This window comes from Eschscholzia californica, unplaced genomic scaffold (genome assembly GCF_041429995.1).
Source record: "Eschscholzia californica isolate CP2 unplaced genomic scaffold, dmEscCali1.0.p SCAF_1, whole genome shotgun sequence".
Classification (NCBI taxonomy): Eukaryota; Viridiplantae; Streptophyta; class Magnoliopsida; order Ranunculales; family Papaveraceae; genus Eschscholzia; species Eschscholzia californica.
In genome coordinates, this window is record NW_028238198.1 from 76083865 (window position 1) to 76202265 (window position 118401).

Below are 118401 nucleotides of genomic sequence, written 5' to 3' on the forward strand. Positions count from 1 at the left end.
TCACAGGCGGTCAGTGTGGTTAGTAGGTTTATGGCAAACTCGGGGAAGACACATTGGGAAGCTGTGAAGTGGGTCTTGAGGTACTTGAAGGGTACTGTTGATACGGGTTTGTGCTTTGGTGGAGACACATGTCAGGTAAGCGGTTATGTTGACTCGGATTATGCTGGCGATCTAGATAGAAGACGATCTACTACTGGTTATGTATTTAGGGTACATGGTGCTCCAGTTAGTTGGCGATCGATGTTACAATCTACAGTTGCGTTATCTACTACGGAGGCCGAGTATATGGCTATGGCCGAGGGTGTGAAGGAAGCATTGTGGTTGTGGGGTCTTCTGGATGACCTAGGGATTAAGCAGGAGTGCGTAGATGTATGGTGTGATAGTCAAAGTGCGATCCACTTGGCGAAGAATCAGATTCATCATGCTCGTACTAAGCATATCGATGTCAGGTATCACTTTGTACGAGATGTCATAGAGGAAGGTGATGTTTCTCTCATGAAGGTACACACGGATGAGAATCCCGCGGACATGTTGACTAAAGTGGTGACATGTAGCAAGTTTCAGCATTGTTTGGAATTGCTACAAATCGGCTCGTGTTAAGTTGCCCGAAAGGGCGTAATGGCGACAAGATAATCTTTATGTGAAGGGTTGGTAGAACTACGGTAGGCTTGATCCTGTAAAAGGGTACGTAGGCAACCATGGTCATATGGTGCAGTCGGATGAAGTTACAAAAAGAAGATATATCTTACAAGGAGTATCCTGGTGTTCGTCCAAAATTTGAAGTATATCAAATTGTGTACGAGGTGGAGAATTGTAAGAGGCAGTTTCTAAAAATTGAAGAGGAGGTTTAAGAGGCAGCAATAGGCAGTTTCCAAATTGGGATGGTTTCCAATTTTTTGGCTCAATAGGCAGTTTCCAATTTTTTGGCTTATAATATATATAAATAGGGGTTGAGTGCTTTGTAATCAACACACCAACACAAGCAACAACAACTCTTCTTTAGAGAGCTAGAGAGAGAGCAAGAGTGAGAGAAATTTTTCATAGTTTTTGAGCGGTGTTAAATTTCTCGGTCGTCGAAGATTTAGTATAGAAGGTTATTACTATACGGTACCATCTTGGGACGAACTTGCGGGTTGTGTGAGTCGTCTTCATCTATCCTTCAATAAAGATTTCTTGTTCGCCCGAGGACGTAGGCTTTAAAGTCGAACCTCATTAAATTCTGCTCGCATATTTGATTTTGGCTTAGCTTTTCAATTAATCTTCATAATCGGATCAATTTCTAGGATAGGTTCGATAGCTTCCGCGACTTTCAGTTATAACAAAAATTGTCTGTCTAAGATTTTGTTTTTCTCATAGCTCATCTAAAATTATTTGGTGACTTTTATTTGAAGTCGTCTATATAGTATGTCAATGTCATTATCATAACATCATGTAATGTTCTTTGAAATCACCTTTTTATTTTCAAAGACATGAAATGCAAATGGGAAACGATTTTAATAAAGGAAAATCAGTATGTGAATGTAATTCAACAAAAGATAATGTGAATGTAACTATGCTTTTGGAATTAGTCAATATGAACTAGTAATACAATACAATTATAGAAATTGCTTGAAATAATTTCATGACATATTGACATGTATCAACCGATGTGATAGAACAAGTATATAAAATATACTGAATTCACATAATCACATATAACATCGACCAAAACTTATGAAAAACACGCAAAATTATAAAACAATAAGAAATAAGCCACACTAGCTCTCTGGGAATTACATCTAGGGCGTCTTTAGAGTAAAGAAAAGATTGATGAGTTACAGTCGAGGTGTAACAAAATGAATTGTTGGAACCATAAGTAGTTATGGTCGTATAATAATGAATCATGTCTAGAGCACAACTGTTACCTAAGAAACAAGAAGATAGAATCATATCTATATTTCATGTTCTCTTGCTTTTTTATCATTCCAGAAGGAATTTGTTTTAAAATTTGAAAAAGAAGAAGATCTGTTGACTTCAAGCTCATCACATTTATTGGGGTTCACATGTGCCATCTAGGAAAGTCAGTCATGAGAGGGTGAACTGCTTAAAAGAATGACTAATACAAATACATGTATAATTATATTGGGGAGTGGTATCTAGAGCAAGATTACTCTTTTATAATTTAAGAGTATGAAGTCGAATCTCCCACAAATAAATTAGTCATCTTTTAAGTAGAAGAAAAAATTGTTGGTAAAACTAGTATCTACAAAACAATTGTTGGTAAAAATAAAATACGCCATAGTAAAACAAGTAGTTTACAAGAAAAAATATACTTGAGTCACAATAATGAAAACTGAATAAATCTCGAAAATAACATGATCAAAATTTAGTATGAGGACAGTGGAACACAAAAGATTACATTGATTAAATAGTAATTTTTTTTTTGTTTTAAAGTGATTAATAGTAATGGGTTTTCTAACTTATACATCTTATATCCTGTATATTAAAACAGGTAAGTTCGGTTACATGAGTGATAAGTCTGACCGTTTATTTTTATTGGGGGTTTGATAGAAATTACATCCGACGTCTGTTATAAAATCTTCTTCATGTAAACACAGGGTATTTGTGTAAATCGACCAAAATCGGTTAGGATATCCCTAAAATAACTACTACCCACGTATTTTTTCCCTACTCATGATTCTTGCCACGATTTACAAGTTATGGTTAATATCCTTTTCCTATTTATTCCCCCTTATCTTCTTTATTTTCTTTCCAAAATCAATATCATCTTTATTACTAATTGTTCTCTATTTTTACCATCTCCAGAGCGTTCTTCTTAGAGATTTTGATTTAAATGTCATCTCCGGCGTTAGCCAAGAGGGATCTACTGGGTTCGTATGACGCGGCAGAAACCTAGTATTAAAACATGTCAGTCTGTGGTTATGTGAGGTATAAGTCTGACGGTTCATTTTATTTTAGAGATTTGGTTGAACCTGGTCCAATGGACGATAATTCATGAGTAAAAATCGTTTAAACACTTTTTTGTAATTACATAAATATTTTTAGGGTAATTAAGTAAAAGTACCCCACCTTTAGAACAGAGAGAAAAAAGGGGAGGATGTGCCCTCAAATCTCTCCACTAATCCTCACGGTTACTCTTCAAGAGAGGTAAATTTATTTTGAAAATAGGTTTAAAACTCCCTCTATTTATGTCAAAACTTATTCTAAAGATTGTCATACTAAAAAATTGCTCACAAAGAAACTATTTTTTCAATAAAACTTTTCACCATTAAAGGTTCGAAGTGATTTGGGAAATGACAGAGCTCCCTATCCTCTTTCTTCTATAGTTAAATAAATTTTAATAATTTAATTTGGATTGTTTTTGTTGGTATTCGATAGAACGACCAAAATACGATTCCAGTCCAAATGTTAGGGACAATTTATTGTTTCCTGGTTTTTATTTTTTTTCTCCCCTCTTGTCCTTGGACGGGACATTCTTACGTTTTCTAACAATCTGACGCGGGATAGTATTTTTTTTTTTTAAGTTCGAAATTTTTGGCCGAAACTTTGTGATCCCGTCCGGCAAACTCTCTCTTCTCGTTTTCTTTCTCTCTCGAAAACCTTCAGAAAAGCATGGATATTGATTATCTTCTTCCCCTCTCTCTCTCTCTCTCTCTCTTTCTCTAAAACCTTCAGAAAATTATGGATGTAGATTATCTTCTTCATCTCTTTCAATCTCTAAAACATCAAAGTCTTATGTTCTTTCTCTCTCTAAAAGTTTTATGTTCTTATTTATTCTTCCTCACTCTGTACAAATCTTTCCAAATCAATTATATTATTGTCCCCTCTATCTTTCAAGATTTATTTATTTATTTATTTATTTATTTTCTTTCCAACTTTGAACCAATTTTGAATTTTTCTCTCAAACTTTCCAAATTTATTTCTTTTTTCTTTTTTTATTTTCAGATTTCTCTCTCCAATCTCAACAAATTTCTTTATCTTTAAAATTATTTTTCTGTTTTGGTAGATTTTTTAGAAGTTGATAATCTTTCAAAAAGATGGAAATTGGTTCAAAGTTGAAAAAAAAATAAAAAAAATAAAAAAATCTGGAAAGATTTAGCAACAAAATAAACAAATAAAAAAATTTGTTTCAAAGTTTTTTTTTTTTTTTGGAAGACGACTACGGTCTACGTACGTCGTGATATTTGACATTTGATACATCATAGATGTGATAAGCTCGATAACTGCTCACTCAAACATTAACAACACCGGGCCTATAGCCCAACAAAGACAATGGCCTGAAGCCCCACAACTTTATTAATACCTACATAATCTCAATTCAAATAACCAAAGATTCCACCTTCTCTGCGATTCGAACCTGGGACCTCTAGGGATTTATGGAGTTTATGTCAACACCTTGGAAACCACTTGGGATACCAACTGTTGACAATTTGGTTCAAAGTTGGAAACACATTTTCCTGTACCTTCTTTCCAAAAAGTGTCTAGTACATAACCAAACAACCAGTACATGAACCAATTCCCTGTACACAATAAATTCCCAGTACGAAAAGTGTCTAGTACATAACCAAATGACTGGTACATAAAATAATTTTTGGTACACAAGAAAATTTCAAGAACAAAAGTGTCTTGTACATAACCAAATGGCCTGTACATAGAACAATTCTCGGTACACAAGAAAATTATCAATACAAAAGTGTTTAGTACATAACCAAATGACCACTACATAAAACAATTCTCGGTACACAAGAAAATTCTCATTACAAAAGTGTCTAGTACATAACCAAATGGCTAGTACATAAAAAAATTATGGGTACACAAGATAATTCCCAGTACAAAAGTGTCCAGTAAATAAAAAAGTGTACAGTACAAAGAAAAATGTCCTATAAATTTTCCTTGAAAATAATTTACGTTTTTGAAGGAATGTCTTATAATTATCCATCATATAAGGGGAGAATGTTAGAGAGAAGGAAAGAAGTTAAGATTGGAGAGAAAAAATTTGTTTAAAAAGAAAAAAAATATGAAGAGAAAAATTCGAAATTGGTTAAAAATTGGAGAGAGAAAAAAAAAACAGAAAACTAATTTTAAAAGAGAGAAATCTGTTGATATTGGAGAGAGAGAAAGAAAAAAATCTGGAATATCGAGAGAGAAATTCGAAATTGGTTAAGAATTGGAGAGAAAATAGGAATTTGAGAGAGAAATAAATCTAGAAAAAGAAAAGAAAATGGCAAGTCAGTAAATTTCGTAATGACAATTCTGTTAATTCGTGGATAAGTACAGATTTTGATGGGAGGGGCGACAGATTTTGTTTCAGGAATTTTGAAATTTCCTGGACATTTTTCAATGACATTTTTCGTAAGTTTCGAAGAGGATCAGGGTGTTTCGGGATTTTCCTATAGTATTCTGACGTCGTGGACCTGCATTCCATTTTTGGACAACAAAGAACTGGGCTTGTTTTGTCTGCCCATTTTTTGACCATTCGTCCAATCCCTCTACATTAAGAGCAAGATAAACCAATTAATAGTAGTTTCATCTTGTAGGTAATAGATATTGGAAATGGCACTATCATTAAGTTGAAATCAGGGATAAATTTTTTTACCAAAACTGTACAGTTTGAGCCGTGACTTGCCTCCAATAAAATGGGTTTGAACGATCGTTTTATTTTTATGGGAAGGGGCCTTGGCCTGATTTTATTAAGACGAAATATTTACTACATCAATCGCCAATTGACTTACAATGCAAGAAGGGATGTTCGGATAAACCTAACTTTGAGTTACGACGTTATTTATAAAAGCAAATTTTGCAAGTAAGTGAGCACTATTATTCATGATTCGAGCACAATACCCAAACTCTAGTTTATCGAAATTTTGCGCCGCCAACTGAACATCCGAAACTGTATGTTATATCCTCCACGATGGTTGTTCGTTAACTGCTATACAAGCCGAGATAACTTAATCCCCCTCAATAATAACCTTTCGGTGCTTCAACTCCGTTGCCAAGCAGACTGCCATTTTCGTTGCCATGGCTTCCGCCACCACTGCATCCGACAACACAATAACTTCAGTTTTGGCTGCTAAAAATGACCCTTCATGATTCCTCAAACAACGTTATTACAATATTTATTAACTTAAAAAGAAGGACATTCTTCCATGTCTTGGATCTGTTCTTCGTTCGGGCCCATTTTGCTAATTTTTTTGCTTGGTAGTTCATCTGTCTTTTGGTGTATTTGAATTGGACGCTCTTGAGTCGGCTTTTAACTTCTCGGCTTCTTTTAATGTGAACTTGGAATTGCCATTGTATTGAATGTCTTTGGTCCTGAATATGCTTGATGAGGTTGATGTTATCACTTTCGATGATGATAAACCTGTAATTTATTTTCTTCTGCCTATCTCAAGCCCTTTAGAATGGCCAGTGCTTCACTCTCTTCGCTATTCCTTGCTTTAGTAGAGGTTGCATTGGCTTCTTTAAATTTAGTCGGCCGGCGATCATCGCCGGAGAAGATGATGAGGTGGCGAGAGAGTGATGACGTGGGACGGAGAAGTGATGAGATGGAGGTGAGAGAAGTGTCTTTAATGTTTTTAAAACAAATTCCAGTTTGACCCCCTAGTTTGTTCTAAATTAGTTTAAACTTTTTGGGAATCAACCCATATTTAAAAGAGAGTCAAATTTGAATTTATAAAATCTCTTGGAAAATTATGGAAACAAAAGACGCAACCACTAAAGTTAACTGACGGTGTTAACAATAGGGGGCCAAATTTGAATTTACGAAAAACAGGGGGTCATAAAGGAAGCTGGTCACAAAGTAGGGGGCCAAACAGTAAATAACTCAAAAAAAAATGTTCATTTAAGTTAAATTAGGCCAGCTCTTTGGGGAAAGCAAAATAGTTTCCGGGGTGTGAAGACTTGGTCAAAAATTGGTCAATTTTGTTTGACAATTTTATTTAGAGGGAAAGCAAAATAGCTTCTCCACCTCAGCTCTCTCTCTCTCTCCACCTCACTTCTCTCTCTCTGCCACCTTATGTATTCGCCACCTCATCGTCTTCACCGTTGAAGGTCGCCGGCCGGAAATTGTCCGGCCGGCGACCTTCAACCATAAAAAAAAAATTTTCCTTCTCCTCTCTCTAGATCTGATCTAGAGAGAGGAGAAGGAAAAAAAAAAATTTTCTTTTTTTATGGTTGAAGGTCGCCGGCCGGAAATTGGCCGGCCGGCGACCTTCACCGGTGAAGACGATGAGGTGGCGAATACATGAGGTGTTAGAAAATATTCCCCATAAAATTAGTTTCCCCGGAAAATTTCCAAAATTCTACATATTCCCTTTAAAATTTCACACCCCAGAAACTATTTAGCTTTCCCCAAAGCGCTGACCTTAAATTATTAGTTCTTTCCACTTTTGTTAGATAAATATTCAACTTGTGATTCTCTAAAATATCAAATATTCATAGGTTGAAGATAAAAAGTATTTATGTCTTCAAATGTGGCATCATAAATCATATTAGGAAAATCCATACTAAAAATACAAATAAAATGATTTTACCCATAGGTGGAAAACAATTAGGTCCCCACTCTTCTTGATATTATAAAAGAAACCCTTTAAAAGTTAAAATTCATAAGGTACCCAATAATTCACCCATTTCTTTCACCAAAAGGTAGGTTAGATAGTTCCAGTCTCTTTGACCCTTTTTTGTCATCAACTTCATAAATCTTTACATTTTCTGAAAATTTGAGAACCAGATATTCTAGTTCCGGTTTTTGACCATTTCCCAAGAAACAAAATGAGTTGGTGTGACCAATAATAATGAATCACGTTTCAATGACTTACTTAAAACCAAATTCAAGAATAAGATATGGGTTTTCTTCCCTTCCATATCCATTTCATTAATTTTGTTGGTCTATCATTCCAGATGGAAATTGTTTTAATAATCTAAAAGTCAAGATCTTTTTGATACCCATATTACTATTTATGGTCTTGAATTTATGGTTGGATTCATATCTGATAGAATTGTAGAGAAAAGAAAAAAGTAGGAGAAATGGGTAGAGATGAGTTTGGAACAGAGCAGAGAGAAGAAGAAATTGAAGTTATGATGAAGATGAACAATAGTTTTGAAGAAATCATACCCACAAAGAAAATTTCTGAAATTAATGGGGATGGATTGTTTCAAGTAGAAGTAGTTTCTCAAAATAATCAAGGAGTGATTGTAGTTCCAGAGGAATCATCTAATGGTAATGGGGATTATCATGAAGTAACAGTAGCTGATACTACTACTAGTACTATTAACAAGGAGCTAGAAGGAGAAGATCAACTCAAAAGTGTTTATCTTGACACAGATGAAGGTATTAATTATATCAACTCTCTCTCTCTCTCTCTCTAGACTTATGGGGGGACAGGGTTTACCCACAAAATCAAAGATACCCCCCCCCCCCCCCCCCCCCCCCCCAAACCTTCATCCATAACACACCATGGTCCCTCCATCTTGTCACTGTTTTAAGTCTAATAACAAGTTCCTAAACCAACTTCTGCTTGTCTTCTTCCTTCAACACCTTAATTCCTAAAAACCCATCTCTGAATTTCTCTAAATTTAAAAACCCATGTTTTCTTTTCCCTGTTTATGTGATCACTTTGATCTCTAGAGTTTTTTGACCTAAAAATGGAACATGAACTCTTCTCTTAATGCTGAAACTGCTATGATATTAATGAGCCTAATCAAGATGTAAGCTTGACCAGAATCTGTTCATTCTTCTTCTTCTTCTTTCTAGTAAAGGCTAGATTTTTCCAGAAATTTTTTAGAAGGAAAAAGGAAAACCTAGAATCCCTAAATCATCAGACTGAAATGCTATTGTTCATTTGAGAAAAAATCATACAAAAATTCCACTTATTTTATTATTATTTTTTCTACTTTTTTTTTTTAATATTTTAATTCTACCTAGAATCCTAGATATTCTGCTAATCCTTTTTGGGGGTGTTGTTCTAAACTTAAAACAAACACTCAAAACAATAATTTTTGTATTCTACCCTTTTAAAATCTGCATTTCCATGATACCTACCAACTGAGATTTTGCTATTAGTTAGGTCAATTTTCTCATTCACTTATTTCTTTCCCATGTTTTTTTTAGCTATCTTTGCTTGTTTCCAAGTTCTAAACTGCAACTTGAAGTTCTCTTTCACAATTTATCTCCCCAAGCTAATAATATTTCAAGAAACTTGAAGAACTTACTTGGCCTAATGTGGATCTTCTGTCGTAGTTTCGATTTCAAGTTATAATTCTTTCCCTTCTCCATTGTTTCTCACCCAAAAACCTCTTAGTAGTGTCGTTTGATTGTGTTTTGTTGCCTTTGAAGAAACCAATTGCTACTTTTTGACTTTTATTTGCTTGGAAATGAATACTTTGTGGGTGTCAAATAGGCTAAATAAGAGATATTAAATGGTTGTTGTGTTTTTGCTAAAGTCCATTCTAGTAATAAACCCAGATTTGATCCTTTCTACTATTGAAGTAATACCTAGGATTTAGCCCTCGAAGCATATAACAGACTCTGTTTAGCCTTTTAAAACACATTAAACTTTCTTCGTATCGTAGGTTTTCTCTTTTCGTTCACGACTTGAGTAGATTGATTCTGGCAATTTAGTGTTTGCCTGCCAAAGATCCAATTACTTTACATTTTCTTGGCTGAAGGAATATGGAAGTGTCGCCATTGCATTTGGACCTACCGAATGGAAAGTGTTGAGATTGATGCTATTCAGAAACCTAACGGGCACTGTCACAAGCCGATGAATATCCAAATACTAAATCAGAAGGACCCATGTTTTGATTTAGAGATTAAAGGTAATTTCGATATGAAAAATCAAAAATCTATAATGACCAAGACAACCAAAATGATTTTAAAGTCGTATAACCTCACATATCCATAAGAACATCCTACTCGGGCCTTTTTCATTGTTAGTTGTGATTGTCTTTTAGGTGTTGATAGTTGTCTGTGAAGTGGGGGTAAGGGAAGATAAATCAAGATAGTTAGTAACAAGAATTACGGGTACTCATTTGGAGAAGAATTTCTAACACAAATGTTTATTTGTTATATGACTGCAGGTTCTGAATCGACTAAAGGAGCCACCGGGATGAAAAATCTGTCTCCCGATGGCCGTCCCTCTGAGAAAGCTCCAATTACTGATGAGTCAGATTCTGAAGTGAAGAATCCTGAGACTGGAAAGGATCTGGCAAATGAAACAGACCACCAAGGGAATATGAAGAATTTCTTGCAAACCGGATTACATGTTTTACTTTCTGAAAATCATTCAGAAAATGGACATGTAAGTTTTAAACCTGTAGTAGAAGAGATTAAACAAGAGGTTGCAGAATGGGATGTTGAGAAAGTAATAGAAGAGCAGGAGACACATGATCTGTACTGTCCTAATTGTAACTCTTGTATCACAAAGAGGGTTATTTTACGCAAAAGAAAACGTCCAGGTTACGTTCTAGCAAACGGTAAAAAGCGAGAGAAAACTGAAACTCCTCTTCAATCTGGTTTGGGTGCTGATCCTTCGGCAAGTGCATCTTACGGTACTGGTTCTAGTACAGTTGAACCTGGTTCATCTTTTAGCCCTGATGCACTTGGAGCTAATGATGGAGAACCTGATTCTGCACCAGATGTGTTCCGATGTTTATCATGCCTCAGCTTTTTCATTCCAACAGGTATATCATACTGTTAACTTCAGATAAACATGCATAAATTTGTGTAATTATTGGTTTATCACATAAAACTTGTCTGCTAAATTCAACAGTGGCTGGTATCAAGAGGATTTTTGGAGTTAAAGATGAAAGCGTAAGTACACAAACTCCCGAACAGACACCACCTAGGAGCACAGTGACCGGACAGCAAGGTAATTTTAAATACATACAGGCTACAACAGACTCATTTTATTTCTTTTGTGTCTTTGAATGCAGTTAAATTCTGTTTACATGAACTTAGTAGAAGTTGATAATGTGAAAATTTGAAAAGAAAGCTTACCAAAATTTCCCTCTGCTGTCATACGTTTGGGGTCCAACTACCAAAAAAAACACCAGCATGCACCTACATATTACAATGGCTTTGGGCCTTTCCTCCTTAAACAGGAAGGTGCACGGGAGGTTTGAGGAGCCATCAGTGAGGTTTGGAAGACCTAGAACTTTAACCTTCTGTCAGGACCTGTGGGCCTAAGGAGAGTCTCAGATAGAGTTTATTATGGAATGTATGCCTCCCAAAAGGTAACGGAGGCGTCCAAGTTTGATTCGGTAAAGCTATAATATGTGAAATAGAATGTACTTGTTTGTGGATAGACATTCATAACATCCAATGTGGTGGTAACATCTTATGAATGTGCTGCATTCGCTGTTGATATGCTATAACATGTATCAGATTAAAAATTGGAGCATAACACGGCTAGTTAGCTCGGAAATTTAGGATGTTAATGTGCCAATTCTGGAAATGCCTTTCATCTTCATTTTCTTTTTGTAATAATTATTTAATAAGCATGCTCACCATTAAGGCCCACATCAAGCCCTCTGAGCAATTTTTCCTTATTGATTGATATTCTAAATTTAGTTACAGTCACTTGTTTCTGTATCCGGTTAATAATTGCCTAAAAATGAGTTTTTTCTTGAATGCCCTAATTGGTTCCCTCTTTTTTTGTTTATATATATTGGTGCAGGAAATAATGCAATTGCCCAACTACCAGACCTACGAGCTCCACTGCTGAATAACTCTCTTGTTGAAAGCAAGGACCCTGAAGATGGTGGAAATTTAGATTCTCACAAGGAAGAAAAAGATGTTGTGGTTTCACATGATCAAGGAACCCAATTGCTTGGCAAAGAAAAAGCCAGTGAGACACCAAATGGTACAAAAACGAAATTTGCAGGTATAGACATATCCAATGGTGCAATTAGACCCATAATACTTGTATGAACAACTAGACATATACTTTTGCCTGTTCAGGACTCGGCCTAAATTGGGTTTTACCTTACCCATCTAGCTTTATACAAACACAAAATTAGATTTTAAACGATGAAACATGACTTGGAGTTTGACAATCCAAAGCTCCATCTCTAAGAGATTGATGATCTAAATGCTAGATATGATTGAACATATTGAGTTGTTTGTTTTGCAGATGATACCAACGGCTCTAGTTCGACACTGTCTACCACATACCCGTTTATTGCAGAAGTTCATGTGCCAAACCACATGATGGTTACCGTGGGAAAGCATGATAAAGATGCGCAAATTGATATAACCTTATCCAAGGAAAGTGATGCACTTCTTTCAGGAAGTGATGAAAAAGACAAGAACGAAGCTGCTGGAGAAAAGATAGATAGGGGTATGTAACTACTTTAACTAGAAAGTCTGAAATATCTGAATGTTTTTTTTGTTTCTTGGTAGATTTAACTCGAGTTAAAGGTTGAGTTTAAGTTTGTCAGGCACTAAATTATCTCAAGAATATTCTAAAAAATTTACCTTGTAACACAGGGAATGATGTGATACTTGTGGTCCACGAAGAGTCTGTTTTGGGAGCTTCCCCAAGTCTGCAAATCCCAGCAGCTCCAGTAGTTTACCCGGTTCGTGAAATTGAAGCCTCTGTAGCTACACAAGGAGTGGTTGTACCAAGAAGATCGAGTGAATGGGATATCCTAAAAAGCATCGTCTATGGTGGTTTACTAGAGATTATTACAAGTCTAGGTGTTGTTTCATCTGCAGCTGGTGGTGATGCTAAAACATGTATGTCTTTGAGACCTTGTCCTTTCGAGCTAAATCTAATTTACATTCTCGTTTTCAATTCCGCCAATTCAAAATTTATTTGTCCTAGTTATATGATCATAGAATTGAGTTAATATTGAGTGAAGTATCTTTCTTTTTAACTAAGTATTTGTGAATATAATGTACTAATACAGTATATTAATTTTAGTTTCTTAATATTTTTCTAAATACGTATTTACAGTGAATATAGTAGCTTTTGGAGTGGCAAATCTGGTCAGCGGATTTCTCATTATTCTTCACTCGGTAAGCTATTTCCTGTCTCCGATAATAGCATGCTTCATGAACATTGTTATGTTGCAGGTCTTGCAAATTTTACTCAAATCTTCCCCGGGAGAAATCTAGTTGTTCTATTTATTTATTGCACATTTGATTTACCCATTTATGCTTCCAGCTCCGGGAACTGAAAAACGAGCAATTCGGAAGAATAAGTGAAGTGGAAGAAGACAAAGTCGCTCGATATGAACAAGTACTTGGAAAGAAAAACAATTTCCGGAGACATGTCATATTTGCTATCCTATCATACATTATATTTGGGTTATTGCCTCCTATAACATACGGTTTCTCATTCCGCAAAAGCGATAACAAAGAATACAAGCTCATCGCTGTTGCAGCAGTTTCTCTTATATGCATCATTCTACTTGCTACTGGGAAAGCTTACACCAAGAAGTCACCAAAATCTTATATGAAAACTATATTCTACTATGTTAGTATTGGAGTAATGGCATCTGGTCTTTCTTATGTATTCGGCGAACTGATCAAGGATCTATTAGAGAAGCTCGCCTTGTTTGAACCAAGTTCATTAGCACCTGTTCCTCCATCTGTGGCGTTTCTTCAAGGAATTCCATCATCAGCAAACCCCACAACTTGGGCTTCTTATTGATGTAGGAAGAGACATGTTTGTCACATGAGAAGCTAGTTAGGAATAGAGCACGCTTATATCAGAAGCCCAGAGCAGTACTGAACTGAGAAGATGAAGAAGTTCGTTTATCAAGTATGATCTTGTAGTTTTCTGTTCTTTATTTTTATTTCATGTTTATGTTTTTCTTTCTTGCAACTTCTAATTTTGTTTATGCATTTGAGCTACAATTGCTTTTTTATCAATAGAAACAGCAATAACTTTTAGCAACAGTTGGTTTTTATTTTCCGTGGTCTGATTATGACAAGCTCATTCTGGATCGTTTGATTTAAATAGACCTAACACCAACCCAAATCAGTCACTCAAATAAGTCCGAGAAAGATGAACATTATGAAATTAGATCCAACTTAGAAAAAAACAAGAGCCGGTGGAAGCAGTTTGCCATCAAAATTTATCTCGTGCAATTTAGGCAATATATATAGTAAATAATATAATAAATTTGTCGGGCTTTGGGCCTCTTTCATGTTCTCGAGCTTTAGGCCTATTTCATTATGGTTTAAATTAGGCGTTTATCGTGCTCAACACATCTTCATGACGTATCAATGCCTTGTAACGACTAACGTAGATCGTAGTCGATTTCTCAAAAAAAAAAAGATAAAAAGTATACTCTATTTACACTAATGGTGTGTTTGGATTGGACGAAGGAATCATGAATCCGTGAGTCTTTCAGATTCATGATTCTACAAATTTAGAGTCTAAATGATTTTTTTTTTTGCTTATTTGGTAATTAATAAGAAATGTAGGATTTTTAGAGATTTGATTATTTTGAAGACAATTATTTAAAAATAATTCAATTTTCTTTAACAGTTTTTTCCAAAACCCGTTGTTCCTAAAAAAAACAACAATTTTTGAAAAACACTGATTTTTGAAAGTAAAAAAATGGGTTTGAAATAAATTATTTTGCAGAAAAAATGTGTTTTTAACCAAATATTTTTTAGGTTGATTTTAAGTTTAAAATATGGATGTAATAATCTATAATCCTAGCAAATCCTAGGTGTAGGGTGAGATATTGGTCATGCAAATTTAAGACTTAAGAATCCTTACGAATTAAAAGTCTTAGGATTTTTGATTGCTAAGCATACAAAGAAATTTTGATTCCTACCAAATTTAAATTTTGGTAGGAATCTTTACATAAAAATCATGCATCCAAACATACCCTAAGTTCTTCCATATATTTATACATCCATTCACAAATTGATATTCTTTTAAGAATAAGAATTTGATATTGCAAAATTCTATTATATGTGTTGGTAGTTGATGTAATTTCATTCCTTGATATTAATCACAATGATTAATAAATAACCATGTTTTTAGCACTACATTAAACAATCAAATCAAAATTTTAATTTTGTTGGCTGTTTATAGTTGGAAGAAAAAATATATAATTTTTAGGCTTCTTGACTTCCATTACTAATATGTTTATAGTTGGAAGAAAAATATAAAATATTTAGACTTCTTGACTTTCAATACTAATATGCAAGCATTTATAATTATGCTAGATTCAACATTTTATCCAACAAATTGAGGAGGTGATCAGATTGAGCTAATCAAATAGTAGTGCGTTTGAGAGAGGAAGGAGGAGGAATGATGACAAATAATGAGTATGAGAAAAAAGTAGATAAAGAGAATAGCAGCAGTAGTAGTAGCAGCAGTAGCAGTAGCAGAGAATCACTAGTTGAAGACCTAGATCAACTTAGTGTTTATCTTGAGAAAGGTGAAGGTATTATTCTAGACACCAAAATGTTTTCTTCGACCTGTTATGTTTGACCTGTCTGAATAGATAATTCGAGCTGCTTTATGGTAAATTTCATACAAATGATTTATTACAGTCTAACAATGAGAAAAATAAAAATAAACACTAACTTTGCAATTTTGGTGGCGCGCATACAATCGTTTATTGATTGATACCTGAGCAATTCCAACCACCTAGCTCTAATATGATCCTCGATCATTCCTACTTCTTCTTTGCACTATATAACACATTTTGTCTTTTATTATCTATCTTTCGCTATGGTGTGTGTATATATATTGTCAAAATCTGAAATGTCTGAACCGCATGTACCTAAAAAATCAACTCGAAATCAGCAATTTAGACAAGTCAGACAAAACAAACATTATGAAATCTGATTCAACTGAAATCAGAACAAGTGTCAGTTTTCAGATCTGCTTCAAAGAAAAACCAAACACTTCCTTAATTAGTAGTCCTATATTGATATGTAGAAACACCTCTCTAAAGAAATGTCTATTTGCTGAAATACTTCAGGGACTGAGTCCACTGATGGAATCAACAAGGGTACAAAATCTCAAAGTACTTCATCAGATGGTGTATTCACTGAAAGTATTTTACCAGTCAGTTTAAATGTAAATCTTGGAGAAGTTGAAGAAGTGAGTGAACAAAAGATGGAAGAATGGGATGTTGAGAAAGTAATAGAAGAGCAACAGACATATGATTTATACTGTCCTAATTGTAACTCTTGTATCACAAAGAGAGTTCTTTTACGGAAAAGAAGACGTAGCTGCTATGCTCGGTTTGAAGAAGGTCGTACTACTCTTTATCCTGATTCACCTGTTACCACTGAAGGGGATAGAGAAATATTCCGATGTTTTTCGTGCTTCAGCTTTTTCACTCCTACAGGTACGTAAGTATTCCCCCAATCATTTTTCTCTGCATAATATTTTCTCAGTTAATATCTATGAGAATAGTCTCACATTGGGAATGGACAGTCCAACAACAATCTCTGTATAATATTCCGGTCTGTTTGGAAACTACAAATTTCTAAATTTTGGTTAGTGAGCAATTATTACCAAGTCATTAAAATGATGCAAACTGTATGGTATGAAAAATTAAAAATAACATATAAAGTGCACGCGGCTAACAAGTTCTGTTAAATTCACGATTATATAATAATCGGGGAAATACATTAAATTAATGATACGATAGTTTAACGTGGTTCAGTCGGATACTCAAGACCTACATCCACGGAGAAATACTTTCATTATTAATAATCACCACATACAATTGTATGTGGGTTGATCGGTTACATAACTCAATAACTCGTTGATTTTGAATCCTAGAACCCTCTCTTATTTATAGATGACTTAAGGTTTAGGGTTTCCTAGTTTTTGATTACTAAACTAGGAAATAATACAAAATCTATCTAATATTACCATTAGATAGTTACAAGAGATATTCTAAATATAAGAAACTAAATCTTCACATATCTTCAATATATCTTCAATATTCTGAATTCTTCTTGATCGTCGGATCTCGTCTTCTCGATCTGTCACGTACATACACGTGTTACACACGTATATTATTTCTGCAACTTATCTTTGACTGCCTGATCTCCTATTTTCGTTCCGTCTTATGTAATGTATCCTATTAAGTTCTAATAACAATTGTGGTGTCTAGGGACTAGAAATGAATTTTGATTGCATTTTGTTAGACGGCCGGCCGGCCTGCCTCATAAGCCGTAAAAATGTTGTACGTAGGAAATATATATTTTTTTGTCATAAATTGATTCTATTTAGTGAGCATTTCATTAGTTCTACAAATCAAATAAAATGAAAGTAGAACAAGTTTTGTTTTTCATTTGTTTCATGAGTTTTTTTCGCTTGTAACTATTAACATTATTTTGGAACCCAAACAGTTGAGGGTATTAAGCGATGTTTTGGATTTAGCAGTGAAAGTATAAGCTTACCATCCGGAAAAACAGGTAATATATTGTACATACAATTCTGAAGTTAATTACTAGTCTTCTTAAATGCAGTTAAATTCGGTCACAACGCATTCAAAAAACATAACTCTTTGTCTGCATCTGACTCGTCTTAGTCTAGAGTGTCTGACTGAACTTAGACCAAAACCAGCCAAGGTTAATACGATCAGACATCACCAGTCAGACTTGTCTGACTCGATTCAGATTTCAGATCTTGATTTAAGAGAAGAAACAAAAAAATACCACCAAAAGTATATCAATTTTGGTAAAATCTGAATTCTTGTTAATCTACTTGTTGATAATAATACAGTTGGGGGTTTTGTGATACCTATCGATCTCGGGGCAGCAGCTTCATTGATTCCTGTAGGCCCTATCGATCTCGGGGCAGCAGCTCCATTGATTCCTCCGGTTGTAGGCCCTAGAGCTGAAGGAATAGTGAGTACAGCAGGGAGGAGATTCAGTGAATGGGATATCCTGAAAAGCATTGTTTATGGTGGTCTAATTGAGGTTATTACAAGTCTGGGAGTTATTTCATCTGCAGCTGGTGGTGATGCTAAAACATGTAAGCTCACGTCTAGTATAACTCCACCATTCCAATTTTCCCATTGGGCTCGTTTCTAACCACTAAAGTTGCACATATATAACATATTTACGCAGATAAACTATCTTGTTCTTATTACATATTCGTATTTTTGTTAATATTCGACGAAGATAGGGTGAATTGACATAATTTAACACACTATTCTTTGTGACAATATATATTTCTCTTTTCATGCATATTGCAGTAAATATAGTAGCTTTGGGAGTGGCCAACCTGGTTACCGGGTTTCCCATTATCATTCAATCAGTGAGTTATTTTCTTACTCAAAAACTACTACTAATTGGATAAGAAAATCATGGTGTGTTTGGATGGCGGAATCATGAATCTGCGGATTCATGAGTCCTTGGAATCCATGATTCCACGGATTCATGAATCCAAGTAATATTTTTTGGCTTGTTTGGCAACTAAGAATCCTATGATTTATTATTATTTAAGTATTTTTAAACGTCTTTAGAGAAAATATGATTTTTGAAAAAAATAATGATTTTGGAAAAAAATAATGATTTTGTAGAAGGAAATATTTTTTTGTTGATTTTAAGTTTGAAATTTAGGTTCATTAATCCAAAATCCTAGCAAATCCTAGGGGGTAGGGTGGGATTTTGGTCTATACAAATTTTGGAATTAGGAATCCTTAGGATTCAAGAGTCCTAGGATTCTTGGTAGCCAAACAGACCAAGGATTCATGATTCCTACCAAATTCCACTTTTGATAGGAATCCTACTTAGGAATCCTGCAATATATTTTATGCAAGTTATATGTCATTTTGAGTTTCAATTATAAAAACAGTACTAGTGACTAGGTCAAGTCCAATATCATTTAGAGATTTGCTAAAACAGAAACGCTATTTGGCCCGAAAATGAGGGCCGACCCTGGGAGCCCACTAGGCCCCTTGCTCAAATCAAACTTGACCTTCGTAACATTTATTTAGAATTGATGTTATTCTACATAATCTGCTCAACTAATTCTACGAAGTTTTTTCCTAGATTTTGGATCTGAAAAACGAATCAGAAGGAAGAAGAATTAGTGATGAAGTAGAAGAAGAGAACGTGGATCGATACGAACAAGTACTTGGAAAGAGAAACAATTTCCCAAGGCATGCAGTACTTGCAGTATTATCATACCTTATATTTGGGTTATTACCTCCTCTCGTATACGGCTTCTCATTCCGTGAAACCGATGACAAAAATTACAAGCTAATAGCTGTGGCAGCTGCTTCTATTATATGCATAATTCTACTTGCTACTGGGAAAGCTCACACAAAGAACCCACCAAAATCTTATATCAAAACCATATTTCACTATGTAGTTACTGGAGTAATGGCATCTGGTCTTTCTTTTGTATTTGGTCAGCTTATCAAAGAGCTATTAGAGAAACTCGCTTTGTTCGAACCAAATACATTTGCTCCTGTTCCTCCTTTCTTGCATTTTTATAAACAATTTCATCATCAGCGAACCCCACAGCCCCAGCTGAGTGTCATTTTATCGAGATTAAAGCACCAACATGTCTGAGCTGAAAGAAGATGAAATTTGAGTTCAAGTATCCTTTTTTTTTGTTTATAATTTCTTTGTACGTGGTTTTCGGAAAGTAATAGTTGGTATTTGAGGCGTGATTGTGTTTATCATTCATTTCATTTGAAGGTGATGTTGGTTTGTTTGTCAAGTGTTGATGTTCTTTATTTTTCTTTCTTGCAAATTCTGATTTAGTTTATGCATTTGAGCAACGATTGCTTTTCATCAATAGAAACAACTATAACAACTTTTTACAACAATTTTCTACTATAAGATACTAAGATGGTTTCTTTTTCATTGTCTAATTATGACTCATCTAAGTCTGAATCGTTTAACTCAAGTAGACCTAAATTAAACCCAAATCAGTTACTCAAATGAATCGGACAAAGATAAACATTCTGAAATTAGATCTAACTTAGGAAAGAAAAAACTACCGAAGACATTTTTCAAGGAGAGAAATGATTTAGCACCCAAAATCCATTGTTACCTCAAAACCCAAAGCGGTGGCATGTGAAATTATTCTCAATTAGACATAGTAGTTTTCTTTTAACATGGACTACAAGAGTTTTTAAAAGACATTGATACATCATAAAGAGATAATAAAAAAATAAATCAAGATTAATGAATTGAATAAGCACTATAACAACCCGATCTTATAACATCTGGAATCCTTAAAGGCCACATATAGGCCGCATATCAATTTTTAAAGGCCATCTAACCTACTTTTACCTTATTTATACCAAAATTCAATAAGTTGTGGAGTTGGTGTCCAACCACTACACCGAGAAGTGATGGACGACAATGTAATCTCGTGATTAACTAATATAATGCTTGCCCCTTGATCTCCACCGATTAGTTTAGAGATGAATGAATGTTGGGACGTTTACCTTAATCTCAGAAATAATCTCCTGGCATGATGAGACAAATATATTAGACATGGTCTACGTCAACTAAGAAAAATATTGGAACAAAAAAAAAAAAGCAAAATAATACGTATTACGATGGCTAATGTGTGAATGGGTAGTGAATATTCCCACTTAACAAAGAAAATATTTATTAGACCGCCTAATGTAATATCTAGTGATTTGGGAATTCTGCTTCACATCTTATTATATGCTTTCAACAAAAAAAACTATGGTTGCTTTTACCGTCTGTCAGAGCTACAAAAATACATATAAACCTCAACATCAGATAGATGTCGATTGATTATAAGTCGTTTGTGACTTAACATCAACTTTGTACTTCTTGCAACAAAAAAATTTAAAAAAGACTTCGTAATTTTTCTTATTGTGGTTCAACGCTTTTGATTATTGAATTAACTTAAAAGAATATGTTGTTCAATAAATTTGTATTTCACACATGAAACTATATTGGGATTCAAAGAGTAAGATTTGTGAAAATAGTTGATAGATGATCAATATGTTTTTAAATGGATAATAGGACCCTAGATCCTATTATTTAATTATGTATCACTTTACATATTGACTTCGCTTATTTAATTACCTAATATGAAAATAATTGTGCGATCACAAAGGTTTCACACCAACTAACGAGCTGTCGAAGTTCTCTATTATTTTAGGAATTCTGAATTTGCAAAGGCAATGAGAGATTGGGTCAAACAAAGATGTGTACATCCACAACGGTTCGAACTCGTGGAATTCTTTACTTGCTTTTTTAAATCCTTAGGTTGTTTTGTTTTGTTTTTTTGATTTCCTCGATTTGTAATTCTCAACAGTTATACAGCTAATGATATTCACTTTGCTACTATTCTTTGGCATATCTGGAAAACCGGATACGATCATTGCTTTCAACACTCTATCAGTAACACTAGAACTGTGATAAACATGATTTTAGCTTTCCCGAAATCTAATAAATCTATGGTAAACCCTCCCCTTCCTGTTATGGAGAAGTGGAAACTTCCGTCTGCACCTTACGTAAAAATTAATGTCGATGCTTCATTTACTAATATTACTGAAAGCATAGGCACTAGCTTGATTGTACACAACGATCTTTCGACTTTTGTGGTTGCTAAAGTTATGGTGACTCGAGCTTGAACCAGTGAAGAAAGTGAAGCAATTGCTATCCTCCAAGGTCTGTCTTGGGCAGAAGAAAATAATCAAAAGCTTATAATAGTTGAAAGTGACAACAACAACCTTATCCTTCACCTGAAGAACCCGAGACACAAGATTCAGTGGCAATCCATGATTCACATCCAGAAAATCAGAGAAATGAAGAGAAGCTTCGTCAGTGTCAAATTCACCCATACCAAGAGATTATCTAACGTCCCAATCGAAAAATTAGCCAAATGGACTTGCAAGAAGAATAGATCCAAGTCCTGGAATAATGTACCTTGTTTCTTAGTTAATATGTCCTGTAATAATACGCTTATGTATTAATGATAGTTAGAGTTCAAACAAAAAAAAACTAAAGAACGGTCAAAGATCTCTATAGGAATACATATTTTCTTCATCGCCCCCAAACACAAAAAATATATGAATGATGGACTGGGTTTTACCGTTTTACATATTCGCCGAGAATGAGTTATTAGAATATTATTTCATATAATTATTCTAATGTTTTATTAGCTGTAAATTCAATAACTCTTTAAAATTGTTTTCGTCTTTGGACAGTTAGACATCCAACTGGAGTCTATTCGTCAACGTTTACACACCTCATACTGATATATATATATAGGCCGTGTACGATGTAGATATAAACTATAGTGTATAGAGATGTATTACAATTAGTTTTTTTTTAAAGAAGTATTACAATTAGTTAATGGGTACTTCTATAGTTGTATTGACTTTTGATTAAATTATAAGTCTTTAAGAACATTTATATCTGGCACTGATGTTATCCCTCATGGGTAGGATGTCTTGTTGGATGTTGGTTCATTTTGATACATTTTTTAAAAATCTCTATTAAAATCAATTATTATTAAACATTTGAAAATTTTATTGGATTATCTCTTTTTTATTATTATTATTATCTGGTCAGGGCAGGTACTTTGGGTGCTTATTTGATACCAATATTTTCTTAACTAAACAGAAGATGAGTTCCCGACTCGGCCGGAGTGTGTGACTGTGAGATTTTAATTGGTGCAATTTAAATTATTTTATGAAGACAAATTACATTTTCTTTTTGGAATCTAACTTCATTTATAGGTCAAAAAGTTGATGAGAATTAAGTTGAAATACAAAGACACAACCAAAAATTAAACAAGTTTTTTTGTTTTCTTTCTCCTTCTTTCACATTTTGTACTGTTTTTCATGTTTGACAGAAAGTCTTATCCGTAAAAAAAATTATTTTGATTTTCTTCACCAATTAAACCTATAAACTTTTGGTGAAAAATTCGAAAACATGCCTCAATAGCACAATAAGCTCAATATTAAAATGAAATCTACAAAAAATCTATAATTTTACAAATTGCGGGATTCACCAAACAAATTATTTTCGCATGATAACATATTTTTCATCAAACACCAAATTGTCTATGAAGTCAACAACCTTTTGTTGGGTGGTACCAAGTTGGTTTCCACCCTCTAGGTCAAGGGTTCAATACACGGAGTCATAACCTTAAAATATGATGACATTTCAAAAAGAAAAAACAAATTGTCTATGAACGTGCATTAAACGAAGAGAGATGCTAGAATCACAAAAGATTTTGACAAAAAAAAGTTCTCAGCTGATGTGGCGGTTGTGATTTTCACAAAAGTTTGAAACGTAAATAACTCTATTACTGTTTAGTGTCTTACAACTTAGTTTGTGTTACGTAAAAACAAACATGTTCCTACACATATATACACCTTCACTAAACAATTAACACAATAGTAACGCATGAGGAAAACCTAGAGATTTAAAAAAAATGGATTTATTATCTATTTTTTTTAATTAAGTTTAGGCCTTAAATGCATTTTTTTTCAGACCTATCGTCCACGGTACCATTAAACCAACACAAAATTAGGTTGGCCCTAATTTCAGTTACACTGTAAAATGTTAGAAATTGGCCATGTTCTCTGTGGATCTTTGATTATGAAAATTGAAGTTAATAAACGGTCAAAAAATCATCATTGAGTGATCGGCCTTTGCAAAAAAAGTTCAAAACAATTTTTTGAAGTGAGAAAGATTGAAATCCAAATATGTTTAGATATCGATGGACCGTTAATTAATTAATTAAATATTATCTTTCTCGACACATTAAAGTATAAATTCAATTTATTTCTAACTAAGAATATTAGATTTGATACAAGGAGTTTTTTTTACTTGTTTAAGAGTAGAAAATATTGTATCTTAAAATGTTTAATTAGCTTAGGTAGGAAAAACCATAAACATTGACATATTAATCATCTCAATTCCTAATAATGTAATATTGATTCTCCATTTATGGATTGTATTGGTTCTAATATTCTGAAAAATCAGCCATAAAAATGTTGCTTTGTACAACATAGAAATCTAATACAGTATACAAAATATTGGGATTTACTCGAAGTAACATCAACGTAAAGTTAGCCATTAATGCTACACATAGTTATTCCTAATAATCGAATATTGATTCTCTATTTACAAAATAAAAAAAAAGCAACACTCGTTCTTCTCTAGTTCTTTGTATCTATATACGAACACCAAAGGGTATAGAAATGGTCAGCCTTGGCCTCTAGTTGTAGTTTCGTCCTTGATAATAACTATTTATAATGATTAATAAATAACCATGTTTTAAGCACTATATTAAAGAATCAAATCAAAGTTGTGATCTTATTGTTGGTTGTGTATAGTTGGAAAAAAATATTAAAATTTTTAGAGTTCTTGACTTCAAAATAAAAAAAGACACTCACACAAGTATATATAGCACTAGCATTTTATTGAATGAAATATCGATCGGATTGATATATAGAGGAGAGGTGATCAAATTGATCATCGACCTAGCCGATCAAATACTTGTGTTTGAGAAATTAAGGAATTAGGCGCCCATTAAGGAGGAGAAAGGAGAAATGGAAGCAATGAATCAGTATGAGAAAAAGGCTGATGAGGTAGCTGGAGTGGTGATTAGTAGTTTGATAGGAATGTTGCCTTCTCATCTTACTACTATCAACATGGAAGTTCAAGGAGGAGAAGATCAACCCAATATTGTCTACCTTGACAAGGCTGAAGGTAATATTAATTACAATTTACAATACATTCTCTCCCCCTCTTTCTCATCTTCTTCTTTTACATATTTTCTCTTGTCCATGCATGGTAATTTATTGGTAATTTAGCATGCTAGTTACATACTTACATGTTTAATGATGTCTCAAAATTATGTGGAAAACCTAATTTTTTTGTTCAAAAGACATGTGAATATTCTTTTAAGTTTGAGCTTTTCCAAACTGTACTGATCTATGATAATTATGTGTGTATATACATGGTGGCCAGTACGTGGACAACTGTTTTTTTTATATGGACAACTGTTTTCAGACCCGGTGCGAGTCAATTATGCTTGACTTAGTTGACTTTGATTTAATAAGGGGACAACTCCATAAAGTCTTAAATACTAACAGTTACTAACTTGTGGACCATTAACAAAATAATAGTTCAAAATTGAAAACCTAAGTTGTCTTCTTCTTCATCATCTTCTTCTTCTTCCTTCTTCTTAGTCTTATTCTTATTCTTTTACTGCTACTAAAAGTAAACTATAGTTTCTACCACTTTCTTTTGTTTTTTTATCAAACCTAGATGAATGAAGAAGATAAAACTCATCAATCTCCACTTCCCTTGTATTTTAGTAAACCATAGTTTCTACCACTTCTCTTTGTTTTTTAGTGAACTATAATTTCTACTACTTCCTTTTGTTTTTTATCAAACCCTAGATGGGTTTTAATCAAACCCTACATTGGTCGTGTGACACCTATGGTGCTTACAGCTTACTCAGAGGGTTTTTAACATGCCCACAACCCACATAGCATATATTTGACTTGGATCGAGTCAATTGTTATACCCACACAAAAAAAAAAAAAAAAAACTCATTTCTATCTTTATCTTCTTCACCATCACTATCACCATCATAGTCAGCACCAGCTCTCTCTGCTTTCTCTCATCCATCTCAAATTCTTAATTGAGAGTTTTGGAAAGAGAAATTGTCAACGAGGAAGATGAGTGAAATAGAGTGCAGGAAAGACCAAAAATTGAAACCAGACAGAGATGTGGTGATGATCGGTGATGATGGTGGTGGTGATGATGGTGGTGGCCACGATGGTGGCAGGGAAGATCAGAGAGAGAAACAAACCGATCACATTTTTTTTTCCTTTTAAATGTGGTCTGTAATATTTTTTAAAACTACAAGATCGCGTGAGTATCATAGACAACTATACATCATTTGCCTTGGAGGAATGTTAGAGAACAAGAAAAACTAGGAAGACTCTGGACAAAAAACACATGTGACTTGCCGTGATTCGTTATTTAGTAGAGCAGAATTATCAAAAGCACGAATCATGACAATCCACAAAGTATTTTTGCTGCCTAGAGTCTGCCTGATTTTTCTTGTTTTCTAACATTTTTCTTTGCCTTTTTGTACATCATAAAGATGGAATATGCTCATGTCATTCATAAATTGACCTAAAGACACACATGCTGACATGCATCACAAAGTATTTATTTTCCCTTGTAAAAGCTTAAAATCGCTCAAAAGGGCCTTTTCTATGATCACACTTTCGATCTACTAGAGGTAACAGAAGAAACATGAATTCTCTAATCTCCTACTTGGACATGCAGTTTTTGACCTACTACTGCCACTTCCATGATTTCTCATGATGGTGTTACAGAAATTTGAGTAACCAGTTTTTCCCTGTTTTTGTTCTGGGTAACAAGAGGATGGTAGATAAAATGCTTGTTATGCTAATTTGAATCTAAAATTGTAAACCCTAGTTAGTTTATGAGAAACTATTTAGCTTTAGCATTTTAAAAGATGGTAACTTATTATCGTTGTAAGATTATAAACATTGAGAAAATCCCTAGCACATAACCCTCACTTCGCCAAGATAGACTTACACATATTCTCCTACACAAAATGTAGATTTTTTTCGGGGACTATGAAGATAGTGATCGAGCTTACCAAAAAGCATTTCCTTATCTTCATTGTATTATCTCGTTAACCCTGATCCGCGTGGCTTATCCAACCCCAATAGATAACAGGCTCTGGCATTAACCGAATATGAGAATGAATCTAGTTAGGTCTCACAAGTTCTACCTGCACTTGGACCTATAAAATGGAAACTTTTGGGATTGATCCTATTATAAACATACTGATCGTGAGACCTATTTAAAGATATGTTTATTTGTCGAATGATTGTAGGTGCTGAATCTACAAATGTAACCAAGGTTACAAAATCTCCCGCTGCTGAGGACCTCTCTTCAGATATTAAACCTTTCGGTTTACAAGTCAATCTAGGACCAGTTGAAGAGAGTGAACAAGAGGTTGCACAATGGGATGTTGAGAAAGTAATAGAACAGCAGCAGACACATGATCTGTACTGTCCTAATTGTAACTCTTGTATCACAAAGAGGGTTATTTTACGCAAAAGAAAACGTCCTACTCGTTTTGATGAAGGCCCTAGTGCAGTTGAACCTGACTCGCCAGTTAACACCCCCCCACCCGCCATAGAAGAGGAAAGAGAAGGATTCCGATGTTTTTCATGCTTCAGCATTTTCATTCCAACAGGTATGCATCTACCCAGCTGCTCTAACGTTTGTATTATTTATTGGTTGCGTATTACACAATCATAAAAAGTATCATGTCATTAACAATGAACAAACTTTCTGGCATGTGAATTGCTAAGTGAAAATAGCGTTCAAAAAATTTTTACTAGCAAATATAGCATCCTGTTAGAGCATCTCCAATGGGAGCTCCATCCCTCCAAAAAGTACAACTTTTGGAGGGATGGAGCTCCAAACCTTCTCCAATGGTTCTCCAAATCTCCAAAGATTTGAAGAACCATGAATAGTGGTTCTTCATACATGAAGGGGCACTATTCAACTTCTCCATATGAGATGGGACTTTTTATTTGGTCCTTTTGCTTTTATGTGTATAGTTTAGGTCCTTTAAATTATTATTTTAGTCCTAATTTATTGTATAAGTTCTTACTTATTCATTTTAAGTCCCTGCTTTAATTTTTTTTCATTAATTAAGTTTCATTTCAACAATTTCATCAAAAAAAAAAAAAAAAAGTTTCATTTCAACATATATTTTGATTAATAAAAATAAAATATATTGTAATTTTATTTTATAAAGATTAACATAACTAAATTTTCATTAATAGAAATAGATAGTACAACTCGAAAGTAAGACAAATTAAACTGAAAACTACGATAATTTTTCCAAACATTTTCTTTTCATGCAATCCTTTTTGTATTTTTTTTCTAATACATTAGTGATTTTCAATATAATTATTATGTCTTTTTTAATTTTACTATATACGTAGTAAATGAGTTTTTGTTTAAACGTTAGATTAAAATAATGTAGTAAATGTTTTGGAGGGGTGGATAGAGATGGAATCATTGGAGAGCCCCTCCAAAAGTGGGCCCCAAATTTGGAGAAGATGCTCATTTGGAGGGGCATTTGGAGAACAACCATTGGAGATGCTCTTAACCCCATAAAAAAAATCACAATCAAGAAAATAAGGCAAGAAACTCTTGACATTTCTTAAGATCAAAATATGTTGGTGGAAATGAACATTGATCTCCAAAGGACTAGTTACATGTTTGTAGGTTTTCAACCAATTTTGGTCGAGGTCAACCACTCTTGTCGATACAGTAGTTATTTCCACCTAGCTAATCACTAAATGACACTACGTTGAATTAAGTTTTGGTGACCCATTGAAATCAAAATATTTAGATAATTTCAGCTGAAATATATCAAAATTTTAACCATGTTTTGATCTTATCGGCATTTACCAGCAAAATATCCTATGAGATTCCTGAAGCAGCCTCCTCTTCTTTTCATGCTCTATTTTAACGAATGTCAGTTTCTTATACATATTCTAATCTAAGTCATATATTGCTGTTAACTTTAGACAATCATGCTTATGTTTGAGTCGTTAGTCTTGGTTTTTTGCTAGACTATATTATTATTGCTTATTTTTCACATACAACTATTAACCACTTCCATAAATTCAACAGTTGAGGGTCTCAAGCGATGTTTTGGATTGAACACTCCATTTGTCAGCCTTCAGTCCACGGGGCGGACAGGTAATTTTCGTCATCCTACTCTCAAGTTATTGGACTCATTTGGACAGTTAGCATCTACAAATCAATGCATATATCTACGTGTCCCTAGCATATTTAAATCTATGCAAATTCTGTTCATAACTCATCGACAAAACAGATATGCTTGTCCAAATATTAGTATATACTTGGTCATAAAATCAAACTTATTTAATTTACTTCTTGATGATAACACAGGGGATGCTGTGATACCTATTCCTGACAATGAAGACCTAACAGCCCCATTAATTCCCCCAGTTAGGGATTTTCTAGTCCCTGAAGCTGGAGGAATAGTGGGTACAGGAAGAAGATTCAGTGAATGGGATATCCTAAAAAGCATTGTTTATGGTGGTTTAGTTGAGGTTATTACCAGTCTGGGTGTTGTTTCATCTGCAGCTGGTGGTGATGCTAAAACATGTGAGCCTTTATCACTTTTTCCTTTAAGCCATCCAATTCGCGGATCTTGTGCTACTCCATCCTTTCAAATTTTCAGTTCCAGTACTTTCTTATCACTAAATTTGCATGTATATGTTATATCCGGCAAAACTATCTTGACCTTACGAGCCATAAGTGTTAATATTGGACGAAAAGTGGCCTAGTTCTTGCATTATATGTGTGAAAATAATAATACGAAGATAATGATAATGGTAAAACCAAACTAATGATAACTCTTGCACTGAAATATTAAGAATCAAAGGTATTTGTAAAAATATCAGAACCCAAAGGCTTTGTAAAAATATCAGCCACCTGATCGGTGGTGCGAACATGAGAGATCTGAATAAGACCACTTTCAAGCTTCTCACAAACAAAGTGGCAATCGAGTTCGATATGCTTCGTGCGTTCGTGAAAAACTGGATTGGCAGCTATATGCATAGCCGCCTTATTGTCACAGAAGACCTGAAAGGGTTCTGGAATTGAAATCCGAAGGTCCTGGAAAAGGTATTTCAACCATTGGAGCTCGGCGGTAAGGAAAGCAAGGGCACGATATTCTGCCTCAGCGGATGATCGGGAGACGGTCGGTTGTTTCTTAGATTTCCAAGACAACGGACTCGCACCAAGCATTGTGAAGTAGTCGGTGGTGGAACGGCGTGTAATGGGGCAGCTGGCCCAATCAGAGTCAGTAAAACCCGAAAGTGTCAGAGAGCTAGAGGATGAAAGGAGGATCCCATGATCGAGGGTCCCCTTTAAATATCTTAGCACTCGAGTCACTGCATCCATATGTGTTGAACGGGGATGCTGCATAAATTGACTTAGATAATTTATTGAAAAGACGATATCAGGCCTCGTTACAGTGACATAGAGAAGTCGACCAATTAGACGTCGGAAAGAAGTGGGATCGTCTAACGGTGTGCCATCTGTAGGTAACAATTTCAAATGTTATTCCATAGGAAATAAACTCGGTTTTGCACCGAGAAGTCCAGAATCACGGATAATATCTAAAGTGTATTTCCGTTGACAGAGGAAAATACCCTTAGGGGACTTAGATACTTCTAGGCCTAAAAAATATTGAAGTCGTCCGAGATTTTTAAGAGAAAATCGTTGCTCGAGACGGTGTCGAAGGGAGTCAATTTCCTTGTTGTCATTGCCTGTAATGATGATATCATCTACATAGACAAGAATATAGATAGTAGTCGGACCATTAAAATAACTAAAAAGAGAATGGTCTGACGAAGATTGAGAAAAACCTTCGGCTTTTAAACCAGAGGAAAATTTGGCAAACCATTGCCTAGAAGCTTGTTTCAAACCATATAATGATTTGTTCAAGCGACAAACTCTAGTGTCACCTTTGTTGCTAAAACCTGGAGGAATGGTCATATAGACTTCTTCTTCCAAGTCTCCTTGGAGGAAAGCATTATTGACATCTAACTGAATCGGCATAATAACTTGGATCAAAAGGGACTACTTGTTGTTGGTAGGCAGCAAATGATTGAGGGACATCCTGAGGTTGATAGTTGAGATCCGTACGGTGATAACATTGAAGAGCCGTATGGCCTATACGACCACAAATCTGACAAGAGGGTCGTTGAGGTGGAGGAACACCTAGAATCGAGGAACTTTGTCCATGTTGTTGATTAAGAAAACCAATGCGTCCACCACGATTGCGTCCCCTGTAAGAAGAACGACCACCACGACCTCCACGATTCTGATTTGAGAACTCTCTTTGTTGTGGTTTTGATTGGATTACCTGATTTTTTGCTACAAGGGCTGTGGACATAATAGAGGAATCAGATCCAGATTTTTGTTCCTGAATACGCATTTCCTGGTTAAAGAGAAGAGGTAGAAGTTGATTAAAACTTGGTAAAGTTTCCCGAGTTTCAATGGCTGTTACGAATCCATTGTAGTCGGAATCTAAACCACGAAGAGTATGAAGAACGAGTTCAAGATCAGGAATCGGATGATGCGAAGCAGCTATTGCATCAGAAATTTCTTTGATCTTTCCAATATAATCTGGCATTGAGAGTGAACCTTTACGGATGGTTTGGAGATGTAGAAGCAACTGTGATTTTCTAGCCGTATTTTGGGCTGAAAAGGTAGATTCCAGGTATCGATAAAAGTCACGAGAAGTCTGAAATTCTGGAGTTTGTGAGAGAACTGAGGACGAGAGAGTGGTATTGATCCAACTTATGATGGTCTGGTCGACCTTTTGCCATTGATGAAAGGCTGGATTTGGTGTTTCAATGGAGGTTTCAGAATCAACAATGAAGGGTGTTGGTGGTTGAACAGTCGAGTCAATGTGATGGTAAAGATCTTGAGATCGCATAATAGGGATTATTTGCTTTTTCCAGGTAAGGAAGTTAGTGTGATCTAGCTTAATAGCTACAAGAGGAACAAGGTTAGTCAAAGATGGAGAGAATGAGTGGGTGACAATGGAGGAAGCACCTGTTGGTGGATTAGAAGCAGCCATTTTGAATAGAGAAGAAGATAGAAGAGAAGAAAAAAAAAAAAGCTGTATTTTTTCCTTAGAAGACCCTAAGCTCAGATACCATGAAGATTTGAGAATTCTCCCTTGCCTTTAACATAGGCAATGGGTTATATTTATAGCCATTATAGGATATACATGGATTACAAGATAATGGAAGATATACATGGATTACAAGATAATTGAAAATATATCTAGAATAACTTAAGTAAAGAAACATTTGATTTAGGCAAAGATTATGGCTTATCAGACGCAAGGGATAAGAGGACACGAACAGTTACCAATTTGGCAACTGGAGCAAAAGTATCATGATAGTCGACACCTTCAACCTGGGTATACCCTTTGAGTGCAGATAAGAAGCTTAGAGATGTCGAAAAGAATTCCCAAATAAGATCGAAACAACGAAATCCTTATGCTCTGATACCATGTGAAAATAATAATACGAAGATAATAATAATGGTAAAACCAAACTAATGATAACTCTTGCACTGAAATATTAAGAATCAAAGGTATTTTTATTTATGTGGTGAACATTTATATATAGAGAATTACAATGGAGAAGTTTACATAAGAGAGGGAATTAAAATAAGGAACTATAATTACATGTATGGAAACAACCTAAATCTAATTACAAATAGTAAGGAAGTAAAATCTTTTCTTCATTCTTCTTTCTATGTTGAGATAGTTTATTGGATTTGAGAGGCAATATTGCCAATCGCCTAATTACGTCATTAATATGCCCTGTAATTAGAAAATTAGGATGGAAGAATTAATGCTAGGGTTTGATTAGAGTGGTAGCGATAACAAGAACACTTGGAACTGGTCAAGGTTCGATCTCTAAACTAAACCTCGTATCTAGGAAAGATCGTCATAACTCGTGCTATTCATCGAATCTGTTTACGAATAATTAACTTCAACCTCAGGAGTTACACAGCCACACAGATACAGTATTCGAATTCATCATCATTGTCATGTTTAACTTGAAGTCTCCAATTTTCTTCGAGTGCATATTCAATCGATATGAATTTATCTTAACTTGTTTCTTTACTTGTATAGTACAGTAAATTTAAATTAATGTAAACACTTATCGATGTTCTCGTTTCATGTATACTGCAGTAAATATAGTAGCTTTGGGAGTGGCCAATCTGGTAACTGGATTTCCCATTCTTGTTCAGTCGGTGAGTTATTCCCTTAATTTGTCCAAACATTCGAGCATCAAGTTTAGTGTTTCTTGATCAACTATTAGCATATCATTAGCCATATTTCCAGTTCTCCAACTTCGATGTTCCAACTCGTTGGGAAAGAAAACCACATAGATAAGGCTAAACTGTATTTTACAGGGCTGGAACTTGGTAACCCATCCTTAACAACAGGTCTCAAACACCATTTAGAGGCCTGTTAGGCCTTACTAGATCTTCATATTACTTAGGATCTAAATTTTACATAATCTGCTCAACTAATTGTATGAAACTTCCCAGATTTTGGATATGAAAAATGAACCGCGAGGAAGAACCAGTGAGGTGGAAGAAGAAAACGTTGATCGATACGAACAAGTACTTGGAAAGAGAAACAATTTCCGAAGGCATGCAGTACTTGCAGTATTATCATACCTTATATTTGGGTTATTACCTCCTCTCGTATACGGCTTCTCATTCCGTGAAACCGATGACAAAAATTACAAGCTAATAGCTGTGGCAGCTGCTTCTATTATATGCATCATTCTACTTGCTACTGGGAGAGCTCACACAAAGAACCCACCAAAATCTTATATCAAAACCATATTTCACTATGTAGTTACTGGAGTAATGGCATCTGGTCTTTCTTTTGTATTTGGTCAGCTTATCAAAGAGCTATTAGAGAAACTCGCTTTGTTCGGGCCAAATGCAGTTGCTCCTGTTCCTCCTTCCTCTGCATTTCTCCAAACAATTTCATCATCAGCAAACTCAGCAGCCTGGACATCTTATTGATAGAGAGACAGGTTTGTTTCGTAAGAATCTATCGTCAGAGAGCTTGTTTGAGTTGAAAGAAGAAGATTAAGTTCCAGTTAAATTATGCATTAGTTTGTTTGTTTCTGTTCTTTCTTTAATTATCTTTATTTTTTGGATGAGTGTGAAGTGTTTGGAAATGTGTTATGGGAAGAATAAATTGGTGTATGATGCGCGATTGTAACATTAATGTTGATTCGTTTTCGTGGAAATGGTAAGTATGATATCTTTCTCATTTGTACTTGATGTGGCGATTTCAGTGTTATCTGGGTATTGTCTCAGTTTTAGTTTAGCAACGGTTTTAATAACTATTACAGTACTACTTTACCATCAGCAACAGTTTTGGTGCCCTGGAGCCTAGCAACAATTTTATACCACTAGCAACAGTTTGATGCCAGTAGATGGTTTCATGACCATTGTCGTTGATGGGTATCGCCACTTGATGTGTTAGCTAGACCATTAGAGGACTTCAGCCACAGTTAAATTTGTCACCACCTCTTAGTTTATTTCCAATGTGGCATTATTCGGTGCATGTTCTAAGATGATAGGTATTCAGAGAGAACAAAGAGGTTCAAGACGATTGATGTTAAGAGAAAACAAAGAGGTAGAGTACAGTCGGACCATGCATAGACTTATTCCAACAACGCTCGTTTTGGTGGGCGAAGATGAGACTTGGATAACCTAGTCCAAGGAAGAACAAGTGATAGAGAATGAAGTAGTAGTACTATTGAAGATGCAGCCAAAACACTTGAGACAAATGATGATTTCATGTACCTCTGTTGTTTCCTCCAGAATGCCCTTACCCTTTTCTTTTTGTTGAATTGAATACCCTCACCCTAATGGTGCACTGTTAAGGTATATCACCAAGAACACACAAGCCCACCGACGTCATGAGGATGACCGGCCGACTAAGAAGAGCAAGCCCAAGCCGGCTATAATTAGGGTTTCCTAATTATTAATAGTTTCCTAACTATTAATTGTTACTTTATGTAATAACTTGTATAAGGAAGTTTTCATGTTTCCTAGATTTACTTCTATATGTAACTTACATGTAAACCTATAAATACTCATGTAAACTATATGAACAAACACATAGAGAAGTCTTTCTCATATCTCTCTCTCTCTCTCTCCCACACGATTTCTCTCCCTATCTCTGTGTTCAAGTTAACTATTATCTCAATTATTGAAGAGGTGTTTTACCTCTTCACATGGTATAAGAGCCAATTTAATTTTTTTTTCTTTGAACATCAATTTATTTTATCATGACTACTACTGAAGTCGATTCTGGAGACTATACTCCTAATTCTCCACCTAATCCGGTGTTTGATGTTCATCACTCTGATTCACCAACTACTGTTCTCATCACTCCTTTATTAACCGGAGATAATTGTGCCTCTTGGTCAAGAGCCATGAAGATGGCTCTTCGAGCTAAAGATAAATTCAGGTTTGTAGACGGTTCTATTCCCAAACCCACTTCTCCAACTCAATTACACTCATGGGGAAGGTGTAATGATCTTGTCAGTAGTTGGATTATCAACTCTATTGCTCCGGATATTCGGTCTTCCGTTTTATATGATGAAAGTGCCGCCGATATTTGGCGTACTCTTTATGAACGGTTCTTCCAAACCAATGCTCCCAAAATTTATCAATTAAAACGGACAATTTCTTCCTTCAAACAAGAAGGACATGATGTCTCTTCCTATTTCACTCAACTCAAAACTCTCCAAGATGAGTTACAATCTCTTATGGTAGTCGATCCATGTATTTGTGGTCAAGGGAAATCATTACTAATCAAGAACGTGCCATGGAATTCCTTCAAGGACTTCATGATAGATTTTCAGCAATTCGAAGTCAAGTTTTGTTAATGGATCATTTTCCTTCGATCTTAAAAATCCATTCACTTGTTAAGCAAGAAGAAATCCAACAAAGTATCATGGCCGCTTCTTCAAATCCACCGGAAGTCGCCGCTCTTGCCACCTACAACAATGATCAACGTCTACCTCGCATGGACAAATCAACTGGTCAACGTCCTAAACGACCGCGTCCGTTTTGCGATTAATGTCAACAACACGGTCATATTCGGGCAACTTGCTTCCAACTTCATGGTTACCCGAACCGACAGGGTCAACCGACTCGCCCACGACCATATCGTCCCATCGGTTCGGTGGCAGCTAATATGCCAACCCCTAACGATAATCAGCTGGACTTGGGGGTGCCTTTAGCCACCAGCCTCACTAACGAACAGTACCGTGGCCTGTTGTCCCTTTTGGACCAGCAGCAGAATTCTGCAGGCACCCACCAAACAGCACCTAGTCAAACCGAACCCAACATCAATCTCACGGGTTCGGCTACCAACCTCTCAGGTATTTCCTTTTCATCCCCCCCTTGGATTATCGACTCTGGCGCCACCAAACACATTTGTTGTCACTTATCTCGCTTCTCCTATTATACTAATGCCCCATCTAATTATTTTGTCCGTCTTCCGGATGGTTCTCGCATTAAGGTTCATCATATTGGCACAATTATTTTCAATAAACAATTTTTACTTCATAATGTTTTACACATTTCGGAATTTAAAATCAATTTAATTTCTGTTTCTCAAATCACTAAATCTCTTCGATGTTTAGTAACATTTGATTCCGCTTCTTGTGTCTTTCAGGACAAATTGACGAAAGCGACGATTGGACTTGGTGATCTCCACGATGATCTTTATTTTCTTCGCACGGACAATAAAATTTGTTTGTTTTCAGTTTCCAATACTAGTATCAATAATAAAGATGTTTCCAATATATGGCATTGGCGCCTTGGGCATCCCTCTTTTACTTCCTTTAAGTATTTAGTTTCAAAAACTCCATGTATGAAGTTAGTATCTATTAATAAAATTCCGTGCGAAATTTGTCCTTTGTCCAAATTTACACGTTTACCTTTTCCTTTAAGTCATACCTCATATTCTCGTTCTTTTGAACTTATACTCGCCGATTTATGGGGACGCTTCTCTGTCCCTTCCCATCCTGGTTGTCGTTATTTTCTCACTTTGGTAGACGATTTTACTCGTTGTACTTGGATATTTTTAATGTCAAACAAAACCGACACCTTTAGACTAATCAAAAGTTTTTCAAATTATATATCCACTCAATTCAATTCGTCTATCTCTCACTTAAAATCCGGACAAGGAACGATTCCGGTTCCCAAAATTCAAACCATTCGCTCTGACAATGGTACCGAATTCATGAACAATGAAATCCAATCATGGTTCCGCAAGAAAGGAATTCTCCATCAAACTAATTGTCCTCATACTCCACAACAGAATGGAATCGTCGAAAGAAAACATCGACACATTCTAGAAGTCGCCCGTTCTCTTCGCCTTCAGGCTCATCTTCCGCTTTCCTTGGGGTGAGTGTGTACTAACGGCAGTTTACTTCGTTAATAAATTGCCTACACCCACTTTAAAAGGCCTTTCTCCTCATGAAAAGTTATTGGGATCTCCTCCCAAATTTGATCATCTTCGGGTTTTCGGTTGTCTATGTTTTACTAGACGACCATTGGTCAAAACCAAATTAGATTCCCGTGCTTCTCCGGGTATTTTCGTTGGTTACCCCAATGAATCTAAAGTAATATTCATTGAATGTATAAAGTAAATGGAATTACAAAAGATTAATGGAAAGAAATCACCAAGAATGTTCAAAATCCATATTCCCATGTATCTCCATTTTGATGTCCAATTTTAGCTCCAAGTGTCTCAAGAATATTACCCAAAACTCCAAATAATAGCTTATTAGAAGATAAAAGAAGAGAAATTTAGAAGAGAGATAGAAGAAGAAGAGATTTTAGAGAAGAAGGTATGGAGAAATTAGAAGGTTAGAAGAAGAAATTAGAAGGAGAAAGAAAATGTAGAGAAGAGATGAAGGTGGTAGAGAAAGTAGAAGAAAAGAAAGGGGGGCTAGGGTTTTTAGTTTAGAAGAGGTAGAGAGAAAAGGAGGCTAAAAGAGGAGAAAATGGTTTAGGGTTTTACTACTACAAGAATGAGGAAAGAGAGGCTAAGAGGGGAGAGGAAGGCTAAGAGGGGATTGAGAGGGTTTGCAAGTCTAAGTTTTAATGGAGAAATTAGAAGGTTAGAAGAAGAAATTAGAAGGAGAAAGAAAATGTAGAGAAGAGATGAAGGTGGTAGAGAAAGTAGAAGAAGAAATTAGAAGGAGAAAGAAAATGTAGAGAAGAGATGAAGGTGGTAGAGAAAGTAGAAGAAAAGAAAGGGGGGCTAGGGTTTTTAGTTTAGAAGAGGTAGAGAGAAAAGGAGGCTAAAAGAGGAGAAAATGGTTTAGGGTTTTACTACTACAAGAAGGAGGAAAGAGAGGCTAAGAGGGGAGAGGAAGGCTAAGAGGGGATTGAGAGGGTTTGCAAGTCTAAGTTTTAATGGAGGAGCAAGTGTTATTATATAGGGTTTTGGTTTTGGTTGGGTTAAATGGTGAAAAGAATTAAAAGATAGGGTCATTTTGGGAGTTAAAGGGTTAAAATCACAAAAAACCCTAAATTGGTCGGCTGGGTGAAAGGGAGGACATGTGGCGGCTGGGTTAGGGTTTGGATTCGGATGCTACTGTGCTTCTCGGCTCACCATATTATCTTGCGCTAGACACAGCAGCCGTCGGATGGAAGAGAGCACGAGATCTGGAGGGACGAGAGAGAGACACGTTTAGGGAGCACGGAGTTTAATCTGCTTCGGGTGCACGGAATAAGCAATAAAAGACGGGATGCACAGGAACCGTCCAATCTAAAAAACGCGGAAGGCTACGGTCCAGATTATAACGTGGGAGCGGGACTACTGGAGCAAGATGCGACGCGCTACATTGGATCATGCTCTTAGGGTCCTATTTCGCTGCTTAGCGGAAACACGGGATTTGGATGCGACGACCTTCGGCAAGCGACACGTGTTCCGCAGAATCCTGCACGCCCGAATGTGTCCCACCTAGTCAACAGAATTTGACCCACCTTTGACTTTGATTTATTCCTTCGTCCGGACTCCGATTTGACTTCCGTTTTCTCCTATGGACTCGTCTCGACCTCTACTTTTCAACCACACACTGACCTTGGCCAAATTACCAGAATTTCCTTGACTCCAAATGACCAAAATACCCTTTATGCATCTTTTCCTCGTTTTTAACCCTTTTTCACACCTAACTCTGCAAAAGACAACTAATCAAGAAAATCAACCATTTTATTATAATAAAGACTCGAAACCGACTAACTTGGCTAAATTAAACGACTTAGATGGGACATTTTCATGACCCATCACCCAACAGTCAAAAAGGTTATCGCATTTTTTATCTCAATTGTCGAGAAATCATCATTTCCCATGATGTTATCTTCCATGAAAACAAATTTCCCGTGCTCACTTCCAATCGGGTCCCTCCTTTGGTTCACACGCATCCGATGATCTTCATTCTGGATGATGGCTCATTCATCTTTCCCCCTTCTTCTCCTTCGGACTCAACCGGTCTGCCTATAGGCACACCAACTAGGATCACTGATTCAGCTCATGCCCTTTCCGACACTCCTAATCCGCTCTCTCCTTCTCGCCCTACGAGCACTCCCGGGCCTCATCAATCTCGGCCCACAAGCCCACCGAGCTCCTCTTTCGATCACCAATCGGTCCCTCTAGAGGCACCCTCATCTCCACCTCCTTCTCTTTGGCCTTCACGCCTCCATCGTCCTCCGGCGCACCTAGAAGATTATGTTTGTCACTCATATCCTTCTTCTACTGTTGACTATCCACTCACTAACTATCTTCACTTTAATCAATTTTCAGCCTCTCATCAGGTTTTCCTTAACTCTGTAATCTCTACAGTTGAGCCTACTTCATTCTCTCAGGCGGTCAAATCCCCTCACTGGCGTACGTGAGGCAATGGAAAAAGAGATTGCAGCCTTGGAGGCTAATCAAACATGGACCATTACAGACCCCCCTTCTAGAAAAAGGGCAATTGGTTATAAATGGGTTTACAAAATCAAATTCAGAGCTGATGGCTCTATTGAACGTCATAAGGCTCGTCTTGTCGCAAAGGGATACACTCAAATCGAGGGCCTTGATTTCCATGACACCTTTGCTCCTGTCGCCAAATTAGTTACAGTCCGCGTCCTGCTATCCATTGCAGCTGTTAAAAAATGGTCCCTACATCAATTAGATGTCAACAATGCCTTTCTCCAAGGCGACCTCGACGAAGAGGTCTTCATGAAACTACCTCCCATTTTTTCAAAATAGGGGGAGTCTAAAGTTTGTCGTTTACAAAAGTCTCTATATGGCCTAAAACAGGCCTTCCGTCAATGGTTCTCTAAATTCTCTTCAGTCCTTATCAAAAGGGCTTCACACAATCCCTTTCCGACTACTCGTTATTTTCCCTCTGCACAGATTCAGTCCGTCTCTACGTATTAGTTTATGTAGGTGACATCGTTATTACTGGAAATGACGAAATCGCCATTTCTCAACTAAAATCTTTTCTTCACACCACTTTTTCTCTCAAAGATTTAGGTCCTCTTAAATACTTTCTAGGAATCGAGGTATCTCGCTCCTCTAAAGGCATCTTCTTGTGCCAGCGCAAATATGCCCTTGACATTATTACAGATTCAGGTCTTTCTGCCTGCCGTCCCTCTCCATTTCTAATGGAACAGAAACTTCGTCTAAGTCCTTCTGATGGTGACCCTCTTCCGGATCCCACCATGTGCAGACGACTGATTGGTCGTCTCCTTTATCTCATTGTCACCCGACCTGACATCAGTTATGATGTGAACTTCAATGGTTGTGACTCCTATCTTCCTCTTCTCGATGCTGCTCATCGTGTTCTGCGATAGCTCAAAGGGTCCATTGGTCATGGCCTACTCCTATCTTCCACCAGTTCTTTACACATATCTGGAAATTGTGACTCGGACTGGGTTGGCTGTCCATCCACCCGTCGTTCTACAACGGGCTATTTCACTATGTTGAGTTCTAGCCCACTCTCTTGGAAATCTAAAAAGCAACCTACCATTGCTAAGTCTTCTGCTGAACTAGAATATCGTGCCCTAGCACATTTAACTAGTGAACTTCAATGGTTGAAGTATCTACTTCGCGATCTTGGTATCGACCACTCTTCTCCTATGTCGGTTTACTGTGATAATAAAGCAGCACTCCACATAGCTGAGAACCCAGTTTTTCATGAACGTACAAAGCATATTGAGATTGATTGTCACTTCGATCGGGAAAATATTAAAGCCAACGTCATTGCTCCCCGTTTTACACCTACTTCTGAGCAACTCGCGGATATTTTCATGAAGCCACTTGGAGCAGATGAATTCAAAAATATTATTGGCAAGTTGGGCATCACGTCCCTTTCTGCTCCAACTTGAGGGGGAGTGTTAAGGTATATCACCAGGCCTAAGAACACACAAGCCCACCGACGTCATGAGGATGACCGGCCGACTAAGAAGAGCAAGCCCAAGCCGGCTATAATTAGGGTTTCTTAATTATTAATAGTTTCCTAACTATAATAGTTTCCTAACTATTAATTGTTACTTTATGTAATAACTTGTATAAGGAAGTTTCCATGTTTCCTAGATTTACTTCTATATGTAACTTACATGTAAACCTATAAATACTCATGTAAACTATATGAATAAACACACAGCGAAGTCTTTCTCATATATCTCTCTCTCTCTCTCCCACACAATTTCTCTCCCTCTCTCTCTGTGTTCAAGTTAACTATTATCTCAATTATTCAAGAGGTGTTTTACCTCTTCACATGCACAATCATGAATCTGTGTGATCGGGTGGCTGATGCACGTCCATACTCTTAATAGTAGGGTGGGATTTTGGTCCAATACAAATTTTAGAACTAGGAATCCTTAGGATTCTTGGTAGCAAATAGACTAAGGATTTTTTATTCCTACCAAATCTCACTTTTGATAGGAATCCTGCAACCAAACACACCATTAGTGTCTTTTTTTGATAGGAATCCTTAGGATTCTCGTTTTGTTTTTTTATAATCTCTCTCTCTCGCTCAGGTCTCTCTTTTGATTTCTCTCTTGGATTAATCTCTCTCTTTTATCCTTCTCTCTCTTAGTTCTTTCTTTATCTCCCTCATCGCTCTATAAAATTTGACAACCTCAAGGTAGTAGGGGTTTTACTTGTTTTAAATCTGGATGGCCAAAAAAGGGACCAAAACTGGATGATGTGACACTACTACACCAACAAGGCAACAACAGCATCGGCCCTGATTTTTGGGGGGCCCTAGGCGAAAGTATCAACGGGCCCTTCCACTTTAAGTCGAAAAAATATAAGACATTTTTTTTATGAAATTTATAGTTGTTAAAATTATACATGAAACAAATACTACTTAGACACCGCTATTCTTGCCTTTTTCGATGCAAAATCACTAATCACATTTTTTTAGTATCTCTTTTAAAAAAAAATTATCTAAAATATAATATATGTCATGGGGGTCGGACCCTTGATCTTAGGATCACTAATCAACTATTCTAACAACTCTACTACCCAAACAAACTTGTTATACATGTGCATATAGTATCCATATATATAACGTTGTATAAAATGGGGGCCTCCTAAATTTGGGGGCCCCTAGGCGACCGCCCAGGGCCGGCCCTGCGAACAACAACATACATGTACACTACTAGAGTTTGAGAGAATCCCCAGAGGTGAAATAACACTTTCAGCTGTCACAAAAACAAAAATCCATCTAATCATGTGAGGTAGAGTGTTTGGAGCTTTGGCCTTTGAGGGAATACAACTTACCAAACTAAATTTGAGATTAATCAATTGTGATATCCTGAGACACAACAATGCAACTATGATAATCAAAAATAAATTAAACAACAAAGTACACTTTTTTTTTGTTGTATTGTACATGTCTCTTAAACTAGGAAACTCATTGTTCAAATATTATTGTTTCAAAGAAGAAGAAAAAAAGTAATAAAAACAGATGCTTAAGTAGGTGGTTGTTAACTTGAAGATTTGGGTACCCATAGTGACTTTTAATTTGGGGTATAGTCTCCCACTAAACTTTAATTATAAATAGACAAAGCTGACACTAGACCACTATATAATCCAGCTAGATCATCAAATGTCAATCTCAAAAGAAGAAAAGTGTGGTTGATTATAATTGCATATTTGCATATAATGAATAGAAGCATGTGGAGTGGCACCTGCTTAAGGGTATCTAGGATGGAGAAGATGAGGTATATATAACAAATGATGGAACCTTTGTTCCAATCATATGGGAGACAACAGACAAGAGATGACACAACCAAATAATTCTTTTACATATTAACATAGTTGTAAGATATAATCAAATGTAACATATAACTATTGAACGTCTTTCTATAATTAAAATATAATACCGATTTTTTCCAAAGACAAATTACTTAAATTTGGTGTAGAAGTATTGCTTTTAGTGTCTACATTTAAAGGAAGAATATCTTCGTGGTAACTATATGAACTTTTAGTTCATCTAATTCTGATTGCATAAAATTTTAGAAAATACTAGTATTCGATCTAATTTTTGTGTCTTATATCAGACATGAAGATGAGATGGCACAGCCTGATTGGAGAATGTGCTTACCAAATCATCTTCGGACCATATATCGACCACAAATTCTGGTCGTCCCTTATAAAATTATTGTGACAGTTGCTGAAAACAATAATAAGACCACATGATATCACATGTGGCTTCTCTATTATGACTTGTGAGCTTGAAAAAGCTACTCCAGCTAATAAAAACAACGGTTGCCTTTTCTTCCGTCGCACTCACTGACTCCACCTCCTCACATTTATAGTTCTCCGTCATAGCCGGCCACTCCCCATGTTGTTGATATTTCCACTTCCAAGTGCCAACCCACTGACTTTTGTACCATTTTCAATCTTCATAAACCTACCTAGGGTTACACAATTTTTCAATACAAAATCACTTCTTATGGATTTGTCATCTAATTGTTTGTTCTCAATATTCTATAATGATATGTTCATACTATATTTAAGAGATTATTGGGCAATCATTTAGATGTTTTATGTATAAGTGGTTAGTGACTTGCAGTGAAGCGACAGTTAGATGTCTTACGGGAGTTTTGATTGTATTTCTCTTTATTATTTGTTTATGTGAGTCTTATTAGTGTGATATGATTTTTTGCACATGAACCAGTGGAGGAATCAAGTGGACGACTTTATTTTAAAGTTATTTTGTTAGATTCCGAGTACATTAGGCCAATATGTTGGCAATGTATGATAATATGATTAGAGACACATAGTCCCAAAAATTTATTTGAGTGCTATTTCATGTTTCATGTCTAACTTTAATTTGTCTGTTTTTTTCACTTAACAAACAATCCAGTTGAAAGGTGCTTAGAATAGCTCTTATTTCTCTCTTTCAAATTAAATTTGGTAAGTCCATGTTGAGAAATCTGATCAATTTCGACTCAATCATCGAATCAAATTTTAAAACACTACATACGCATAAAAATCATGAACAGATGAACTACATATTGTAATATTGAGTTTAGACTATTGTCAATTTTTTCTTATGAACAACATTTTCCTTGCTTACTGTTTGGTACTTCACCTTAATTTTATATATAAAAATGTCATCAAATAAAAAAATGAATTACGCAAAGGTGTTAATAATTAATTGCAAGGAATGCCATATGTAAGCTAGATTGGGCTCCACCCATTGCCCTCACTTCATATTTCAACATGCCATCCCTCTCAAGTTAAAGCATAGAATGGGGCCAAATATGACTATGGCTAGTTTTAATGTGACCTTAATTTATTACTCACCAAGAGAGTGATAGATGGAGTAGTTCTTAGACCACCATCTCTTTTTCAATCTCAAAGTCTTCAATAAGTAATATAATACAGTATATGGGTAACTACTAAATGCATTTATAACATATAAGGTGTAAGTTGTATATAGAACACCAACAATTACCATCACCATCAAATATACAACTTCAATAGAAAAACGTCACAAAAGCTTATTTTATTTTTCAGCAATAACAATATATATTATTACCATTTACATTGTCCGTTATCTAAAGTTTGATAATCGAATTTTCAAAGTAGATTTTTTTACAAAAAACAAGTAGATTTATACAATTATACTTTAATTAAGACTACAAGAAGAAAGTTAAACAAAGTCATTAACATTAAATATATGAATAAGCAAAGAAAGGAATATAATCGACCAAGATAACTAAACTTCAAATTAAAAAAAATATATTGACATAAGGTAGCTTGAAGAAGAGGTCTTTCTTCTTCTTTTCTCTATTTTACTTCCTTCAACCAACTGGCCTCAATCATCATAGGATCTATATATATATATGGGGACACCCTCCTTGATGGACCACAAATCTTTTCTTCTGTTTACAAAAGTTAGAATAGTCTCTGGCTCTCTGCCCATCCTTTTTGACTTTTTCACTTCTACTTTTTGGGATTTAATTCCCATGAAAATAACATATTTGTTCTTTCAATCATAAGGCAAAACACAATCATTTCATCTATCTACCCACAGCCATGGATGATGTCAAACTGTAATTTTTATTTGGTCATTGATGGTATCCTAATTTTTTTTTAGGGTATTGTTAGTCCTGTGATTTCCATTTATTGATCTTTTGCAACCCTTAAAACAACCAATTATAGATCTAGATTTTGATTGAAGAATCTTCCAATCTAAGAATCATCATTAGTTTATTCTCTTGGTATTCTGAAATGACATATTCAATTTATCCATTCGTCATATGTTCTTCCACAGTTGTGTTTAGTCTTGTTTCAGTAACTAACATTTAGACTTGATTTCTATCAAACTTAATAGAAACGACTATTTTTTTTGGAGAAATCTCCCTTCAACCTATTCTTCACAGTAAGATTTATACAAATTTGTTTTACTTAATCACAAAAATTACTTTCTGCACATCAATCTCATTAAACAACCCAAATGGGAGGTCATTCGTCTAAACCTAGGGTTCCAATTCGAAATAAATCGGCAAAAAATGGAATAAAACTGACAGAGTAATCAACTAATCCCAACGGACTAACTCAAAACACTTCCCTCAAAAGAATGTTGGGACGGGTCAATCCGTAGCGTTTACTTTGTCTTTCGGTTATAATCTCATGAACTAATTGATTTCCGTTCGAACACCACAACATTCAAAATGGAAAAAAGAAAAAGAAAATCAAAATTTATATAATTTATAAATATCTCATAGCAATTATAATAATGACAGAGTGACTATCTCTGTCACCCACGTCGTTTTATCCCTACCAACTCTGTTTTTATTTCCCTAAATTTTTCATGACTGAATCTTTACAGTAATTTTATACAAGAATCATGGAAAACTTAATTTAATAGTAATTTAGAATGAAATCTTCTCTGTCATGATCTTCAATATCTCAGTCATTGAAGGCCTCAAACTAGATTGTTGCTTTAAACAATTTGCAGAAATGGAAGCCATGATTTTAGCTTCTTCAATATCAAAATCTCCCACCATTAAAAGTTCTTCATCAACCATTTCACCAACCCTATTTGTATCTTTAATAATTGGACTAACAATTGAAGTCAAAATCTGTTCTTTTTTTGAACAAAATGCTTCAATTCCAGTAATCATCTCCAAAATTACCACTCCAAAACTATAAACATCATTCTTTTTTGAAGCAATTCCTGTTCTTAGATATAATGGATCCATATAACCAGGAGAACCCATTAATGGATTCATTGAAGATGGCATGATTGTTGAAGAAAAACCCATTTTTGAAAACCCAAAATCACAAAGTTTACAGTTTAATTGATCATCAAGAAGTATATTTGATGATTTTATATCACCATGAATGATTTGAGGTTTACATTCATCATGGAGATATTCAATTGCTTTAGCTAATTGAAATGCTATTGACATTCTCTTCTTCCATGATAGAACTTCAAAGTTTTCTCCTCTTTTTTCATGGAGTTTTTCATGTAAATTTCCATTAGAAATGTACTCAAATAACAGAGCCCCTTCTTCTGTAATCAAGAAAAAACTTCAATTAGAAACCATAAAAACCCTAGAAATCAAAATCAAAATCAACCCATTAACAGGAAAAGAAAGAATTTGAACTTATTACCTCTTTCATCACAATAACCAAGGAGATTAACAATATATTCATGTCGAATGTGAAGTAAAATTTGAAGTTCTTGTTTGAAAATTCGATTGAGACGTTCACTATTACCAGTATGAATCTTAAGAGCACCAAGAGTTGAATCTGAGAAATAAGATAGATAAACATTACTAAACCCTCCTTCCCCAATTAAAGATGATGAGAAATTCATGGTTAATCTTTCTATTTCTTCCCAACTGAATCTTTTTGGAACAAATGAAGAAGAAGGAGATGATAATGAACATGGGTTATTAATCATAATCTTCATCTTATTAGAAGAATTAGGTCGATCTGGAAACTGGGTAGTAGTGATTATAGTAGTAGCTTTTGAGGTTATGGGTTCTTGTTGAGTAGCTTCAATTCTCTTGGATTTTCTTCTAATGATCTTGAATTTGAAGAACTTACAGAATGCCATGACCCAAAGTGGAGTTGGGTATTGTTCTTAGATGTAAATGGAGATGATGATATGGGTTTCAGAATTAAGCAATTAAACAGAGAAAGAAGGGATTATATGAAAAAAGTAGAGAGAGAAAGAGAGAGAATTTGGAGGAGGAAGTCATGGTGAAAAATGCCTTGGAAGTTCAAGTAGGTAATGAAGACAAGAAAGGGAGACTTAAATAATTCTTGGTTCAAAAGAAAAAGGGAGTCCCCACCTTTATTATTGTTTGAAAAAAAATTCTTGACACAATAAATTGAGACATGGTAATAAAAGGCCAGCGCTTTGGGGGAAGCAAAATAAGTTCAGGGGTGTGAAATTTTAAAGGGAATATGTGAAATTTTAGAAATTTTCCGGGGAAATAAAACATTGCTTCTTCCTCTTCTTTTTCATCATCATCTTCAACTCGACCACCATTTTCGACCACCATCTCCGGCCACCACCTCCGGCCACAACCACCATCATATTCTTCCTCTTCTCCTCACTATCTCTCTTATAGTTTGTCTCTATATCTCTGCCCATATCTCTCTTAGAACTTCATAAACAAACCCTAATCCCAAATCCTATTCCAGTGCCCATGTGAATAGGAGACTTTATATTGTTATCAATTCTTCTTTTCCTTCTCGTTTAGATGATGGTGATAACAATGGAGTAGTTTCACTAGTTGTAATAGGACTATCTGCCGCCACAAGTGATCTGTGTACAACTTGGTTTTCTTTCTCTCTCTCACTAAAGAAGCACCATGAACTTGTTGCGACTCTTCAAGAAATAAGTTTGACAACCCAACAAAGACAAAAGCAAATAGAAACAAAGGTGTAAATTCCTTTGCTTCCATGGCTGCTAAAGATCCCAGAAATTCACTTAGTATCCTTGGTTTGAGAGAGGTGAAGAGGAGCACAAACGACGTTCTCTTTGGCCGCTGATGTTCCTGTTCTTGAAGCTCTAACCAGAGGTTTAATGGCTCCTGAATCAGCAATTAGATCTTTATGTTCACCTTTTGATATTTTCAATTGGAATCTAAAACATTAGGAGCATCAACGCTGATGGGATCAGAACCATAAAGATGAGTAACCGAATGCATCTTTCTCTGTATATCTATCTATCTCTTTGGTTCTACCTTTTCTTATATGAGTTGCATCTAGAACTGAATATTGGTGAGATCGATAAAGAGAGAGAGGGAGACAGAGAGAGAGGTGGCCGGATTGTGGTGCAGATGGTGGTGGTCGGATTTTGGTGAAGATGGTGGTGACCGGATTTTGGTGATGATGGTGGCGTCCAGGTTTTGGTGATGATGGTGGTGGTCGGATTCCGACAACCCTTGCCGGAATAGAGAAGAAATGGTCAAAAAATTTGTTTTCCCTCTAACAATTAGAAAATATATCAGTTTTTGACAAAGTCTTCACACCCTGGAAACTATTTTGATTTCCCCAAAGCACTGGCCTAATAAAAAGGGTTATTTCCAAATGACCCCCAACTTTGTAACCAGCTTCCTGCCTGTCCCTTACTTTAGCAAATATTTCCGTATGGCTACTTTTTTTCATTATCTTTAACTGTTTGTTACTCTCTCTCCTCCATCTCATTTACTCTCTCTGCCAAGTCACCTATCACGCCATATCATCATCTTCTCCGACAGAGTCGCCGGCCGGCGACCTTCAAATATTAAACTTTTTATTTTATTTTCTCTCTCCTTCTCTCTCTAGAAATTTTTAATTTTTTCCTCACCCTCTCTCTCTCTCTAAAACTCCGGCGAAGGGAAACCCTTTGCTGGAGCTATATCTGGTTCATGAACAGATCTGAACTGTTCACGAACAGACCTTGAAGGTCTGTTCTGTTCACGAACATACCTAGCTCCGGCGAAGGGAAATTCCTTCGCCGGAGTTTTAGAGAGAGAGAGAGGGTGAGGAAAAATTCGCCGGAGTTTTAGAGAGAGAGAGAGGGTGAGGAAAAAAAAATATTTCTAGAGAGAGTGAGAGGAGAGAGAAAATAAATTTTTTTTTTTTTAAAAATATTTGAAGGTCGCCGGCGACCACTGCCGGAGAAGATGATGATGTGGCCGTGATAGGTCACTTGGCAGAGAGAAAATGAGATGGAGGAGAGAGAGTAACAGACAGTTAAAGATAACAGAAAAAGGGAGTCATACGGGAATATTTGCTAAAGTAGGGAGCCAGGCAGGAAGCTGGTCACAAAGTTGTGGGCCATTTGAAAAATAACCCAACTCATATATACGGTAATTCACCCTACGAATTTGACAGAAGACTTTCAGTAAGTACGTCACAGGACAAAAAACGAAAATGTATGTAAGAAAATACTACCTTAGTTTCTTTTGCACATTTAGTTGGTTTTTGGGTCTTAGCCTACTCACATTGCGTGGTTTAGAGAAAACCATTACATACAGGTAAGCACCGCCAATATTCACTTTTGTTGGAACAATGAAATAATTATCATTCCATTCAAATAGTGACACACTTTAATGTACTTTTTTTTTTTAATGTTTACATTTTTCTTGACAGGTTACCAAGGAAAATAGAAAACACACAAATGATGTAAATTCCAAAAGCAAACCCCTTTATGTTGACTAAGAAGTTGCTAAAGCACAATAAATTTGGGTTTTTTCTTGAGAGATAAATTTGGGGGTTAGTAAAAAAATACTCCTCTATTTGTTGAATGCAACTTGTATTTAAGATAAATAAAGATGGGTATCTTTCTTCCTACATAATTTAGTGAAAGTAGCCAAATATTAGCAAATAAACAAGCTAGAGGAAGTGGGTTTGCTGCCTAGATAAACCCTAGTATAATCAATTACTTTTAAAAGAATGATTCAGCTGGTTAAACATTGCAGATGACCTAGATTTGGACACATACAACTCTTGCTCCCATTTTTAAGCTATCACTTGTGGCTCGCCGATGCGTAAATGGTAGTGTTGGAGTGCCATCTGTGCATCCACATCAGCCCAGTGTTACCCGCGGGGTACAATTTTTGTTTTATTTTCTTAATAATCTTTCCGCATTTTACTTTCTAATTTCCATCACAAAAAATGAATAAAGAGCGAGTTCCAAGCAATAAATTCTACTTTTTTGGTCACACCAACCAATATACATGTTTTAAATAAGTCTCTTTACTCCAACACCAATTACTAACACATTCCTCAATTGTTGAAACAAAACAAAATATTTATATTTTTCATTTAAAAAAAGTAATATATTATATTAGTCTTGAAACGAATACTTTTTTTTTTTGTTGAGTCTTGAAACCAATACTTAGAATGTGAAAACTAACTTCATTACAATTCCAACCAAGAGTTGTTGGCAAATATATTTCATATTTTTAAGTGCATAATATGTCAAATGTATATGTAGACGCTGATATATTTGTTACCTATTTTAAGTTAAGAAATGCTGTTTTGGAATTACTTAGCCGGCAGATTAATACTAAAAATGTGTATGCAATACGGTTATTAGTTGGTGGCAGGCCGCTACCATGGGGCTTAGTTTGGTAGTGGTCGGACTTGACTCATCTGATCCTTTGAATTTGTACACTGAATATATATATACTAGGGTATATCCCGTGCCCTAGGGCACGGACACTTGTATCAATCAAATGTTACGAAATTTATTGTTATATTTTATTGAGGGAGAGAGATTTTTATTAGTTATTATTTTTTTGTTTCTTTTATCTTAAATTAGTTATTATTTTATTGAGAGAGAGATTTTAATTTCTTTTTTTAACCCTTGAAATTTATTTTGTTTCTTTTTTTTTCTTAAATTAGTTATTTTATTTCTAAGAAGGAAAGAATTATTATTTTTTAAATAGGTAACTTTATTTCTACGAAGGACTATATTTTAAATTTTGAGAGGAGCTTCTAGACAATATCCTATATTAAAGAAGGATGTTTGTCCCAGTCATCGTTTTCCCTTCTGTTTTATATAATAGATATATATAATATATATATATATATATATATATATATATATATATATTTAAAGCAAAACTTCATAGAGCTATTGATAACGCGTACGTGCAATAGAGATTGATCGAGAAAACTACTAATCTAGAGGATAAATTGACTTCGGTTCATATATGTAAATAAATAGAGGGAGAGGAGAGAGTCCTTTTAAGGTGGTTGAGATTGATGTTTCCTTCCTAACACTCTTATTCACCCTCTTAATAAAACTAAAACGATTGATGTTTCTTTCCTAACATCTCTATTCCCATCATAATAAAAAAGAAAAACTACTACATTTTAATATATTATGAAATGTAAACATCTAATTCGTAGATATATAGCCGAAATAGATTTCAAACTTTATAGTTCTATATATGTATATGATATTACATATGGCATGTGTTAGTTAAGTTACATATTTTCAATAAGTTTGGGAGTTCAGACTAGGCAAAAAGAAGTGACATCTTAACATTATATACAAATATTATAAATATAATCAAATTAGTCATTTTAATTAGACTAATACTACATATCAAATTAATTTTCCGGGTCCACTTAAGTCGACGTGGTTTGTTTTGGCCTGCATACATTTAATCAACGTTTGATTTGTTCAAAGTACAAATCTTTGTGTCTTCTTTGTATTATTTTATCGAAATAGACATCTAAACTAAACTAAACTAGATTTTAATACGAGTAGACAAGTGATTATTTTGCTAACAACCATTTTTATTATGAGCTCCAAAAGTATAAGAGAGGACATTTTCTCTTCCTTGTACACCTATAAAAGAATGATACATTAGTTAATGTTTTTGAACGAAATTTATATGTTAAACTGAATTAAGATATAAAACATCAACCATGATGATATATACCAGTGTAGTAATGTAACGGTATACATAAGGTTTCTTTTTTATGTAGGTAGAAAGAATAAAAAGTCATTGACAATAACCCAACAATAGCACGACAAGGTCGTGATATGAGACTTTCAACAAACGTCAATTTTGTATTTAAAATGTGTTTCTAGCTAGTTTTCGATTGGGATTCAACTTTACCTACTTATGCTAGTTGAATAAGTCTTCTTTCAATCTTTGTACACAATTTAACAACAATACAAACTTGAGGAAAACCAAAGAGTAACTTAAATCAATAGAAATTAATGAATTGTTTTACGTACACTAAAACTAATCCTTTTCTTGTACACCTAACATAAAAGCTTTTGTGTGTAAAATAGACTTCTTACTTAACGTCTTAACTAGTAATCAAATTAAACGTGTAAATCAACTGGATTAGCAAATAACAAGAATAAGTATCACTAAGATGGTATGGAATTTTTTAGTTATGCAGTATAAAATATACATTCCAAAATATGATTCCTTCCCATTTAGATCTTGAGTCATATTTTATATACGAGAAAAATAAAAAGCACGTGAGGTTGTATGTGCTTTTAGCCATTTTATTACATCAAAGTATGTTTTTTCGCATAGGTAAAAATGTAAATTTTGCGCTTTGTACTCTACTAATGGACCTCATATGTACAAACTCAAAAATATATCCTATCCAATTGGCTCATTAAGTTTTGCAGGGGCGGCCCAGGCTCAGGCCCAAAGCGGTTGTTTTGGGTCCCGACATACTTGAGAGCCTCTTACTTCTAAGTTCAATAGGCTTGTCCGGCTCAAATAGATAGAATTAGAACTAGTTCTTGATATTAAAACAACCTATAGCTCAGTTGGTTGGAACTTAGTTTTTGTGGTGATGGACAGGGGACCGAAAACGCCCTCAAGCAAAATGAAGTTTTGTATTTCACTTTTCCTTTTGTACCTAAAAGGACCCCCATTTTTAAATTGGCTTTGGGCCTCAAATCAACTTGGGCCGGCCTTGAGATTTGGGCTTAAGAAACTCTAGTATCTAGTTTGTAAGCCACATATGTAACCCTAGAATGAGTTGTGTTGTCTTGTTGTCTAGACACCTAAGAGACATATGACACCTAATGAAGTTGTTGTCTTGACACATAAGGGATGCTTGACTCCCAATATGAACACAACTATGAGTTGGGGGATAGACAAAAAATTGCAATGATGGAAAGACTTTTTGTTGTTGTATAAAAGAGAGATAGCTACGGGTGAAAAAATATGCTCTTGCTCATATATAGTTCAAGTTAGAATTTCCATCTCTATAGACTTAAAGAAGAGAAGAGAAAAGAGTATACAAGATCATCTTTGAAATAAGGACAAGTTTATTATCTAATCTTTTACTCAACATGAAGAAAGTTACATAACCTATCAAGAACTTTATGTTTTCATTTCACGTTAAAGTATTGTTGTTTAGTTGTGATAAACATGATATCTCTAGGTCCTTCTATGTTATAAGATAATTTATGGTTGTATGTTTTATCTCATAAACTCCTAGTATATCAGGGGCGAACCCACATAGGGGTCCGTGGGGCACGTGCCCCCACGACCCTAATGTGACTCGTATGTGTTAAATTGCACTTGTCACTATTATGTATCTACCATTCCAATTTTTAATTAGAATTCTTCTTTAGCTGAAGTTGTGAAACGCTTCAATTTCCACTACTTACATTTTTTCCTAGATGGTCTACTATTTACAGTAGTTAAAAGTATTGTTTGGTTTAAGATGACTGATTATTGAAAATATTTTATAAAGTGCATGATTGGTCTAAAATTGGTTCTTGTTAATTGAACTAATTCAATTTTGGCCTCCTCAAAGTGACCAACTTAATAAAACGATTTCGTAGAGATGATGAATTTTTTAACTAACTCCCTTAATTTTGATTCTGTCTGAGTTTTCATTGACTTGTATTTTGGACGTCAAGATTATTTTTTTACACGTTTGTGATAGTAAACATGTTATTAGAAAGAAAAATTTATCTTTATTTTTTCCACTAAGATCACTTGTTCTTCATCATCTCCACCCTCGTTTTCTTAATCTTCACCACTATTATTAGAGCTTTGGAGAGTGAATAGCTATCCCTTCCTTTGTTTTTTATTTTAATATTTTTGAGAATGCAGTTGGGGGAAAGATCCTTAAATCATATTGATGAGAAAATTAGAGATTACTTGTTGTACGTCAAAATTACCATGGAATATCTAGACTATAAATAAAATTTTGTTGAAAATTTGTTTTTTGGTTCTAGCCTGATCGTATACTATAGAATTCTTTCACTCACTATAACAAAAAAGTGCCCCCACTCATAAAATTTTCTGGCTCGCCACTATGTATATGTGTATTAAGTTTTTTGTTGAGATTATGGACTTTTAAGTCTGATTTTGCGTCTGACTGAAATTCGGATTTTTAAGTCCCAATTTCTAATAATTTTTTCTCAAACAGTAGTGACCAATATACAAGATCATAGTTAACATGTGATATCAGAGCCATAGGATGAAGATTTTCATGTTTGTTAGAAAATCCTTTTGATGAATTTTTGTATGTTGTTTTTCAACTTACAAGTCAATGAAAATATTGACATAACTTTGAAAAATAAGAAAATCATTTAATCGTTTTGATGATTTATAGTTTTGGTTGAAATCAAACAATTTAAAGTCTAGTTGTTTCCTTAACTCTTCAAATTTTTCAACCAAAATTATGTTTTTACATATTTAAGTTTTATTTCTCAAAGAAAGCATAAGAAAGTTAGATAGCGACCATGATGTGTATAATCAGTAAAAATATCGCCAAAGTGACTTATGAAGTAAGTATACTTATCTATGATGGCTCACCTTATAGTAATAGTCTTATGCAATGAAACGATGCATGTAAATTGCATTTATACGACTCTTTTGATGAATAATTTGTCAAAAGATGAATTATAAGTTAAAAGGATTGTAGAATGAATATTTAAGGTATTATCTAAAATTAGTTTTTGTTGCCCAAAGGTCATAAACATTTTGAGGTTAGATGATACACTAATGGACTTGTTTATATATAAAACAATTGATGTTATGCAAGGTATCATCTAACATTAGTTTGTGTTGCCCAAAGATCATTAGTTTTTTGAGGTTAGATGATATATTAATGGACTTGTTTATATATAAAACCATTGATGTTATGTATGTCTTAATTTGATCCCAAAGGAGAATTCTTGATATATATTTATGTGCCTATGATTTGGTTATGTTTGCAGTATCTGCGCCTATATCCCTTCACTCGTAAGCTGCGTCTGTTCAAGTCTTTATCGGCTCAAATTTTTCAGAATGGAGCGAACATGTCAAGTTCATGTCAGGTGTTCTTGATTTGGATTGTGCCTTAATGTCTGATAAGCATTCTCCTCTAACTGCGTCAAGTAGCACTGATGAAAAAATAAATTTGATGTTTGGGAAAAATCAAACAGACTAAGCATGATGTTTATGCGAATGACGATTGCAAGCAATATAAAGTCATCTCTCCCTCAAACTGATAATGCTAAAGACTTCATTAATGTTGTTGAAGAGAGATTTTGTCCAGCCGATAAGTCTCTAGCTGACACGTTAATGGCTGAACTCACTACCATAAAGTATGACGGTGTGAGAGGTACGCAAGAGCACTTAATTGAAATGACCAACATTGCAACGAGACTTAAGGGACTTCGTATGAACGTAGAGGAACCTTTTCTCGTTCATTTTATTATGAATTCCTTGCCTCCTCAATATGGCTCATTCCATATGAATTATAATTCACTTAAGGAACAATGGACTGTGAATGAACTATCAAGTATGTTAGTTCAAAAGGAGACAAGGTTAAAACAACAAGAGAATTTCTCTACGAACCTTGTTACTCAAGAAGTTAAAAGAAATAAATTAAAGCCCAAGAACGGTAAGAATGTTGTTGCACCAAAGAATAATGAACCTGCTTTAGCTCCCCAGGTTCATATTAAGAAGAAGGAATGCAAATGTCATTTTTGTAGAAAGATTAGACACTTTCAGGCAGATTGTCTTGAAGCGTAAGGCTTGGTTCGAAAAGAAAGGTGAGCAATTAGCTTTTGTATGTTTCGAATCAAATCTTGTTGAAATTCCTTCTAACACTTGGTGGCTTGATACGGACGCTAATGTTCATGTTTCTAATACGATGCAGGCCTTCAAACCAAAACCCAAGTCAGACTGAACGTTTTGTTTTTATGGACAATCAGATTTCCTCTGAAGTTTTATCTGTTGGAACCTATCGTTTGAAACTAGATACTGGTTGTTTTCTGGATTTGTATAATACTCTTTTTGTTTCGACCATATCTCGTAATCTGGTTTCTATGTTTCAACTAGATCTTTTGGGTTATAAACTATTTTTAGGTAACCAACGTTTTAACTTGTATAAAAATAGTTGTGTTATTGGTTCTGGCGTTTTATATGATAAACTTTATAAAATCAATCTTGATGATCAGTTTGTTGAATCAGTTTTAACCCTGCATCCTAATGTAAGTTTTAGAATTGAGCATAAAATCTTGTGGCATAAAAGATTGGGCATGTCTCTAAAGACAGAATGATGGGATTAGTGAAGGATGAGATTTTGCTGATTTCGAGATGTGTGTTGATTGTATAAAAGGAAAAAACAACAACACACACCAAGAAGGGAGTCACATGGAGCAGAGAACTTCTTAAGATCATCCATATTGATATTTGTGGACCTCTGTCCACCGCATGTATTGGTGGAGAGAAATATTTCGTCACATTTATAGATGATTTTTCACATTATGGTCATATCTATTTGTTACATGATAAATCTCAAGCAGTTGAGATTTTTATCACTGAGGTTGAAAGACAATTAGATAAAAAAGTGAAAATCATCAGATCAGACAGAGGTGGTGAATATTATGGAAGGTATGACGAATCAGGACAACATCCTGGTCCATTTGCTAAACTCTTAGAAAAGCTTGACATTGGTTTGTGCAAAATTTACAATGCTAGGAACGCGTCAGCAGAACGGTGTTGCTGAAAGGCGTAATAGAACTCCAATGGATATGGTTAAGAGCATGATGAGCAACTCTACTTTACCCATTATGTTATGGGGTGAAGCTCTAAAAACTGTTGCATATGTCTTAAATAGAGTTCCTAGTAAGTCAGTTCTTAAAACTCCTTTTGAGTTATGGACTGGTAGAAAACCCAGTTTAAGACATTTTCATGTTTGGGGTTGCGCAACAGAAGCTAGAATCTGTAACCTACAAGCAAAGAAGTTGGATTCAAGAACTGTCAGTGGATTCTTTATTGGATACCCTGATAAATCCAAAGGGTATACATTTTATTGTCCTAACCATACCACTAGAAATTTTGAAACTGGCAATGCATAATGCAAGATTCCTTGAGAATCATGAGAATAATGGGAGTACCGAACCACGAAATGTGGTAATTAAAGAAGTAAGGGTAACTGTACCCATACCCTTACCTATTGACAACATTATTGTTCCTCATGAAAACTATCCAATTGTTGATAGTGAACAACAATTAATGGACCCACAATCTCATGATCCAGTAGAGTGACGCAGATCTCAAAGAATTAGAAAGGTACATAACCTATCAAGAACTTTATGTTTTCATTTCATGTTAAAGTATTGTTGTTTAGTTGTGATAAACATGATATCTCTAGGTCCTTCTATGTTGTGAGATAATTTATGGTTATATGTTTTGTCTCGTAAACTCCTTGTATAGGTGTATTAATTTTTTTGTTTGAATTGTAGACTTTTAAGTCTGATTTTGTGTCTGACTGAAATTCGGATTTTTAAGTCCGAATTTCTAACAAAAATTTTTCTCAAACAGTAGTGACCAATATACAAGATCATAGTTAACAAAAAACTCTGTTATACTAGTAAATCAAATAAATTCGATTCAGATTGTGTTCCATCCATTTTTCTTTGCTCTACTCCTTTTCTGTTGTTCGTTTTTTTTAGTCCCATTCTACACGAGTTTCTTAAAGATTAAGCAGGGGTAGAAGTTGGAATCCGTCCGCGAGGAACAGATGCAACTCATACTTGTCCGCTCGAACAACCGGGCGTGTATTACAATTTTCTTTGTGAATATCTTCGTCTGTGTTCGTTTTTCTAGTCGGATGTGTCAGACGGTTTACTTTGTGAAAATGTTCATCCATATCCATTATTCTAATCGGACACGGGCCGCTAGGACCCTGGGCATACATTGTAATTTGACAAAAAAATGAAAGCAACATCACCTATACCATTAACGTAGTGAACAATAAGAACAAAAAATGAAACCAAAAATAAAGATCATCAGTTAGAAAATTCTTCGATGATGATGAAATTACATGGTGCCGATTACAGAGTGAGTCATGATTTAATGAGCTCAAGCTCGTACTACTGTATGAGCTTGAACTTTTAACCGCTCTTTACATTTGTTGAAGCTTAAAACTTTACAACTAGAGTATTATAAAAAGAGTCATGATTTAATGAGCTCGAACTCATACTATGACTCAATTACAATGATAATTGATGTAATTATGTAGGTAGAATTGGCTTATTATTTGTCGAGGATCTACCGTGACAATGTATGTAATTATTTAAGTTGGACATGACTTATTATTTTATTTGTTTTTTCAATCCCTTGATTTTAGGTAGTTTTAATGTATACTTTAAGCTTTAATAGATCTAAAAAGATTCAATGGTTAAGAGCTGATCAAGTTCGTACTTCAACGAGCTCATTTAATTTCGGCTCTTATAGAGTTAGGGTCTTAAGGTTTCTCAAAGTAGAAAGTTAGGGAAGAAAATGATTTAACAAGATGATAAGAGAAAATCGAAGAGAAGGAATAAAAGGCATGGGCTTCTATACCCCAATCTAATCTAACACTACATACAGGTAAGTGAACACCCTAAATGGGAAGATTTGGGGGTACGCCAAGTACCCCCCCCCCCCCCCCCCCCCCTTGCCCACCTCTGTGGAGGTCACCGCCCACTGACCCTTCAGATGGGCATGTCAGGTTGCAGGCAGAAATCTAACGTATTTTTATTTAAGATTGGGCAGAGCCGCGCGAACGCGTAACCCCTCTATCACAAATTATGACGTAGACTCCACCACTTGGGTAGATCTTAGGCGAGTGCCCTTCCTAAGTGCAAAGGAGGTCACTAACTAAAGCCATGGACCTCCTTGATCATCCATTGACCCCATCCAGGTAAGTATGATTCAATGTTCGACTCGCCCTCTTATTTATATCTCTCTTTGTTCCAACCTCTTTAGTGTGAAGGCGATGTGGGATTAAACTAAGCCGTAAGGCTACCCATACTTTTTATTTAAGATTGTGCACGGGTTGGGGTGGGAATCAGTACATACGGACAATCTAGAAACAACTAACAATCCGTTCCAGGCGGAACGGATGCTACTCATAATTGTCCGCTCAGAAAACCAGACTAACCAGCCATGCATTTCGGTTTTCCTTTGTGAAAATACATGCCTGTATTCTTTTTCCTAGCCGAACGTGCCAGACATGTGCCAATTAGACCATAGTTATATATACATTGTAATTTGACAAAAAATGAAAGCAACATCACCTATATCGTTGACGCAGTGAACAAGAACAATAAAATTAAATAAACCAGGATAAAGGATCATCAATTGGAGTATCTTTTGATGATGACAAAACTACACTGTGTCAATTATAGAGTTAGGTAATTTAAGGTTTCTCAAAGTAGAAAGTTAGAAAAGCAGATGTTCAACAAGATGATTTGAAACTTTTAGAGAAAAGCTTCTAAGAGAAAATCAGAGAAGAGGGAATCATCAGTTTTGATAAGGGTTAGGGTTTCACCGTCAGAAATTAGAAGAGACAAGAATGGAAGAGAGTCGAAGAGAAGGAAGAAAGGGGTTTGGCTTGTTCTGAGAGCCCTGACGAAGCGGAAAACTCCGTAAAGAATTAGATCTTCGTCTAAAAACTTTTAAACTCAGAAAAAAGTCTTACATCTTCGTCTAAAGACTATAGAACCGAAACTAAGAAGATTAAACTAAAATACTGAATTCTTATTGATCAACTTGATGAACTAAACAACTACTAAATCCTCTTTATATAGCATTAGGGGTTTCCTAAACCTAAACAGACTCTAATTAACAACTTCTAAATAAAGAAAATACCGGATTCTAAAACTTAGAAAGTTCCTTAAGAATATAAAATATTTAGAATAGTAATTCTCTACTAACTAAAACATTATACTACTAAAATAACTAGATCTTAAGATATCCAAGATACTTGGGATATCTTCCAAAAATTTCCCTGCATCAGTCTCCTCCACTTCAAAGAAATTCGCCTCGAGTTTACTAATTGATTGGAAGTTTATCTTGAATGGTACACCCTTGAGATAACTTTTTCGCGAATTGTGCATTGGAATCACCAAACTATCAAATTGAACCGAAGACTTCATTATGTCACATAAAAATTTCTGTCTGTAATTGTGATGCGATTCAAACTCCCTTTTCACCCCAAAAACAAACTTGTGAATGTCGTGAATATGGAGATTGAAAATTGCGAACTTTAATGAAGAGTTTCCGATAAGATTACAAATCACTTCATGTGAAACAACTTGAGATTCACAAAGCATTGAAAACGGATATTCGTATGAAGAAAAATAAATTGGGCTAAGGTTTGAGTTCCAAAGTTTTTCTCCTTTGTTTGATTTAGCTTCCTGACTAACGTCCTTTGACTCAATTTCCTAAACAACGTCCTTTGTCTCAATTTCATGAACAACTTCCTTTGACTCAATTTCCTGAACAAGTTCCTTTAACTCACTTTTCTAGCAACTTCTTCAGAAACAAATCCTTCATCGTGTAAATTGATATTAGGACACTTATCCTTGAACATAATAACGTCTGATTTTGCTTCATGGATAATGTTAGTGGAATTGTCTATTATTACAATTTGCGGTGGTTCAACATTCTCTAGGGGAGCTTCTTTTACGTTTTTTTGTATTAACGCTGGGTTGTTCTTCTCTCTAAAATCCAAAGTTTCTATAGTCCCGCTCCCAAACTTCAGCTTTTAAGGTCAAGTTGTATGCGTCTTGAATAGTCCATAAATTAAATAACCTCACCTTTTCTCTCAACTCAAGCTAAATTTTAATCCGTTCAGAAATCGATCTATTAAAACATTATCAGGTTCTGTAACGTTTTCCATACTGTTTCTTTGAGCCAATTTTGAGGACTCCTTGTAATATTCACCCACTGAACGTAACCCGTGTCTACAGTCCTGGTATATCTTGAACAACTGTTGTTGATAATCAAGAGGTAAGAACCACTCTCTCAAGTTCTCTTTCATAGACGACTAACTTTGGATTGGAGCTTTTCCTTGTCACATCCTTAAAAGTTGTAATTGATCCCACCAATCTGCGGCACTCCCTATAAGTCTATAAGCAATGATTTTAACTATCTGCTCATTAGGAATAGTAGCCCACATATTGAATTTTCGTGCGACCTTATCTAGCCAATCAAAAAACTCTTCTGTAGTTAAATACCCATCGGAAATTGGTATGTCTTCATTGATTTTGTACTCATTATAATTTCTACGTGGGTGCCCTTGAACTGAAAAGTTGTTACCATGATAGTATCTCTCCATATTGATTGATCGATAAAAAAAATAGGAAAAAATAATAATAATATGATTTTTTTTCTTTTTTGTTTAAACCAAGTTTAGATGCATCTTTGGCAAATCCATCGACGTGTTTAAAAGTGATCTCCGCGTAGATGATATCGAACCAGGCAAATCCTCGCTCTTGATGCCAACTGACGCAGCGGAAAACTCCGAAAAAGTCTTAGATCTTCGTCTAAAGACTACAGAACTGAAACTAAAAAGATTAAACTAAAATACTGAATTCTTATTGATCAACTTGATGAACTAAACAACTATTATATCCCCTTTATATAGCATTAGGGGTTTCCTAAATCTAAACAGACTGTAATTAACAACTTCTAAATAAAAAAATACCAAATTCTAAAACTTAGAAAGTTCTCTAAAAGTATAAAACTGTTAAAAATAATAATTCTCTAATAATAAAAATATTATACTACTAAAATAACTAGATCTTAAGATATCTAAGTTAATTGGAATATCTTCCAAAAATTTCCCTGCATAAAGCCCCTCCTAAGTGCAATGAAGGCCACTATCCTAGTCCATGGACCCGCTTGATCATTGATTGACCCCATCCAGGTAAGTATCATTCAGTGCTGGACTCGCCCTCTTATTTATATCTATCTTTGTTCCAACCTCTTTAGTGTGAGACAATGTGGGATTAAACTAAGTCGTAAGGCTACCCATACTTTTTATTTAAGATTAATTGTGTGGGGGTAGGGGTGTGAATCAATACGTACGGACAGTCTACGAACAACTAACCATCCGGTGTTGGGCGGAACGGATGCAACTCATACTTGTCCGTTGGGACAACCAGACACGCATTTCAATTTTCCTCTGTGAATATCCCTGTTTTTATTCGTTTTCCTAGCCGAATGTGCCAGGGCAGTGGCCAAATGGAGCCCGGGTATATATACATTGTAATTTGACACAAAAACGAAAGCAACATCACCTATATCGTTGACACAGTGAACAATAACAACAAAATTAATAAACCATGATAAAGGATCATCAATTGGAAAATCTTTTGATGATGACTAAAATGCATTGTGTCAATTATAGAGTTAGGGACTTCAAGGTTTCTCAGACTAGAAAGTCACAAGCAAATGTTCAACAAGATGATTTAAAACATCAAGAGAGCAGAAAAACAGAGAAGAGGGAATCATCGGCTCTGCTAAGGGTTTTCGTCGTCGGAAATTAGAAGAGACAAGACTGGAAGAAAAAGAAGAAAGGGGTTGGGCTTCTTCTGATTTCGAGGGTTATCTATCGTACACCAATGTGATACTGCCTTGTTAACCTAAACATCTAACCTCAATTTAAGCCCCTTCTCCCGCGTCTGACCGCCAAAACTATATCGGGTGGGTTTTGACCAGATCACTTTAAGGCAAGGTTGCATTTGAATGTTAATTAGAACAAAAAATATGTCTTTTTATATAAGTTTGGGCAGGGGCGGCGCGAACGAATACCCCCTCTATCACAAATTATGACGTGGACTCCATACTCAACGTATAAAAGTTTCCACACTCAATACTCTAGCTATAGGAGAAACATAACATGGGTCATGGGTTGCGCACAAGTCACAACCCACGTGACCGCAACGACGTTAAACTGTAAAGGTTTTACTCTAAAGAAATCCTTGTGTTCTTGAATTGATACTCCATCCAACTTAAACCACAAAAGATTGATACCCAACAAAAAGAACAAAAAATCTCATAGCAAATGAACATGTTTAGGAACTGTAGTTAGCAATCTTAGGGTTAAGCATTGGGTAGGGGCCGCGCGAACGCGTACCCCCTCTATCACAAATTATGACGTAGACTCCACCACTTGGGTAGATCTTAGGCGAGTGCCCCTCCTAGGTGCAATGGAGGTCACTAACCTAGGCCATGGACCTTCTTGATCATCCATTGACCCCGTCCAGGTAAGTATGATTTAGTGTTAGACTCCCCTTTCATTTATATTTCTCTTTGTTCCAACCTCTTTCATGTGCAGGCAATGTGGTATTAAACTAAGCTGTAAGGTTACCCGCTTACCCGTACATCGTTAGAGTAATGGGTTAGCAGAACTCATAAAGTAATGCTCCATGTTGATATATGTTTATTCGCTTTGGTATTTTTAGACACATTACATATTAGAACACTATCATATTCCCAAAACAAATACCATATTAAACTTGAAGCAACTGACTTACAGTGATATATTAAAATAGACCTTATAGATTGAATTAGATCATTGTCCCTGTCTAGATCCCAAAACAGTATCACCCCCAAAAGAAACACCACTTAATAACATTTAATAAACTACTACATAACCATATCTTCATATTTACCCAAAACCCATAATCAAACTACTGATAATAATAAAACTTCATGACTCAAACTTTTATTTAGATATAAAAAAGATTATTTTAAGCGAATCTACCGGATGAACCCTTGACTACAAGTACTTCTTCTTTCTTAACTTCTTCAATCTTTGGGGAATTGAGTGCTGCTGCAGCAGCAGTAGGAGTAGCAATCGCAGTAGCAGTAGTTTCAGTACATGGTTCCTTCTTCGCAACACTTCCCTCTTCTATCTTAGGTGCAGGCATTGGAATCGGATGAACTTCGATAGCTTTCTTCGGAGTAGTAGTCAACCCACAAGACGTGCGAGTCGAGGAACAACTCCTCCCATATGAACAACCACTTCCCTTCTTTTCCATCTTAAAATCTTGATAATTGTTTAGCACAAATGGTTAAAAATTGCAGCTATTAGAGTACTAGGCTTGCTTTGTCTGATGAAGGAATTGGGTAGAGAATGGAGTGAATTTATAGAGACGGGAGAAGATAAAAGTTCATGAATGCAATTAATACTCCTTCTTTAACAAACAACATTTAGTGGCACTAGAAACAAAGAGTTGGATTCTGTTTATTCATTCACTTTTTATTTTATCCAAAGGGTCTCCAAAGCATATGAGAAAAAGTGGTTCTTTTGATCAAGTGTTAATATGAGGGGTAAATGAAAAACTTAAAGAAAATGTCGGCAATCCATCAAGTACTAGAAGAATTTGAAAGAACAAAATTCGGTAAAGAAAATGGAGAGAACATATATGCATAAGTATGTATATTTGCGTACGAACAGAAAAATATCATGATTAAGCTTTAGAATCGAAGTGTGGAATTTCTAAGTGTAGTGAGTGTCCTAAGGTCGTGCTAGCTTCCGAGCCAAGTTTGGGTCTTTTAACGTGTAAAATTTTCGTACTCACTACTCTAGCTAGGACCAAAGAATGACATGGGATGCACACGTCAAGCGGTGAATAGTGAATTAAGAATTTTGTCTCAAGTCTTAACAACCCATATTACATAATGATGTTAAACTTCAAAGGTTTTTCTTTTTGCAAACCCAACTTAAACCACAGAAGAACCTTCAGCTAGCAAATCGACAGCTAAACGATAAGGTAAATAGCTCAAATTGGGGTAATTTCTGATTAGACCCATGAAAAGAATCATGGGTTTCAGAATGACAGATTCAAAATCTCATAGCAACTTAGGAAGTAGGAACTTGGCTTCTGAAGAGATGAAAAGCCTCTATATATCTCTTGCAGTTGAAGTCCCATTTGTCAACAGGATAGGACTATAGTAAGAAATATTAGCCGAGTATCCTCTTATATTTATGTTCCTATGTATGGTTTCTATTTGTGCTCTTTAGGGTGTGTTTGATATATCTTATTTCCATGGAAATAAAAGAATTTCCATGGAATTAGGTATTTCCACCGTTTGATACGAAGTATAATTCCATGACTTCAATTCCCTATGGAATCTATTTCCATGAAATAACCCACTTTTAATTCTTTGCTCCACCCTAGGAATTAGTTTCCTTGGAAAGTCAAAAATCAAAATAAAAATATTTTAATATATTCGGATACTTGAAACCTAATATTTATGTTCTAAACGACAATTTTACCCATAAAATTTAGCAAAATAAATTTTTACTTATACATTGGGCAAATGACATTTTTGCCATTCTCACCAATTGACATGTTTACAAAGTTGTTAAAATGACATTTTGGCTTTATATAGCCAAAATTACATTTTTACCCTTTATAATATCAAATTGACATCTTACCCTTATGTTGTCAAAATGCCATTTTTACCCTCGTATAAATCAAAGTGACATTTTTACCTTTATGTGGTCCGAGTGACATTCTTACCTTTATCTTGTAAAAATGGCATGTCTATACTTTTACATTGAAATGACACAAGGTTAAATAAATTTACAACAGAGAGATAACAATATAATTTTGAAAACGCAAGGGTAAAAATGTAATTTAGACAACATAAGGACGAAAATGTAATTTTAGTAACATAAAAGAAAAAATGTCATTTTAACTACATAAGGAGTAAATAAAAACTCTTAATTGAATATTATATTCGTAGAAGTTAGTTGTCAACCAAATAATAGAGTTCGTAATTCCACGGAATAATAAATGACTATCAAACGAACGAACTCTTATTTTCACGGAATAAATTCCGTGGAAGACTTTCCATGGAACTCTTTTATTTCTATGGAATTATTTCCCTGATATCAAACACAACCTAAGTTGTTGGTGTGGACTATAAAAGCTCCCTCTGATGGTGTCCTGCCATGAGCAGCTTTATGAGTTTTAAGGCCCAATGCTTCTCTTACTAGGCTTACGTTAGGCAAGAAGATAACTCAGACAGGGCATAACCGTAAGCCCAAGTCCGAAGTATTTAACTAGCCTTCGGGGGTTAAGCTTATAGGTAATGCTGGTGAAGGTATTAGAATTGCACTAGGCAAGGGGCTAGAAACTGGAATCTTGAGATAAACTCCACTTCGGTAGATCTTTGGCGACTCACCCGTCTATTTTTATCTCTATTCGCTCTAACCTCTTTAGTTTGAAGGGATTGCGGGACTAAGCTAAGTGGTACTTACGGCTAACGATGTAGGCGGTTGAGTAGAGCTCCAAGTGGATACATGTTTACTCGCTCTAGCACATTTTACAAGCAGTATAAGAACAGACCATAGTCCGAAAAAAAATACTATATTACATTTACACTTTTTTTTTTAATTACATTTACACTTGAAGCAACTGACTTAAATTTATGTAGTAAATTAGACCTTATAGGTTGAACCAGATAACTGTGTCTGATTTACCCCCGTACCATTACCACCACAAAAAAAACCACCCAACTTACCCAGATCTTCATATTCACCAAAAACCCAAAAAGAACTACTACTAATAATAATACAAGTACTTCATTTAAGCGAATCTACCGGCCGAACCCTTGACTACAAGTACTTCTTCTTTCTTGACTTGTTCAATCTTGGGTGAATTGAGAGAAGCAGCAACAGGAGTAGTAGTAGTACACTTAACACTGAACTCACCCTCTTATTTTTATCTCTCTTCGCTCTAACCTCTTTAGTGTAGAGGGATTGTGAGACTAGCTAAGCGGTACGTAAGGAGAGAATGAGTGAAGCGGTGAAAACGGTTACAGTGGTGCCGTAGCAATTCTAGGGGTGGTTCGCGGTGGTTTCCGGTTAATTTCCCAGTGTTAATTCAAGTTTAGTTGGTCTTTAGGGCCTTTTTCATTGGTCTTCAGGACCTGTTCTATTATTTTTGTTAAGTTCTCCCTTCCTTTAAGCATCCACCAGGGAAACAAATGAGGAGTTTACTAGACAATTGGCTGATCTTTCTACGGATGACCCTGAAATACTATTCGCAGAAGGAAAGGAGGATGGTCTTTTTAACTCCAGTTTCAAACAATGTTGTATGATAAAAATCCTGAGTTATAAAGAGTTTAAATCAGATCTACTAATGAGGAAACTAAAAGGGGTATGGAACCTGCCTTTTCCTTATACGGTCACAGAGGTCGGGACAAATCTATTCATGGCGAAATTGGAAACAACAGAGGAGGTTGATATAGTTGTATCTAAAGCACCATGGATAATAAAAGAAGATATCTTCCTTGTTGAAAGGTGTGTTATAGATAAACTCCCAGGAGATTACACATTCGATAAGGCCTGGTTTCACATCCAGTTTCATGGGATACCAACTGCCTATTTAAACGCCAAAACTATCAATACACTTGCCAATCAAATAGGCAGTTTTGTTCCTGCAACTACAGATGAAGAGATCAAATGGACCCTATATGGTCGTACCAAAGTGGAAGTGGCCATTAACAAACCTCTGCCCAAGGAGTTCCATTTAAAATTCAACAACAAGCTCATCAAGGTACAATTGAAATTCGAAAAACTTGGCAGGTTCTGTTTTTACTGTGGCTACTTGGGCCATATTTTCACATTTTGCAGAAAAAGATTAAAATTTCTTCAACTCATGGAGGAAACAACGGACAACAATAAACAAGAGAAAATCCTTCTTCATGCACAACCCAAATATCTAGAGGATTTCAAAATCTTACCATTCTGGGAGAGAAACAGTAAGTTGCTAAACAGACAACCCCTTGCTGAGGAGGAGATATCCATGGACGAGATCGACTCGGTGGTTCTCCGATCGGAATCCGGTGGAGATCAACCACAGGGAGCGGTTACAGGGAGTCACCACAACTGCCACGGAGTGGGCAAAACAATGGACCTGATGGTAGGCCCCTCCACGTTGGGTGAAGTTATCCCAACTACCATTCCATCTCAGACCCATGTTCTCAAGGCTAAACAGACAACCACATCAGCGGCCAGTGAGTCATCACAGATGGAAATTACTGAATCGTCTCAAGGAGGAACTAAAGGCATGGAGGACCCAATAGCATTTTGGCCCAGGAAAAATCTAAAGAGACAATCAGGAGGTCAATCAGATGGAGTTAATATGCCAAAACTTTCGAAATCAACCCTACATGAAGAAGAAACAACTCAAATGGTCGTGGCGGCTGTACCAGAAAAGCCGCAAGGCCCATGTTAGTTTTCTCGTGGAACTGTCGAGGATTGGGGAACTCTTCGACCATCCATACTCTCAATCAGTTCCTCCAGGCAGTTAAACCGGATGTCATTTTTCTGTCTGAAACCAAAATTTCGACTCCAGCGACCCCGAATCTAGACAGGTATGGCCTTATTCATAAATATTTAGTTCCTTCCAATGGTCGCAGCGGAGGTTTTGCCTTATATTGGTCGGACCAAGTTAATATTCAAATTGATCACCACTCAGATAACCTCGTTGCAGCTCAAGTTGATGAATCTGATTTCTCTTGGTCGTTATTTTGCATTTATGGCCCTCCTCGAATCTCGGACAGGGCTGCTTTTTGGAACAACCTGGAAGAGATTCTCACTCCCATGATAATGCCTTATATGTGTTTAGGTGACCTAAACGTCATCAAATCACAAGTGGAAAAACTAAGAAGATCTCATAACATCCCTTTTGTCAACCAGTTCAACTCATTCATTGATAACACAGGTCTGATTGACCTAGGGTTCCATGGTCCAGCCTACACCTGGACCAATTGTAGAGGCCACAACCAACTTACTAGGGAATGGCTTGATCGAGCACTGGCCAACTCGAATTGGTTGGATCATTATCAGAATGCAGGGGTATTCCATCTTCCTAGGTACAATAGCGACCATTGCCCTATTTTGCTGAAAACAGAAGTCCATGGAACTAGGGGTCCTAGTTTTGAAAAGTTCGAAACATATTGGTTGAAAAACGAGGGTTATCTCAATAAACTCGAAAATTGTTGGAGGGAACATCAAGAACCATTGCTGAAAAAATTGAGTGGGTTGAAAAGAACTTTAAAAAACTGGGGTAAAATTACTTTTGGCAATCTAGACAGAAGATTAAAAGTCCTTCGACGTCAATTACTTGAAATTCAGACTATTAATCCTTCTGAAGCATCTCTACAAAGGGAATCACTACTACAAGAGGAACTGATCTACTATGAAGAGTTACAAAAGACTAAATTAGAGCAAAGAACTAAACAATTTTGGGCCTTAAATGGTGATAGGAACACCAAGGCGTTCCATTCTTCCATAGCAATGCGTAGGAAGAGGAATATAATCCTATCAATTACTACACCAACAGGCTACCTATTGAAGTCGGAAGGCAATATCGCAAACCATATGGTCCAACACTTTCAGAATTATTTTAGGGAGGAAACGGTTTCTCCTGTCCCCGAAGAGGTATTAAATAATTTTAAGCAAGTTATGGAGTCTGATCAGCCTGCCTTATCGAGGATACCAACAGAAGAGGAGATCAAAAATGTAATCTTTGAAATGGGATCTCTCCAAAGTCCAGGTCCAGATGGGTACCCCACTATATTTTATCAAAACGGTTGGGAACCATTGAAAACAGAAGTTACACAGTTTATTCAACAGGCTTTCCGACAGGGTTCGTTTGATCCAGAGTTAAACAAAACCAATATAGTTTTGATCCCCAAATCTGAGCACCCAACGATGGCTTCTGATTTCAGACCCATTGCTCTTTGCAACACCCTCTACAAATTCATCACCAAGTTGATAACCAACCGACTTCGACCTCTACTCGATGACTCTATCAGCTGGAACCAGAGTGCCTTCGTTCCTCAACGACAAATTATTGACAATCTGGTTATAGCTCAAGAATGCCTTCACTCAATGAAGAAATCTAAGTCTAAAAAAGGGGCCTTTGCCCTCAAAATTAACATGGCGAAGGCGTACGATCGAGTTAACTGGGGCTTTCTAAAAGATGTTTTAAGGGCTTTTGGTTTATCGGGAACACTTCTGAACCTGATCATGTACTGTGTTTCGACACCAACCTACAGTGTAGTTGTCAATGGGAAACAGTATGGTAATTTCAACTCCTCGAGGGGCCTTCGACAGGGGTGCCCGCTCTCCCCTTATCTCTTTATCTTGACCTCCCAAGTATTATCACTCTTAATTGATAAATATGAAAGAGATGCTCTTTTCACAGGTTATAAAGTTACCAAAGAAGCACCTAGTATTTCCCACCTTTTATTTGCAGATGATTTACTGATTATAGGAGAGGCAACTTCAGCAAACAAGGAGGCAGTGTTACGACTCATGGAAACCTTCACCAAATTCTCTGGTCAGGCAGTCAACTACACTAAATCATCTATCCACTTTAGCTCGGGAGTAACACCAGAAACGAAACAATTGTTTATCGATTCATTCCAAACCTCTCAAATGAATGATGGGGAAAAATATTTGGGAACCCTCATCCTCAAACCTAGAAACAGACTAGCCTCCCATGAATTTCTAATTGATAAATTCAAATCCAAGCTAGCAGGGTGGAAGAAAAAGCTAACATCACAAGCAGGTAGAACAACATTGATAAAGGCAGCACTCAGTCCTATCTGCACCTACTTCCTTGGTCTATCCATCATCCCACAGGGGACATTAATGAAATTGGAGAGACTTGAAAGGAACTTTTGGTGGGACCACGAAGAAGATAAAAAAAGAATGCACTTCCTATCTTGGGACATTATTCAAAGAGCCAAAGAACTAGGGGGCCTAGGTATAAGGTCTCTAGCTAAGGTCAATGAATCCTTAGTGGCGAAACTCGCCTGGAGATTCATCTCAAATCCAAACACAGTGTGGGCTAAATTATTACAAGCTAAATACTGCAAGATAGGGAACTATTGGAATGCAAACAGAAATTATAACTCTTCGACCATTTGGTCCTCTATGCTGCAGGTCAGGGAGGTGCTCCGAAACAATACTTGCTGGCAAGTGGGAGATGGTGGTTCCATTAATTTCACTGAAGATAGATGGGTACCTACAATCCAAGGTTTCAAACCAACAGTAAATTACAGGTGGCACCACAACAGAACCAAGGTTTCTGAACTTATACTAAATGGAAGATGGCACGAACCTTTAATCAGAGATTTGTTCGACCATGAATCAGCCGTAGAAATCCTCAAAACACCACTGCCCATGCATCCAACAGAAGATAAACTTATATGGGTTCCCCACGAGAAAGGTATTTTTACTCCCAAATCTTATTACAGAGAAGTGTCGCCTCAAATCAAATCAGCCAGGACAAATCAGGAGTTCCCTTGGACAAAGTTTTGGAAACTTAAGAATTTGGAACCAAAAGTATTACAATTCCTATGGAAAGTAGTTAACAAAGGTGTACCTGGTCTCATAAGCATCAGCAGAGGAAACCCGAGCATAAATACGACTTGTATTCTATGTAAGCTAGAGGCAGAATCAACCCATCACCTTTTTGGCTCCTGTTCAGTATTCAGAGAACTCATGCATCAAGCTTCCTCCCACGAAAATGTCCCTCAACATACAGATTCAGAAGAGATAATAAGAGAGATGATCAATAACAGATTAGAAGAAAAGAAAGTAGTGTTCACGGCTTACCTTATCTGGGGTTTCCGGAAGTGTCGCAACAACAAGATGTTTAAAGGGAAACCAGTAAATCTGCAAGAAATCATACATCAAGCACAGACCAGAGCAAGAGGTCTTCTTAATAGCCCAACCGATTCAACTAATGTAACCCATATCTCAGAATGGCTACCTCCACCAGACAACCATCTCAAGATAAACTTCGACGGTGCCTTCTCGCAAAGGGGATCGGCGATTGGAGTAGTGATTAAAGACGGTAGAGGAACAAAAATTCTCGAATCAGCAAGAAGAATAGAAAGCAGCTCAGCTATAGAAAGTGAAGTAAAATCCCTCTTGTTGGCGCTGGAAGTGGGAGTGGAAAGGAGGAATGATCTTTTTATAGTGGAAGGAGACTGTAGGGTTCTCATTGATGCGGTAATCGACGACCAGGATTTAGGCCCATGGAGAATTAGGCCTTACATCCAACGAGCCAAGACCCTCCTCAACAACCCTAATCTACAAGCACTCCAACATTGCCACAGATCAGCCAATTTAGAAGCCCACTCAATGGCTCATTCGGTTCTTCCAACTCCCTAAATTGAGTGATCTTCTTTCTGTACTAAGATTTGTCTTAGTGTGTCTACTTCATTTGTAATCTCAATTGCCTTTTGGCCATTCAATGAAGTTTGATTCCAAAAAAAAAAAAAAGCGGTACGTAAGGCTACAAATACATGATCAGCGTTGCGGTTGAGTAAAGCTCTAGGTCGATACGTGCTTACTCGCTCTAGAATTTTTAGAAGCGGAATAATAACAAAACATAATCCCAAAAGAATACTAAATTAGACTTGAAGCAACTGACTTATATTAATATAGTATAATAGACCATATAGATTCAACCAGATAACTGTCTCTGATTTACACCAAAACAGTACCATCACAAAAGAACAAAACAACCCTGGATAACATTTAATAAACTACTCCAACTTCTCCGGATCTTCGTATTCACCAAAACCCCAAAAAGGAACTACTAGAACTACTAATAGTAACAGTAAAACTTCATAACTCAAACTTTTATTTAGATATTAAAACATTATTTAAGCGAATCTACCAGACGAACCCTTGACTACAAGTACTTTTTCTTTCTTGACTTGTTCAGTCTTGGGTTAATTGAGAGTAGGAGCAACAGGAGTATTAGTAGTAGTTTCAGTACATGGTTCCTTCTTCAGAACACTTCCCTCTTCTTTCTTAGGTGCAGGCATTGGAGCTTCGATAGCTTTCTTAGGAGTAGTAGCCAACCCTCAAGACGTGCGGATATGAAGTGAATTTATAGAGAGTGAAGCAAATGGAAGTTCATGAATGCAATTAATACTCTTAGTGGCATTAGAAACAAAGAGTTGCATTCTGTTTATTCATTCATCTTCTGTTAATAATAAAAAGGGGTAACTGAAAAACTAAAAGAAAAATGTGTAGGCAATAGGAATTTGAAGAACAAAATATCTTAAACGATGAAAGGGAATATCAAGAGAATATATATGTTCCATAACTCTTTTGAGTGGGGTAAACACGTTTCGTTGCCCCCTTAAACATATCACAAATTTCATGTAAATTCATACATGTATGCTTACGTACGGAAAAAATGTCATGTTTGGGCTTTAGCCTTTGAGGGTTGAGCTTCTCAGTGTTGTGAGCCTCGTACGGTCGTGCTAGCTTCCAACTTATGTTTGGGACTTTCAACTTAGAAAGGTTTCCATACTCAATACTCTACCTATGGTCGAAACATAACATGGGTTGTGCACAACTCACTGTAAAGGTTTTACTCTAAAGAAATCATTGTGTTCTTGAATTAATACTCCATCCAACTTAAACCACAAGAGTGATACCCAACAAACAAAACCAAAAATCAGAACACGTTTAGGAACTTGGTTCCTTAACTATCGATAGAGACCAGGATAGGACTGTAGTATGCAATCTTAGGGCTATAGCATTGGGCAGGGGCCGCGCGAACGCGTACCCCCTCTATCACAAATTATGACGTAGACTCCACCACTTGGGTAGATCTTAGGCGAGTGCCCCTCCTAAGTGCAATGGAGGTCACTAACCTAGGCCATGGACCTTCTTGATCATCCATTGACCCCGTCCAGGTAAGTATGTTCTAAAGTCCATTTCAATTTCTCTTTTATTGCTTTCTATTTGTGTTCCTTTAATGTAAGTTTTTGATGTGGTACTAAACGCTGAAAACAATTTCTTCCTGTGAGCACCTGCAATGGGCTTCTTATGATTTTTAAGGCCCAGCACTTGTCTTACTAGGCTTATATTAGGTAAGAAGATAACCCTGTGCAGTACAATAAGCCCAGGTCCAAAGTATTTTAACTAGCCTTTGGCAGTTAAATTTAGTAGGGAGATTTTATAGGGCCCTCTCATTTTTGTTAAAAGGGCCCCCCTCAATGATAATTTACCAAGTAAAATGGTTCATGGGGAGGCCTTTTAACAAAATTTGGGAGGCCCTATAAAATTTCCCAATTTAGTAATCCTGGTGGAGGTATTAGAACTGCCCTTGGCGAGGAGCTAGAGAGTGGAGTCGTTGTTAATCCTGACCATGTATTATAACATATCGTCGTCTATTCTTGAAGTTGGATTCCAATACTATCTATATCAAAACTGGGCGACTTCTTGGAGTTGCTGCCTCGCTGGTGGTGTTTCAGAGCTTAATCTGGTTTTTGGTGTCGTTATAGGTGATAGACAAAAAAAAATTATTTCACAAAATAAAATCGTAATTAAATTTTTTTTTTACTTCAGGTCGGAAGGGTTTTATGATTAGGGTCTTACCATCGGTGCCCATATAACAACTGAAAAGACTAGACCCCATCTTAGGCAAGAAGATAACTCAGGCACGACCGTAAGCCCAAGTCCGAAGTATTTAACTAGCCTTTGAGGGTTAAGCTTAGTAATGTTGGTGGAGGTATTAAAATTGCGCTAGTCAAGGAGCTAGATAGTGGAGTCATGAGATAGACTCCACCGCTTCTGTAGATCTTAGGCTAGTCACCCTCTTAAGTGACTTGGTGATTAACCTTCTTGATCATCAATCGACAATTTGACCCGTCTAGGTTAGTGCACTTAACACTTGACTCACCCTCTTATTTTAATCTCTCTTCTGTCTAACCTCTTTAGTGTAGAGACACTGCGAGACCAAACTAAGCGGTACGTAATGCTACAAACACATTGTTAGCGTTGCGGTTGGGTAGAACTCTAGGTTGATACATGTAGAAGAGGTTTAAGAACATAACATAATCTGAAAAAAAATACTATATTAGACCTGAAGCAACTTACTTAAATTAATATAGTAAAATAGACTGTTCCTGATTTACCCCAACACAGTACCATCACAAAAGAAGAATAACCCTGAATAACATTTAATAAACTATTACACTTAGGTGTTGTTTATTTTTTTTAATGTCTCAATCTGAAATTGTTGAATCTGAAATAGTTGAATCTGAAATTGGGTGAACTGAATTTGCTGAATCTGAGTTGGGTGGACTGTTTTTCAAGTTAGACGTTTCTTTTCTATATCTAAATTAGTAGATTTGACTTAAAGTTTTGACATTTTTACCCTTATTAGATATTTTAGACATAAAAAATCTAATTAAAAAACCCTAAACTCTTTCTCTCTCTTCTGAATAAAAAAAGAAACCCTAAATCCCCCCAGGTCTTCATATTCACCAAAACCCCAAAATGAAACTACTACTACTAATAGTAATAATAATACCTCATCACTCAAACCTTTATTTAAATATTAAAACATCATTTAAGCGAAACTACTAGACCAACCCTTCAGTGGCTTGGTTGAGAATTTGGAGGTCCGGTGCGAAATCTTAATCGTAGGTCCTCCATACTATAATTGAAAAATCAAGAAAATCTTAACAAAACAACAACAGATATTCCATCTAATGAGTTAAAATCATATAATATAACTATCTTAACAAAAATTATCATATGAAAAAAGTAATTTTAACTATCTAAGAAAACAATAAAAACATATGTGTATATATATAAATTATAGCTATACATTGGTAAACTTATATAGGTGAGTTCGATAGAAAAAAAAAATACACATAACATGTAACAAATGACACATATCACATTACAATTAGGTCAATTAATGTCAAATATTAAAATTTACAAAAAATATTAAAAATGCTTTTAATTGGAGATAATAAGGTCGGATAATACTAACTACAGATAGCTGAATCCCATTACATGTCGGAACAGTAGGTGAGAGTAAGATTATGATCGGACTGAAACCTATATTTCCGCCGATTGCAAACAACTACAAGGAGTGGAGATTGAAGGTGATGCTAAGTGGTTTTTCTCACCTGCATTACTTTGAAGGAGAGTATTATAGATTTGATGGTGATGGTGTAAGTGAGGTGTTTACTTTTCACAAAATTAGTCTAGCGAGAAAGTGAAGTGTAAGTTAGGTGTTAGCAGTTGCTACTTCATAAAGCGGGCTTCCGTTTAACACACAATTTGTATTTGTCACCACTTTTTGTTATAAGCTCGCTACACAAGTGAAATACTTTTTAGTTTTTTCCTTTGAAAATGAATAAACAAATTGCAAAATCATTTAAGGTTTTTTTTCTTTTTCTGTTGAAGGAAAATCATCGACGGTTGAGTACTTAGTTGATATGTAGGGTAATGGACAACTAGTGCCTATATACACTTTTTTTTTGTTGAAATACTCGATTGATATGTAGGTAGTGGACAACTACTACCTATATACACTTGGCCTTAATGCCACCCCGACTATCGCGTCTGCTGTAGTGAACATGTTGCTTGGGTGGCCCCCATATTGGTAATAGGCAATTGCATCTCTCAGGCAGGATGGATTACTATTTTGATAAGAGCTTTACCGGTTTTTCGTTATCATGTAGAGTTGGGTGGCCTCATATTGGTAATAAGCAATTAAAAGTAACTTTAACATATTTGTTGGTTTTAGGAGAGGATGGTTAACACGTTTGACCAACCGTACACGACGACTACCGTGACGAGACTTTTTGGAGTATTCCTCAGCGGGATAATTGCGTTGAGTGTGAAGCACCATGTGGACGGTTGGTCCTTATCGTCTCTATTTTGGTCGATTCCGGCTGTTTATAGTGTAAGTTTTTTTACCTATATTTAATGATAAATCTCTAATTACTTATTACTCTACAGAAATTGATGGTACTTATTTAACTTGGTTCCTAAAATTTCAACGGAGATTAGGATAAGACTGTAATAAGCAATCTTAGGGTCAAGCATTGGGTAGGGGTGCGCGAACGCGTAGCCCCTCTATCACAAATTATGATGTAGACTCCATTATTTGGTAGATCTTAGGCGAGTGCCCCTCCTATGTGCAATGGAGGTCACTAACCTAGGCCATGGACCTTCCTGATCATCCATTGACCCTGTCCAGGTAAGTATTTTCTAAGCTCCGTTACAAGTTTTTTTTTTATTGCTTTCTATTATCTATTCTTTTTTGAAACTCATTGCTTTCTATATGTGGTAGTGAAGGCTGAAAACAACCTGCAATGGGCTTCTTATGATTTTTAGAGTAGATAACAACTATGGGCAGTACAATAAGCCTAGGTCCAAAGTATTTTAACTAGCTTTTGGGGGTTAAGCTTAGTAATTCTGGTGGGAGGTCTTAGAACTGCCTAGGGAAGGAGCTAGAGTGGAGTCATTATTAATCCAGACCATGTATTATATAACATATCGTCTATCACTTGAAGCCGAATTCCAAAACTATCCATAGTCCATTGATATCAAAACTGGGCGACTTCTTCGAGTTGCTGGCGGTTTTTCAGAGCTTAATAATAGAGATGCAAATGTTATATCTAGTTTTTGGTGCCGCTATAGGTGGGAGACAAAAAAAGTTACCTCACAAAATAGATCCGAAACTATTCTTTTTTTTTAAAAGGACTTCATCTTAACCGCGGTGCCTATATAACGACCGAAAGACTAGACTCCATCTTAGGTGGCCCAACCCAGACCAATAAATCTGGGCTCCTCTTAGGGGGTTTATGTTGGCTTAATAAATCTTGAATCTCTCTCTCTCTCTCCCTGTAAAAGCAGCGCTTCTTCAAGTCCCTCTTTCTCTCTCTAAAACTCTCAACAAAAGAAACAATCAGTCTGTCGAGTGAGTCTCTCCCGCCCTAACGGAGTGAAAGAATAGAGAGAGAAAGATGGGTGGTGGAAGTGGTGGATCGTTGGCCGGCATGGAGGTTCATATCCCCGGTAGTGACTCTATTAAGTGGACTGAGATTCCGGTCCCTTCTTCTTCTTCTTCTGCAAATACTCTCGCCATTACCTCTACTATCGATCCTTCTTCTCTTCAGCATTCCTTCGCTCCCCAAACAGAGAATGCTTCATCTTTCTACAAAATCGGACATACTCCCACTTATCTCATCTGGTACTTCTTCTACTTTTACTCTCTTTCTCTTCATCTCTTTCAAAACATTGGCAATCTGAGTGTATGAAGCACCAACAAGTGCCCATATATATCAGTACAAATTCGAATTTCAACTCATCCCAATATTAAATGGTTAATGTTTATGTGATTACTTGCCTCCCCAAGTCAAAAAAATTTGATGTTTATTTGATTAGTAAGCTACTATATTATTTCACTATTTAGTTTATCCTATTAAATGTGAGTCTAGGTTTACTTAGGAATGCTATAATGAACCATCCTAGTAGTATTTGATTAATGAATCAAGAAACCAATTTGAATGGAGCTAATTTTACTAATACACTTTTTATGGTTGACATTTCTATGAAACCATTTGACAGGAGAATTCATAAGAGTCTACCCCATGTATTGGAATTGATGGAATTCTCTGCATCTGAAGAGTTTCCAAAAACTGGTCTTCGTCTAATTTTCCAGGATGCTCTAAGCCCATTTGCTTACATATGCAAAAATGAGGTTCGTAATGAACCACCCAGTGTTTTCTAGTTGATGAATTTTTGTTTGTTAATATTTGATGTCTTCATTTTTCAGACTAGTAGTACTATTGGACATCCATTTCTTCTTTATACACTTACAGTCTCCGGAAGGGCTTTTCTTTTTAAGTTGAGAAATCTTCTTGGTTATGCATCCTGCTCTATATTCCCACAAAATGAGCTTACGGAGTATGATTTGAGTACTCATACACAATCTGGAACAATAACTTCCGTAACTGCAACTATGGGATGTTTGGTTGTTGGGCGACATGATGGCTCAATTGGGTTGTTCAAACTTGGCGTACTTGATCAAACTGAACCAGGTATGTTGTCCTATTTTTGTGTATGTATTTCTAGGAGAACATGTTGGTTTCAAGCGATGAATGGTTATTTATTTCTCTCATCTTTTAGACCATTATAAATTTATAAGTGGCATACTTGGTCACCTTTTAGACTGTCAAACCTATTACCACATAATTGACAGTTTGATTTAAGAATTTTGCTGATGGGCGAATTTTGAATAACTTGACACATTTTAAACGTTCCAAAAGTAATTAAATAATTGGAACACTAAATACGGATTCCCATCTATGAGCTCTGATCTGTTGGTGTGATGTTGTATCAGTGGAGAACCCAAGATAGTATGTATATCAGGCATAATAAACTTGCTTCTGATTGTGAAGTATAAGTATGTACAACCTGCCCAGTGTCCTAGCTCCTACCAATGCTCAGTCTGTTTCTAGGGAGGCTTGTTCAATGAACAAACTTGTATTGTTGCAATTTTAGAATTGGCAATCTGCCGTTACCACTACTGCCTAGAAGATATTAAGTCAGTTGGCCAACTAAATGTATCCTCCAACAACAAGAGATTATAACAAATGATTCTTAATGACTTATTATCTTGAAGGATGCCTACGCTTTTTTTTTCTCTTGCATCCCCTGTGCTGTGAATCAACCGCTGTTTTCTGTTTGCATTTCGAAGCCCAGTCTAAGTTTGTTTGAGCCCGAGAAACTATCATCACGCCATATCTTAATCTAATACTAAAATACTATATGGTGTCGTGTGAACCCATGTCTGTGTGGAGCTGAAGAAATCATGTTCTTGGAGAATTTCATTCTGTTAAATTTGTGGAAGTTTAGAAGATTCTATTATATTTCATTATTGATGACATGTATTTGAAAGTTCAGAAGTTGGATTGCTAGGATGTCTACGTAAGGTAAGCCACAGGGAAACAAATTGTGGATGGAGCGTGTTCTCCTTTGGAATGGTCCTTGTTTTTATGTTATAGTTAGTGAAGTATAACTCGATTTAAAGATATGTTTACAATCAGTAATGTTGTGATTATTGCTTTTAGCATTGTCAATTTACGCCAGTTTGTAATTATTGATGTGATTAATCAATTTGATGAAAATTATACTCTTATGCGTAGGTTTCATGAACGAGCTAAGAGATGATGTTGGGATTGGTCGCTTATGGGGTCTCATGGCAAGGTGGCCTTCTCCATTTCTGTTGATTATAGTTTAATTTGGGCTTCTTTTTATCAAGTCCTTTGATAAAAGAGCTAAACATAATTGCTAAGAGCCTAACAGTAGGAGAAGGGACAATTTAGCCAATAAAGATGCAGTTTAAATATGTTATCATGCACTTTTAGTAGATAGCTAGGCAGTTTAACCTTGGCGTGGTGAGGTAGGTGCATCTTGGTTGAAAAAAAATCCAACTTGGTTTGAGAATCCATGTCGGACAGAATTTGAGATTCTGAATTGGATCTCCGCCCTTTAGCCATGATAATCTGACCTATTTGCTGCATCAAATGTTTTATTATGTTTCCCATGAGTCATGGTTTAGTAGCAAGTTATTATCTATATAAACCTTAATATATGGCTACATTACTAGCTCTCACTTATTTCTCCTCTCAAGCTTACTTACTGTTCATGAATCTACATAACAAGCAGAGGTAGAACTGTTGGACTGGTGCAAGATTTGGTCATACTAGAGTTTCATGGAAGAAAATTACTTTTCGTGCTTCATGCTGATAAAAGCTTACGAGTATGGGATCTTCTGAGTCATACTAAGGTTCTCAACTATACCATTGCAGTTCCAGAATCAGCAGGCAATTTCATTACACTTGTTGTATCTATTTATTGTTTTTGTAGTCATATATATATATATGAATAACATAAGATTTTCTTATTCGATAATAATCTTCATATTACATTCTTTATCTACTTCTAGTCTCTTATCTTTACTACCCAAGATTAATTATTTTTTTACCTCAAGTTTGAACTTTCTTGTTATCCCATGGAAGAAGTAAAGATATGAAAGGTACCAAAGATCCAAGAACAAAAGAAATTTTACTGTTCAAGTATGAAGCAAGAGAGACATGGATTCTTTATGACGGACTGAGCTGGAAAATGACAGTTTAAGGGGAACCTTTAGTAATATAGTACTTGAAATTCTGGTTTTCTTGGATGGTTTAAGGCCTTATCCCGAGCTTTAGTTGGCCTCTCATTTCAGAGTCTAACCCAATTTGAGATTTGAGTACGATGCTACCCAAGGTTACCAGATACTCTCCTCTACCCTACGTACCGCGTACCCGATTCACCGTACCCGAATTTCGTACCCTTTTTGGGTGGGTTCGCGATCCAGTACCCCACAATTAGTGTATCTGAATTTTTAGTCTTAATTAACCTAAAATCTTTGTAGAAAACTACAAATTCGACTAATTGGGTAGTTAAACCACAAGAACTTTTTTAATTGGCTTGTTAGATTGTAGATTTGGTGGAGAAATGATGTCTAAGAGTAGGTGTATCTATTATAAATGCATCATAGAGAGTATTTATTGTCTATGAAAAATAGTCCAAAACGTACTGAACTCGAAAATGGCGTACCGGAGAAGTATACCCCTAGCGTACCCGATACTCACATGGTAGCGTTCCGCGTACCGGTACCCGTACCACGTACCGGAGCGATCCGAGTACCAGGTAACCTTGATGCTACCCAGCCCCAGTTCATTGAAGCAAGGGTTCAACCATCATTTCTGCAAGATCAATATGATTTTTCTTTCTACAGTATTAATAATATCTGATTCTCCATCCTATTTTTTTCGCTGTCAGAAGTCTCAAGGCTATGGGTGGGTGGTGGTAATAAGGCTACACATTGGATTTCCCTGGCTATCTTACACAGAAGTACGAGGGTATGTTTTTTGTAGAGTTGCTATAATCCTTGGGTTGTTTTACAATATTAAATTTCTACCTACTTTTCCTCCTCTATGCTGCATTCTTCATTTAGCATTGCATACATCTCTAAAATTTACCCTATACCGTGATTAGGAAAGTACCAACCATTTTGAGTGGCTACATAAGCAGGTCCAACCCATATCACGGCTTGAGTTTTTATGAAGAAGGATAACCTAATTTTGAAGATACCCATCTAATTATTTAAACGAATATAGAATAATAAATTAGTATTGTTGGATTGTTAATAATATGCCAATTATTCTTTTCATTTTGACCAAAAACGCATGAAAGATTCACATTGTAGATTACGTTATTCTTAATACAATATGCATATTCACTTGTGTGTGTGTGCGTGTGTATATTTTGTAACACTCAGTGAGGTAGTTCATAACACAGCAGTTTCATCCATCTTCATGTCATAATGGTCAATTTTCATTTCAATTACATTTATTGTCAAAGGCGATATTGTGGCACCACCACAGCTCTAAACTGCTCCATCTTCCCAGTTCCCACCCCTCTGATTCAGCAAAACAAAGTTTGGAGTTTGGCTTATACCCTACAATATAATTAATATGTCATTAATCTGTGATTTAATTGACTAATTTATTGTGTATAGTTTGTAATATATGTGTAATAGCCGTTTGCTATAAATGATATGTAATATAACCATATCTATACCAGAAGGGCAGCCACCCAGCCCCGCATTTGAGCGGGAGAAATCGGTTTGAAAATTTTTAGCGTTATCTTTTGTTTCTAACAAAGATGAGTGGTGAGGTCGCATAAAATAACCACATGGTAGTGAAAATATATTTAGCATTGTCTTTTTGTGTCTTACAAGAATGAGTGATGAAATACCAGTAAATAACCACATCTGAGGACCACACAAGTGATTTAGATTATCGATAGAACTTTTACTTCTCAGTAATATATAGATGGATGACTATTCAGTGATTGCTTGAGCTATTTTTGAACTTTTCATGCTCTGATGGTTTACCTTTTATGGTGACAATCATTGATTTCTGGGTAATATTTCATAGGAAGCTGACAGGGACATGATTGCCATTTTAAGCTTACGTTCTAGTCTGGGGAACAAAATCAGTTTGTTGCCAGAACCATCAATTCAAAACATTCCTTTGGAGGAGGTAACCAAGTGTTGCACACTTTTTGGTGCTTTTTTTGCATAACAGATAACTGAGTTTTCTTTCAATAATTAATGTTATTAGTTCATTCCTGACAGGGAGGACTGATTGACTTGAAAATTTCTTCTAACAAGCTATGGATACTGAAAGAAGACGGGATAGCATTGTATGATTTCTCCCATAGCACTGTGAATCTGTAAGTGTCACTCCCTTTTATTCTTTTTCCCTATATTAATTCAAAATTTTCAAAAAAAAAATCTCTAAGTGTCACTTATCCTGCAAAGATATTGTTCAGTTAGATTGATCTTCTTTTTCTCAAATAGTTGCCACGGCCTCCTTCCATTGTTTTCTGCGTCCTCTGTTAACAGCTGTTAGCGAAAATTTTGTTGTTTTGGCAACATGCCTCCTATTGCGCTATTCTCTCTTGCCTGCTTAAAATAATTATATCATTTACTAGATTGGAGTACTTTCTTAGACCAGTCAAATCTTTTGTCAGGGAGAAAATACAGGTTTACGGTATGCAAGAAGCCTTCGTTGCCGACCAGCTATTTCAACAACATGCTTCAGATGATCTGATTTGGGCTAGCAATTCGTTGTTTTCTTCGGTCAAGGTATTTGAATCGATATTTCTGTACTTATTAACATTGTTACGAACTCTGGCTCATTTACATTTCATTTCTTCTCTCTTTTATTTCTGGTTCAATAAAGAAAAGGTTAAACAATATTTGTTGGTTTGTTAGTTCATGGCTGATGTGTTGATTTCATCTTGCCCCTCTCATGTGTTCCATCTAATATGTTTGTTTCTTGTGTTGTGATTTTGTCGAAGTCTTTTTATGACTGCGAATACATACTTCACATTCAACTTGAAAATATAAAAGATAAAATAAGCCATAATTTTTAAGAGTTCTGATTATTTAATGGAACAGAACTACTAAGTCACGACGGAAGTCTTCTATATTGATATCACATACCACTTGGAAATGGGAGACCACTCATAAGCAATTTTGAGAAAGCAACTCTTTGAAAATCCTCTTAACAGTAGATAATAAAACAGTCGCTCACAGAGCTTCTCCTTCGCCCCAAAGATCCACCTTATGGAAAACTTAACTAATGTCCCATGATAATGGAAGCCCCAAAAAAGGCATGTCTAGGCAAGCTGAAATGGCCGAGGTGACATGCCTATAATTTTCCATTTATAAGAAAAAAACATGAAAATACGCAGAGAGATGAACTGAAAAACGCATCCAAGGTTCATCTCCAATTTCGAAGGTGCTTGCCTCGGCGAGCTGAGGTGAGGGGAGATGCTCATTGCCCCCCTCATAACTCAAACAACATAGGCGCCAACACGCCGCATTATCTCACAAATTGGATATTACTTACTGCTTCAATATCTATCATAATATGGTTACCGATGATTCACACTTCGAATTTTCTATATTTGATATCCAAATGCCTATTTTAGTTGAGCAAGTTTAATTAGTGAATTGTTTCTTTTGGACGACTATGTAATGCTAAATAAATACTCCTGAATCAAATGCTGAACGTAGTATTAGGTTTAAACTGCATTTCTTTATATCACATGGTCGAAACCAATTTATTGTTCATGTATGATTTGCTTTTGTTATGACTCGCATTTGAATCTTCGAAGCTAGCCAAAATTAAAATGTATTTGTATTGCAGGATCAGGTTGTTCCTTTTGTATCTTCAATTTTCTCACGCAGGCTGCTTCATCCTGGTGTCCACCAAAGTGCTACTCTTCGTGCAACTATACAAGATTACAACAAGCACTGGACTGATTCTGACCTCCAATCCTTGACGGTTGATGATTTGAAAAAGGAAATCTTTTCTCTTATTGAGAGTGAGGTAATTTTTTGTCTCTGCAGTCTGCATCTTTATGTGCCGGTTTCTATTTTATTACAGTTTATTTACTAACGACTTATGTGTTGTGGGAGGAGTAAAGGTATAAGAGAGTTCTATGCACTAGTAACTGAATGTTTATTTTGTGTCAGGGAAATGCTGAAAATCCAATTTCAATAATATATTGCTGGAAGAATTTTTGCACTCGTTATTTCCAGCATTGGTGTAAAAAAAATAGCCCATATGGTTTATGGGTAGATACTTCAACAGATGCAGTTGGTTTAGTTAGAAAAAGTTCGATATCCTTGTTTCGCGGGTTGGAGAATATTGAGCAGCTTGTGTTTGGTATGTTTGAGGCCTTTAGTTAGTCCGCCACTTTACTTTAATATCATAAGGCTCATCTCTCTGTACCAAATTTGCATGTCTGATAGGTTTACTATTTTTCTTGCTCTTTGTCAGGATCTTTTGACGTATTAGATGAATTTGCTAGCTCTGGCTTGGATTTGTCGGATCATGATTGTGAGATACTTTTTGAAGTGTTAAGATGCATTAGTAGTATCAACCAGCAACTCGGTAGGTCTGCTTCTGCAATTTTCTATGAATCTCTTGTTGGTGTGCCAATGATTTCATCCGAAGAAGTCGTCCCGCGCTTGCTGAAGATCCTGGAAACTGGATATGGTTCGTCAGTAGCAGCAATCCATGTATCACAACTTGGAGTTGATACTGCCTGGAAAAAGGAATTAACAGATCACAAAAATCAGAGGAAGTTCTCAATTGAGATGCTCTTATCTCTTCATTCTCTATGCAATAAAGCTGGCAGGTGGAGCAATGTTTTGAATGTGATAGAAAATTATCTAAAGGTCCTTGTTCCATGTAAAAGCATACAAAGATTGGATTCACTATTGAAGTTCAATATCAATACATCCATTGTGGTTCAGTCTACATCTCAAGTTGCAAAAGTGATGTTCGAGTCTGCCTTGGACATACTTTTGCTATTAGGCTATTTGGTAAACATCAGCGGACAGGTACTTGTTTGCTTCCAACAAGTTTGCTGAAATTAGCAAATAGTAGCATTGTTTTAAGTTTATACACATTGAGTTAGGCGTACGGAGAAAAAATTCCCAGTTATATTCCCTGAAAGAATCAAGAATGTTGTAAAGTATTTGGTCAAGGCTGCTGCAGGCTGCAGCTTTGTAGAAACTAAGAACTGAACATCCCGAAGCTGATATAGTTTACCAACTTGAGGATGGTATCAGTTGGTGATAATATGCTGCACTTGAAATGTCTAATGTTTCTCCATTGCAGGTCCAAATGGCACAAGATGATATCTCCAGGATACAACTAGAATTGGTTCCAATGATTCAAGAAATTCTTATGGAGTGGCTTATTCTACATTTCTTGGGAACTACACCATCCAGATCACCACCCCTAGAAGATTTCAGTTCCCAACTTTCATCATTGCATATTGGTAAGCTAGGATCTTATTTTCTCTGAAATCTTACCATTTTGCTTTTGCTGGCAATAACTTCAAATTAAGACTACTATTCTATTTTTATAAGAGATGAAAAACTGACCGCCAGACGCCACCTAATAAAGTTATATCCACTATCAGATGACTTATGCAGTTTGTGCCATGCTTTAACATTTTTAAATGTCTCGGTTAGATTTTGGATGTGACTGGATGGAACCTTTTCTAACCATATGTTGGTTTTTTCATGTACACTGGGTGTGTCAGAATTGATAGAAGTTCTTCCTCTTCGTCTGATTGGAATTTCTTGGCTTTTCAACTAACTGAAAACGTTACAGCCATGATTGTGCTCTGATACGTGATATTATGCATGTGACTGAACCATTCATGTTTTCTGAAAAGATTTTTTCCCCACAGTTGGTTCAATTCTATATAACATGGAGTTATTAGTGGCTGTTTGCCTTGTTGACATTTAGATTTTGGAATTATGGACATACTGGTGCCTGGTCTGACCCGTGCAGACACTCCAATTGGTACTTCAGTAGATAATGTGAGATTTTGTGTGTTATCTTATCTTTAATTGCGTCTAGTAGTGACAGATACCTGTTATGTATCAATATTATATAGCTTCCAGTTCCTTTAAATTCGCGTAGTTTTGATATCATCATCCTCATGTTTTGCACTCTTTTCAGGTAGCAATGCTGATAAAAAATCATTGAATCAAAAGCTTGGCTCGTACAATTTCACATTGGCCTCCCTACTTTTTCTTAACTTCCAAAGTTCCTCTGAAGACAAAGTCAATCTTTGTCAGAGATCTTTTCCTAGTCCAAACAACTATATTAACCCAGTACGGAACTTCGTCAGCTGGATCATTTGGGGTGGCATGGGAGAAGAATCTTCTGCTTTCTTTAGTCATTCAACAGACCTTGCAACGATCCTACTTAAGCATGGCCAGTATGAAGCTGTGGAGGTTGATTTTTCATCCTTTTATTAAATTTAGATTTTAGTAGCAACCCTATTAGTTGGAAATAATTTCGAAATATTTCGGAGAATGATCGAAATATTTCCATTTCCATGCCTACCAAAATTTAACTAAGTGTCTCTTAACTTTGCCTGGTCAAGGAAATAAATTTCGAAATATTTAGTTTGAAATGACCAAAATATTTCTTTCCATGTTTACTGAAATTTCCACCGAAACAGAAATTTCATTCCTTGGTTTAGCGATCACTGCATGAGCATGAAGTGTTAGGGTGCTGAATACTTAAGGAATAACAAAATTTTAGAAACAACAAAAAGTGGAAAAGGCAGGTTGTACCTTAAAGGATAACTAGTTGTAATAGGACAGAGAGAAAGGAAGAACGAAGATGCTAAACAGTTCTCTTGAAAATTTAGTATTATCTACAAGTTTTCTTGAAAATTTATTAATTCGATGACAATGAAAATGTAAGTGCTAAACAGTTCTTTTAGAGTTATCAGGGTTGTTATTAATAAATTCTTATACTTCAATTATAAATCTGTATGCAGCTTCTTCTAACGATTGTTTCTTTTTCCATTTAGAGCATATTTGCTATGGTTGAATCACATTCACGTAAAGAAAAGACATCTCAGAGTGTTCAGAGTACTGATGGTGAATGGTGTATACGGCTTCATCTTCTGGGGTTTTGTCTTCTTGCAAGCACACAAAGTGGCTTGAACGAGATCTCAAAAGAAACAAAAGTCCGCGAAGCTGTTCGCTGTTTCTTTAGGTACTAAATATTGTGCATTTTCTTGATACCTCTCTTGTGAAATTGTATCATTCAATTTATCTATAACTATTAGTCTTTAAGTTTATGTTAGTCGCGTGTGGCTTAAGATAATCAGTATGCTTATTTAGTTATATATCAAAATGTCAATGTTCTTGAACGTCAAACTGTAAGATCCATGAATTTGATATTCCGATCTCAATGGTAGTTTCTTTTTTCAATTCTATAGGGTTGTGCCTTCAGAATTGATATATAACATTTGGGCACAAGTAACTTAGCCATATCTTACTTGGTCCAATCCCAAACAGATATAAACTTGTGTTTCACTTTCACAACATCTTATGAATATAATCGATCCAACTACCACAACTTTCTTCCTTTAGGAAAATAATGAAATTATCAAGAAACAAATTGTATCTGGATAACTGTCTGCGGGTGAATTTCCCTCTTCTAGTCTATATGTACGAAAAGATTCTACTCTTCTTTTTTGCCTTCATGGAACATTTGCTTCTCTTATTGAGATAGCATGTGTATCTTGACTTCGGGGCCTATCATATCAAAAGTGAAGTGATTCTCCTTGTGCGCACCCATGATTTTACTTTTTCCAGCATCCTGTAGTTCTACGAAGCATACTCGATCAATTGGTTGGTCAACCCAAGTCGCTGTATGAAGAGCTTTGAAGTCGTAGATGGTGCTTGAGAACTAGGATTGGGATCCACAACTTAGCCTTTTTTTGTGTATCGATCTGTTAGCCTAGGTTCTGTGTAACAATGACACAGGGATGGTCCTAGAGTGGATGGTGCAGCAGTGATGAAATACTATATAGATATTCAGTAGACAATAGAGCAATGGTGTAGCGCATTGGTTGATTTACAAATTCGAGTTACATTCTAGTTAAACGTCTGAGTAGATTTAGGTTTGTTGCAAGTTTGCAACTTCCAAGCAACTCTGTGTGCCTATTCACATGATCAAACCAGCTGCTAGAGAACGAGTATGACTTTATTAGGAAAAGAATATTCACTTATGGTATCCCTTTTGATGAGTGCATAAGGATATAATTGAAATTCTTTGTTACATGTCTGCACTTTCTATACTTAAGCATCAGTATGTAATAACGCAGGGCTTCATCTGGACATGGAGCATCCAAGGCTTTACAGAGTTTGTCTTTCCAAGGAATGCCCAATCCTGGTCACTGTGAGTTCAGTTGCAGAGAAATGTTTGTAGTAATACACATCTTAAAGTGAAATTGTAACTTATGTTTCCTCTTCCCTTTCAGCTGATTTTGGTTCCACAGTAGCGTGGAAACTTCATTATTACCAATGGGCGATGCAGATTTTTGAGCAATATAATATGAGTGAAGGTGCCTGCCAATTTGCTCTTGCTGCACTTGAACAAGTTGATGAAGTTCTTGGTCCAAAAGATGACAATAACAATGAAGGGACCTTCAGTGAACCTGCAACCGCTATTAGAGGAAGACTCTGGGCAAATGTCTTCAAGTTTGCTTTAGATCTTAATCAATATTATGATGCATATTGTGCTATAATTTCGAATCCTGATGAGGATAACAAAAGCATATGTCTGAGACGTTTTGTCATTGTTCTCTGTGAGCGCGGTGCAACTAAGGTAATTATGAATCATTTTCTTGTCATTTATTAGTCTATTCCTTGTATAGTTGATACAAGAGTAGCATCTGCATAACATTCAGTTGTATTTTCCGGGATCCTCATTAATGGAACAGTCAATTATAGAGCCCGCAAAAGACTGATAGGAACTCAACATTTTGATGTATCAGCCATTGAGTTGGATCCGAAAGTTTTCTCCAATCTTGAATTTTCTCTCTAAGAATTTATTCACCTTTTAGTTGTAGTTTAAAATGAATATTGATAAATAAATACTAAACAGTAAATATCAGTGGCAAGAGATACCTAATCTCGGAAAATAGGATCATTGGGAAACGACTTTATATCACTGGACTATGGAAGTGGACTGCAGGATATTCCAGAAAAATAATCTGAACTGACCTTTTTTTTTACCGATTCAGTTGTCAATTGAATTTTGAAGAGTGAGAAGTGTCTGGAAAATAACAATTATGGAAATCAAAATGGTTATAGCTTCAAGGTTCAAGGAACTTGCAAGCTTTACCTTCCAGCCTTTTTTTTCACCAATAGGAATGCAGTCTTTAAATGTATGGTTTTTGTCATGCGTACTCTCTCATTTCCGCGTTATGGAAGGTTGCTATCATGTATACATATTTTTTGCCCCAGGCCCATATAATAATACTTCACAAAAAAGTAGTGTGATATCGAGTTGATTTCTTAGATAAACATAAAGCATCTCATATTGTGGTCTTCTGCGCCTTGTTACTTCTTGCATGTCTCTTCTTTTTGTGTACTTTTCATTGTTAGAGAGAGAACCAAACTTTTTGAATGCTTGCTAAGAGTTTCCTTTGTTGCAGACCCTTTGTGCACTACCTTTTGTTGGCTTAGTTGATAAGGTCGAGAAGGAACTTGCTTGGAAGGTACATCCTAGTAGAAAATGCTAAATATGCTTTAAGTATTTTTCTCTTGCCTATGTACAAACCATTTTGATGAATTTATCATGGACATCCTGATATAGATATTCTAAATTCTGCAGGCCGAACGTTCAGATATTGGAGCAAAGCCAAATGCATATAAATTGCTTTATACTTTTGAAATGCATAGACACAATTGGCGAAAGGCAGCTAGTTACATGTATAGATATTCAGCTCGCTTAAGGAGTGAACTAGCCCTGAAAGAGCACCATCAGCTTTCCATAGCACTGCAAGAGATACTTAACGGGCTCTCCGCTGTTATTAATGCATTGAACCTTGTTCATCCTGCTTATGCCTGGATAGACCCTCAATTTGATGGCTCTCCTACAGATGAGCGTTATCCAAATAAAAAGGCTCGAATATCTCCGGAAGTGGATGGTAAGTACTTCTGATTTGACCAAGAACTATTGGTCTTCATATTCAGCCATTATTGACCTCTTGTATGGTTCATCCATTAGCATGGTTTCCTTTTGTTGATCAGTTACCGTATGACCTGAATCACCTGATTCTGTTCATTTTGGCCATGAAGCATTTAACTTGATATCTTGGTTTCGCTTTTGTAGCTCTGCCCGAAAACCATGTTCATTCTTCAAGTCTTCAACATTGCATCGATATTGAGAAGCTTGAAAATGAATTTGTGCTTACATCTGCCCAGTATTTGCTTACAGTTGCAAATGTAAAATTAAAATTTACAGGTAATAGAACATTTAATTTTCTTTTTCTCAAGGACAAATTTATTATGTATGGAGTAGTTTTAAGTGTTTCTATTAACAGGTAGAAAAGCCATTAACTAACAAGTATTCGTATTTCTATGTTTGGTACGTTTCCTTTTTCAGGAAATCAAATTCCTCCATTAGATTTAGTGGATCTTTTAGTCGAAGCAAACTTTTACGATATGGCATTTACGATTCTTATGAAGTTCTGGAAAGGTTCAAGATTGAAGAGGTGCCCTTTCAACATCCGACCAAAACCCATACCTTTATCCTGTAATATTTTAGTCCTAGTTGAATAACACGATCCTTTTCTGCAGGGAACTCGAACGAGTATTTATTGCTATATCAGTGAAATGTTGTCCAAATAGAGCAGGATCCCCACTTATAGGGTACGAGAAATGTTCTTCAAGCTTTTATTCGCTTTATTTCTAATCCGGTTGACATGCTCTAAAACCATGTTAGACGAAATGATCTCATTTATATGCTTTCTTTCAGAAACGATTCCAAAAAGTACAGTCTGATGTTGACATCATCAGAGGATGAAGCACTTATTCATGGTGCAAGTGATAGAAGTCCTCTTATTCTTCAATCAATGGGGAATAGCCAGTGGGAAATACTTGAGCTTTATCTCGTATGTGTCAAATACATCTTAACATGTGTTACTGTTTTCTTTGTTTCTAGGAGATCACTAATTTTAATTGTGTACAACACTACAACGTACAGTTACCATGAGAATCCTATAAGCTTGCACATTTATACCATTTTCAACCCTAGGCTGGCTAAGGATGGCATATCAGTTACTTTTTATACAAGTTTAATTGTTCTTCATATTAAATTTGATACACTAGGATGTTTTTTTTTGTATTGAATATACTAGGAAGCTTACGATCTAGAGTGGAGGTTTTGCAGGAAAAGTATAAAAACTTGCATCCAAGATTACCAGTCATTGTTGCTGAAACACTTATGCATACAGATCCTCAGATTGAATTGCCCCTATGGCTGGTTCATATGTTCAAGGTAATGTTTCTAATTCTAATCTTACTCGGTTATTAAAGTCCTAGTTTTATTTCCCCCACTTCTCCCCCAACCAGCAAACATTATCAAATAGCTTTTATGAGGCATTGAGATCGTGTATAAACTTTTTGTCATAATTTAAATAACTAGCTGTGTTTCAGAAGATATGGGAATGGATCAAATTTGAAATATTTTTCTTTAGTTATTTCTTGGTCAAATATGCGATACTATACCTTTAAATTAGTATCATGATTTATATTGTACCATGTCATCCAATTTACGCACTCTCGTGGGATTTTACAGGGCGGTAGACGGGCAACCGGTTGGGGAATGACTGGCCAAGAATCAGATCCTGCATCTTTATTTCGATTATATGTTGATTATGGTCGATTTACAGAAGCTACGAATCTGTTGCTTGAGTACATCCAATCCTTTGCATCTCTGGTAATCATCACCAAATCATTGTTACTACCTCAAGCATTTGTTTCTTCAACGAAGCATTGTACAAAACATGCATCTGGCTTCTCTAGATCTTGCCCGAAAATATGCTACTTTATTCCATATTCAATGGGTTGATTTGGAGTGAACTGTGAAATTGTGCTCTCCTTATTCTTTCTCATTTTGTTCATTTGATAAGAACTAGTTGTTGAGTTGTATCAAAAGTAGATCTGTTTTAGGAAGTAATATGAAATCCAGAGCTTTACGTGTTCGTTTGTCACCCTTAGTATTAGATAATCCTGGTCTTAGATTATCTTTAATGATATTATCTTAAAATTTCTCTTTTGAAGTGATAGATTTTATCTTGTTTCTAACATTTACAGAGACCAGTTGATGTAATTAACCGGAAAAAGATGTCTGCTGTTTGGTTCCCATACACGACAATTGAACGACTCTGGTGTCAGCTTGAGGAATCGAAAACTTCGGGTCATATGATTGATCAATGTGATAAACTCCAAAAGCTATTACACGGAGCTTTATTCAACCATCTAAATCAAGTAGGTTCAACATTTTGAGGAAACTGCTTCATGTTTTGTACTTGTTTTCTCCAACAAGATCTTTATCTTCTCTCTTTTCTTCTGATTTATAGCTGAAGGTGGATTCACAAGATGCAGCATCATTGAAACGTTAAAATCTGCCAACACTTGATGCTAGTCGAATGTTTTGCGAACTCCGTGACCTGCATAGTAGAGCAGAAGAGAGTTAAAGATGAAGTTCAATTGCTTCATATTGTTCAAGATTTGGTTGCAAAATCAAGTTTCCTGTTTATCGGGCAAGCAATGTGTCCAGAGATGGAGTTCTAAATAACTTTGTTGTGATTGTAGTTCTCGACTTAGTTTATATACTGTACAGATAAATAACAGTTAAACAGTATCAGTCTAGTTTGTTATTTTGATGAATTTTGGGGGCCTGATTTTTCTTCTTTCTTTTTTCTTCTTTCTTGCTTGAGAGAGCAGATCATCTGGGGAAATCCCATCTACAACTATGTAATTTATAATATCTAGCTATAGAGTTGTTTCCGTATTTGATAACTCAGGCTTTGCCATGTGAATGTTTGCAGGAGCCGTTGTAACGACCGATTTTATATCTGCAGTTTTGGTGATTTTAGATTTTTGGAAAATGTTTTCGCCCCAAAGATATCAAAGAAACGCATATAACAGGAACGGCCATTTACCCTATCGTTTTATTGTTTTCTCCACAGCTTGGAGCTCTCATCCTTTCTGCACAATAAGAACCAACAATTCTGATGGGTTTTGATGGTTTTAGTTGCGAAAGGCTTTCGTTTGGCTTCATGTTTCTTTTGTGAACCAGAAGCAGATCAGATTGCAAATCTTACCCATCTCTAAAGAGACCTACTGCCTCCAGATAACATTTGATTCAAATAATAGTATACTTGTAAATAGAATGAAGAAAATCTGTCTATAAATTACATTAATAGTTCTGCAACCTTCAGCAAATCAAACTAAATAGAAAGCAAACAATCATTATACAATCTCAGAACTAAGTTACAAATGCCGAAGCTTTTAAGATACCGATCGCTTCAACAAGATAGATCCGCCATTGAGTTTGCGATTTATCAGCACCTCCCGATGTCGGTTGATCTAAGAGACACAATGACTCAGTAAACTGGTGAATATATATTCAAGTTTCTATCCTTTCGAATTTCTTATTTCAGTTGACCCATTCAAGCTCTCGTGCTCTTCTAGCCATTCCTCGAGTTTGGCTTCTTTATCAGCCTTGAACTCTTCATACTTTTCTGAAAGCGAAGACAATTCATGTATCGAAGAGTTTTCAGCAGACAATTTTAATTCGTCGGGTTGGTCCTCTTCAACCTGACTCGACAAGGGCAGTTCTTCAGTTTCTGTAACTGGCAAAGCACCAACAGCACTAACAGCAGCCGTGGATGATTCTGAACTAGGGGAAGGTAACTTCTGCCCTCTACTGCTATCTGATTGGTCTGGATCGAGTTGAGGCCATCTAATGCCAGCTGCTTTCTGTTGTGCTGACTTTAAAATCGATGAAAAATAACTACTTCCTTCTCCTTCCTGTGGAGTTCCAACTGAATTGTACCCCAAGGCAACAGGTCCCCATGTAGTGTTTTTAATCGTCTGAAATCCTGAACTTGGGCTACGGATTAACCTGATTCACATTGCACAAAACCATGAAAAACTTTTGTACAGTTCTGGCATGGCGGCAATATACCAAAACTTGAACAAATTTCGACAGAAGGGTTCCTAAAAGTTATAGAAAGGTAAAAAAACAAGTTATAGAAAGGTAAAACAAAGCTCGCCCATCATCAAGTTTAGCATCAACTTATGGAAAGGTAAAAACACAAATATGAGCATTATACATGTGAAAGAATTGAGCAAAATGAGAGTACTAAATGTCGTCAATCATCAAGTTTAGCATCAACTTATGGAAAGGTAAAAACACAAATATGAGCATTATACATGTGAAAGAATTGAGCAAAATGAGAGTACTAAATGTCGTCAATCATCAAGTTTAGCAAGTTATTGAAAGAAAACAAAAAAACTCGTACCCTCTTTGTGGCTGAGATGTTGACATGATAATCAGAGACTTGTTAATATCTTTAACCATCTCGTCGGCAATGGAAATACCACATTCTTTCATTGACCTCACCACGGAGATCGAATCCTCCAAATCTTCTGTGTGAAGGGTAGTTTCATGAGACTTGTCAACAACCTTATCCTACAAAAGCAAGTTAAACAACAATCACAATAGGGCTTTTGTTCTATCATTTATATTATTTTCTCTAATTGATGGTATTCAGCCATTGATTAAGAATAAACTAGAATTTGTATTGAAATAAAAAAAGAGAAAGAACAAACATTGAGATGGAGGAGATTAGGAACTGAATTCTGAGTATGTTGTTGGACGTAATAAAGACCAACTGAGGGTTCATTTGCTAAATACTTCAACATCTCCACCAAGCATTCATTCACTGTTTTTTAGGATAAAAATCGAAACTTTATCAGAATAACTAAAATCAAAAACCCCCAAATTTCAAAAATACAAACAAAATAAGAATTGAGAAATTATCAAAAACCCTTAAAAAAAAAAGAACTTGAAGAAATGTTTCTGATTAAAGAAACAATTGAACATGAATATGAATACAGGGGGATGCCCTAATTGATGAGTAGAATTTTAAAATGGGGGAAAAGGAAAAAAATTTACCCTCCACAAATCCATCGGCAGTGGAGAATCCTTCCATCTTGTCCAAAGAGAGCATGTACAGCAGGCATTCATCACTGATTTCCCAGTACCCCCTACCACCTACTTACTATCTTTTTAGAGAGAGAAACAAATTTAAAGTTTTAGAGAGAGAGAGAAAGTTTAGAGAGAGAAAGAGAGAGGACCGGTTGATAGAGATGATGTATGCAGTCTGCTTGATCAGTTTGGACTTTGCGGTGAAGGGGGGTTCTAAAGACGTCCCACTTATTGCCGAAGGCGCCTTTAGAACTCCCCCAAGATCGGTTAAAGGCACACGGAAGAATTGTTATTCGAGTCGGGTGCCTGTAAGCATCCAGTACGGACTTGATGTTCTAAGAGCATCTTCAATGCAAAACTCAATCTTAGAAATTTGGAGTGCCACATAGGATAGGATTTTTTGAGTTTTTCATCATCTTTTTATTGAAACCATTGAAACCATATTTCATTCATAAGTGATAAAATCACAAGTTACATGGATATAATTCTTATTTCTCTCGGTTCAGCAACATGAGAGTTACATAAGTAAATTCTCATAATTTCGAATGTAAAGTGTCTCATGAAGTGAGAGGAATTGGACTAGACACTGACGAAATAAGAAAGAAGAAAGATGAAAGGATCCTAAAGATCACAGATGAAAAGACCCTATAGGTCAACAAAATAACTGATAATACAAAAATAAAGAAAATACTAATTTTTTATTCCCGTCGCTTTCATCAGAAAACCGTGAAAACCGCTGTCATCATCGGAAAACTGCCACCACCATGGAAAAACCGCCGTAGGGATACAACCTACACTTGCATTATATGAAAATTAGATACTAAGTGGAGGGGGAGGATCCATTTTTGGAGTAGGGAGGAAGCATTCTTTCTCAGAAACACCAGAAGCAACTTTCTTTTCCACCCAATCCTTCACATATCACCCAAAGTTTTACAAGCAGTAGATTTCTTACTTTTCTCAAAACTCTTCCGACCAACCACAACCTTAATACCACTGTCACCATTATTTCCGGTAGAAATTCCACCTTTTGGAACAATTGGAAACCTCAATCGTCTATCCCAATTCCAATCACTCTCTTCCTTATCTAAATCATTAGATTCAACAGACTTTTGAGGGTAAATAGAATCAGTCAGATCACACTGACTGGAAACTGATAAGAAATTAGGGCATCGAGAGATTGGCAAGGAAGTAGAATCGAGAAGATTAATGATGTCTACCATGATGAAAAGAGAGAGAATAGAGTGAAATTAGGGCAAAAGCATTTACAAATAATGTTCCTTCCTTACCACTTTATTAGAAACAAATAAAGGAATCCGGCGAAGGGAAGACCCTTCGCTGGAGAAGCAATGAAAACTCTCTGATTCTTCTCATGAGAACGGTTATGGAGAGAGAGAGGGCTTAACTTTTCAGTTTTTCATCATCTCTAAAATGCAAAACTCAATCAAGAACTCAAAGATGATGTGTCGATGGTGGAATAAAGATACCCCAAGAGGACACTCCAGAAATAGAGTGTCCTCTTGAGATATCTCTAATTGTCCAACTCATCAATTTTTAAATTTCAACTAATAGAAATCAATCTTTGTATATTTTTTTTTTTTTTTGAATAACTAACTATTTTTTTTTACAAAAATAACCATGACACATAACTAAAATAAAAAAGTTTAGAGTTTTGCATTGAGACATACAAGAATTAAGGATCTTCATTTTCGCCACCTAGGAGTGAGAATCTCAACTGGAACTCGACAAATATGACGAATAGAGATTTTTTTTGTGCTTTGCATCGGAGATGCTCTAATTGATCTAAAACTACCATTAAAAATCTTTTTGGATTGGTCTCGGATTGACCAGCCCGTGACCTGCCCTAAGCTTTTGGATTGGTCAATCCGAAACCTTTAAGACTGGTCCGTGTTCGAAAGTCTACTTTGAATTTCCACACAGTCGACCCGAAACCTTTTGTACTCGGGTGCCAACAGATGTTTGGAGTCAACGAAGATTGACCTTAGTCAAACTCCTCCCACGAGTACTAACAGCAATTTTCGGGTGCATGTACTAAATGGTGTTGGAAACGTTTTTTGCTCTATTATGAACGATTCTCAGAGTAAGGTTAAATTTTGTGTTACACTGATGGATTTCGAAATGTTTTTTTCTCTTACACTGAATTGAGGTCTGGAGATATGTTTAGCCGTCAGTTTGTTGGTTTGTAGTTTGATAGGGATTAGATCTAAGAGCATCTCCAATGCAAGACTCAAACTCTAAATCTTAGAGTGCCACATAGGATTTTTTTTAGAGTTTCTCTTCAAATCCATCTCCAATGGAACACTTAACTTGGATCTCTGAAATGAGGTGGTGGTAGTTATTTTAGAGATCCTTAAGAAGACACTCTAAATTTAGAGTGTCCAGTTGAGGATCTCTAAGTACCACATAGACAAATCAATTAATTTTGCACTAAAATATAAGTTTTTAGAGTTTCTCTTGAGTGTTGCATTGGAGAAGGCTTTTCAATAGAGTATCTCTCAATAGCCAAATAGGAAAAGGGTCATTTAGAAATTCATTTTTCGAACTTGACACATAAGATTTTTGGAGTTTTTCTTAAGTCTTGCATTGGAGATGCTCTAATGGTGAGAGTTAACCTATCTCCTATCTCCTCTTATCCTCACCCTCTTTGAGCTGATCTAAAACTACCAACTGAGCTGAAGCTTGCAGATCTTACCGTCAAGTGCCAACAAAAAACCCTAGTTTACCATACAATGTCTTATTTTCTGCAAAATTAAGTTTTGATAAACAAGAGAATCCATCTTTATTCTGGTACAACATTAACTCACTTTTTCATGTCAACTAAATTAAATACTAATTATAACTTTGAATTCTCTCTTGATTCTTCCACTTAAAGCTCGTGTGCCGCCTCTTTCATTTCGACTCATCTGAGATCCTCACGAGTTCTCTTCTCTTTCATTGTCCCAAATCAGTGGCAGTCAGACACATTAGGGGCTCATTCTTGCTCAGTGATGAAGTTTCGGCAATAACTAGTGAATGTCGATCACACTGCACCCCGACGTTTCCATGCTTAACTGTTCCAAGAGAAACAAAAGAGGGCCATTTCAACTAAGATTCAGTACAACCTGATTTAGGGGGTAAATGATCAACATTCTTAGTTACGTTTTACCTTATATGTGTCAGACAATATTCATAAAATTCTACTAAGTACTCCCGTTGGATGATATCGAAGTGGTTTGGAGTCGTTTCTTTACTTCATCAAGACAAGCCTGAAGATTCCTCAACTCATCTGTATCTGGGAAGTTCACAGCCTGAAAATTATACAAATCAACTGTTATTTTACAATTTTTATCAAAATAACAGCAATAATACAATAAATTGGTTGAGCAAAATCAGCTAAGTCGTGATGTAAATCTAGTTACGGCAACCAAATTATAAAAAGAAGATGCTTTTAGAAACATTCAAGTTCCAGCGGGTTGCTATTCAAGGAAAATGATACAAGGAGAATCTAAAGTTCATAGCTTTATTTTGGAAGCAACGGAATCAGATGGCTGCACTTTGATCCGTCAAAGAAGATTGGTTCAACTAATTAAGCGGATAAAGATACATAAGCATGATATGCATCATGACATGAAGATATTCAGACGGAACGCCATACCTGCTTAATTGTGTTCTTTAGGTGCATTTCAGCCCTATTGAGTTCTTGACGGCTACCAGTGGATGTAGAAATCTCCATATATACCTCACACAATTGCAAAGAGGCATTTGTGAATTTCTTAAACCTATCTCTGTTATTCCATAAATCAGCTCCCTGGAGATTTGAGTGTATTAGAAGCACTTCATTACGCATGAGTTACGGTTCTATGAGAAAGAAAAACTGGTAAACTAAAAAGACTCTTGACATAAGCGCTTTTAGGTAGTTAGGTCAAAGAATAAATGTTAGGGGTCACAGGTAAAAGGTTAAATACATTATCTATACGATTATATCAGTGATGATTGACGAAGATACCTGATATGATCTAACTTGCTTTAGAAAGGCTTCAGAACTCATAGTGAGGTCTCCCTTGATTTTATGCCATCTTCCATATAAACCCCAAATGCTCTCCCCACCACCACCCTTAATAATCTACATCGGGAGGTATTAATGAGAAACACAAAAAAGGAACAGGCTATAGCAATCTAAAGAAGGAATTACATAATTCAATTTGGGCCCAAAAGTACACATTTTCAAAATAGAAACAAAATTATTCCGAAGGATTAGTACAATTTCGAAAGATCAGTGCAGAAAGTAGAAGAAAAAACCCAAGCATACTTTTTCAATGTTGGACGATGCTAGGTTGATACAAGTTCTCTAGACACAAATATTCAACGCAGGCATCTAACCAATTATTTACATTTTATGGGGATTTGCATCTTCAAATTTCTGAAGTCGAAAACGATAAAAACAATAGTGAATGACATGTGTCAATTAGTCTGTGAAGAAAAATTTGTGTCAACCAAGTATTATGGTTTAATATTTTTATGTCCATGAATATGGTACCTGCTGAAGAACTTTCCCAAGCAATTCAACCAAGTGATCAGTTTCCAATGACTTTGTAATGCCACCATCCGGGTTTCTCGAGCCATCCAAAGAATACCGAGAAGTGTCATCAGAATCAGCTAGACTGGTACGACTAGAATTACCACCTCCAACAGAAGAAAGCTGAGGAAGTGTTGAAATTTGTGATTCGGCTTCCACCATTACTTTCTCCAGCAACTCGGCATCCACCCTTTTATTGTTTGACAGATCTAGCACCATCTTTGTCGCTTCCAATGCCTATAATCAAAAGTGCCTCTTAAAATCAACCTCTTACAAAGTCTATTTGTTAACAAATATAATATAGAGATGAAACTTCAAATGATTGGAAGTTGGAATCCCATTCTGTAGCCATATAAGTATATAACAGTGAAATATAGTTAATGTACTAGTAGCTGCTCTACAAAACAAAGTTTTGTCCTTTTAAAGCAAACCAAGTTACTGCAGCTGAGAATATTTCCCACCTGTCTGATATTTCCAACTTCTAAAGCAACTTGACTGAAATTCTCCCACAACTGCCAGCTGTTCCGCCTGATCACACAGTCATGATTCAAGTCCGATGATTAATGAAATTTGGAAAAGAGAAGACAAACTATAATGGATTGAAGAAGATCTAGGGTGGGACAATACTTGAACTTAAGTGCTTCCTTAAATGCAACGAAGGACTCCTTGTTCTTTTTCTTGAGCATATGCCTGAAAGGTGCGATAATTGTCAATATCTTAATATGAACTTACAAAATTTATAGTACTGTAATTATATTAATCAAACAATTTTTAGAAAGGAATGAAGAGAGAAAGGTGTTGTTGAAAAGCATTAGCATACAAGCAAGCAATATTATTCCAAGCTTCTCCATTATCAGGGTCAAGCTGAACGGCACGAGAAAACCCATCTAGTGCTTTCTCAATATCCCGAGCCTGCACACATTCCAAACGCGTATATATATATATGTCAAAACGAATTTTCTAAGTTTCACGAGATATTATTCATCCAATTCCTGAAAAAAGTGTAGATTGCAATTAAATACTTTTCCACATTTCTTTAATAATGTTCCACTCAATACTAAAACTCGTGTAATTGCGTTGACACGCGCTCGCAGTGGTTTTCATAACAACTTCCATCAGACATAGGAAGTGCAATTAATGAAAACCTGGATTTGACATGTCCGTATGATTCATACAGGAAGAGTCTTTTGCCAAAATCAGCACCAGTAAAAGTATGGGATCTGAGATCAGTTGAGTTCCAGCAAAAGGCAAAAGCCAAAATCCAAAAATCAAGTTTCAGTTCTTTTTTATGAAAATTGCTTTCCCAAGTTCCACATGTTCCAATGTTCCGTAACCATAAAATTTCAGCAAGGTAAGAAAATAAACTTACCCAGACAGAAACATTAAACAGACACATTTCCTCATCCATCAGTCTGTCATATTGTTCTTTTCAAGAAAAATAGTTTTAGGGGTGATCTTCTTTGTAAAATATGTTTTAATGTAACACCAAACATAAATCCTAGTCCAGTGAGTACAACTGGTGTCGCACTGTCCTATTAAAAAAATATATTCCTAACTTCTTCACATTACACCAACCATAAATGATTGTTAGTGAAGGTTCACAAAGGAAGACGTGGTTCTACCAAACAGGTCTTGGGTACCGACTACGGATATCTGAGAACTTATGGATAAAATTAACAAAATACGAAGTTACGGGCAATAAACTTATGCGCTAACAGATATTAAGTTACTACTTGATCATGAAGGAATCCTTTGATGTTACACCATTAAATTTGCGAAGTGGCAAACTTTGGGAAATAGCAACAAGAGAAGAAGAGCTATGAAAAGGATGTCAAGTCGTCAAGATACTTCGAAGTTCATTAACAGCTACTGTAAGCTTATTCTACAAACTTTTTCTCTAGATTGTAGTGCAGTACTACCTAGAAATCTAATAACTAGAGATGCTGAAAAATGTAGACATGGGTTACCTTCAAAGCAGCAGCTCCAAGTGCAAACCAACCATCAGGATACATAGAATTCAACGCCATTGCGGATTCCCTGGAGTGTAAAAGATGAGTAATCTTTCAAAATTCTGACCAGGAAACAAATATAGACTAGCTCTTATATTAGTTAAGAGGATCAGTACCAAAGAGCTTTAGATTTCTCATAGTCACCCTTATTGTACGCACTACGAGCAAGAGATCGCTGTAATCAAGAAACACAAATGAGTAAACAATTGATACCATTATAACCAGACTCTACTTGAGCTGAATTTTGTCCTTGCATTGTGACACCTTCATTACCAAACATCTTGTTAACTGTTCTGCTTATCTGTTAGGTCATTTAGCCTGTGGCACTGGCTTAGCTATGATCCAAGGGCTGATCGAAATCGGCCATTGGGTCGCCTCCAAGCTTTTTCCAGTACTTGGTAAAAGTGAGTAAAACCACCGTTGGAAAACATAAAAAATGCACAGATTTTGGCATTACAAACCCAGAAAGCCATGTTGGTTCTACAGAAACTGAATCACCTTAGCACGAGCAGACCTATTATTTGAAACTTCCAATGCTTTCTCGTAGTGCTCGTCATTATTTGTAACATCACCCAAGGAACACCTGGGAAGAAAGTCAAGTAAAATACTCACAAGATGGAACTTTATCAGTGGATGACCCTTCAACTTGTCCACAACATAAGCCACTAACAACCTTTTTTTAGTTGACAAATTTGATACCAATTATGATGTGCTTGAAATGTGAAATTGTATTCCATTTACATATTTCAGGTCCTCAAGCTATGCTTACCATAACCTTGGATCGTTGGGTACTTCGCCTAGCCGTGCCTTGATAAGTTCAACCGCTGCTGCCTTCTTCTCCAATATGCTGCCCACATGGAATTTGATTGCCTCAGAGCATGAAAAATATGATGTAATAGATGAATATATCCAATCAGTTTAGGCATTGAGAGTTCAGATACCGGTAACAATAGATTAGGTTATCCCATAATTCCAGATCCTCAAAAATCTTCAGTGCTTCCCCTATCATACCACAACTAACCAAAAGCTCGCCGTATTCTCTGAAAGCCACGAAAAGGAATGTTAGATAATTCAATGACTCCAGATCTTCAATAATAGAACACCTGTTCTTATTGGTTTCTACAGTCCAAAAAGTTCATTTGTTCATTAAAATCCATATAGATCTACGAACTCTATGTATTTGTGAGTTTGAAAGAACTTAACAGGGGCACAAAGAGAAAACGAAAACTTCGGGTGAAGTGTTAATGATGTAGGTAAAATGACTCTCAAAGTAACAGACATACTTCCGAAGTGCTGGAATAGTAGGGACATAAACTTCATAAGAAAACTGAATTCTTTCTGCTGGTCCGGGAGAAGGTTCATAGAAACCCTGAACCTGAAATATGTTGAAACGCGAACCATAAAGTTGATGAGAACTAATAAAAGCAGTAGAGTAGTTGTAGAAGTGCAGTAATTAGTATACGGATTCATGAGCTACAATCTAAATAAATTGGCAAAAGATTTGCAATCAACGGCCACAAGGGAATAAGAATAAAAACTTTAGAAGTTTAGGACAAACAGAAAAAGAGGGACCTGCACAAGCTTGTGGCCTAAAAAAAATGTTTCAAAAACTGACTCCTCAAGATCACATCCATAGAAACTACATAACAAAACAAATGCTTACCAGTTTGTCCATCATCATCAAAGCGCGCTCCTTTGTGCGACTACGAGTAGACTCCCATCGAACGCGTAAGATGTCACAGAAACACCGTATCTAAGAGAAAGAAATGTTCACATTACCAATCTCAATTTTAAAGACAATTTGAAAATAAATTTTTCATGAATGCTCTTCAGGGCCTCTCTTGGAGACTGCAGATCCAATTGAGATAGCACTGGGAGGAATCTCCTAAGCAAATTAAGGTAGCAGAAGTGTAGAACCAAATGGATTTTCTAAGTCTGTGGCATCCCCTCCATTTGGTTTGTTCGATAGATCTCACCATTTAGCATGTAGAAAACACATTTCGAATACATACTGTTATATAAAATTAAAACAAAACACATCCAAGAATTCAAGGGGAATGATTAAAGCGGTAGAAGCAAATGGGGATGACCTTGACAAGAAATGTGTCAATGACTACTTGAACAGTCCCTCGTCAGATGGAATGTTGCACTCTTCATATCATTTCTCTACATGGAAAAAATGAATCTCTGAAACCTACTGGATCACTCACTAACTAGACCACCAAAATTCAAATGTGATGGGATATATCTACTCTCCCAAATACGTGTACAATTCATTCCCTCTCTCTACCCCTCTAGAGAGAGGGAGAAGAAACATTACCACCTCTTATGAAATATTAGAACATGTAGTAAGAAAGCATCTAATTCCAGTAAAATTAGTTACTTACGATATAGTAATTAAACGGTTGAGCATCAACAGCCTCAATGTAAGGAGCCATATCCCATTCTGAAATACAAATCCAAGTTATACAAGTCAAACAAAGGATACATAGTGAAAATCACAAAAGGTCCATCTTCCACGAAAATGTACAAGGAACATATTTAGATCACCATAATATACTGTGAAAGTGAAACTGAATGACCTCATGAGCTAATCCTATGGACCTTGTCACATTAGAGAGTTTTTTAGAGCGCATCACCCCTAGACAAATGAGTGAAAATAAAGAATGCATCTCTATTTATTTGGAAGATGAAAATTTTCAATACATAATTTTTTTTAGAACTAGAAAGGGTGCAAAGTGTCTAGGTTGTTCCATTTTACTCTCGTGTACCCATTACTGTATGATATACCAACACTTAAAAAGAAGAAATAACTGCAGACAAGTAGCTGTCTCAAAAGATAAAGCACTTACTTTGCATTTCACCATATGCAGTGCTCTTCTCAATGAGAAGGCACTGTGCCAGGACCACTGCTTGCTGAATTGCTCCCAAAGGAATTGCGGCGGTCCCATCAGTTTGAGTGCTATTTGCACCATGTCCAGAAACTTTCTCATGCTCTAGTAACTTAGGGGTAATCAATACGTCGGAAGCCCCAAAGACGTCAGAAGAATGTGAACCTAATTTATCCTCGTCAGAACTAGAAACATCTCTCTGGAGATCAGAGCTCACTGTCTTCCCAGTTCCAGACGTATTTGAGCTCGAAACGAGCACCATCTGGGCCTTTGCTTCAACCTGATGTACAGTTCGAAAGCCAAGAATGCCTGTAACAGAGAGCTGCATCCCAGATGATTCTTCGGCAGATTTGAAGTGTTGCCTAAGGAATAAGTTGAATTTTAACTAAGACAAGATTGACATGGAAGAATACTCTAGTATTCTTTGTTATTTCAATCAAATAGCAGATATTAAGACAAAAGAGTATCTCTGGGTGTATCTCACTCAATAGACACGACAAGCGATGTATATCCGATCCGTAAATGCCTCAAACCAATATGATGTCACAATCAATCAGATTCTTATAGCATGACCAGAGTACAGAACAAATACAATCAGCATTACAGACATGAATATAAACGGATTCTATTGCAAACAGTATAGCCAATTTTACAGTTGATATGCTTTCAGTTAAAGTATTTACATATAGCTTATAGAGTCTCAAGAAGATAGATAACCTACAAACCTAAAATTCGTCTATAATGAGATGGGCCTCAAGGAAAAGTATGCTACACGTCAATCAACTTTCATCAACAAATTGTAATCACACCTTAAATTCATAACTTACCTGGAAGGATCGACTCGACTATATGTATATTCTACAATTCCAGCATGCAAGTGAGCTGCACAGAGAACTGTTAAAGCTTCTCCATCATGCAACATATTACCCCAATAACTTGTTATACTCTCCAATTTCCCAAAGGTATTTAGTGTTTCACGCATCAACACTTGTAAGGAATCGAACAGAGAAGATGATCTCTCATCCAAGATCCTCTGCTGAAGGAGAATAACTCTTGACAACCACCATGAAATGCTTCTAGTTCCACCAGAAGAAGAATCCTTCCTCTCCGGGGACAAGTCTTTGATCTTTGTCAGCAACATTTTCGCATACACTATGTACTAAACCAGAAAATGCATTTCTATCAAAATAATGTACTTGAAGAACTTAAAACACGACACGACCTAGTATAAAATCGAAATTACCCTCTATCTGAAGAATTCATCTTCCATGATTCCTACAAGTGTATGGACACCTACGGACTACGAAAGCCAGCAAGAATACAGCACGAGAACGGGCACCATTCTTGCGGAAATACAAGTCAAATTGTAATCTGAAAGGTACTAACTTTTACATACCTGTACAATTGAAAATTTGCCAAGCAAATCAGAACCAGTGAACATGAGCTGATTCCGAGCCCACATATCCCACTCTTTTCCACTTTTGATGGATTTATCTTCTTTCAACATTGAAATTGGCAAAGGGATAGAAGGGAAGTCCTCGAAAGGTCTGGATAATGAAAGAGTGTTAGAAAAATGGGATCCTCCCCTTGGTAAAAACCAGCATCTTTATGAGACTATATTCATTTTATGAAACTATAAAGTTCAAAACTTTCTAAAGAAAATGTATGAATTTCAGTTCAAATACAGTAACAAAATGTAAAATAAGGATTTACAAATAATAAACTAGACAATTAATACTAACCCAGTGACATTAATTTGTGTAAATGCAAGAAAAGCAGCAACACCAATGCACATAAGAAGAAAAGCCCTAGAAAACCAGCATGAACCATTCTGTTCTTCTTCTTCAAGTGAGAGAAATGACTCGATACTCTCTTCCACTTGTTTATAAAATCTATCAGCACAGTCAATAGAGTTCTGATACAGAAATGAATCAGCAAAACCGAAAACCAAACGAACAGCATCGGATGATAGAGCTTGAGAATAATATCCATTTTCGATCAAACTTAGGGTTTCTTCTATCAATTCATGTAAAGTTTTCTCCTTTATTGATTCACTACTTGTTTTTGTTGTTGTTGGTTGAGAAGTATTGGTTGGTGGTGAAAGGGAACAACGAAGAAGACGAAGCTCGAACTCAGCGAGCTTTTCGTAGCTGAGGTCGTTAGCCATGGCGCGCGCGAAAAAGCTGGTCTTCTTCAATTGAATTTACTTAAACCCTTTTCCTTCCAGTTCCAAATACTAGTGTAGTAGTGTTAGGGTTTATGAATAAAACGGCCCGTTTTATTTCATATTGGTTTGGTGTTTTTTCCCATATTTCTTTTAACCGTTATATCTGAAAAGAATATACCAGGGCGTCTATAGGCGCCTTCGTCTCTAAGTTTTGTTAAGACGAAGAGATCCTAGATTTGGGATGAAAAAGTATCAAAAATTTGGGGATGAAGAAGTCCTAGATGAAGGAACCTAGTTTTTTGAGATTTGGGAATGAAAAAACCCTCGGTCTTGTCCCTCGGACTAGTCACTAGTCAGTCTGAGACCTTAAGCGAGATCCCGGACTGACCAGTTTAAGCCTATAACGTGGTCTCGGCTGGACCAGTCTGAAACCTGTTGGACTGGTCAATTCGATGGGAGGCGCCTGCAGTTTTCGATAGTTGACTACGGTCATATGTTGGGTCCCAGCTGACTTGGATCAAATCCAACTCAGCTGGGAAGACAAAAAAATAACCGTTGGATCAAGTCTGACAGTCATATTTGGTCAAATTGGACATTGGATCCACCGATCCAATTTTAGGTTGGTTCCCTATAAATAGGAAATAAATCCGTGTACACTCTACAATACAATCATTTCATCCATTTCTTTTAATTTTCTCTCATTTTGTTCCATTCTCTTACACTTCTTTTTTCATTCCCCTCGTTGTTGTTTATTTCCTCGTATAATTTGCCTCAAAATCTCCTTCCACCGAAATATCATTGAAATTGATCCTCAAGATATGCAATAAATGTCTGCCATAAGATTTATGGAAATGATGTCTCCTAATTTCCCGTATGTGAATTAGGAAATATTAATACCACCAATCAAACATCGCCACACATGTTAGAAACCTCCCGATGAAACGAGTGATGATTCTTATGACTCGATTACCACCAAAAAAGATTTGTGGGTGCCATATTCACAAGGAGAAGATGTTTTACTTGTTGATTCTTATTTGAAACTCACATATGAAAAAAGTTCACACACGGTTTTGCACATGCACAAGATCACACGCGTTTTTCGCACACGCACAAAATACCGCACACAGGTCTACATATACACAAATATTTTAAAGCTCTAATAGTTAGAGTTGAATTAGGGAATGATTATACCACCGAGCAAACATCACCACACATGTCAAAAATTCTCCACGAAACGTGTGACGATGCTTATGACTCGATTACCACCAAAAAAGCTCCACGAGTGTCATATACACAAGAAGATGTTCTACTTGTCGATTCTTATTTGAAACTTACATATATAAAAAGTTCATACACGTATTTCACACGTGCACAAAAACACACACACATGTGTCTTGCACATACACACATATTTTAATCCTAAGCCTTTAATGGTTAGAGTTGAATTTTTTTTTTTTTTTTTGTAGAATCCTTTCATTTAATTATAGTAAAAATGAACTGAGTCTAAACCTAAATTTCTCAAGATTGGACTTGCTCTTAAAGGCACCCCATAGCCTATAGACCATTACACCATCCATTTTTTCAGTAATAATCATTTTTATTATTTTCCCTTTTTGTGGCAGTAACAAGTTTATTTCTAAATGATGGTAAAGTAGTTTATAGATGGGGATCAGGTCTTGTTGCTTCCAGATGGTTGGGACCTCCTCATTTTCCTTAGCCCCTGTGGAGCTATCCTATCTCTCTTTGATAGAAGGCAGCAAAGTGAACCATACAAAGGGTCTGGCTAAAGGCATCGTATGTAATTGTTATTCGCGTCAAGTGTCTACTAACGTCGGGTACAGCCTAGGTTAGACATTCAGGCGGCCGACACCCCTTTGCCTTATTTTTCCTTTTCTTCCTCTTCTTATCTTCTGCGTTCTCTTAGGCGTCCGAACAATCGGACTGGTTTTAGTCCCATCCCTTGTTTTGCACCTCGGACAGATCGATCTGTATCCTTTATATCCAGGTGTTTGGGGTGTAGTCAATCTCCTATTAGGTGCCAATAGCATTTTGGTCACGGGGGCTCTAGTCACTCACCAGTACAACCTACTTACGATTTCTATCATGGCACTTGTAAGTGCTACTTGCTTTTTTAACATGGACGGGGAAAATGAAGTCAGTAGTGGGCACGCCCCCAAAAAGAAATTTTTGGAGATGGAGGGGGCCTAGTTTCCCTTCAGTACTATTGTGGCCCAATCACACACATGTAATCGGAGTCCATTGTGTTTGTTTTTCTTTTTTTTGAAGTCCATTGTGTTTGTTTTTCTTTTTTTTTTGAAGACCATTGTCGACAAAAAAAAAATGAGAGAGAAACAAATGCCTCAAGCAAACATGATTTTTAATAGTGTGAAACACAAGCAAGTTAGTATACAATCGCATATGTCTCTTGCAATTCTAGCTCTACCCCGACGAAGAAGACTTTATTTTCAATCATTTATATATAATTATATATAAATTTAAATATGAAATTTGTTAATGACTAATTACATTTTTTTTAATAGGAAAACATGTGGGGATGGTTGAGTACCATGCTGAAACGGATCGGTAGACAAACGATTTGCATAACCTCCCAAACAAGGTCTTATGGTATTCTATCCCATAAAAAGTGGACCAAACCAATTCTTACCAAAATATACACGATTTCTTATCAGTCAGTCACCAACTTGTTTTCTCTAAAACTTGTTTTCTTATCAGTCAGTCACCAACTTGTTTCCTTTTTTTTTTTTTTTTGTTGAAATACCAACTTGTTTCCTGAATAAAATAAAAAAAACTTGTTTTCTTTAAAAGACCACACAGCTTTCCCAACTAAAAAGTGAAATGAAAAGGAGTGTACCACATACACACACTGACACACCTGTATATATACATCTGGATTATAAGAGCAATATTTCCAACTTCAACATGATTTTGATTTAAAAAATTATTTTTTCAATTCAAAATATTCAGCCTCAAGAATCCGTTCCAACCTTAGCTTCTCTTGAGACATAAAATTTGTGTATGTAAGAAACACGTGTATGGATTTTTTGTGAGTGTTCGAAAAACGTGAGTGATCTTGTGTATGTGCGAAACACATGTTTTGAACTATTTTCGAAATAATATTTTTTTCAAAAGGGGGAGGCGGAATTATTCGGAGACCGACACGTTGGTGGGATGTATTTTAATTATTAATGTGTTAGTTTTTGTTAGATTATAATTACTTAATATTTTAATTATATTAATGTTTTAATTAAAACTTTAATTAGTTTTAAATTTAATTATTAATGTGTTAAGTAAAACTAATTAAAGTAATTATCACCGTTTAAAAGAAAAGTAAATCATTTTTGTAAAAATAAAAGATAATATATATATATTTTTAAAAATAAATGTATAAAATTGGACCATTGGTTGTGATCTAACAACCAAGATGAAAATGGTCACATAATCGTTGCAACGGTCATGTGATCACCCTTCAGTTGGCCCAAATTATTGGGTCGGTTGAAAGGGAAAGCTAGTACGGAGGCTCAGCTCAGCCCCCTCCGACTCGGGTTGGAGTGAGCCACCCAACCCAAAATTTTGACTTTTTGGGTTTGAGTCGTCCCGGGTTAGAGTTGCTCTTAAGTTTCTATGACAATCAACATTACTGCAAATTCAATTTTTCTTTTCAAATACATAAAAATGGATCTTACAACTTATACAACTACATATACTACCGTAAAATTTAAGCGGATTTTTAACCGAACTTGGATTAAAATTCGAACCATATACTTTAAGTGGAGAAATCCACCACCTCTTCGTGTAGTAGTCGGGCACCCGCTCCGCGAAACGGAGATCACATGTTCAATTTCGTGGAAGTAGAAATCTAGAATTTACCGAATTTGGATACAAATAAAGTAAAGGTAGATTAGATGGGCTTTAGGCCCATTAGGATAGCTTTTCAGGGTTGATATATGGCCTTCAAGGGATGATGTATGGTCTTTAAGGGCTCATGATGTCATAAGTCAGAGGTCATAGTGCTTATTCAATTCGTGAATCTTGATGTATCTTTGTATTATCTTTTCCTGATGTATCAATTTATTGTAATGACTCTTGTAGTATATATCAAGAAGAAGTGGAGAGACATTGTATTGCACCAAATTGAATAAACTATTAGGCTTCACGTGCGTTTCTGGTAAATTTCTTCTAATCAAGTTTTATTTCTTTGCGCTCAGAGTTTGATTGGCCAATGTAAAAAAGTATTGGTAAGAATTGAAAAGGTCCAACTAAAGGTGCCTCGCAAAAATTGTTATCTGCGACTCATATGTATTTAGAAAAGGCACAACGAACACCCCTTCCCCCTTTTCTGTCCTAATTTTTTCTTCTACATGTCTTTTCTCGTCTCTTCGATTTCATCCGATTTATTACTTTTCTTTTTCTTCCCTTTTTTTCTAGTTTGAAGTAGTTTTTGAAGTGGGACACCTTTATGCTCGTTTTTTTTCTTCTTCGTGTCTTCTCTCATACTTTTGATTTCTTCTTCTTCCATGATTTATTGTCTGATTTCTTCTTCTTCCATGATTTCTTGTCTGATTTCTCTTTTATATATCCCTCTTTCTCACTCTAGGACTCTTTTATCTCTTTAACTCGATGACATTATCATAGATGATGGGTTGTGTGAAGAACAACATAACGAAATGGAAGAATGGAGGAGAAAGAATACCTAAAATTGAATGAAAATTTAAGTAGTTTTAGACTCATCAAACCAGTCTTTTTTTTTTAGTGAAACCACAATTACATTCATAAGTGAAATCGATCCACAACATTACATGGTAAGATAATTCTTATTCCTTTGAGAACTACATGAGAGTTACATAAGTAAAGTTCTACACGGAACTTTCGAACGTAAAGTGCCTCATGAAGAGAAAGAAATTGACAAGACACAGACTCAATGAAAAGACCCGAAAGGCCGAAAAATGAAAAGATCCTTAAGATCGAGAACGAAAAGACCCTAAAGTCGACAATATTATTGAACAAAGACTAATAGTGCACCAGCCGAGAGAACCACCGCTGCCATTACCGGAAAGTCGTCGCCACCACTGAAGAGCCGCCAACTATATTATTCTAGTTATATAAAAAAACTGAATTATCTCCCTCTTCTACCTCTCTCCGCACCACCACCATCGCCACAGAACCCACCACTAAAATACACCACCACCAAAACACCACAGACCACACAACCACCACATAACCCACCACCGCTACCATTAAACACAACCCTCTTTTCCATTTCTCCACACCACAACCACCACCACTGAAAGACGGATCCACCACCGTCACCATTAAACACATCCATCTTCTTTCGTTAGCCACACCACCACCACCACCACCGAATCACAGAATCCGCCACCACCGCCACCGCCACTAAACACCACTTAACACATCACCAGATCCGAACACCAACACCACCACTAATCACACCCAACAACCAGTCTTAGACTTCTGATTTCTTCTTCTTCTTTCATGATATCTCTTCTACCCCTCTCTCTCTCACTCTAGAAGTATTTTATCTCTCTACCTCGATGATATTATCATAGATGATGGGTTTTATGAAGAAAAAGAGAATGAAATAAAAGAAGAGAAGAAAAAAAAAACTAAAATTATATGAAAATTCTAGTAGTTTTGGACTCAAACCATTCTGAGATCTTGTGTTGCCTCTAGGACTAATTCGTGTCTGAAGTCTTGTTTTAGCTCTCAGATTAGTCAATCCGGAAAGGACACCTACGGTTGTCGGAGGCCAAACGAAATTGAATAGAATTAATCTCTTTTCTAGGACGTAAATACAATTCCAAGGGGAGCCTTTAGCCTTTCCCTAACTGAAAGTGCATGTTCTAAAAAGTGGACATTTCGCACTACTTAATAAACAAAAACCCTTATTTTATAATTTTATTTATACGATATATTGTAATTTTTTTTTTGTTGAAAGATATGATATTGTAATTAGTAATAGCATTTTATTATCTATTTTCCTAATGGCTCCCTACTTTGTGACCAGCTTCCCGTCTGGCCCCCTACTTTACGAGAAATACCCATATGACCCCCTTCCATTATAACACCGTCACTCTCTCTCCTCCATCATGTTTTCTCTCTCTGTCAAGTCACGCCACATCATCTGTTACGCCACCTCATCACCTTCTCCAGCAGAGGTCGCCGGTCGGCCAAATTTTCGGTCGGCGACATTCAAACTAAATTTTCTTTTTCTCTCTTCCTCTCTCTAAAACTACTCCGGCGAAGAGAGACCTTCGCCGAAGAACAGACCTGGCCTGTTCTTCACTGAACAGGCCTGGTCTGTTCTTCACTGAACAGGCCTGGTCTGTTCTTCACTGAACAGGCCTGGTCTGTTCTTCACGAACACATCTCGGTCTGTTCTTCAAGAACAGACCACTCCAGCGAAGGTCTCCCTTGGCCGGAGTAGTTTTAGAGAGAGAGGGGAAGAGAGAAAAAAAAAAAAATTTTTTTTTAAGTTTGAAGGTCGCCGGCCGGAAATTTGACCGGTCGGTGACCTCTGCCGGAGAAGGTGATGAGGTGGCGTAATAGATGATGTGGCGTGACTTGGCAGAGAGAGAAAACATGATGGAGGAGAGAGAGTGACGGTGTTATAACGGAAGGGGGCCATATGGGTATTTCTCGTAAAGTAGGGGGTCAGGGGGGAAGCTGGTCACAAAGTAGGGGGCCATTAGGAAAATAACCCTTTCTTTAATGGAAAATATATTTTAAAGAAAATATCACACGCGTCGTTATATTCCCGTTGGAACATTTTGAAAGTGACCCAAAAAACGAAATCTCATTTTAGAGAGAGAGACAGAAAAGAAATGAGTAAGGGTGTTGTTCCCTTTGCGGCAAATTCGCCTTCAAATTTGAAAAAACAGAATCGATATTGCCACATCCAGCCTTCCTTCATCCCCCACCCCGCCCCATCTCTCTCTCTCTCTCTCTCTCTAACTTTTTCAGGCACAAACAAATCTTCCTCTTTCTCTAACTCATCTCTCCCCTAACTCAACTCGATTCAAAAGTAACCTAAACCTTTCTTCATCACTAATCAATCTCTCTCTCTATCATTCTAATTTGGTTCTCTTCCTTCTCCATTTCCCGCTACCATTTACGGCGGCTGATTGGTGGTGGTGGTGGCGGTGGAAGGAAATGATCGTTTGTAGGGATGAAAAATATGATTCCCGATGACATTATTAACACAACCCCTAATAGTACTCACAAAAAATCATCTACCCTGAATCGGTCTCGAAATCGTCCATGGCGTCATAGCCGAACCGGAACCGCTGTCATTGCCGTACTAGCACTTCTCATATCCACAACCGCTTGGTTATCTCTTGTTTTCTCTGGAACAACTACTAATTGTTGGAATCGATTTAAGCACTGGGAAGGAAGCCCTAATTCTCTCCCTTGGAATCATCATCATCATAAGCATCACTCTTCTACTTCTTCTTCTTCTTCTCTCTCATCTAATCCTGATTCTCCCTCTAAACCTAATACCAACGCCAACGCCACCACAACAAACACACAGGAAGACCTCTCTTTGAAACACATTGTTTTTGGAATCGCTGGTTCATCTCAACTATGGAAGAAACGGAAAGAATTTGTTAGGTTATGGTGGCGACCAAATGACATGCGAGGTCATGTTTGGTTAGAAGAGAAAGTAGATGAAGATAAATCATTACCAGAGATCATGGTATCAGAAGACATTTCTAGGTTTAGATATACTAACCCTCTTGGTCATCCATCAGGTCTTCGGATCTCAAGGATTGTTACTGAATGTTTTCGTCTTGGATTACCAAATGTTAGATGGTTTGTTATGGGTGATGATGATACAATATTTAATCCTGATAATCTTGTTTCTGTTCTTAGTAAATATGATTCATCAGAGATGGTTTATATTGGTAGTCCTTCTGAGAGTCATTCTGCTAATACCTATTTTAGTCATTCAATGGCTTTTGGTGGTGGAGGGATTGCTATTAGTTACCCACTTGCAGAAGCTATCTCTAAGATTCAAGATGATTGTCTTGAACGTTACCCTAAGCTTTACGGGAGCGATGATCGTCTTCATGCTTGTATCTCTGAACTTGGGGTTCCCTTAACCAGAGAACATGGATTTCATCAGGTGATTTTCTGCTTGCTTTCATGATTTTCAAATATATGGTGATAACCCAGGATAAATTTGTCAATTTGAAGTAATAATTTATGTTTGCAAATATCGATTTACTTCGCTTTTAAATGAAATAGTTCTTGTTATAGATAATGTATGTGAAAAATTAGGCATGTAATTGAAGAACTAAATTTTAGAACTTTTGGTTTCTTTTGGACAGTGGGATATTAGGGGTAATGCTCATGGCCTTTTATCTGCTCATCCGATAGCTCCTTTTGTGTCGATTCATCATGTTGAGGCTGTTGATCCTTTCTATCCTGGTTTGAATACTTTAGATGGTCTTAAACTTTTCACTAAGGCAATGAAAACCGATCCCAAGAGTTTTTTACAGAGGTCTATTTGTTATGATCATAAAAGGCGGTTAACATTCTCTGTGTCGTTGGGTTATGTGGTTCAAGTGTTTCCGAATATTGTGCTTCCTCGAGAGTTAGAGCGGTCTGAGCAGACATATACTGCTTGGAACAGACTTAGGCACAGGAATGAGTTTGATTTTGATACAAGAGATTCTCACAAAGCCTTGTGCAAGAGGAGAGTACTCTTCTTCTTGAAGGATGTGCAGAAAGATGGAAATGCAACTCTGGGTTCTTATGGACGGGCTAAGGGGAGAGACGATTTGAAGAGGAAAGTTTTATGCTTTCCTCGAAAGCTTCCACTGCATCATGTGCAGAATATTAGTGTAGTAGGCTATCCACTGAGCAGGAAATGGCATCTGGTATGGACTTTATTCCCATTACTCTATTTTTATTATGACATGAATTATTTTCGTTTCAATTTGAGCTAAGCTTGTCACTAAGACCCGCCCAACTATCCAGTGAACTTTGCAAAACTTTACTTCTTCGTCTGTACTTCCGTGGTTCTTTGTAAGTGTTATCATATGAACCAACTCACCTTTAGTCCATGTGAATTTGGCAAAATAGGGTCTGTATCTTTGTCGTTTTAAATATGTCAATTTCCCCACCAACGCTTTATCTATTTGCCCTTAAAAAGATATCACCAAAGGATAAGTTTATGAATATCCAGTAGATTTCACAGAAGACTAAGTGAAACAATGTAAGTACTGTCGATTCTAAAGCTATCTTTGCATGTTCTTGCTTAGGTACCAAGACGGCTTTGCTGCAGAGTTAACCAAACAAACGATGATTCTCTTAGATTAACAGTTGGACAGTGTGACAAGGGGGATTCCGGTTCTGTTTCTAACTCCACGTGAATATTGGATGGAAATGTCTTGTGGTTAACTCGCTCATTCTCCCTCTGGTTTGATGTTCCTTCGGTGAACTAGTCTTCTCTATTATGTGCTGCAATAGTTCATGCGCAGTTTCAATTCAAACTTCGTTCTTCAATTGATGCCTTATCATCTGGCGTTCAGTATTTTCAAAGAGAAGATAGCGAGTATTTGAGGCAGTTCCAACTTCCAGTGTACAGAGTTGAATTGAACACCTGAAGCAGGCAGCCTCAAGCTCGGCAATTATATTCTTTGCCTTCACCTTTTTGTTTGGAAGGTACATAATCATAAGATCTGCTGTTCAGAGATTGTTAGTTAATTAACTTATAGTAGTAGTTGTACTCTATCTACATGATTATAGAATTAGTGCTTGTTATCTTGCATCTGTTAGTTTTCTTCCATAACCTACTTATCTCTCAGATTTCCACTTTGCCATTTTACTTGCACAAAAACAAGATTAAGATTCGGGTTTTAACAGATTAAGAAAAGGTCAAGTATTGAGAATTTAATCTTTTGGTATTCTGGACACGTTGGTAACAAGAATTATTTGTATCTTCTCGGGAAAGATTTACATTGTTAGTTTGCATGACTCAATTTCCTTACCATCTTTCCTTTTTGCAATCAAAGGGGTTATGTGCTTCAATGAACTCTTAGTCTTAATGTTGCGAATATAATATTATTGCAAACTCGTATATATATATATTATATACACACACACATATATAGCTGTCTAGCTGATATCCTGAAATATTGCTGATATCTGGTATAGTCTTTTTTTGTTGAACTGGTATCTGGTATAGTCTGATACATGTAATAATATGATGAATGTCACGCGATTTGCCACTTGGAAGATTAGGTCGCATTTATCGGACATTTTTTTATATATATCAGTTAATATTC

At 36.2% G+C, this 118401-nt stretch overlaps 8 protein-coding genes and 4 non-coding genes across 18 annotated transcripts; 5 read left to right on the top strand and 7 right to left on the bottom strand.

Annotated features, from left to right (window-relative positions):
- The first annotated feature begins 7537 nt into the window (after positions 1–7537).
- LOC147569234 (membrane protein of ER body-like protein) lies at positions 7538–13901 on the top strand. 4 transcript variants are annotated; one of them, XM_086655701.1, is made up of 9 exons: positions 7650–8329; positions 9667–9816; positions 10078–10680; positions 10770–10868; positions 11676–11882; positions 12132–12338; positions 12488–12736; positions 12957–13018; positions 13167–13901. In XM_086655701.1, exons 1-9 carry the CDS (start codon positions 8026–8028, stop codon positions 13653–13655), a joined length of 2370 nt encoding a protein of 789 aa, XP_086511827.1. In that variant the 5' UTR covers positions 7650–8025; the 3' UTR covers positions 13656–13901. The 4 variants fall into 4 exon arrangements, with proteins under 4 accessions (XP_086511828.1, XP_086511827.1, XP_086511830.1 ...); XM_086655704.1 differs by lacking the exon at positions 7650–8329 and adding an exon at positions 8366–8706 and having other exon boundaries at positions 9571–9816; XM_086655703.1 differs by lacking the exon at positions 7650–8329 and adding an exon at positions 8366–8706.
- Positions 13902–15278: 1377 nt separating this feature from the next.
- On the top strand, positions 15279–19694 carry LOC147569235 (membrane protein of ER body 2-like). The gene is made up of 6 exons (XM_086662304.1): positions 15279–15411; positions 15955–16326; positions 17342–17407; positions 17718–17969; positions 18193–18254; positions 18992–19694. Exons 1-6 carry the CDS (start codon positions 15279–15281, stop codon positions 19514–19516), a joined length of 1410 nt encoding a protein of 469 aa, XP_086518430.1. The 3' UTR covers positions 19517–19694.
- Positions 19695–24270: 4576 nt separating this feature from the next.
- LOC147569236 (membrane protein of ER body 2-like) lies at positions 24271–33887 on the top strand. The gene is made up of 6 exons (XM_086671802.1): positions 24271–24664; positions 26841–27206; positions 28664–28732; positions 28946–29164; positions 32784–32845; positions 33146–33887. The coding sequence occupies exons 1-6, from the start codon at positions 24505–24507 to the stop codon at positions 33632–33634; spliced, it is 1365 nt and encodes a 454-aa protein (XP_086527928.1). The 5' UTR covers positions 24271–24504; the 3' UTR covers positions 33635–33887.
- Positions 33888–45844: 11957 nt separating this feature from the next.
- Positions 45845–47442, bottom strand: LOC147569237 (Protein kinase superfamily protein). The gene is made up of 2 exons (XM_086655705.1): positions 46779–47442; positions 45845–46677 (listed from the first exon to the last, which is right to left on the bottom strand). The coding sequence occupies exons 1-2, from the start codon at positions 47224–47226 to the stop codon at positions 46034–46036; spliced, it is 1092 nt and encodes a 363-aa protein (XP_086511831.1). The 5' UTR covers positions 47227–47442; the 3' UTR covers positions 45845–46033.
- Positions 47443–59138: 11696 nt separating this feature from the next.
- LOC147569238 (U1 spliceosomal RNA) lies at positions 59139–59299 on the bottom strand. The gene has a single exon (XR_015231699.1). It is a non-coding gene; the product is annotated as a U1 spliceosomal RNA (small nuclear RNA).
- Positions 59300–63493: 4194 nt separating this feature from the next.
- LOC147569239 (U1 spliceosomal RNA) lies at positions 63494–63653 on the bottom strand. The gene has a single exon (XR_015231685.1). It is a non-coding gene; the product is annotated as a U1 spliceosomal RNA (small nuclear RNA).
- A 10329-nt stretch (positions 63654–73982) lies between these two features.
- On the bottom strand, positions 73983–74142 carry LOC147569240 (U1 spliceosomal RNA). Its single transcript, XR_015231679.1, has one exon. It is a non-coding gene; the product is annotated as a U1 spliceosomal RNA (small nuclear RNA).
- Positions 74143–77292: 3150 nt separating this feature from the next.
- LOC147569241 (U1 spliceosomal RNA) lies at positions 77293–77450 on the bottom strand. Its single transcript, XR_015231700.1, has one exon. It is a non-coding gene; the product is annotated as a U1 spliceosomal RNA (small nuclear RNA).
- Positions 77451–78001: 551 nt separating this feature from the next.
- On the top strand, positions 78002–94236 carry SAR1 (SUPPRESSOR OF AUXIN RESISTANCE1). Of its 2 annotated transcripts, none has more exons than XM_086655706.1 (27): positions 78002–78438; positions 78816–78948; positions 79024–79288; positions 80396–80456; positions 80919–81076; positions 82080–82159; positions 83240–83344; positions 83440–83537; positions 83838–83952; positions 85022–85204; positions 85351–85543; positions 85658–86223; positions 86504–86666; positions 87359–87636; positions 88224–88411; positions 89529–89602; positions 89685–90031; positions 90864–90926; positions 91043–91358; positions 91544–91675; positions 91817–91925; positions 92011–92082; positions 92189–92324; positions 92603–92710; positions 93011–93151; positions 93529–93702; positions 93795–94236. In XM_086655706.1, exons 1-27 carry the CDS (start codon positions 78212–78214, stop codon positions 93834–93836), a joined length of 4527 nt encoding a protein of 1508 aa, XP_086511832.1. In that variant the 5' UTR covers positions 78002–78211; the 3' UTR covers positions 93837–94236. The 2 variants fall into 2 exon arrangements, with proteins under 2 accessions (XP_086511832.1, XP_086511833.1); XM_086655707.1 differs by having other exon boundaries at positions 82083–82159.
- Positions 94237–94576: 340 nt separating this feature from the next.
- On the bottom strand, positions 94577–96635 carry LOC147569243 (MEF2BNB-like protein). The gene is made up of 4 exons (XM_086655708.1): positions 96401–96635; positions 96055–96167; positions 95745–95914; positions 94577–95344 (listed from the first exon to the last, which is right to left on the bottom strand). The coding sequence occupies exons 1-4, from the start codon at positions 96453–96455 to the stop codon at positions 94855–94857; spliced, it is 828 nt and encodes a 275-aa protein (XP_086511834.1). The 5' UTR covers positions 96456–96635; the 3' UTR covers positions 94577–94854.
- Positions 96636–99169: 2534 nt separating this feature from the next.
- LOC147569244 (Protein prenylyltransferase superfamily protein) lies at positions 99170–109075 on the bottom strand. 3 transcript variants are annotated; one of them, XM_086655711.1, is made up of 21 exons: positions 108741–109075; positions 107649–108303; positions 107303–107453; positions 106734–107065; positions 105868–106268; positions 105403–105461; positions 104679–104768; positions 104299–104390; positions 103957–104055; positions 103785–103862; positions 103514–103598; positions 103132–103190; positions 102974–103043; positions 101827–101918; positions 101634–101696; positions 101468–101534; positions 100968–101243; positions 100437–100553; positions 100086–100238; positions 99597–99738; positions 99170–99501 (listed from the first exon to the last, which is right to left on the bottom strand). In XM_086655711.1, the coding sequence occupies exons 2-20, from the start codon at positions 108071–108073 to the stop codon at positions 99631–99633; spliced, it is 2817 nt and encodes a 938-aa protein (XP_086511837.1). In that variant the 5' UTR covers positions 108074–108303; positions 108741–109075; the 3' UTR covers positions 99170–99501; positions 99597–99630. The 3 variants fall into 3 exon arrangements, with proteins under 3 accessions (XP_086511837.1, XP_086511835.1, XP_086511836.1); XM_086655709.1 differs by having other exon boundaries at positions 107649–108498; positions 108862–108901; XM_086655710.1 differs by having other exon boundaries at positions 107649–108498; positions 108679–108891.
- Positions 109076–114848: 5773 nt separating this feature from the next.
- Positions 114849–118010, top strand: LOC147569245 (beta-1,3-n-acetylglucosaminyltransferase radical fringe protein, putative (DUF604)). The gene is made up of 3 exons (XM_086655712.1): positions 114849–116234; positions 116440–116991; positions 117376–118010. The coding sequence occupies exons 1-3, from the start codon at positions 115278–115280 to the stop codon at positions 117484–117486; spliced, it is 1620 nt and encodes a 539-aa protein (XP_086511838.1). The 5' UTR covers positions 114849–115277; the 3' UTR covers positions 117487–118010.
- The last annotated feature ends 391 nt before the right edge of the window (positions 118011–118401 follow it).

Excerpts from the sequence above, each read along its gene's own strand:
- LOC147569245 (XM_086655712.1), top strand. The coding sequence starts at position 115,278 with ATGAAAAATATGATTCCCGATGACATTATTAACACAACCCCTAATAGT. Across the intron at positions 116,235-116,439 it reads GAGAACATGGATTTCATCAG|TGGGATATTAGGGGTAATGC; the intron begins GTGATTTTCTGC and ends TCTTTTGGACAG. Across the intron at positions 116,992-117,375 it reads TGAGCAGGAAATGGCATCTG|GTACCAAGACGGCTTTGCTG; the intron begins GTATGGACTTTA and ends GTTCTTGCTTAG.
- SAR1 (XM_086655706.1), top strand. The coding sequence starts at position 78,212 with ATGGGTGGTGGAAGTGGTGGATCGTTGGCCGGCATGGAGGTTCATATC. Across the intron at positions 83,538-83,837 it reads TCCCATAGCACTGTGAATCT|GGAGAAAATACAGGTTTACG; the intron begins GTAAGTGTCACT and ends ATCTTTTGTCAG. Across the intron at positions 91,359-91,543 it reads AATATCTCCGGAAGTGGATG|CTCTGCCCGAAAACCATGTT; the intron begins GTAAGTACTTCT and ends TCGCTTTTGTAG.
- LOC147569234 (XM_086655701.1), top strand. The coding sequence starts at position 8,026 with ATGGGTAGAGATGAGTTTGGAACAGAGCAGAGAGAAGAAGAAATTGAA. Across the intron at positions 10,869-11,675 it reads CACAGTGACCGGACAGCAAG|GAAATAATGCAATTGCCCAA; the intron begins GTAATTTTAAAT and ends ATATTGGTGCAG. Across the intron at positions 12,339-12,487 it reads TGGAGAAAAGATAGATAGGG|GGAATGATGTGATACTTGTG; the intron begins GTATGTAACTAC and ends CTTGTAACACAG.
- LOC147569235 (XM_086662304.1), top strand. The coding sequence starts at position 15,279 with ATGACAAATAATGAGTATGAGAAAAAAGTAGATAAAGAGAATAGCAGC. Across the intron at positions 15,412-15,954 it reads TTATCTTGAGAAAGGTGAAG|GGACTGAGTCCACTGATGGA; the intron begins GTATTATTCTAG and ends GAAATACTTCAG. Across the intron at positions 16,327-17,341 it reads CAGCTTTTTCACTCCTACAG|TTGAGGGTATTAAGCGATGT; the intron begins GTACGTAAGTAT and ends GAACCCAAACAG.
- LOC147569243 (XM_086655708.1), bottom strand. The coding sequence starts at position 96,455 with ATGCTCTCTTTGGACAAGATGGAAGGATTCTCCACTGCCGATGGATTT. Across the intron at positions 95,915-96,054 it reads CTAATCTCCTCCATCTCAAT|GATAAGGTTGTTGACAAGTC; the intron begins GTTTGTTCTTTC and ends TTGCTTTTGTAG. Across the intron at positions 95,345-95,744 it reads ACATCTCAGCCACAAAGAGG|GTTAATCCGTAGCCCAAGTT; the intron begins GTACGAGTTTTT and ends AATGTGAATCAG.
- LOC147569236 (XM_086671802.1), top strand. The coding sequence starts at position 24,505 with ATGGAAGCAATGAATCAGTATGAGAAAAAGGCTGATGAGGTAGCTGGA. Across the intron at positions 28,733-28,945 it reads TCAGTCCACGGGGCGGACAG|GGGATGCTGTGATACCTATT; the intron begins GTAATTTTCGTC and ends ATGATAACACAG. Across the intron at positions 32,846-33,145 it reads TTCCCATTCTTGTTCAGTCG|ATTTTGGATATGAAAAATGA; the intron begins GTGAGTTATTCC and ends GAAACTTCCCAG.
- LOC147569237 (XM_086655705.1), bottom strand. The coding sequence starts at position 47,226 with ATGGCATTCTGTAAGTTCTTCAAATTCAAGATCATTAGAAGAAAATCC. Across the intron at positions 46,678-46,778 it reads TGGTTATTGTGATGAAAGAG|AAGAAGGGGCTCTGTTATTT; the intron begins GTAATAAGTTCA and ends TCTTGATTACAG.
- LOC147569244 (XM_086655711.1), bottom strand. The coding sequence starts at position 108,073 with ATGGCTAACGACCTCAGCTACGAAAAGCTCGCTGAGTTCGAGCTTCGT. Across the intron at positions 107,454-107,648 it reads ACACAAATTAATGTCACTGG|ACCTTTCGAGGACTTCCCTT; the intron begins GTTAGTATTAAT and ends TTCATTATCCAG. Across the intron at positions 104,056-104,298 it reads ACTATTCCAGCACTTCGGAA|AGAATACGGCGAGCTTTTGG; the intron begins GTATGTCTGTTA and ends CGTGGCTTTCAG.